General features: G+C 35.9%; 4 protein-coding genes across 8 annotated transcripts in view; 3 read left to right on the top strand and 1 right to left on the bottom strand.

Annotated features, from left to right (window-relative positions):
* Positions 1 to 448: 448 nt before the first annotated feature.
* asb7 (ankyrin repeat and SOCS box containing 7) lies at positions 449 to 14,536 on the bottom strand. 3 transcript variants are annotated; one of them, XR_007184083.1, is made up of 6 exons: positions 14,399 to 14,536; positions 13,525 to 13,601; positions 11,865 to 12,118; positions 6,396 to 7,001; positions 1,966 to 2,402; positions 449 to 814 (listed from the first exon to the last, which is right to left on the bottom strand). XR_007184083.1 is itself a non-coding variant. In XM_048183798.1 (6 exons), exons 2-5 carry the CDS (start codon positions 13,569 to 13,571, stop codon positions 2,263 to 2,265), a joined length of 1,047 nt encoding a protein of 348 aa, XP_048039755.1. In that variant the 5' UTR covers positions 13,572 to 13,601; positions 14,399 to 14,536; the 3' UTR covers positions 449 to 814; positions 2,240 to 2,262. The 3 variants fall into 3 exon arrangements, 2 of the variants coding, with proteins under 2 accessions (XP_048039755.1, XP_048039754.1); XM_048183798.1 differs by having other exon boundaries at positions 2,240 to 2,402; XM_048183797.1 differs by having other exon boundaries at positions 449 to 2,402.
* On the top strand, positions 14,528 to 30,548 carry lins1 (lines homolog 1). Its single transcript, XM_048183796.1, has 8 exons — positions 14,528 to 14,646; positions 14,799 to 14,856; positions 18,649 to 18,948; positions 22,073 to 22,162; positions 22,330 to 22,474; positions 25,239 to 25,817; positions 26,220 to 26,406; positions 29,035 to 30,548. The coding sequence occupies exons 2-8, from the start codon at positions 14,806 to 14,808 to the stop codon at positions 29,669 to 29,671; spliced, it is 1,989 nt and encodes a 662-aa protein (XP_048039753.1). The 5' UTR covers positions 14,528 to 14,646; positions 14,799 to 14,805; the 3' UTR covers positions 29,672 to 30,548.
* A 2,565-nt stretch (positions 30,549 to 33,113) lies between these two features.
* cers3a (ceramide synthase 3a) lies at positions 33,114 to 64,362 on the top strand. 2 transcript variants are annotated; one of them, XM_048183794.1, is made up of 11 exons: positions 33,114 to 33,725; positions 39,639 to 39,820; positions 44,833 to 44,950; positions 46,566 to 46,684; positions 47,826 to 47,883; positions 51,414 to 51,464; positions 52,001 to 52,093; positions 52,370 to 52,498; positions 56,455 to 56,561; positions 56,726 to 56,879; positions 62,561 to 64,362. In XM_048183794.1, exons 2-11 carry the CDS (start codon positions 39,648 to 39,650, stop codon positions 62,690 to 62,692), a joined length of 1,134 nt encoding a protein of 377 aa, XP_048039751.1. In that variant the 5' UTR covers positions 33,114 to 33,725; positions 39,639 to 39,647; the 3' UTR covers positions 62,693 to 64,362. The 2 variants fall into 2 exon arrangements, with proteins under 2 accessions (XP_048039751.1, XP_048039752.1); XM_048183795.1 differs by lacking the exon at positions 33,114 to 33,725 and adding an exon at positions 33,738 to 33,934.
* A 2,732-nt stretch (positions 64,363 to 67,094) lies between these two features.
* The window catches only part of adamts17 (ADAM metallopeptidase with thrombospondin type 1 motif, 17), a 209,238-nt gene continuing 173,139 nt past the window's right edge, over positions 67,095 to 103,193 (top strand). The window contains exons 1-3 of one of the 2 annotated variants that reach the window (XM_048183792.1): positions 67,095 to 67,344; positions 71,801 to 72,147; positions 78,173 to 78,341. In XM_048183792.1, the coding sequence (XP_048039749.1) occupies positions 67,272 to 67,344; positions 71,801 to 72,147; positions 78,173 to 78,341 (589 nt within the window). In that variant the 5' untranslated portion in view covers positions 67,095 to 67,271. The remainder of the gene's footprint in view (positions 67,345 to 71,800; positions 72,148 to 78,172; positions 78,342 to 103,193) is intronic. The other variant, XM_048183793.1, reaches the window with a different exon arrangement.

The raw sequence follows: 103,193 nt of genomic DNA, 5'->3' as shown, positions 1-103,193 counted from the left end.
AAGAACTGAGGAAGACTTGAAATTCTGCAAATGCTGTTGATAAAGTTTTCAAGTCATTTTACTTCTGTAATCCAACATATTTTAATGAAATGAAACTGGGTATACAAAAGGAAAAAAAATGCAGAACAGGACTTTGTTTTTAGATCATGGAAAGTGGCATTACATACCAGAATAAAGGCAGATGGTTGAAAAGGTTGGAGTAGTAAGAAGGATTTGTGGTATAAACTAAAAAAAAGACATTTTATAGGTGGAACAAGTTACTAAATTTTGTCAAAGACTACAAGCATTTAAAATAGGGTCCATTTTGATTTGATGTTGTATCTTACCTGAAATATTCCTTTAGTTTTTAGGGCTGACTGTACTGGAATTAAAAGTAAAGATGGCAAGAATGCAAAACCTAGAATGTAATGTACAGTTACCAAATGGACAATGAATTCAGTAATCAGCATATTTAGCAGATATTTTATTAGAAAGTCATCAAACTCTAGAAAAATGGATGCAAATCGATGAACACGGCACAATTACTGCTTCAAAGTACAGCAATAAGACTTTGAAAAATAACAAATGGGGACATTATGAGATCCATTTATTCACACAAATGTACAAGTGAAACTCGCAAACAGCAGATTATATACATTCAGTAGTTGAAGTTGTGGAAGACTTCCGCTTAGTAAAGACAATTCCCATATAACATTCCCTCGCTCTCAAATCAGTCCTCCAAACTTTGTTCTGAAGTTCAATACATTATGGTAACAAGCAGTCATCCAGAGACGGTTTCGATCCCAACAAACGGCCAAAACACACTAAACTGAACCTAAATGCGACAAAAAAAAAGAGATCATTTAAATGTTGTGGCAGGTAACTTTAATGCTCTTGAATTGAGTTCATGATGAAATGATGTAGCTGTACTGCAAGTAAAGGCAGCTAGTGTTAGAAAAGGTTTGGATAAAATAGTCTTGAGTAACATTAAATGAGAGTCTGTTTAGAGTCCTGACATTTAAAGAGTGATCACGCAAGTACTGTATCTCCTACAAAACTGTCTCACACTGATTGAGATTTTAGGGGGAAAGATCAAAAATCAACTTGCAATCTGACTGAAAACATAAAACAAAAAAAAATGTATGAAAAACTGAATGCTTTCCTCAAAGTATCATTTGAACTGAACTAACTTAATGCTATGCAGACCTTATTAGTGGATTTGACAAATGTTTATATGTACTTTAAGTGCATTTCAAATCATTAAAAAACAATGATGAAAAAAAATTAAGTTACTGATTGCAAAGATTTAAGTGATTTTTCATGTGCATAACAAAATAAATCTTAAAGAAATTATGGCCAATTAAAATTAAGCATTACATATAGCTGTAATCAAATCTAATTTTCAGTTTAATTCAGGACGTTCCCACACGACAGCCCTTGACAAGTCACGTGAAAAGCACAAAACCACTCAACAAAACCCCCAAAACACTTTGATAACACAAGCTTGTGGCTTAAATAGTCTAAAAATATCTGCTGTACATATGACAATTATTTACATAAAGTTTGTTAATGATTTATGCTTGTATATATACGTTCACCTATAGACCTCTCGTGACTAGAACTTTTTCCTTTTAATGAAAACTCAAGCCAAGAACCTCTGATACTGAATCTTAATTAACATGTAAATAAAAAAAAATAAATTAAATTAAATGAGGCATTCTTTAAAAAACTGAAATGTACGGAGAGCTTGTGGGTTTTTTGGTATGATTTTGTTTTTTAATACGAACAAATTGGATTCTCAACAGAGGTTTAATAACTTAATGGACCAAAGAACTGCGGTTTCTCCAGAGCAAAAAGGAAAATAGCACATGCATACAAAATTGTGAGGGCGACCTAAACGTTTGCCAATTTGTCTCGATAGTTTAAAAGGGTTTTATCTTTTTCTGCGGCTGAGAATTTAGAAAGTAGAAAATGTCAAATACTTACAAAGGCCTTGTTGATTTAAGAACAAAAAAGATATTTGGTACAAATCAAACGTCCGCATTTTTTCTTTTCTCATGGGTCAGGAATTTCTCCAGGCATGCATGAAACGACACCTTCTACGAACGAATCAACACGGCCATTACAGTGCTCCCCGATCCACAGTCGTTACTCCGTAAAGAGGCTTTTTCACTCCGCTTGTACAAAACGCTGCACCTGCTCCCAGAGGTTTTGAGTAGAAATGAAAAAAGAGAGTTTGCATAGTCTTAAGGGAACCTACAGAAATGAGTTTGTCGGCTTCCGTCAAACATTGTCAAACTTGTGTTTTAGGTAGTCCTTCATGACCTTGGCAATAGGCAGATCTTCCAGAAACTTTAGGCTCTGCAGGCCGATGCACTGTCGGATCTTTATCCTGCACAGATCCTGCAAAGTCCTGGGTTGCCCTGAAACACAAGGATTGCCAGGTTAAATTCAATCTATGTTTACATTTAATAAAAACTGAATGATTGCATTCCCGTGTGACGACCTGTGCATGAACTATTTCAAACTGATAACAGAGAAAAATACAAAAGATTTGTGGCTACAGCAGGGTTATTATAGTTAACTGAAACGAAAACCATAAAAAAAAAAAAAAAAGTTAACTCAAATAAAATAAAAACAACTTAAAAGTATTTTATTTCAGCTAGTTGCCAAGGCAGCATTTCTCATTTTCATTTAGTTTAACTTGATGTACTACAACTGAAATAGATGTTTAATTAATAAAAACTGTCGACACATTTAAAACAAACATGTATAAAAATGACAAAAACACAAATTACTACAACTTTAAAATGATAATGAAAAATTACTAAAACTTTCAAATGAAAACATAAAACATAATAAATACTAATTCAATATTAATAAAAATTATAAGAGTATCTCGATGATACTAAAATAACAATGGGCTAAAGTCTAAAAGATATAATATGCCAAAAACTGTGTACAAATGCAGTGAACTCATCAGGTAGAGAGAAATAAAATTCATAATACAATATTAAACGTGAGATAAACAAAAAGTGAATGGCATCATCAAACCGATCATAGTAAATTAAAATTATATCAACATTAACACTCTCTTGGCACCAAATACAAGCAAAAACTGACTTTGTCAAGTAAATAAAATGTTAAACAGTTGGTTGATAACTTTTTTTAATAATAGTTCAAAGTATTGAGAGAGAGATTGTGTAAATGTATGTAAATGTAATAATAAATGTATAAATCTGTCACAAAGAGGAGGATGAAGCAGAAAAAAAGTTTGCATAGGAATCTTAAAGGTACAGCAGTAAAAACCAGACGTTCAATTGAAAAAAAAAAAAAGGCCATTAAAAAAGTTGGCACAAAAAAAACTTGACCAATATTATTGGTGGACATCAGGGGAGGGGGGAAAAACATTGAAAAAGTCTCTCTTTTTTGTGCATTTGTCATCTTAAAAGATATCAGTAAAGTTCTGCAATGAGTTCCAGGAACCCGGTGCACAGAGTTTATCAGTTTTAATGGGCCAGTTTTCCAGTCCCAACACAATATGGCACAGGCTGTGCTCACACAAATGAAGCCAGCTGGAAAAACCACTACAAAGGGCTGGAGACGGCCATCTGCAGCCCCTGTCTTCTGTCAGTCTCAATGCCTTACCAAAAGCTCTCAACTATAGGTGACGGCAGAGAAGCCTAAATGAAATCAGTGCGTATTCTCACGGAGCGCACCGGTCACTCCCTTCAAGACATGAAGTCATGCTCTCATAGTCTGAGTCGTCAATGTAAATACAGCCGCCGAAGTGCCTTTTTAATAAATAATCAAGGTGAAATCGGATCACGCTGAATGAGTTGACAGCGAGTAAATGTCTGCGACGGACAGGTGGCTTTGATATGATGATATCAAAGTTGAAGCGGCGCGCAGGAATGTGGCCATTGTTGCGTACTTGATCATTAGTGCTTCAGGTAACACGGCTCGCTTTTCTCAGACGGCCGATTGTTCCGTGTGGGGGACTGAGATCATAATGGTGTTCGTTCGGGAGGTTAGGCCATTGCTCAACTTACAGATCGACAGAACGGCCGCTGCTCTCCATGAGATTTGACATATTTCTGGAGGAAAGAGGGAATATGACCTCCTTTGATGATACTCTTGCTATTACGTCTCGAGTTTTAATGCTTCGCCTTTGACTTGACTGTAGCTCCCTTCTAACTTATATCTGTAATATTAACTGTAATGAGTGTCACTGACTGACAAAACAATTAAAGCTTAGAAGATGCAATGTACGAAGGCAAGCTTATTCGTTAACAAAAACAATAATCAAAACTTGCAGTTAAATATAAGAAGAAAAAAAATACACACACACACACACACACACACACAAAAAGCAAAGTAAACCAACGATAATGTGCACTGCAATTAGGGCTGGGTATTGGCAATTAATTACATTATATATGATGCACATCACCATTCAATATGTTGCTGTGTGCATCACTAAATCATCATTGGATTGCAATTTAAACTGTAGCAAACACACCAGAGAGACTGGTTTCTGGAGGGAACTAAATCTGTTGACGTTTTTGTAATTAATACTGAGGTTTTACAGCTTCACATTCGGCTTCAAAAGTTAGAACCTTGAAGTTTAGTTGAGCTGAACCAAAGTTTTCCTGTAAAAAAACAAAAAAAACAAAAAACAATTCTTGCAAAAAGGTGTCCTCTTCAAAAGGTAATAAAAATTACCAAGAAAACTGCCAAGAAATAAAGGAACAAAAAGAAAACCAACTATAATGTGACATTTAGACAAGGTATATCATGTTATGAAACTTTATTTTCATAATTATCTTTGAAGTTTTAGATCTAATCGGCACGAGCTAAAGAAAACTTCAAAAATTAAAAATGGTACATTCTTGAAATTTTAAATAGTTTAACTATTTATTAACTACTACCGTTTATCTTGTTTAACCATTAACTAAAAACTGGCAATAAAAACTTTTTTCAAATAAAAATGTTAGTGTGCAAAAAAAAAAAAATGAAAAATTAACTGCAACAAAGTAAAACTTTTTTTCAGGATTCTTTGATTAATATAAAGTTCAAAAGAACAGCATTTATTTTAAATAAAAATCATTTGTAACACTACAAATGTGTTTACTGTCACTTTAGACCAATTTAAAAGTATATAAAATAAAGATGAAAGGAAAACTTTTTAAAAAAGTATTTGCTAAATAAGATTTAATTTCAATAAAACTCAAAGATTCAATTGGTTTAAAAGTTACTAGCTAAAACATACTTGAAAATTTGGACTGTTGTCCAAATGTCACCTAGAATACTGAGACCCTCCCTAATCAGTGTGGCAAACTTTTTTACTATTACCACCTACCATAAAAGTAACACAAAACTATTACCATGTACTAGGGGTGTAACAGTACATGTATTCATCCTGAACCGTACAGTACGGACGTCACAGTTCGGTTCATGAAGTTAGATGACGGATACAGTCGGTCACAGTCGATTCACACTCCAATCCAGAAGGGGGCGTGCGTGGTAATGCAACACTGTTTGCTAAATGCCACAACAGGAAAAAGAGCTTAAGAAGAACAGCGCATAAACAAATGACTTGAGCGCTTGAAAACAAAGTCCACTAGGTAGTGCAAACGCATCGAATGTGTTTTTCTGCGCTCATGGACAAAGGAGAATACTTTGAAAGTATACTTTAAAAATGGAGCAGAACACGGAAAATTAAGTATAGGAGGGTTGGGCTTAAGTTTTGAGCAAATTTTTAGTTTTGTAGCCGTTTATGACCAAATACCTTTTATTTTTGATCAGCCCTGCAAAAAAATATGACCTACACAAGAGTGCATTCTGTTTACTGCTTAGTGCTTATTACACTAAAGGAGGCTGTAGTGTACGAACTACCTCGGGGGGACTAAATGCCACTAGGTGGAACAAACTGTGATTTGCACTACTTTCTGTTCAAAGTAAAATAAAAGACACCTAACATTGTGGATTTGTTCCTTTGTCCGGTAAAACTTTAGTTTAGGGTCCAATTCCCACTATGAACTAGTTGTTTATTAGCATGCATATTACTAGAATACTGTCTGTTTATTAGTACTTAAAAAACAGATATTAATGCACGACCATATTCTACATCCCATAATCTTACCCAATACCTAAACGTAACCACTAACATATTATCAATAAGCAGTAATTAGGGGTTTATTGAGGCAAAAGTCATAGTTAATAGTGAGAACTGGACTAAACTAAACTAAAGTGTGACCAATTTTCCTGTTGTAACGAAATCGTACTGAACCTAAAACTGAGGCACATACCGAACTGTGACTTCTGTGTACCGTTACACCCCTACCATCTACCAAAAAATTAAGAACAATTCTGACAGTCCACATATAAAGATTTAAAAAGGAAAAAGAACCTACTTGTGACCTCCTGCAGGAAATCCAGACAGGGTCGACTGATGCCAGACATGCTGACGGAAACGGCCACAGGGGTCTGGCCCTCGTAGTTCCGTGTGTTCGTATCGGCTCCGTACGTGTACAGCATCTGAGCGCACAGCACATCGTCTCTGAGGGCCGACAGGTGCAGTGGCGTCTGTCCGTCCTCCAGCCGGCCCAGGTTAGTGTCCGCTCCCCGCTGCAGGAACATGCGACAGTACGAGTGGTTGCCCTTAATGACGGCGTAACGCAACAAGAAGCCGTTCTGAATGTCTATGTTGGCGTTGTGATCGAGCAAAATGCGAACGCAGCTGGAGCGCTCGCGGATAATTGCCAGTTGAAGCGGCGTTGTGCCTTTGTCGCTGAGCGGGTCCACCTCGGCTTTGAACTCTAAGAGGAGACGCACGAAGGAGTCGCGGCCGTAGTGGGCCGCCACGTGCAAAGGGGTCCAGCCATCGTTGCTCTTGGCGTTGATGATGTCGCTGCGATACTCTGACTCCAGCATGAGGCGGGCGATGCGGGCACGGCCGTGCATGGCAGCATAATGCAGAGCTGTAAAGCCTCCGATGAAATCCTTCACTGTGGGATCCGCTGTAGATCACAGAGAAAAAACAACTTGAAGGATAAACACATGACTAAACTAAACAAGCAAGGAAAAAATGTCTGTAGAGATGATATATGATAGATGCATTAGGCCTACTATAATTATTAGATAAGAAATTGAATTTGCATTTATATAGATATCTATCCTTATTTCTAGTGCAGTAATGTGTAACATGAGCGCTCTAATGCTGGACATTTCAAAATGTACTTTAAATGTTAAAATCTTAAAATGCCATGTGAAAGTGAATAAATTAAATATATTACAACTGCATTATGATTAGGGATGGGTATCGTTAAGGTTTTAACGATATTACTACTCTTACCAATACTGCTTATCGATACGGTACTTTAACGGTATTCTTATCGGTACTTTTTGTTTATATGTATATATATATATAAGAGCTGAATTAACATTGCTTTATATTATATAGTGTCCGGCATTTTTGGTGTTTTATGTAAGATACAGTAAGAACATGAACAAAGAAAGTAAAACAAACTGACAAATACAATAAAACAAAGACACAAATGAAATAAAGTGCTTTCATTTGTTCATGTGTTCAGGTAATACAGACCTAGCCTATAAAAGAAATCTAAGTAAAGTAACCAAATGTAAAATAACACTGGATGGTTTTCACAGTATAAATTAATAGATTAATGCTTATTAAGGATAACTATATCCAGAAGAAGCGCTGAGTGATTTTCTCTTTGCATTTTGTTGTTTGATTAGCATTGATGGCACAATCATCAGAATAAATGTTGTGACTGCTGTCACTTTAAGACAATAGATATTAACACACATCGGATTTTCTCCCAGCTGTTCATTTACACTTACGATATAAACTGCGTTTAAGTAGCTAAACACGCTCCAATCCGGTCATTTTAACATATTTGTGTGTGTATTTGATCGTTTCGACGTGCACCTGAAGCCCAAAGTGTAATTTGTTTGTCTATTAGAGACCCGTTTTCAGCCTCACACAATTCAGCCTGAGGAACAGCGTCTCTTGCGCGGATTATTGTGCTTTCAGCGTTTTAAAACGTTGATAATAATTATCAAACATTTACTGCAATTTAGCAACAGTAAAGACAACAATCACCGATTGTGCTGATTCTGACGTTAAGTTTGGGTTTAGGGAGAAATGAACGCGCGCAGCTGTGAATAGAATAAAGGGGTGGTAGACGAACCGTGGATAGTTTTTAATAGTTTTACCTCAGAAATCTTCTTTCTGATGATACTTGGAAGCCAAAATCGAAATCAAAAATAAAATAAGCATAATATCACAGACCTAAAGTGTAAGCAGACGTTTAGTTGTTTAGTTCTCTCCTCCATCGTCACCATTAAACAGGGATTTCATGTGAGCGGCTGTGCGCGCTGTAACTGCGTGAGCGCGATCTCTCTTCTGGGTTGCGAAAGCAAAAATGCACCATAGACAAATGTCCTAATATTATTGCATACAGACACAGCTGGCGACTCTGGCGAGATAGTATTCGCAAGATAATGTCTATATAGCAATAATAAATGTACGTGTATTTTTTTCATAATTTCTCCAGTACCGATAGCAGAACCGTTAACGTCAGAGCTTATCGATACACCGGTCTTTCAAAATTTAGCCCCGGGGTCAATTTAATATCGGGTTTCGGTACCCATCCCTAATTATGATAGGCTATTAGTGATCCCGAATTGTACGGTACGGACGTCACGGTTCGGTTCATGCAGTTAGATGATGAATACAGGCACGAATCACTGCCGACCCACACTCCAATTCAGAAGGGGGCGTGCGCGGTAATGCAACACTGTTTGCTAACTGCCACAACAGGAAAAAGTGCACAGACGATCAGAAGAACAGACGGTCTAGATATGTAGGGCTGCACAACAATTAATCGCGATTAATCGTTTGCAAAATAAAAGTCTGTGTTTCGTAATATATGTGTGTGTTCTGTGTGTATATATATATATATATATATATATATATATATATATATATATATATACACACACACACACATGCACATACATGTATATATTTAAGAAAAAAATATTTATATATAAAATATTTATATTTATATGTAATATAAAATATATATAAATATGTATATTTATTTATACATGTATATATTTATTAAATTTATACATGTGCATGTATTTATATACACATAATTATTATACACAGAACACACACGTTACGTAAACACAGACTTTTATTTTGAAAACGATTAATCGCAATTAATCATTGTGCAGCCCTATAGATATGCGTGTTATCTCTCAACCAGTGTTTCAACCACAGAAAGACATTAATAAAACAGCTTGAGAATAATATCTCACGTAGCATAACATTTACCTCAGGAAAGTCATTTAGTGTCCACAGCATGTTAGTTCACTAGAGAAATTAACTCTAGATGGGAGCATTTCCATCTAGAGTTTGTTAGCTTATATATTCATTATATTTACTTTACCTGTTAGTAATGTCTTAATCATTTAATATATGTTTAAATAAATTTGTCATGAAAACAAGTTATGACAGTAACTGTATATGAGACTATATTTCAAAAATGAATTGGAGTAATAATTTTATAATTAGATTTAGAAGTTAATGCAAAACCTTCCTTTTGTGCAAAATATATTTTTTTTTTTGGAGTGTTGATTATTATATTATTATTAAATGGCAATGGGCTCTGTTGTTAATTGTAACCTTTAATAGTAGTGCAAGAAAGGGCTCTCTGTATGTAGTCTACAGCATTAGCTGGATACATTTTTTATCCTTAAGAAAATTTGAAATTATTTAAAGGGAGAGACACAGTTTGTTCAATAAACCACTGTTTAATAAAAAAAGAAGAAAAAGAGGCAATTTTATGTTTAGTTTTCTCCCTCCTGCTGTACCGAACTGTGACCTTAATACCGAGGTACGGACCGAACCGTCATGTTTGTGTACCCATAAAGGCTATACTTGTTTTCAACAATTAACTAAAAATAATAATAATATTATTAAAATAATATATATATAAAATCCAACATTTCATTACCATCTTATGCAGGCTGGATGGACATTTAGCTAGCTAAAAATTCATAATTCTGTGTTCTTACAGCTTTTGACCAAAGAATTTCTATAATTTACCCACCATTTTTCAGTAGTTATGAATAAATATGTTAAATAAATATATTCAACTTAAACTTAAATAGAAACATTTATATCAACTACAGTAAATTCAATTTCTTTTCCTGACAATGAAAAAATTCAGATATTTAGATTTTCCATGACTTTGTGAAACCTGATAAATCAAGTAAACCTAAACATTATGAAGTTGGCTATATTGGCAAATGCAACATTTATGACGCAATATATGAAGGGATTTAAAGCGTATAATTAGCATGCAAAAATGCACACTTTGCGCACTACAGCATTTCAATCAAAGCACTGTATCATGCTAGTGATTAATGTGATTCAGGGTTTCTACAGGTTTTATGAAGGTAAATTTAAGACTTTCTAAGACCTTTTTAAGACCAAGTAAAGAAACACAGTGAGTTGTATAAGCAACACTTCACAGAGTTTGAATACAAACTTCATTTGAACACAGCTTCCAACATATATCTGTTACTTTTTTGTGAAATGAAATAAAGTAGGTTGAATGCCTCTGCTCCCAACCACTAGAATATGAAAATAACTTTTACTGTATCTGATCAAACTACATAAAATGCTTCTAAAAAAAAAATTCTTAAATCAAGGTGCATTTACTTGAGATGCAAAATGACAAAATATGAAGTCTTGTTTTCTTTGAAACTGATCAAAATGAAGTGAGTTCAGAAAAATCGACTTAATTCAAAGGTAAGTTTTTATAACTAATTGTCAGATGTTTGTTTTTTTTAACATGCCAGCTTCTGTGGCTATTTTCATGGTGAGAACAATCTATTTTTGCTAAAAACTGTAAAACTATATTTAATTTAACTAAAAACGTATGTGTCACCCTGAAATGGCCTATTCGGCAACAGGTATAAACAATCTGGTCCCATCGAATTCAAAAATGCTAGAAACTTCTCCCAACATTGATGGGACTAATTTCATGGAGTTTGCTCATGGTATATAGATCCCACACTGTTTGCCATTTGTAGTTAATATTGGAATTAATTATAGGTTTTAGATCCATAGGAGGACCCACCGAAACCCTGTTCGAACTAAATTTATTCTGAATTTCAATTAGAACAGAGGGCAGTGCCACTGCACAGTTAACACTTAAATTGTGGTTCATTCTATCTGCAGAGCTTTTGATAAATATAGCCCTGTTCTATAGCGCCCCCTAACGTCTTGCATGCATTACCACACTTACACATGAACATATCAGAACAGAAGTGTCTATTCTAGCAGCATAATACCAGTCTAGTATTTTAAAGCATAAGAGATGACAAGATAGGGAACCTTATTATAGTTCAAAAGTGTAAAATATCACCTTTGTGAACTGGTTATCAGGAGTGTGCCATTGAGAAAAAGTACTTGATCATTGTGAAATCAAATTTACCTGAGGAGAGTGATCACATTTACAACTATATAGTGATTAATCCACACCAAACTAAACACAACCTGTAAATTTTCATGATGCTTTTTGTCCTTTTTGGAGCTTGGTAGTTTAAATCACCATCTGCTTTTAAAAAACAGAAGCCTGTGTTTTAAAAATAGGGCAGTAATATAAGGCCCCAATTTTTTTAGTTGAACGTATTCCTTCAAGAGCCACCTTGAGCAAGCCAAGCACAGTTTTTAATAAGTGTCAACCTAGGCTGGGCATTTTAGATATTTTCTTACAAAGTGACGCATTAAATCAGACTTGCCCATCTCGCCATTGTCCTAAAGCAAGCAAACCCTTTACCTCCGTGTTCGAGGAACACGCGCACACAGCGCTCCTTGCCCTTGGCCGCAGAGAAGTGCAGCAGCGTCCAGCCGTTGGCGTCTCTGATCTTGGGCGAGTAGCCCTGCTCCAGCATCTTGCGGACAGTGTAGACATCGCCAGCCGCCACCGCCGCCTGGATCTGCAGCTCCTCCTGCAACTCTGGGTTCCTTCTGCAGTGATGGTTCAGCATCCTGTCACATCTCGCAGTACGGGCGTCAGACGCTCCTGTGTCCCTACACACAAATACACACGCATGACATTACTGAAGACAAGCTCATCATTTTAAATGAAAGGAAGATCAATTATTTATTATGAAAGTTATGAAAATGCAGAGTCAGTGTGTTTCTTAGTGGAATCAACCTACAAATTATTCAAAGGAGATTTTGGTAACACTTTACAATAAGCTTCATTAGTTAACTACATTAGTTAACTGCAACCTTGAGTATCTGCTGTTACCAATACTATTTTTATTGATCAGCTTAGAATATCTATTTCTCATTCATTTACTATCTATTCACTGCGTCATTATTAATAAAAAGAAAAACAAATGCATAAAATATAAGATTTTAGAATTATTGTTAATTTGAATGTTGTAATTAAATGCTTTGAAGGTTGTCACAGGTAATATATACAGTCAAACCCAAAATTATTCAGACACTAGATAATTATTTATTTTTATTTATATTTATATATTTTATATTACTAGTGGGTTCAGGACACTATAGTTCATTTATGTAAGTGAGGATAGCAAAATAAAGTAAACTGTGACATATTATACCCAAAAATTCTTCACTCAGTGGACTACCAGTAAAATTAATAAAAATTTGGGAACAAAAATTATTCAGACACTTTGACCTGACCGTGTTTTGCTTAAGTGTTATCTGACATAATTAAGATAATTTTTTTCTGACACAGTTTAACTCTGAGATCTTGTCATATTTTATTACCATATTTTTAAACTATAGTGAATAAACTTTAATAATGAATGAAATGTTCAAGGTGTCTGAATAAATTTTGATTTGGCTGTGTGTGTGTGTGTGTGTGTGTGTGATATATATATATATATATATATATATATATATATATATATATATATATATATATATATATATATATATGTGTGTGTGTGTGTGTAAAATATATAAAACAAAATTTGCCTACTGTATACAGCACTAATATTAAAAATAATTCTGAATAATTCCAATAATTTTGTAAAATCTAAAAAAAAAAAATTATTGAATGTATACACCTCTTAATGCTAAAATCGTTATTAAAAATACAAATATTAAAATAAATTACTATGTGTTACAAGAGTGTCAGCATTCTTAATAATAATAACAATAATATTTTTTTTTGTAGTGTGCCTTTCTCAAACTCAAAGTACTAAATCTTAAAATCTTATGAGCAATACATTTGAGATAATTTCTACATAATATATCATATGTGATAATTACTATTTAAATATATAAACACTATAAGCAGATTTTTTTCTTAAACAGGACATCATTATAGATATAAATATATTGAAGCCAAATCCATCAAACCATCCATAACAAGCTTAGACAACACGTTAATATAAAACAAAATAACAATTCAAAACATGCCACAGCCTACAGATAATCAGAAATTACAAAATTACCGTTCATTAATGTCTTGTAGATCTAAAACAGCCTTTGTGTTCTGCATCCATATTCATATCCACTTCAGATCTCCATTCTAGGATGCAGAGTAACATAGAAATATCATCATCATCATCATCATCAACATGATTCTTTCATATATTAATTTCCATGTATTAATATATATTAATGCAGATTCATATAGATATTTACGTGCATAATCATCATTTAGCCACAACGAAATGAGGATGTCTCAGTTACACGCTTATCTGTCACATTTCATTGATCAGCTCTCTGTCTAGAAGCAAATATTTACTGCCTCCCATCAGTTCACATTGTAATTGTCTTTCAGCCTCTGAAAAAACAGCTGCAGCGAGCATTTGCACATCCACATTTACCTTTAACAACATAAATGTTCGCTAACATATGTGATATATACCATCAACGGCAGTTTAACCCTTGTAATCACCTCAAATATAGTAAATGAAAGGTAAATAATGCTGTTTGTAGCTGCTGCACTGAGAACAATGAATCTGTTAGCTGGTGTGCTAAACCAGCTCTGGGCTAAAATGAGCCTAAAACAAACACTAAAGCGCTCTTTTTAGATACAGGGATACTTTGTTTTAATATCACTGCAATAATCGATACGATAATTCTGACACTTATCATTAAACTGAAGAAGAATCTGACAAACTCTGTGATTGACATGCACTGTTACTGCATTAGCATAGTTAGCATTTAGCCAGCGGTTATTGACCATTCTCACAAGAACACTGCTTTTAAAGTTACTCAAACTCTCTTAACCTGTGCCGAGAGGATACAATTAACAATATCTTCTTATTTAAGACAATAATAACTCGGGGGGAAATAAATAAAAATATATAATATACATACAGAGTACAAATACAGTCAGGTAGCCATGAACATCATCTCCAAGGCTTCAAACCGCAACAACCAATCAGATTCGAGCTGTCAAATACGTCATGCAGACATCATGCTGCTGCAAAATAATACGCCGAATGTCAGGGTTTTGCGACAAATTTGGCTGTATAATGGCAAACAGCACTCCATGTGCTTTATGGAGGCGTTTGGTCCTTTTAGCGGAGTTTATTTTTTTAATCACTGTTGAAGAGAAACTCACCGTGAGTCCTAAAAGCGCTTCATTACAAATTCTGCTTTACCGCAGCATCTTTGTACAGATCACGTGTGTCACTGGATCTCTAAACAAACTCTACCGTTCTGTAAATATGAAGTTATTTTTCTGTTTATGATCTTCTTGATGAATTCCTTGCAGGAGACTGATGCAGTGGCTGTTCAGGAACATTATACAGGATATTGAGACAATAAATTATGTAAGTAAAACATTTGTCATATTGTTTTTGGAAAAGCACACATAGAATGTCCTTAAGTAGTTTAACCTAGTATAGATAGATAGATCATGTTTGGGGAATTTTGTACTTTTAAAACTATACTATTAAAACTGAATACTTGTAATCAATTAGACTAGGGAAGAATCATACTTTTTAAATCTCGCAATTTTTTTTTTTTTTTTATATAAAAGTACAGTGTTGAATCATGATTAATTTCATAATTAATTCTCTCTTACTGAGCAAACAAGACAATTAAATCATTTCATTGTAATTTTGCTGGACATAACTTTGGTAATTCGTCATTGTCAGGAGTCTTTTGAAGCAGTTGATTTATTAAAGGTGCAATATGTAAGATTTTTGCAGTAAGATATCCAAAAACCACTAGGTCAGTGTTTATATATTTTGTTCACTTGAGTACTTACAATATCCCACATGTTTCCAACTATTTGTAAATTGTGAGAAAATTGCAATTTTAACCAAGGCTCCGGGACATGTGAGGAGTCATACCCGTGTTACCTTCGGTTTCCGGTTTTATTTTGTAGAAACCAGACGCTTAAATATATAACATGTTTTCATAGACAAGGGAACAACTGTTTGGTTACATTTATAGACAGAAAACTAATTGTTGTTATATTGCTCAACACGTTTAGTCTTATTGTTTAAATCTAATTTTCTTGAATTTTTGCAAGTACCATGCTTTACCACGCCTCAGAGATAAACACTATTTTGTGAAGTCAGATGCAGCTTTATTTGTAGTAACAGTAATACATAATTTTCTCCATTATACAATACGTTTAAAATTAATTGCATGCCATTTATCAACACAAGCCAAACGCACAGAGTAACGTTATAACATCATTTTCAACACACTCAAATGTATCTAATATGATAAACAGAGCTCTGTTACCTCATACTCATGACCGGAAAAGCGGAAGTGGCACCGGCGACTGTGGCATAATAAAAGTCCCGCTGCTCGTGAGATGTGTGTTGCACAATCGCTCCAGCTCCTCGTTCAGCTCCCACAGCACTCGGTCCTGCTCTGCTTCATACTACAGTAACGTTAATAATCGCATCCATGAACATGATTTCTTCCCAAGTCCAATCCCTATTCTTTTCCACCGTCCGTTGAGGTGGAGATCACATGTCCCAAGATTCCACGCTCAAACTTTGAATAGGCCTCTAGTGACCTCTAGCGGACAAAAAATATTACTTATTGCACCTTTAATGAATTTTAAAGGTGCCCAAGAATGCTTTTTCACAAGATGTCATATAAGTCTAAGGTGTCCCCTGAATGTGTCTGTGAAGTTTCAGCTCAAAATACCCCATAGATTTTTTTAAATTAATTTTTTTAACTGCCTATTTTGGGGCATCATTAACAATGCACTGATTTAGGCAGCGCCGCCCCTTTAATTCGCGTGCTCCCTGTCACATGAGCTGTCGACTATATTACAGCCTATATTCAGCCTGATTACAGCCTGATTACAGCCTGATTACAAGTTCACACAGCTAATATAACCCTCAAATGGATCTTTACAAGATGTTCGTCATGCATGCTGTATGCATGCTTCGAATTATGTGAGTAAAGTATTTATTTGGATGTTAACGTTTCATTCTGAGTGAATTTGAGGCTGTCCTCCGTGGCTAACGGCTAATGCTACATTGTTGGAGAGATTTATAAAGAATGAAGTTGTGTTTATGAATTATACAGACTGCAAGTGTTTAAAAATGAAAATAGCGACGGCTCTTGTCTCCGTGAATACAGTAAGAAACGATGGTAACTTTAATCACATTTAACAGTACATTAGCAAAATGCTAGCGAAACATTTAGAAAGACAATTTACAAATATCACTAAAAATATCATGTCAGTTATTATTGCTCCATCTGCCATTTTTTGCTATTGTTCTTGCTTGCTTACCTAGTCTGTTGATTCACCTGTGCACAGATCCAGACGTTAACTGGCTGCCCTTGTCTAATGCCTTTTATAATGTTGGGAACATGGGCTGGCATTATGCAAATATTGGGGCGTTCACCCCGACTGTTACGTAACAGTCGGTGTTATGTTGAGATTCGCCTGTTCTTCGGAGGTCGTTTAAACAAATGTGATTTATATAAGAAGGAGGAAACAATGGAGTTTGAGACTCAATGTATGTCTTGTTATTTAACTATGCTGAGGTAAATTCAATTTTTGAATCTAGGGCACCTTTAATTATACTCACAATAACATACTGTTGCTGACACATTCAGGACAGATTTCAGGATATAACTTACTGTCTAACTAAATTTGGTATGTATTTTAGACTAGAGCTTTACAAAGCCAAAATTGTTGATTAGCAGACATAAAATTTCTTTGTGGGTCTTTGACGAATAAGGTTTTTAAAATGTAAAAAAAACACAATGGAGAAATAATTAATTTTGAAGTTTTATTAAGTGTTAACAATGAGATTATGCGTTTTTTAGAATCAATTAACACTGCTTTTGTAATTTTTTACAAGATGGACAAAATTTGTCACCAAAAAAGTCATTTGGTTTAACCAAAATTTTTAAAACCAAGGGCAACCAAAAGTTTTACCAAATTACACTTTTGGTTATACTGAATAACAATATTTTCAAACCGTGCTAACAGGCTGATATCTAGATAGCAAAGGACAATCAAACATTTTGTATTTAGTACAAGCTAAAATATTGCAGCATTTTCCATGTTTTATAGCGGTTGTACCGAATGACCTGATGTTTCGGGACACTCGTATGAGCAAGTGATAACATGAACTTTTCAAATAGTTAAGAGAAAGTTAGTTACTTTGCTTCACAACTATGTGGACCTTTGCAGGTGTCTGAATGATGTCACATCTTGTCACGTGATATTGACCGCATGACTTGATCCAAAATGGTCCCTTTATTATTGGTTACTCCGAATGACATCAATGAAATTCATTTTTCCGGACATTTTTTCTCATAACAAAGCAACGACTTCTACACATAATTTTCATACCATTTTGCTCTATGTTGATATATAATGTTATAAAATCATGCCAGAATAAAAAAAATAAATAAATAAACATTTATTACATTTTAAGATATTTTAATCACAAATGAAATGGTTGTATTGACCTTTGGATGGTTAAACTGAATGACCAAAATCGTTTAAATACCTTTATATGTAGGAAAATATAATTAAAATCTTTTGGATTCAGTAAAAGAGATCTAGTTTTACTACCTTACATACTTTGAATGTCATATCTTTATTTGTTATTATTATTAAGGCCTTTGGACAAAAAAAAAGACCCGTCACGTCATTGACTCTTGTACAGTCCTAGAAACAAGAGTCAGGAAGTGGTCCAGAAACACTCTCTGCCTGTCAATCATTTTTCACAGTCAGGTTTGCTGACATCAAATTGTCTAACATGTTCATGAAGGGGAGAGTTTTGTTGAAGAGATGGGTTGGTATAATTCAGTGGCTTTGGTTTTATTAATGCATAACATCATTAATTTAACAAACCACAGTTCATATCTGCAGTCTTTTTGTTTAAAAGTTAAGTTAGACATTTTGTTTAAGTTAGACATGACATTTAATATTCAACAGTGCTTTGATCTGCCTGCATTGACACCATTTTCAAGAGCTGCTGTGCAGCCAAAATTATATACCAGTTATCACTGTAAAGCTGCTTTGACACAATCTGCATTGTAAAAAAGTGCTATATAAATAAAGGTGACTTGACTTGACAAGTTTCAAGCATGACTTACTGATTATCATTCTTCTGAACCTTTATTTTCAGTGTCCCATCATGGATGCTGCAGGATTGGATTTCCAAGCCATTTTCAGGCTGTTGCGTACAGGATCTGCTCCCAGCCTGAGCAGCGAAGAGCTCGCCAGCAGAATCTCATCATGTGTTGTTCAAACAGAAAACACTCCTGCGGCGTCTGTCACACACACAGACGTCATGTGCTTGTGTCTCACTCTTGTTGAGACCATCATTAACAGGCTGACAGCACAGAGTCTGCCACAAGATGTCACTATATTCTATGAAGATGTCACGAGGAGACTGTTTGGAGAAATGAATCTGATGGCAAAACTGGTATGTTTAATCAAATAAATAATAAAAATGTGGTTACACTTTACAATAAAAACATTTGTAAAGATTAGTTAATGTATTAACTAAGATGAACTAACAATGAGCAATACATTTGTTACTGTATTTATTAATATTTGTTAAAGGGTTAGTTCACCCAAAAATGAAAATTCTGTCATTTATTACTCACCCTCATGCCGTTCCACACCCGTAAGACCTTCATTCATCTTCAGAACACAAATTAAGATATTTTAGTTGAAATCCGATGGCTCCGTGAGGCCTCCAAAGGGAGCACATTTCCTCTCTCAAGATCCATAAAGGTACTAAAAACATATTTAAATCGGTTCATGTGAGTACAGTGGTTCAATATTAATATTATAAAGCGACGAGAATATTTTTGGTGCACCAAAAAAACAAAATAACGACTTATTTAGTGATGGCCGATTTCAAAACACTGCTTCAGGAAGCATCGGAGCATAAATGAATCAGTGTGTCGAATCATGATTCGGATCGCGTGTCAAACTGTCAACAGCTGAAATCACGTGACTTTGGCGCTCTGAACAGCATATTCGACACACTGATTCATTTATGCTCTGATGCTTCCTGAAGCAGTGTTTTGAAATCGGCCATCACTAAATAAGCCGTTATTTAGTTTTTTTTTGGCGCACCAAAAATATTCTCATCGCTTTATAATATTAATATTGAACCACTGTACTCACATGAACCGATTTAAATATGCTTTTAGTACCTTTATGGATCTTGAGAGAGGAAGTGTCCATTGCTCCCTATGGAGGCCTCACGGAGCCATCGGATTTCAACTAAAATATCTTAATTTGTGTCTTACGGGTGTGGAACGGCATGAGGGTGAGTAATAAATGACAGAATTTTCATTTTTGGGTGAACTAACCCTTTAATGTTAGTTAATAAGAATCCAGTTGTTTATTGTTTGTTAGTTCACAGTGCATTAACTAATGTTAACAAATACAACACTTGATTTCCATAATGTTTAGTAAATGTTGAAGTCAGTATTAACTAAGATTAGTACATGCTGTAGAAATATTGTTCATTCTTAGTTTAACTTAAGTAGTTAACTAATGAAACCATATTGTAAAGTGTTACCAAATTTTTTTTCAGACCTTTTTAAAGATATTTTGGTTACGCTTTTTTTTTTTTTTTTTTTTTTTAACAGTGTCCCTATTACACATCTTAAAATATAGTAATACCAGTATTTTATGCATAATTACAAGAAACTAACCCTAAACCAAACCCTAACCCTAATTGTATAGCAAGTATATGTTGTTAATTAATATTCCTCAGTACTTATTTGTATAAGTACACTGTAACAAGGGCAACTTAAAAAGTATTACTAAAAGTGTTGTTTTTTTATAATTATTTATTATGATGATATTTCTGTGACAATTAAAGCACATTTCTTCCACATTTCTTATCTCAATGTTATTTACATAAAACTTTATACAATATAGATTGTTTCAAAACAGCTTCACATTAATTAATAAACAGGAGAATAACAATTAATGATGTAAACTTCTTCAAATATATAAAAAAGTTCTGCTGTAAAGCAGCTGTAGCAAGATAATAGTGTTAAAGGTGCCCAAGAATGCTTTTTCACAAGATGTAATATAAGTCTAAGGTGTCTCCTGAATGTGTCTGTGAAGTTTCAGCTCAAAATACCCCATAGATTTTTTAAATTAATTTTTTTTAAACTGCCTATTTTGGGGCATCATTAACTATACACTGATTTTGGCAGCGCCGCCCCTTTAAATTGCGCACTCCCTGTCACACAAGCTCTCGACTATATTACAGTGCATTTACAAAGTTCACACAGCTAATATAACCCTCAAATGGATCTTTACAAGATGTTCGTCATGCATGCTGTATGCATGCTTCGAATTATGTGAGTAAAGTATTTATTTTGATGTTTACGTTTGATTCTGTATGAGTTTGAGGCTATATGCTCTGTGGCTAACGGCTAATGCTACACTGTTGGAGAGATTTATAAAGAATGAAGTTGTGTTTATGCATTATATAGAGTGCAAGTGTTTAATAATGAAAATAGCGACGGCTCTTGTCTCCGTGAATACAGTAATAAACGATGGTAACTTTAACCACATTTAACAGTACATTAGCAACATGCTAACGAAACATTTAGAAAGACAATTTACAAATATCACAAAAAATATCATGTAATCATGGATCATGTCAGTTATTATTGCGCCATCTGCCATTTTTCGCTGTTGTTCTTGCTGGCTTACCTTGTCTGTGCACAGATCCAGACGTTAATACTGGCTGCCCTTGTCTAATGCCTTGAACATGAGCTGGCATATGCAAATATTGGGGTCATACATATTAATGATCCCGACTGTTACGTAACAGTCGGTGTTATGTTGAGATCCGCGTGTTTTCCGGAAGTCTTTTAAACAAATGAGATTTATATAAGGAGGAGGAAGCAATGGGGTTTGAAACTCAATGTATGTCTTTTTCATGTACTGAACTCTTGTTATTTAACTATGCCAATATAAATTCAATTTTTAATTCTAGGGCACCTTTAATTCAGTTCAGAGTTAATTCAGTTCAGTTCCACAAGTGTGAATGTTCATTTATGATGAAACCGGTTCAGCTCTAAAGAAGACAATAGTGTCTTCATTCAGCTCGAGTCAGTTCAATGTTGATTTTGTTCAATAGTGGTGTCAGTGTTGCAAACTTCATCAGTTTGGAAAACAACTGATTCAGCTATAAAGCAGAAGATGATAGTGTCGTTATTCAGTGCAAGTTTGTCCTCATCCTATAATGTCAGTGCAGTTAAATCAGTTATATTGCTGGATACTAAGACAGTGGCAAGGAACCAAAACTCCATCAGGTGTTAAAAAATAAACCTTGGGAGAAACCAGACTTAGTCAGGGGACCAGTCCTCCTCTGGCCAATAGATGAACAAAGACAGTGTGAAAAATTGATCATGATACGTCAAACAGGCATTCAGTAAACATGTGACTTGGGCATGTTTGTGTGATTATACATTAATCCTAGAGCTTAAAGTAGAGACTGATCCTAGAGCAGTTCATGTCTGTCAGAGGAACATGTTTTGACCCATTATACTGATGTCTTGATGCAGGTGTCCCTCCTCAGCTGTCAGGACCAACTGGTGTCTCATTTATCTGCAAAGTGTATGTCAGTCTATGTCATCAGTGACATTTGCATTAATGTGAGTATTGCTGCTGTACATTAACTTGGACCGGCAATGTGTAGACATACAGCTCATCTAGTATTATGAGGATTTGATAATGTTTTTCTTGCATGATCTCTCTCTCTCTCTCTCTCTCTCTCTCTCTTTCTCAAGCATTGTGGGTTTACTGTAATTGTTGATTATAGGGAGGCAGCAGCTCGATCTGGAGACACGCGTGTGCTGAAGTGTTTCAGAAATCAACGGCCAGCAGTGAACTGGACTCCTGTCTGTGGTCACTGACCGCTGTGATTAAAGGAGTGCTGAGAGCAGAAAAATGCCAGAATAAAAGAGGTACTGAAGTGTGTTCACATACAGACAGATGATTCAGACTGAGCTGCTTTATTATCCTCATTTTAATGTAGTGCAATTAGGTAGAACCTTAAAGGTTTTATCCGAGGTGGCAAGAAAGCCGGGATCTCTTAAAAATGCGGATGATTGGCTGAATATGTAAAACTGGTAGAAAATATGAATTAAAATGTAAACAACTCACCCACTCAGACATCATCACTTTCGCTTACATCTGAATCTAAATTGAAAGTTGAAATGACTTAAAAACAATAATTGATGTTTAGTATCTAGGTTAAATTTCACCATGTTCACCAATTTGTTGATGAATAGTTGGAGAATAAGGTGAGGTTTTAATAAATAATAATAATAATCTTATTCTCATACTATTATTTTTTCATGTTGGTAGGTATTGTCTTATTATTATGTAAATAGTATAATAATAGTGAAGCAATACCATTCGACATTAAATAATTAACTGTTTGAGAATAAGGTGACTATTATTACTATTTTTATTATTATTATTAAGTAATCTTATTCTCATATTATTTTTTTTTCATGCCACAAAGGTATTACTTTGTTATTATTATTTATATAAATAATAATAATTGACAATACCTTATGAAAATATAAACATTATGAGAATAAGATGGCTTAATTATTATAATAATAATAATAATAATAATAATAATGTCACCTCATTCTTGAACCATTATTTTTTCATGTCGAAAGGTATTGCTTTATTTTTAGTAGTATTATATTAATAATAATAATTGACAATACCTTTCAACATGAAAATATAATACTATGAGAATAAGATGGCTTATTAATAATAATAGTCACGTCATTCTCAAACCATTAATTTTTTCATGTCAAAAGGTATTGCTTTATTAGTAGTATTATATTATTAATAATAATAATAATAATAATAATAATTGACAATACCTTCCAACATGAAAATATAATAATATGAGAATCAGATTAAAACAGTAACTTCCAGTATGGGAAAAAAATGAGAATAGTAAGAGAATAAATGATCAAAAATTCTTATCAAACTGTATTTTTTCATGTTGGAAATTGTTTTATTATTATTAAAGGTCCCGTTTTTCGTGGTTTTTTGAAGCTTTGATTGTGTTTATAGTGTGCAATATAACATGTGTTCATGTTTCGCGTGTAAAAAAACACAGTATTTTTCACATAATTTACTTATCTGTATACCGCTGTTTCCACTGTCATAAAAACGGGCTGATGACTTCCTTGTTCTATGAAGTCCCTCCTTCAGAAATACGTAACGAGTTCTGATTGTGCCAGCGGTTCCTGTGTTGTGATTCGACAGCAGCTTAGCGCTCCTTGCCCGGAAAGGTCACGCCTCTTACCATAACGTGGAGATGCACGCGCTCAGTGTTATTGTTAACATGTCTTTAATTTTACCCTATCAATTTGAGCCGGAATCAGACCCGGTGATTGGACTGCGGGATGAAAATAACAGCGTTTCGACGACATGGCGACAAACACGTTTTAGTGACGTCATTAAAGAAGGAAGTAGAGGGATGTAGTCCAAACTGGCCGTTCGATGTAGGCGACTTCTGTTAAATAAAATATCTCGCTTGGCATTGAACTTTGAGCTTTAAAATTTTACAGATTTTATTTATACTCTAACAACAACATTACACACTAACTAAAGTTTGAAACATGGGATCACGAAGAACGGGACCTTTAATATTAATAATAATATTGTTTTATAATATTTTTTTTTATTATTGTTATTACTATTAGAATGGCAGGCAGTCAAACATCAGCTAGTAGTTACAAACAAAAGATTGTAGTTATTTTTGAAACAATATAAATGATTTAAAAATGCATAAATAGGATGAGACTTCAGGTTTAATGCATAATGTGTTCAGATTAACATAAAAAGAATATTTACATTGGATTAAACAACTAAACTTTACCTTGTCATTCCAGAGGACATGATCTTTTAAAGGGATAGTTCACCCAAAAATGAAAATTTGATGTTTATCTGCTTACCCCCAGCGCATCCAAGATGTAGGTGAATTTGTTTCTTCAGTAGAACACAAATGATGATTTTTAACTCCAACCGTTGCCATCTGTCAGTTGTATAATGCATGTCAGTGGGAACTCCGTCAATAAGAGTAAAAAAAAACATGCACAGACAAATCCAAATTAAACCCTGCGGCTCGTGACGACACACTGATGTCCTAAGACACGAAACGATCGGTTTGTGTGAGAAACTATATCATTTTTTACCTCTAAAACACCACTCTGTCCAACTGCCCTCCACATCCAGTTAGTGAGGTCAGAAAACACGTTCTGATGACGGAAGTGATCTCTCGCCCTTTGCTTCAATGAGTGTGAGACATCACTTCCGTTATCAGAGCACGTTCAGACCTCAATAACCGGATGTGCAGGGCAGTTGGACATAGTGGTGTTTTAGAGGTAAAAAATGATATAGTTTCTCACACAAACCGATCGTTTCGTGTCTTAGGACATCAGTGTGTCGTCACGAGCCGCAGGGTTTAATTTGGATTTGTCTGTGCATATTTTTTTTTACTCTTATAGATGGAGTTCCCATTGACATGCATTATACAACTGACAGACCGCAACGGTTGGAGTTAAAAATCATCATTTGTGTTCTACTGAAGAAACAAAGTCACCTACATCTTGGATGCCCTGGGGGTAAGCAGATCACATTTTAATTTTTGGGTGAACTATCCCTTTAATTCCAGCTGCTTGTTTGTCTTCTCCGTAGATATTTTGACAAAGCTTCTTTCTGGATTGGATGCCTCCATCACTGACTTGCACACCAAACTTCTGACTCAAGATGCACAAGACCCTCACAAAAGAGGACTGATGAATCTCTCTAAAACCATGTGTGAGTTCTTTGACCTCCTTGAGGTCCTCAGCGCTGCCCGGCTCAGATATGGAGTCTGTTCTTCTGTTCAGAGAGTCATATTCGTTGAGTCGCAAGCGCTCCTTCATGTCATGAGAGCTGACGTGGAATATTTTGTGAAGAAACGAGCACTGCTTCTCCTGAAGAGAAGTCTTCTGCGGAGAGCCGGGGACGATTGGGCTTTAGGTGAAGTTCAGTCCTCGTCACATGAAGATCACAGCCTGACTGAGGATGTGTTGGCCATGGCAGATGGAGTGTTACAGGAAGTGAATGCAGGCTGGCTCAAGGAAGTGCCTGTGAAAGCTCAGGCCAGTTTCTTTGGTGGGAACTGTGATGTGGGACTCGCTGGGACACAGAAGGACGATGTGATTCTGATAGCTGTGAGCCTGATTTTGCTGAAGTCACTAGAAATGAACATCCAGTCGCTTCATTGGAAAGGTAACTGTCATAATAGTGTTTATTAGTTTTCATGGCATCATATTAACAACTAGGAAAGTCAAAGTCTTTCCTCAAGAGAAAAAACTGAAAGTCTGTCTGAAAGTTACCAAGTTTATACAGTTTGTGAAATAAAAACAACAAATCATTAATGTTGTTTCATATGATTGTGCCACCCTGTGTTGTTATTGTTATTTACCTTAAACTCTTAAAAATCACTTGAATGTAAGAATGTTTGCTTGTGTGTGTGTGTGTGTGTGTGTGTGTGTGTGTGTGTGTGTGTGTGAAGCATAAATTGAACTTTCTAGTCCTTCACCACAGCTTGGTTAGAATGAAACATGCCATTTAGTCATTTACAACAGCAGGGGGCAATGTATCTCTTCATAATACGTGTGTTATTTCCAGGAGCTCAGAGTGACATTGACGTCCGGCGGTATTTAACAGAGCTCATGTCGTTCCTCCAGCGTCACGGGACTCTGGTGTCTGCAGATGCTCACGGCTGCTCCTGGGTGTCTGTAGTGTTTGCTGAGCAGGATGATGACATGATGGAATCAACCAAGATTTTGATTGGCTTGTATTTATATCAAACAAGGTTTGGAAACTATTTTATACATCCTGTTATATGAAACCGTACACAAAACTGTATCTCTTCCTGCTGAAATGCGTATTTCCAGAGGTAATGATGCACAGCATTGCTGAAATTAAATTTTACTCCAGTACTGCCTGTAAAAATAGGCCAGGCCTATAAATATGCACAAAAAAAGTTTCAAAAGTTTGGGGTCTGGAAGATTTTGAACAATTTTTTTAAATAAGTCTCTTATGCTCACACTATTTGATCAGAAATACTGTAAAAACAGCAATGATGTGAAATATTATTAGAATTTAAAATAACTGTTTTTTGTTTTAATATATTTTATAATGTAATTGATTCCTGTGATCAATGCAGCATCATTACTCCAGTCTTCAGTGTCACATGATCCTTCAGAAATCATTCTAATATGATGATTTGCTCCTAATCAGAAATATTTCTGATTATTATCAGTTGAAAAGTTGTGTATAATTTTTTCAGGATTGTTTGATGAATAGACTAGAGTTCAAAAGAACAGCATTTATTTGAAATAGAAAGCTTTTGTAACATTATAGATATTTTTACTGTCACTTTTGATCAATTTATTGCATCCTTGCTTAAAAAAAAGTATTACCTTTTAAAGGTGCCATCGAATTGAAAATTGAATTTACCTCGGCATAGTTGAATAACAAGAGTTCAGTACATGGAAATGACATACAGTGAGTCTCAAACTCCATTGTTTCCTCCTTCTTATATAAATCTCATTTGTTTAAAAGACCTCTGAAGAACAGGCGAATCTCAGCATAACACCGACTGTTACGTAACAGTCGGGATCATTAATATGTATGACCCCAATATTTGGATATGCCAGCTCATGTTCAAGGCATTACACAAGGGCAGCCAGTATTAACGTCTGGATCTGTGAACAGCTGAATCATTAGACTAGGTAAGCAAACAAGAACAATAGGAAAAATGGCAGATGGAGCGATAATAACTGACATGATCCATGATAACATGATATTTTTAGTGATATTTGTAAATTGTCTTTCTAAATGTTTCGTTAGCATGTTGCTAATGTACTGTTAAATGTGGTTAAAGTTACCATCGTTTCTTACTGTATTCACGGAGACGAGCCATCGCTATTTTCATTATTAAACACTTGCAGTCTGTATAATTCATAAACACAACTTCATTCTTTATAAATCTTTCCAACAGTGTAGCATTAGCCGTTAGCCACGGAGCACTATCAAACTCATTCAGAATCAAATGTAAACATCCAAATAAATACCATACTTATGCGATTAGACATGTTGCATGACGAACACTTTGTAAAGTTCCATTTTGAGGGTTATATTAGCTGTGTGAACTTTGTTTATGCAGTGATAGAGTCGAGAGCTCGGGAGGGGGCGGAGAGCGCGTGATTTAAAGGGGCCGCAGCCTGAATCGGCGCATTTCTAATTATGCCTCAAAATAGGCAGTTAAAAAACTTAATAAAAAAAAATATATGGGGTATTTTGAGCTGCAACTTCACAGACACATTCAGGGGACACCTTAGACTTATATTACATCTTGTAAAAAAAATGTTCGATGGCACCTTTAAAAAAAAAAATCTTACTGATCCCAATTTTTTCTTTCTTTCATAATGAATGAGGGTCACACTAGATTTTTTTTTCTCGCTGCATACTTAAATTCATGTTTGGTGATACTGTATGTGAATTTGTAAATGAAGATGCATTTGTAAAGTATGTTCAGACAAACTTTACATGTTGGTTTGACAAAATTTAAAACACTTTGAATGTTATTATGGATTTTAAAGCACATTGCTTGATTGATAAGCTCTTTCTAGTTTCTGAGGTAGTTTTTGCAAAAAAAGCTTTTTGGAGAAAATTATAGTCAATCTACAGATTTTGGGCAGACAGAGTTGATGTATAGAAAACTGCATAGTGTATGATGAGCACAGACTTTACCGATCCAGTTGGAAAATATCAAACATGTTTGATATTTTGAGTCAATTTTAGAACAGATATTGTTTATTTGTCAAGTGTCTCACAGCAACATTTTTGTGAGTTTGTTGCATTCGGAACGACTTGAAAGTCTGGCAGCAGTTGATCTTGAGTTGTTTAGTGTACAATGCCCAATTTTTCTCTGAAACCATTTACAAAGTCGACAAGTGTATGATGCCTAATGTCTGTTCAGATTCGAAAAATCACAAAGTGTGTTCCAGCCTTATGTTGTTAATTTCAAGGCAGTTGCTAGGGATTTTTTTGCTAAAGAGTTCTGAGTGGTTGCTTGGTATTAAAAGCAACGACAACGATAATGACACAGAGGAACAATATTGTTGGAATCACTTTCAGAAAGAGTTTTTCCAGTTGATATATGATAAAAACAAACAGCCAATCAGAATCCATCCAGATTGAGCATTTAAAGTGGCAGACGACAAAACTAAAGTGCGTGCTTATGATAAACAGAAGGTTATTGTGGACACTAATATAGTCATCATTCTTGGTATGAATGGACCTTTAAAGCTTTAATAGAATACGTTTTAAACAAAATGTTTTATTTATCTATTAATTTGTTAAGGAATAAAAAACACTTGCTATTGTACCAAAATATAATTTAATGGTGAAAGTTTTTTTCCCCTTATCTTCACAGTTTGAGTTCGTCAGACTCGGGGGATTGCGACTGGGGCTGTAACCCTCACTGTCATTTCATACTTCTGCTCCGCTCCCTCTCCTTCGACCACACCGTGCTACTTGACTTCCTCATCTCCTCGGAAACGTGTTTCCTGGAATACTGCGTCCGCTACCTGAAGCTTCTCCGTGAGGACTGGACAGGCTTGTGTAGGTCTTGTCGTCATATCGAAGACTGTGATTTGAACCTTGGCGCCACTAGAAGAGGAACCGATCCTTCCGTTCAAACTCATCCTGCTGTTACAGAGACGCTGCATGTTGTTCCCTGCACTAGATCGCCAACAGGTAATGATGTCTCAGTTCCACGACTGGTTGATTATGGGAGCTCGGACGAATCCGATGATGCAGAAGAGCAAGTTTCTGACAGGAACTCTGGGAATACTGATGTAGATTCTGGTAGGACAGCATCTGTAATGGCGCTGGAACAAGTTGAGACTGAATATGCGTCCGAATCTCTGTTAGGTAAAGTGTTTGTGTGTCTTATGGACTTGAGGATGGCGGTAACCAGACTACATAACAGGGATCTTTTCCCCTACAACCCTACCTCACTTCTAAAACTGTTAAACAGCATTGAACCCCAGAGAAACAGGATTAGGTAGTTAGCTTTAACAAGGATAGATTATGACTGATTGAGAATGTCAATCTGTTCAATTGCTGCAGTGAATAAACACACATCGCTGAACCAAAACTTTATTTTTGCATCAAAATTAATAAGGTATAGAGGGATTTAATAGACTAAATTAAATAAATAAATAATGAAATTATTAAGTACAGCATGGAATGTTGCAATAAATAAAAGTACAATGAAGAATTAAAACAAGGCGTAAAATGTATTCATCTGGTAACACTTTACAATAAGATTCCATTTGTTAACATGAACTAAATAAAAAATACATCTAAAGCATTTATCAATCTTAATGTTAATTTAAACATTTACTAATACATTATTAAAATCTGTTAATATTTAGCAGACCTGAGGTAACAACGAAAAGTTGCGTTTTTAATAATAAGATTAATAAATACTGTGACAAATATATTTATCTTTGTTAGTTAAAACTAATGGGACCTTATTGTAAAGTGTTACCCATTTTTTTCATGTAAAAAATATGTGAATGGCATGTTAAATTTAAAAACCTCATGAAATACAAGTTTCATTTTTCATTTCACTTTACATCTTATTTAATTGTGCTTACATTTCATCATACATTTATTTGTCAGGTAAAATAAAAAAGGAACGCCCTGTGAAATATGCATTAAAATGAAAAACATATTCATATATAAAAACAAACAAATTTCATGCATTTATTTTTTTGTCCTTTTATTCATTTATTGCAGCATTGCAAGACAAATTAAAAATGTCATTATACACTTCCTGGCATTACCCGCTGTTTGGAGTTTAATAGGTAAATACTTAAGAGTCTATGACTGGATCATTATTACAGTGATTATTATGTTTCTAGCATGTTATATGTTTGGCAACGGTTCTTTTAACCCTAAAAGATGGAGTGTGCAGCTTTTCATGGCCATATTCCAGGATGACAATGTCAAGATTCATCAGGCTCAAATTGTGAAAGAATTGTTGGGAGGGAGCATGAAGAATCATTTTCACACATGAATTGACACTGACCTTAACCTCAGTGTAAGTCTTTGGGATGTGCTGGAAGAGACTTTACAGAGTGCTCACCTCTTGCATTGTCAATACAAGATCTTGACCAGAAATTGATGCACCTCTTGATGGAAATAAATGTTGTGATGTTATTTCCATCAAGAGGTGCATCAATTTCTGGTTCAACTTTCAATGAATTTAAGGTCTGTGCCAATTCATGTGTGAAAATGATTCTTCATGCTCTCTGAACCATTCTTTTACAGTTTTAACCCTGGTGAATCTTGACATTATCATCCTGAATTATGACCATGATGTGTCTTCCTATATGGTTGTATAAGAAATGAAAAGCTGCACACTCCATCTTTAAGGGTTAGAAGAACCGTTGCCAAACATAAAACATGCTAGAAACATAATAATCACTGCAAAAATGATCCATTCATAGATTAAGTATTTGCCTATTAAAATCCAGATAGTGACTGTTTTTTTGTCTTGTGATGGTTGTTCATGAGTCTCTTGTTTGTTCTGAGCAGTTAAACTGAGCTCTGTTCTTCAGAAAAGTCCTCCAGCTCCTGCAGGTTCTTCAGTTTTCGAGGATTTTTTGCATTTTGAACCCTTTCCAGCAGTGGCTGTATGATTTTGAGATTCATCTTTTCACACTGAGGACAATTGATGGACTCAAACACAACTATTAAAAAAAGTTCAAACATTCACTGATGCTCCAGAAGGAAACACGATGCATTAAGAGACGGGGGGTGAAAACTTTTTGAATTTAAAGATCAAAGTAAATTAGACTCAATTTGTCTTTCGGGAAACATGCATGTATCTTCTGTTACTTCCGAAGGTAAGTACTAAATGAAAAAAAAAAAAAAAATTCAACAAAATAAGAAAAATTTGGACTTCTTCATCCTGTTCAAAAGTTTTCACCCCCCGGCTCTTAATGCATCGCATTTCCTTCTGAAGCATCAGTGAATGTTTGAACCTTTTTTAATAGTTGTGTTTGAGTCCCTCAGTTTTCCTCAGTATGAAAAGATGGATCTTAAAATCATACAGTCACTGCTGTAAAGGGTTCAAAATGCAAAAAATCCTCGAAAACTGAAGAATCTGCAGGACCTGGAGGATTTTTCTGAAGAACAGAGCTCAGTTTAACTGCTCAGAACAAACAAGAGACTCATGAACAACCATCACAAAACAAACAAACAGGCGTGGATCATCAGGTAACCACACACAGTATTGAGAATCAGTGGTTCACAAACTTTTGAACGGAGATATTTTAATAAATTCAGCTTTTTTTTGTCTTGTGAAATAAATGTAAACATCTTTTATGTAAAATATCTCACTCAGGACAGTACTAAATAAAAAATAACATGCATTTTGTATGATCCCTCTTATTTTGATTAAATTATTCACATTTTCACAGATTCTGCAAGGGGTTCCCAAACGTTCGCATACCACTGTATATGAACTGCATGTTTATTCCACTGGATGGGATGGTGGGATTAGGACCAACACCATCATTTAGCATTTAAATTGCATCACTAAGTCCAACTAATGAGAGCAAGTAAATTTCCATCAGTTCTCACGCAAATCTCCAGAATCAACAGCTTCAGAGGGAAAAGCACCACTACAGTACATCTCATAGCTGGTGCTTACATTAATGATTAGGCTTGTTAGATGATTAGACTCAACTTGAATGTTACTAGAGAATGTTAATTAATTAAATTAATTAAAGATCCCAGAGGATAACACATTTTGGTCTAGCTCTTCAATATAGATCAACCTGATTAAATTGTGCAACACTCAAATAATGTCACTAAACAATATTTAGAACGCACAGAAAAACATGGTTTACACTAACATGAAGCAGCACAACTGTTTTCAACATTGATAATAATAATAAATGTTTCTTTAGCAGCAAATAATGATATTAGAATGATTTCTGAAGGATCATGTGACACTGAAGACTGGAGTAATGATGCTGAAAATTCAGCTTTGATCACAGGAATAAATTACAATTTAAAATATATTCAAATAGAAAATAATTATTTTAAATTGTAATAATATTTCACAATATTACTGTATTTTACTGTATTTTTAATAAAATAAATGCAGCCTTGGTGAGCATAAAAGACTTTTTTCAAAATTAAAAAAAACTTACTGACCTCAAGCAAAGTGAAGGGCAGGAAAAAAATACTAAATATAAATAATATAATGCTACAAACCAAATGATCAGAGCAAAATAATTTTGGTCTAAATATATCTATTGCTTAGTAGAAGTCAGCCAAATTAGATTAAAAAAGGGAAAAAGATTAAATATGGTTTCACTTGTAGCACGAATAAATGTGATTTATGTCAACCACAATGTATGGGTTGAGTTTCACCCATTCAAGAGACATTTAAGGACCAGAATTTAAATTTCTCTGTGTCATCATAGTAATCATATTGTTGGATTTATGTAGTTCATGATTAACATACATTTTTTTTGTTTACTTTTTATGCACCAATTTTGGTCACCACTTGATGTCCAATGTAAAAATTGTGTCCTGAAGTATAAAACGAGTTGAGATCCACTGCTATAAATAACTGAATTAATTCCAGGTAGTGAATGGGTGCAAGTACAGGCAGCGTGTTCTGCCGAAACACACCCCATGGCACTGAGTCATTGACTGTCTGTAAGTCCTTTTGTCTTATCTGGTTGCGTATATGTTCACGCACTATCTCTCCCTCACCTTGCAGCATTATCAGTTGCACAATGCAAATGAGGTGAGTCCTTAGGGCGCAGTTTTTGTGTGTGCGTGTGTGCATGAGCGAACCCGCAGAATGCCTGTTAACCTACAGAAGGTAAGGAGGAGGTAAGTAGGGAGGGGAAGAAACAAGCCAATTGCTACTAAGGCAGGGGTGTGACCGCAAAGTACTTCAAACAAAGAGCATTCCCGTGGCTCTTGAGCAGCGGTGCTGTCATGTTACGCACTTTCCCACCGTCAGCGGCGGAACGCAGAGCGAGCGGCGTGAGATTAGACGTTTACCTGAACCGCTGACAGGAAGCAGAGGTAAGCGTGTGGGTTTTCTTGACCTTGCGTTAATGCAGCGCCACTGGTTGTGACTTGACCAGAACAACTTTTTGATCTTGAGTTTTAAACGAGAAAAATGTAGAAAATAAGAGGACTTTTATGCAAGATGTTTGGAAAGTGTCTCAAATGAAAAGTAGAGCTTGTGGAAACCTGCCTGTTCAAGAGCTTTTTGGGTTTTAAGACTGGAAGTAAGTGTTAAACCCAGGTTTTCTGTTGTTTCTATTTGTATTTTGGCATTTTGAGAAGCTTCAGGTTTGTTCTGCTCGCATTCAATTCTTTCTTCCTCCCGAAATCTCTTGTGGTTGGCTTGGCACTAATCAAAATGTGATTAGAAAATTCTTGACCAGATTTAGTCGAGATGCTGTGAAAAGATCTAAATAACTGGCCAAAGTAGAGGATATAAATCTTTGAACTTTAGCAATTGCAACTCCATCATGGTCTCTTTGTATTTCTGTGTTTTACAAATGACAACTGCATTTTAAGCTGGGTTGTAATGCTAAAGTTTGAAATTTTTTGTAAGCTTAAGTTAGTCGGTTCTTGAATTTGAACTATTCAGTTAATCTATCCTAGTTTCTTGTTATCAGAAATGGTTAACAAAGAAGATAGTGGCTTTGTGATAGTGTATCATTAGAGTTGTGTGTGTCAGTAATGGGGTTGAAGGGACTGATGATAGGGACTGTGTGATCTGTACATGTGGACATGGCTTTGTTTACTCAGCGTCTTGTTCAAACAGACTCTGAGCTCTTTGTTATGTTCAGTTGACATGGTGTTCTGGTCGTTCTCTTTGGTCATAGTACAGTCAGGGAGAAAGACTGCCATTGATTGCCTGATCAAAGCCAAAATAATAGAAAGGAACAATTATATATGGTTAAAGGAATGAGCAGATACATTAAAAGATCATCAGACTCCAAAGGTCAGCCGTTAGTTATGAGTTCAATAGTTTGGGTTGTTTTTGAAACAGCATTTATTCGAATTAGAGTTCTTTTGTAACATTATACATTTCTTTACTGTCAATTTTGAGCAGTTTAATGTGTGCATGCTGAATAAAAGTATTAATTTCTTTAAAAAAAAAAAAATCTTACTGACTTCAAACTTTTGAACAGTAGTGCACATGTATACTATCTTTATAATCGATCATTTTAAATGCTACATCTGTTGTCTGATAACTTCCAAACATCAGCCAATTAATTGCCCTTGCTGATAAATCGACATGTATTTCCAAGTCCAAAACGGATAAACTAAAGTATCACAGTTTTATCTAAAATATGTCTGCCAATAACACATCGGTGTGTCCGCCATCTTTGAACAGTCAACGTGTCGTCACTCTCAGTAAGTATCAATGATGTGCCACAACATTGCGTAGCTTCAGGTTGTGAATCTGCTGAGATTTATATTCCTGAAGAAATGGGATAACCTTTCAGAGGTGAGAGTGTGTTGGTTTCTGTTTTTATATGTACTAACATAATGTTACAGGTTTTGATGCTATTGTAACTTTTTAATGTCTTGTTAGCTGATGCCTTCATATAGATATTAGCAGATATAGATATTCATATGGTCACCGTGATTTTGCCAAGTGAGACATGTTCCTGGATCAACATATTTGTTGATTCTGGAACAACATTCCAATCAATCAATCAGATTTGTGGGACAATTTACCGTTTATGACAAGTTTAGGCTTGCAACCAGGGTTAGGTGCTTCTACATCAATGTTATTCACCTATCTTTCCCCTTTGATATTAGAGATAAGTTATGGGTAGGATTAGGTTTAGGGGTAGGAATAGGGTTGAGACTAAATTTTCAGACTGGAATGATTGTTCCAGGATCAACAAAATATGTTGATCCAGGAACATGTCTTACTTGGCAAAATCATAGTGACCCATATTCATACACAGTCAACTTTCTCTCGAATGTTCACAGACCAGTGTTTTGACCGTTCCAATATGGCGGACGGCTTACATATAGCGCGGCCCATTGGAACAGCCACTAATGAGGCGTGTGTGTGTATAATATATATATATATATATATATATATATTATGGTATAACCTGCTTTACATGTTTCACCACACTTTCAAATCACCTTTGTTATGCTGTATTTAAAAATTTGGCCAAGCCAATCAATGTTAACCCAGGATTTACAGTACAGTTTAATATCTCAAAACCTGATACTCAGGATTAATTACTAACCCAGTCTGGATAGTGTGAAACTTGAACTAAAATAACCCAGGATTACGTAATAATTCAATAATTAGTCTGTGACATACTTTCACATTTATGTGAATGAGGCTATTTTGTGATAGCCTCATTAAAAATGTCCTTCTAGCACAGCTTCAGTGTTTATCACAACTAATACTTAGACGGTATTAACTTGGGTGTGAGGTGTGATTACGCATGGTGTAATTCACTAAATGGATCTGAACTTTAATTCACACCAGCTCTACTTGTATTCCCAGATCAGGTCGCTTCTCAGGTGTGTGTAGGTACATAAGCGTGTAATTTTTGCCTCGAGTCAGCGTCGACCCTAAACACTGTTTTCAGTAGCAGCAGAGCTGTTTTACAGTAAACAAATTGGACAAGTCCTTTGCTAGGGCTCAAAAACTGGATTATCAGAATCTGCACAGTTATAGCCTATAACAAGAGCTACAGAATCTCAACCATTTTAACACATACTTTCATGAAAGTCTCTACATAATTTGATAATTGACCTTTTATTGTGTGGTATTATCAAGATTCTGCTTTCATAGCACGTTTGTTGTAGGTGTAGATGGATGCAGGAATAATAATAATGAAAATAACAAGGATCTGTTTTGGTTTATGGCATAAATCCACAGCGCTGAATAAGTCTGATTTCATCATGACTGCTTATGTGTCTTTAAAGGCTATATATCGAACTCTAAAATTACTCATTTATTTCTTGATTTAAATTATATATTCAGCACACAAATGTTTATAATACTTTTGCAATGAAAATATTTTATTTCATTTTATGAGATGACACCATTATTTTATTATTATGCTAGTATTACCCTCTTTTTTTGTTGTTGTTGTTGTTGGATTTTGAGTTTTTGTCCTTAATAAAAAATTGAACCTCCAATTTCCAAATATCTCCTATTTCATTTCCCAAATCTTCTCTCACATCTCTCTTTAAAAATAATAGAAAAATCTTTTCTTGTAAGGTTCTACAGTCACATATTTATGCGTGCCCAATTAAACTTTTATGCTGTATGCTACAATGAAATGTTTATTAAATTATGTACTGATATGTACAGTACAGTCCAAAAGTTTGGAACCACTAAGATTGTTAATGTTTTTAAAAGAAGTTTCGTCTGCTCACCAAGGCTACATTTATTTAATTAAAAATACAGTAAAAAACAGTAATATTGTGAAATATTATTACAATTTAAAATAACTGTTTTCTATTTGAATATATTTGACAAAGTAATTTATTCCTGTGATGCAAAGCTGAATTTTCAGCATCGTTACTCCAGTCTTCAGTGTCACATGATCCTTCAGAAATCATTCTAATATGATGATTTGCTGCTCAAGAAACATTTATTGTGTACAATATTTTTTTTCAGGATTATTTGATGAATAGAAAGTTCAAAAGAACAGTGTTTATCTGAAATCGAATCTTTTGTAACATTATAAATGTCTTTACTGCCACTTTTGATTGATTTAATGCATCCTTGCTGAATAAAAGTATTCATTTCTTTAATTTCTTTTCAAAAAAATAAAAATAAAAATTCTTACTGACCCCAAACTTTTGAACGGTAGTGTATAATGCTACAGAAGCTTTGTATTTCAGATAAATGCTGTTCTTTTGAACTTTCTATTCATCAAGGAATCCTGAAAAAAAAAAAAAAAGTACACAACTGTTTTCAACATTGAAAATAATCATAAATGTTTATTGAGCAGCAGATCAGCATATTAGAATGATTTCTGAAGGATCATGTGACACTGAAGACTGGAGTAACGATGCTGAAAATTCAGCTTTGCATCACAGGAATAAATTACTTTGTCAAATATATTTAAATAGTACACAGTTATTTTAAATTGTAATAATATTTCACAATATTACTGTTTTTTTACTGTATTTTTAATTAAATAAATGTAGCCTTGGTGAGCAGACGAAACTTCTTTTAAAAACATTAAAAATCTTAGTGGTTCCAAACTTTTGGACTGTACTGTAGGTATCAATAATAATGATGATAATAAATAAAACATTATGAAACTTGATGCACTGATGTATCACGAACATTAATTCCAGGAATACAGTGCCTATAGAAAGTCATCATACCCTGTGAAAATCTTTACCTTTTGTCACATTACACCCTGGAAAATAAAATAAATTAAGTCTAACTGTTTTGAGCTGTATGTACACATTATAACCATCAAAGTGAAAATAAAAGTGAGGATTATTAAAAATTAATTACCTGGTTTGGTAAAGTGTAGTGGTTTTGATTACTTCAGAATAAAACCAGCTGTTTCTTGAATATTCCACTGTTAGTAGTGAATGGTTCTGCAAAGAATTCACCATGGTTGGGAAAGTGCTTTCAAAAGGCCTCCGGGATAAAGCTGTAGAAAGGCACAAGTTAGGAGAAGGCTACAAAAACATTTCGAAGGCTTTAGCTCTCCCTCTGAGTACTGTTCAGAGCATCATTAAGAAGTGGAAAGTGTATGGCACCACCAACACATTGCCTAGTTTAGGCTGTCCGTCCAAACTGGATGTCCGAGCCAGGAGGACATTGATCAGAGAAGCTACCAAGAGGCCTAATGCAACTTTGAAGGACTTACAAGGCTTGGGACTGGTCGGTCTGTGCATGTGACAACTACCTCACAAGCTTTACACAAAGCTGGTTTGTATGGCATGGTGGCAAGAAAGAAGCAAAAACACACCTGGAAGACTCTGATGCCATCTGGCAAAAAGTGCTATGCTCTGATGAGACCAAAATTGACCTTTTTGGACTGAACTCCAAGCGCTATGTTTGGTGAAAAGCAAACACAGCACACCACCCAAAACACACCATACCTACTGTGAAGCATGATGATGGCAGCGTTATGTTGTGGGGGTGTTTCTCTTCAGCAGGGAATGAGCGATTGGTCAGGATTGAAGGGAAAATGGATGCTGCCAAGTACATCCAAATTCTTGAGGAAAACCTGCGTCCCTCTTCTAGACGGCTGAAGATGGGCAGGTCACATGACAATGATCCTAAACATACCGCCAAAAGAACAATACAATAGCCTAAGGATAGGAAGGTGAATGTCCTTGAGTGGCCAAGTCAGAGCCCTGAATTAAATCCAATAGAAATCTGTGGATGGACTTGAATAGAGAAGTCCATTGCTGCTCACCACAGAATTTGACCGAACTTGAGCAATTCTGCCAGGAAGAATGGGCAAATATTCCACAATCTAGGTGTGCAAAGCTAGTACAGACAAATCCAAAAAGATGAATGTCTGTAATTAAAGCAAAAGGTGTCTCTATGAAGCATTAAATCAGGGGAATGATGACTTTTCCAAACCCTGTTATTCTAGTTTTTCAGGGTTTTTTGTTATTATTAATTTTCAGAACTGTTGCTTATTTCTTTCCTTTTTTGTTGTAATCCTTTTCCTTTTCATTTCTTTCCTTTTTTTTTAATTATTTATTTATTTATTTTGGAATGGGTTTTGATTATCAATCTGTACGACAAATAAAGTAACTATTTCAAAGGGGTATGATGATTTTCTATAGGCACTGTATGTATTAAAAGTGTAAATGGTGTCAATTTTGATTTCATGTTCTCACTTTCTCCATGAATGAATTCAGTATTCAAAGTGTGGGCTGAAAACACTTTATTTGTAATATGTGATACATGCAGTCTCTCTAACTGTGCTTGTCATCTGCTGTGTTCAACAGATCGTGGTCATGATTGGTATGATTGGCGAGTGGCTGTGGTGGGACCGGCTATGGCTGCCGGGGAACCTCACGTGGGCCGATCTCAAAGACGAGGAAGGGCTCGTCTATGCCAGAGTTTCCCACCTCTACGTCACTGTGCCGTACGCTTTAGTCTTCCTGCTAGTCAGATACTTGTTTGAAAGGTGAGCTGGTTGTGGAATTTCTATGATTATGTTGCAGGAAATGGAAATTTAAATGGAAATTTGATCGATCACCCCAGGGTGTATATTTCAACGGACAGCATGAGAATTTGTAAATGATCCACTTTTGCAACAGATATGATATGAGTAACTTTTCAAGCTAAAAAGATCATTTTAAAGTAAAGCTACCCATTTGAAGTAGTTAGCTACACTATAAGCTGACAAAAAATAGCCTACTGACATTTCTATATAATATATAATGATGGTTTTTGGCTAACCTAAATACAAGATACAGGGTGCGGCGTCTCAGTCAGCTCTGTAGCTCCCTTTCCAACGATATGGCAATGTTGTTGATGTATATCTGTATTAATGAACAACAGAAGCACAGATATCTTTCTGACATTAATTGTTTGTTATTTAAAAGTATATTATGATAGATACTTTGATTGTTACATATCCTCGCAACACTATAAATGTTAGCTAAATTAAAGGATTAGTTCACTTTCAAATAAAATTTTCCTGATAATTTACTCACCCCCATGTCATCCAAGATGTTCATGTCTTTCTTTCTTCAGTCGAAAAGAAATTAAGGTTTTTGATGAAAACATTCCAGGATTATTCTCCTTATAGTGGACTTCAATAGTCTCCAAACGGTTGATGGTCAATTTACGGAACAAACGTGGCGCCAGTTCAGTTTTTTTTTTTTCCATAAGTAGAATTGGGAAGGTGTAGGACATACAGTGTAAGCTTTTTGAAGAATACGGAAAGCGGAAGCACGTGCAAGGTGATCATTTGTGTTTATAAAGCATATACAGTTGTATTTTTTTCAAAAATGCTAGATAAGACTCTTATTCCTCGTCTGGTTTCGTTTAAAGCCCTTTGAAGCTGCACTGAAACTGTAATTTTGACCTCCAGTCGTTTGGAGGCCACTGAAGTCCACTATAAGGAGAATAATCCTGGAATGTTTTTATGGCGGGCCGGAAGGTCCAAAAATATGGCTACCGACTTGTCGCGGGAATTCACTATACAATTGCCAGTAGCCACTGAGTTTACCACTGATAGGCCGGCGGTGCATCTGCATACACACTCTCCTCACGCAGCGAACGACTCACTTTCCTCACACAGCTGACCACTGACTCTCCTCAGCCGGCGACTCACTTTCCTCACGCAGCGGACGTATCACTTTCCTCACGCAGCCGGCGACTCACTTTCCTCACGCAGCGGACGAATCACTTTCCTCACGCAGCGGACGAATCACTTTCCTCACGCAGCGGACGAATCACTTTCCTCACGCAGCCGGCGACTCACTTTCCGCACGCAGCCGGCGACTCACTTTCCGCAGCCGGCGACTCACTTTCCGCAGCCGGCGAGTCACTTTCCGCAGCCGGCGACTCACTTTCCGCAGCCGGCGACTCACTTTCCGCAGCCGGCGAGTCACTTTCCGCAGCCGGCGACTCACTTTCTGCAGCCGGCGACTCACTTTCTGCAGCCGGCGACTCACTTTCCTCACGCAGCATTAACTCTCCTCACGTTTCTTTTCAAATACTGTGATGGTGCAATAACTAACTACATCAAGTAAAATTGATCATTTTTGTGTTGTAAATGTAATTTATTCTGAAGCAATATTCCCATCAGTGTTCTGTAAACTGTTACTGTTAAGATGTAAACTGTTAATCATCAGATTTGTATATGCCCCTTAAAGGGATAGGTCAATCAAAAATAAAAATTCTGTCATCATTGACTTACCTTCTAGTTGTTCCGAACCTGTATGAGTTTCTTTCTTCTGTTGAACTAAAAATATATTTTGAATGTCAGTAAACAAACAGCTGACTGTAGAGAGTGACTTTCATAGTAGGAAAAAAAAAAAAAAAAATGGAAGTCACTGGCTACCATCAACTGGTTACTGACATTCTTCAAAATATCATCCTTTTTCTTTCTTCTGTTGAACTAAACTCATATAGGTTTGGAACAAACTAGAGTGTAAGTCAATGATGACAGAATTATCATTTAGGTTTAACTGTCCCTTGGAATTGATTGTCATGGCATTTTTTTATTTTTTTTTTACCTTTATAAAAAGGTAATTTTCCCCTAACCTTGGCTATCAATCTCATGTTAATTAGAATAACTCACTCTAGGGCTTTTATTATTTTTTCCACGGCAGAGGAAACAGAATCTGCATCAGAAGTGGCATTTAGATGCATGTATAAAATTGAATATGAATGTGCAAAACAAGCATGAAAAACACTGTTTAACAACTTTACAATAAAGATATATAAAGCTTTTGTGGATTTTACAAATTATCTTTATACAATATATACAATATTCTGAAAAAGTGACATTTCCCTTTTTGCAAAGTTCAGATGTTGATAAAATATATAACTTTAACTAAAGATAAATTTTTGATTTGCAGCTGTCATGCTTAAACACTGGTTCTGCAGATTTTTGACATTTCAAATTTGCATTGTTTTTGTAACCATCACATTAGTTTATGGTATACGCTACTTTCATGTTTTTTTTTTAAAAAAAATTTAATCAGCTTACAACAGATTCCTTATTTGATAACACTATTCAAAAGAGCATTCACTACAAATAACATTTTAAACAAGGCACCAACAGCTTGGGCCCCTAAACAGTGACTGTTTCACTGAGTCTAATGTGATGGTTACAAAAACAATGCAATTTTGAAATGTCAAAAATCTGCAGAACCAGTGTTTAAGCATGACAGCTGCAAATCAAAAATGTATCTTTAGTTAAAGTTATATATTTTATCAACATTTGAACTTTGCAAAAAGGGAAATGTCACTTTTTCAGAATATTGTATATTAAAGATAATTTGTAAAATCCACAAAAGCTTTATAGATCTTTATTGTAAAGTTGTTAAACAGTGTTTTTCATGCTTGTTTTGCACATTCATATTCAATTTTATACATGCATCTAAATGCCACTTCTGATGCAGATTCTGTTTCCTCTGCCGTGGAAAAAATAACGGTAAAAGCCCTACAGTGAGTTATTCTAATTAACATGAGACTGATAGCCAAGGTTAGGGGAAAAGTACCTTTTTAAAAAGGTAAAAAAAAAAAAAAAATGCCATGACAATCAATTTCAAGGGATCGTTAAACCTGTGATAATTGATGATAATAATGATAATGATAATTCTGTCATCATTGACTTACACTCTAGTTTGTTCCAAACCTATATGAGTTTAGTTCAACAGAAGAAAGAAAAAGGATGATATTTTGAAGAATGTCAGTAACCAGTTGATGGTAGCCAGTGACTTCCATATTTTTTTTTTTTTTCCTACTATGAAAGTCACTCGCTACAGTCAGCTGTTTGTTTACTGACATTCAAAATATATTTTTAGTTCAACAGAAGAAAGAAACTCATACAGGTTCGGAACAACTAGAAGGTAAGTCAATGATGACAGAATTTTTATTTTTGATTGACCTATCCCTTTAAGGGGGCATATACAAATCTGATGATTAACAGTTTACATCTTAACAGTAACAGTTTACAGAACACTGATGGGAATATTGCTTCAGAATAAATTACATTTACAACACAAAAATGATCAATTTTACTAGATGTAGTTAGTTATTGCACCATCACAGTATTTGAAAAGAAACGTGAGGAGAGTTAATGCTGCGTGAGGAAAGTGAGTCGCCGGCTGCAGAAAGTGACTCGCCGGCTGCGGAAAGTGAGTCGCCGGCTGCGGAAAGTGACTCGCCGGCTGCGTGAGGAAAGTGAGTCGCCGGCTGCGTGAGGAAAGTGATTCGTCCGCTGCGTGAGGAAAGTGAGTCGCCGGCTGCGTGAGGAAAGTGATTTGTCCGCTGCGTGAGGAAAGTGAGTCGCCGGCTGAGGAGAGTCAGTGGTCAGCTGTGTGAGGAAAGTGAGTCGTTCGTTGCGTGAGGAAAGTGAGTCGCCGGCTGAGGAGAGTCAGTGGTCAGCTGCGTGAGGAAAGTGAGTCGTTCGCTGCGTGAGGAAAGTGAGTCGCCGGCTGAGGAGAGTCAGTGGTGAGTGGTGAGTCGCTGCGTGAGGAGAGTGTGTATGCAGATGCACCGCCGGCCTATCAGTGGTAAACTCAGTGGCTGCTGGCAATTGTATAGTGAATTCCCGCGACAAGTCGGTAGCCATATTTTTGGACCTTCCGGCCCGCCATATGTTTTCATCAAAAACCTTCATTTCTTTTCGATGACAAAAGAAAGACATGAACATCTTGGATGACATGGGGGTGAGTAAATTATCAGGAAAATTTTATTTGAAAGTGAACTAATCCTTTAAGTTCATTACCCATCCTAGCAATGTATGTTTATGCTGAAATATAATTAAATAATGGTTTGTTTTTTTGTTTTTTGTTTTTTAAAAACATCTATCGCATGTCAATATGTGTAGTGAGTTGGCTCACGTGATTTATGTTTTGTACTTCAGAATTTTCGGTAAGGAAATACAGGTGCATTCAAGGTGCATTGTGGGACTTTTTAGGAAGTTTCAGTGCACTGGAAGGATTCTATGATTGAGACAGCCCTTAAAAACTCCCTGATCAGTGCCCTGATTACTGAACTAGGGAGCTGATTGAGACGCACCCACACTATTACCTACACTAAATCATAACTAAATATTTAACAAAACATTTCAGTATGAAAAAGACCTAAAAACAGCTATGCAGCCTTCTCAAAAAAGAAAAATACATACACAACAAAAATGCTTAAACTGGCCTTTGCTATTTTTCTCATCTCTCAGTCTGGTCATGCTGGACTATTGGATGGTTTTAGAGTGATTTTGTTCATTTTTCAACTGGTCAGGCTTTGATATCATGGTAGAGTTTTGTTGTGCAACACTGGTAGTCTGCAACTAAAAAGTACTGTTTTGTGTTGATTCCTCAAGTTTTGAATACGATTCATGTGATGGATGTAAAAAAAACAAACAAATCATCATTGATTATTCATGTTTGGAACATAATGGCAGCATATACTTAAAAAATATCAATGGTTTAATTCTACTAATGTCTGTCTGATTAGGTTAATAGCGACACCGCTTGCAGCTTTGCTTGGCGTTTCAGAGAAGACCAGATACAAAGTGGAGCGCAATGCTGTTCTTGAACATTATTTCATTACAAAGTCAAAAAACCCAGGACAGGTAACGTCTTCTCCTCTCACTTAACAACATATCATTCTGAACTTCAGATCCTCATCAGGTTTAAAGTGGCCTGTGGCTTGATCACGGGGGAGCATCTCTGTTTAAGACATCATTTAAGGCAAGATTCTCTAAAGCTTTTTGAAAACATGAATTGAACTTAGTTCCATCCAGATCACATGATTTATATTCAGGATTTTGTTTTTACCCACCACCAATAAATATTACATTTTACTATATTTAAGATTTAGATCTAATTGTTGAATTATTAAAGGTGCCCTAGAATTGAAAATTGAATTTACCTTGGCATAGTTAAATAACAAGAGTTCAGTACATGGAAATGACATACAGTGAGTCTCAAACTCCATTGTTTCCTCCTTCTTATGTAAATCTCATTTGTTTAAAAGACCTCCGAAGAACAGGCGAATCTCAACATAACACCGACTGTTACGTAACAGTCGGGATCATTAATATGTACGCCCCCAATATTTGCATAAGCCAGCTCATGTTCAAGGCATTACACAAGGGCAGCCAGTATTAACGTCTGGATCTGTGCACAGCTGAATCAACAGACTAGGTAAGCAAACAAGAACAATAGCGAAAAATGGCAGATAGAGCGATAATAACTGACATGATCCATGATAACATGATATTTTTTGTGATATTTGTAAATTGTCTTTCTAAATGCTTCGTTAGCATGTTGCTAATGTACTGTTAAATGTGGTTAAAGTTACTATCGTTTATTACTATATTCACGGAGCCGTCGCTATTTTCATTTTTAAACACTTGCAGTCTGTATAATGCATAAACACATCTTCATTTTTTATAAATCTCTCCAACAGTGTAGCATTAGCCCGTTAGCCACGGGGCACTATCAAACTCATTCAGAATCAAATGTAAACATCCAAATAAATACTATACTCACATGATCCGACGCATGCATGCAGTATGCATGATGAACATTTTGTAAAGATCCATTTGAGGGTTATATTAGCTGTGTGAACTTTGTTTATACACTGTATTATAGTCGAGAGCTCGGGGGCAGGGAGCGCGAGGATTTAAAGGGGCCGCAGCCTGAATCGGCGCATATTTAATGATGTCCCAAAATAGGCAGTTAAAAAAATGTATTTAAAAAGATCTATGGGGTATTTTTGAGCTGAAACTTCACAGACACATTCAGGGGACACCTTAGACTTATATTACATCTTGTGAAAAAACATTCTAGGGCACCTTTAAAAAATATATATCAGATTTATAAATCAAATTAATTATTAGATTAAATTATCAACCCAGATCAAGTATTTGAGGTTCCTCATCTAATGAAGTAGTTTTGGCTCCTTCAGAAATTGATGCAATGCCTTCATGTAATAGTCTGACTGGATGTGTTTGATAAGATTTTTTTTCAAGTGTTTATGTAAATCTAGCAAAACTGGATAGTTAGGGTTTTTTTGTTGTTGTTGTAGCATTTGGTAAAATAAAGCCATAATTAGGCTATTACACCACTTTTGATAATAAAAATGCCACTTTTCTGCAGAAGATGGTTGCTGTATTTAATGAATTAACAACACACCATATGAACAACATGCTTACCCTTTTGATCTCTTCCATCTCTTATCAGGCAGATATTGATGGCCTGTGTAAAAAATGCAGCTGGTCAAGTAGACAAGTGGAGCGCTGGTTCAGGAGGAGACGAAACCAGGACCGTCCTAGTGTTCTGAAAAAGTTCAGAGAGGCCAGGTATGAAATACACACTTACCAAATAGCTGTCTGGGATACTTGCAGATCTGTCACTCCACATTAAAGAGCGCCAAAACAGTATGTTTTTTTATTCCGAAGTAAAATGGGCAAAATATGAAACTTGAGACTTGAGAGATATGGCACTTTGTTTCATGTCAAAAGCAACAAATCGCAAATGATATTGTGATTTATTGGATGGCTACATATCCTCGCGTTTTTTAAGTGGGTATATGGAAATCCTTGACCTTTCCTAGTGGATGGAGACTACACCACCGTTTTATATATATATATATATATATATATATATATATATATATATATATATATATATACTGTATATATATATATATATATATATATATATATATATATATATAAAATGAAGACTTCACTACTATAAAGCATATAGCATTTTTATCAAGCTCGTATGTTTAAAAATGCTCATTTTAGAAGAAAATTTCAGATGTCACTTAGAGGCTTTTGCATCTGAAATATTTATATATATATATATATATATATATATATATATATATATATATATATATATTTTATTTTCATTAATAAATCACCAAATTACTCATCAATGAGTCTGACTAAGCTATAGCCTACAATAATCCAAATAGATGAAAAATGTATTTATTTTTATCAAATTTTTTTTTTACTGTTTTTATTTTATAAAACAATAACACTTTACAATAAGGTCTCATTTGTTAGCGTTAGTTAATCCATTAACTCACATTAACAATGAGCAGTATGTAGGCTACTATTAACCTTTGATAATGTTAGTTAATAAAAATGTTAACAGTCATTTTTTGATCTGAAATATTGAGATTAACATTAAGATAAGAAATGCCGCAGAAGTATTGTTAATTCTTAGATTATGTTAACTATATAGTTAATTAATATTAACAAACAAAACTTTTATTTTAAAGCATTACCTGTTAAACACTGTTCCATACAGGTATGTAATACCCACAATGCACTGCAGTGGTCATTAAGTCTAAACAAGGCCCGAAACCCAAGTGGTTGCTGACTTGTTGCTGTGTGCTTCCACTGTCCAGACTAGTGTTGATTAGTTGTTTTGATCTGAATGTAATCCCTGATCACATGAGCATTCCTCTCTGTTGGGTTGTCTCTATAGTTGGCGGATGGTGTTTTATCTGGGGGCGTTCATTGGTGGAATCATAGCCCTGTATGATGTAAGTTTATCCTCTCCATCTTCTCACAGATTTCCTTTTAAAATGAACCTGTTAACGTGTTTCCTTCTGCATATCTTAAGTAAGAAATATGTGAAAATTTTGCCTGTTTTCCTGTACTGATGATTGACATGATTAGGACCATTGAAACTGTTCTGTGATCAGCTCTATGATGCCCTCAGGGACTGAGAGATCTAATGTGAGTGAAGCTTCTTACAGATGAGCACTGTGGGAAATACAGATCGATTTGAAACATACACAACATAGGCAGCATCATACAAATGCATAGACAGCGCCCAGAAGGACGCCACTAACGATTGATTTTAATAGAATTTGGTGTTATCATGTTGCTAAGTTAATGACACGATACATAGTTCAGACAAACATTGGGTAAACTAGTTTATTCTTAATTAAACTGAACTATTTATATTGATTCTTTCTTTTGTTACTGCATGATTTATACATATACTTGCATTCAGATTTAAATATTGCAATGCATTATGGCAGTGATTCATTCTCAACCATTTTGACTCCAAAGCCCCCCATTATCCACAACAAAATTTGTTTTCAAAATTATTTTAACCCAAGGACGCTTATGGTTTCTGGGTAACACTTTAGAATAATGGTCCATCATTAAAGGTGCCCTAGAATCAAAAATTGAATTTACCTCGGCAATAACAAGAGTTCAGTACATGGAAAAGACATACAGTGAGTTTCAAACTCCAATGCTTCCTCCTTCTTATATAAATCTCATTTGTTTAAAAGACCTCCGAAGAACAGGCGAATCTCAACCTAACACTTACATACTTACATAACAGTCGGGATCATTAATATGTACGCCCCCAATATTTGCATATGCCAGCTCATGTTCAAGGCATTACACAAGGGCAGCCAGTATTAACGTCTGGATCTGTGCACAGCTGAATCATCAGACTAGGAAAGCAAGCAAGGACAATAGTGAAAAATGGCAGATGGAGCAATAATAAGTGACATGATCCATGATTACATGATATTTTTAGTGATATTTGTAAATTGTCTTTCTAAATGTTTCGTTAGCATGTTGCTAATGTACTGTTAAATGTGGTTAAAGTTACCATCGTTTATTACTGTATTCGCGGATCAAGAGCCGTCACTATTTTCATTTTTAAACACTTGCAGTCTGTATAATTCATAAACACAACTTCTTTCTTTATAAATCTCTCCAACAGTGTAGCATTAGCCCGTTAGCCACGGGGCACTATCAAACTCATTCAGAATCAAATGTAAACATCCAAATAAATACTATACTCACATGATCCGACGCATGCATGCAGCATGAATGACAAACATCTTGTAAAGATCCATTTGAGGGTTATATTAGCTGTGTGAACTTTATGCACTGTATAACTGCACTTATAGTCGAGAGCTCGGGAGGGCAGGGAGCGCGAGATTTAAAGGGGCCACGCAGCCTGAATCGGTGCATAGGGTATTTTGAGCTGAAACTTCACAGACACATTCAGGGGACACCTTAGACTTATATTACATCTTTTTGAAAAGACGTTCTACGGCACCTTTAATAAGTAACCATGCAGGAAGTAATACAGGACTAATCTACATTAACACTTCAGCTATTTCTATTAACTAATATAGAAACAAACTTATCTAATCAGTAAGTAATATCAAATTTAGAAGATAGTTTCTTATTAGCTAATCAATAATAACCTAATGAGATTACCATCATTAATAACTATTAACTAAAGGACAAATTATAAAGAACATTATCGTGTGTCTGAGACGTAATCAGTCATAATTTTTACTCTGAACATAGTCATAAAATGCATCATTAAGTGTTACCTAGTCACTATACAGGAACTACTAGTGAACAGGACCATTATTTAAAGTGAAAAACATCTTTTTCACTTTAAAATAATGGTCCAGATCACTAGTAGTTCTTGAAGAATGACTAGGTACTTGAGTAATTAGTGATGCATTTTATGACCATGTTGAGAGTAAAAAAGGACAATCTTCAAGAAACACTTTAATGTTGTGATTAGTAATTAATTAGTAATTCTTTATCATTTGTCATAGTTATCTATTAGTTCTTTATGATGCCAATCTCATTCTCTAATTATTTATTAGCTAATAAGGAACTATCTTAGTCCTAAATTTGATATTACTTACAGATTAGTTAAGCTTGTTTCTATATTAGTTAATAGTAGTAGCTGAAGTGTTAATGTAGTACTACTCATTAGTCCTGCCTTATAGTTTATTAATGACGGACCATTATTCTAAAGTGTTACCGGTTTCTGTAAATTTAAAAAGTAACTAAAACCAAAATGTATGCTTCCGGAGCTGAATGGATGATGAATTCTTAAGGGATCCCACTCTTTTTGTGATTTAGGGATGAGGACAAGGATTAAAAAAAAAAAATGGTTTTACTCACTTTCACTCTAAAAAATGCTGGGTTGAAAATGGACAAACCCAGCAATTGGGTTGTTTTAACCCAGCGGTAGGGTTAAATGTTTGCCCAACCTGCTGGGTAGTTTTATTTAACTCAACTATTGTTTAAAAATTACTGTATTGCTTAATTAAAATTTACCCAAAGTATGTTGGAAATGAACATTTATTAATGTTCAATGAATAATTATTATAATTAATAAACATTTATTAAATTGCTTATTAATACATTTATATTAATAAACTATTAAACTATTACATTTATATTAATAAAATATTAAAGCTTATTAATAAACATTCACCTTTTGTCTATTATTGTTGCCTATAATTGCATCTGGTTTTTAATTTCCCAACTATTTTGGGTTCATTTTAAGCTAGCCATATAGCAATTTTTAAACAATAGTTGGTTTAAATAAAACTACACAGCAGGTTGGGCAAACATTTAACCCAACCGCTGGGTTAAAACAACCCAATCGCTGGGTTTGTCCATTTTCAACCCAACTTGGGTTGTTTTTAACCCAGCATTTTTTAGAGTGTACCTGGCAAAATATTTTGCCATTTCTTGGAAAAACTAGAAAATTGCATATAGATAAAAATGCTTATGGCGTTTTAATTTATTGACTTTTCCAGGTCTAGAATCGCACTTTTAAAATCAGGCATCTTCACACATCCAGGTTTTCCAACACTATAGGAACCTTGGTTCTTCAAATTGAAAGAAAAACAAACAAACAGAAAAAACAAAACAGTTGTTGTTCTTGATATTTAATTGTTTTAGTCCTTTTAAAGTTGGTTTTAAATCATTTTAAGTCATCTTGAGGCCCTCTTAGCCACTGCATTATGGGATTGCCTTTGGGAGCAGTCTTTGTGTTGGGATCATCCCATCAATGCCTTAAAATGCTGCCTAAGTAGGCAGCACACTAGGTTTTAGAACACAGTCACATTGCAGCTCTAGAAACTGTCATAAATACATAAATAAACAGCTAATTTCTCATGTCAGAAAATAAAGTTTAGAGTTTAAACTTTGTTTAGAGGCCATGTTGTCATAGATTTTGCTGTCAGCTGTTCAGTATTTTAACTGATTCATCTATTTATCACAGAAACCCTGGTTTTATAATTTGCGGGAGGTATGGAATGGTTATCCCAAACAGGTAAGTTCCAGACTTCAGATCTTTAATTTGCTTGTATTTATTCCAAGGGATATTTTATTGTTCATATTACTTGCACTAATAAGAGCAGGCGTGAATTTGCTCACTTTGACCCGGCCCCGATAAAGTGTTCACGCAATGCTCAAATTTACGACATGGCTAATAAATAAGGCAGATAGTAATGTTCACGCTTGTTCCAAATCAAACATGGCCATATTTAGAAGAAAGATGGTTTGTGTTGGCTCAGCTGAAGAGTTTTTTTGGAACCGTTCACTCGTTAGTTCCAGGTTGTAATCAAAAGAACAGTGATGTCATCCAGATTGGCACTCAAAACATTGAGTTTCCTAGAATAATCACTCAAAAAAAAGCACCCTCTTCAAACTCCCGCTGCATCAAAGCACAATGAATTACATAAAACTCACATTGAGTTGTATCTCGGATCAATCAGAGTCATTTTCCATCATAAAAATGTAATGGTGGTCATACCTTGTTATTGTGCTTTTCTCTGAAAGCTTATTGTTGTGTTTTTGCATCTGCAGTCCATGCTAGAGTCGCAGTATTGGTATTATATTGTGGAGATGAGCTTCTATTTGTCGCTCGTGCTCAGAATAACATTCGATGTCAAACGAAAGGTCAGTATCATGTGATCTTATTCTGCATGATTATACCCTCAGGATTTTAACCAATTAAAATCTTTAAAATTAAACTTTGAACTATGTTTTGTTTGAGCCTGACCTTTTATCACATATCCTAGAATAAACATCTGGTTATTATTTTAAAAAAAGAAATAAACTGAAAGCTATTGTAATCTATAATTTAAAACTAGATTGATTTGTTGTTTTTATTTCAGATACAGATCTCATCTACTTCTTTCACAGAGAATGATTGTGAACATGATTTTATTTCAGGACTTTAAAGAACAGATCATCCATCATTGGGCCACACTGACACTCTTGGCTTTCTCCTGGTGTGGAAACTACATCCGGGTCGGGACCCTGGTCATGCTTATTCACGATTCTTCAGACATTCTTTTGGAGGTTAATAATATGATAAATATGATTATTTTATTTGATTATTCTTTTTTTTAGGCTTTTACCACTTTACCTTTTTATTAGGGTTTTATCTTTTTAATGCTGTCTTTAAGAATGTTTAAAAAAATAAAAATTTCACCCTCATGTCGTTCCACACCCGCAAGACCTTCGTTCATCTTCTGAGCACGAATTAAGAAATTGTTGATGAAATCTGAGAGGTTTTTTTATCCTCAAGAGAAAGCAACGAAATTACCACATTCAAGGTCCAGAGAAATAGTAAAGACATCATTAAAATAGTCAACGTGACTACAGTGGTTCAACCTTAATGTAATGAAGCGATGAGAAAACTAAAACAAAAATAACGACTTTATTCAACAAATTTCCTCTCTACCCTGTCATTCTCCTATGCTGTTTAAGTTGAAGACACATTGCAGTACTTCCGTGTTTACGTCCGAACGCTGGCTTATTATTGGCCGGCTCCTGCGACAGCATCACGTATGCGTCGTGCAGGGCCGGATTTGGACTCATTTTCAGCCCTGGAGTTTCATGCCTTAGACCGGCCCACTTTAATTCACGACTGACTATATTAAAATAATGTAATTAAAACCTCAGTATATAAGTCTGCAATAGTGCACTGTTCTCTACAACCTTGTAAATAATTGTAATTTTCAAAAATATCTTTAAATACCCATGATAGTACAAATGATAGTACAAAAAATGCAAAAATTTGATATAGTTATTTTTATAGTTATAATAATGATTTTATAATGTGAACCATTTATAATAATGATTTTATAATGTGAACCATTGATTAATTCTCTAGCCATCTAGTGGCTGTAGTTAAAAATTCACGTTATTTTAATTTTAATTTCATTAAGTGTTTGCTTTCCAGTAGATGGCAGTAATCCTCCAATTAACCCAGGCACATTTTTCATGTCTATCACTATGAATAAAATTTAGAAATGTAGGTCTTTATTAAAGTGGATTTAACATAAAATTTTGCTATTTTATATAAATGTATATACTTAAATTATTACAAATTGAGGCAAATAAATAACACAAAATACCATAAATCCTACAAAATTGCACAACTTTACAGTAAAATATTAAAGTAGGCTATTACGTTTATATAAAAAAAAGTTACATGTTATAAAAACCCATTTAAGCTAGTTGGACAGAAAAATCAATATTGTTGGCCAATGTGTAATAGCATAGCAAGCAACATAAGTGATAGGCCATATTTTATTATTTGCCTACTATTATTACGATATGAGTAAGCTGCATACATGCCTTTATCTTTTGCATGTTTTCCTTTTTATTTATTTACGTTACATAAATCGGCCTCCAGTGGCTTAGACCTTTTGCCTTACCATAATTTAGCGTTGATTTAGAACTTGTCCCGCTGTCCCCACAGACGTCACCTCATCCCTTCTTCTCTTATACTTTTGAGTGAGTTGTCTTCTCCGGGCGCACACTCCGAGTCCAGGTTAATTTACCCACCGAGTGACATGATATCATTGCCATTGCGTGCAAATGAGCGGTAAAAACCCGATCGCGCATTCGTTTGTTTGTTTTTTCTTGCGCGGGTGCCCCGTGCCGCCCTGGGCCGTCCAGGCCTAAATCCGTCACTGAATGGTTTTTAGGAAAAAGTTAGGCTACTCAGCTTAGTAGGCTACATTTTGCCGCGTCCACAGTTTCTAGAGCATCCATATTTCAACCCAGTGCCATGACAACACCGGCCTTCGCGGCCAAATAAACTGACCGGCTCACCGGGAATTCTCCCGGTGCTCCCGATTAGCCAATCCGGGCCTGGCGTCGTGCTGCTCACTTGAAAAGCGTCGGCGCTACTGTAAAAGAGAACGTGGGTACAACTTCCGGTGAGGCGGCGGAAGCAGCCTGCAATGGTATTTTGTGTGCTAATTAGCGAAGAGGCTAAGTGTTTTTTGGATCATTGTTTACTTTGTAAAGTTGCAAATCTTTATGAGAGATGTCGTTACGGTGCTCAGGGACAACATCTCAGTTTACTACATTATTAGTTAATAATATCACAATACAATAAACGTGCCCTTAATTGCTCTTTTACTTTACTGACCTTCCACAAAAGTGCTGCTGCATGACTACAAGAGCATCCTGACCCTGCAATACTTGAACAACCCGCTGTCTGTACTTCACCTGTCACTGATGCTAGCACCAAAGCCTTATGATGTGATATTATTGACTCCTAACGTGTCGTGCGTGCCAGAGCCAGTCGCGTTTCCACTGTCATATATGCGATGCTAAAGGCTACTTATGTTAACCACTGCGATAATAAATACACGTTTATGGAAAATATCAGAGACTGCTTGAGGAACGAAGACAATTCTTATGTGATTATAATCGTGTATTTAATTGGTTTAATGTTTTATCTGTCTCTTCCCTGTGCCTGTTGATTCCTGACAAATGCATATCTTTCACAGATTCACACACTCCGGTTAACTCGTATAACTCATAACTCCTGTTGTCTTCTCATGAGCTCCCTCTGTTGCTCTGGCTGAAAGGATCAGGATAGACGAAGAGATCGCGCAAACATCCTCGGATAGCAATCATCGCATAATTTAGAGGAAAATAAATAGAAATGCTCAGAAAAGTGACGTAAACATAGGGTATGTTATCAATATATTTCTAAATGTGTAAGCCTTTGGATTTAAAAGCCTTAGTGGAGTTGTTTTTTGCGTTCTTGTGATCGCAAATAAAAGGAAGCAGGCGCAACTGAATAGGTCTGTGTTTTCTTTTTTAAAATTACTATTACTGTAACATTTTTTATTGTAAAACATTGTTCAAATATTGATGCCGGAATCTTAAATCTTTAGGTAAAAAACAAACGTTCGCAAGTTTGGATCGTTAAATCTTGAATTACTGTCAACTGTTGAATGAATGAGTGTCACGTCTAGCTTGTTTACTTAGAACCGGAAGACACTCCCACGTTTGACGCAAGGCCTCATGGGGCGTAGGAAACTTGTGGATAGAGGGTATGCACGTGACGTCACCGTCGACCGTTAGGACTGCGGTTACGCAGGCTGAGTGGCAAAAGACTGAGCAGCAGCAATGGTTTTCAGCGTGAATGTCGCGAAAAACACACAAAACACATTCAAAACGGGAAAGAGCTTTCCGGCTGACTGTACTATAGATTTGACACAAACCCTGAGGTATATATTTAAAAACTAGAGAAAGCAGCAGAAAAAGAAGCAAATGGATCACTGCAATTCATAGAAACAGCTGGACTCCAGCAGAGAAACGTGGATTTGCAGTTATCATTTTGTGTCGAATTGTTGGATTTTGAGGTAAAATCATACCTTATATATTGTATTGTTATATATTATGTTGACGACTCATCAATTAAATATTTTCCATCTTATATTATGCATAATTGGGTGTTTTTAAATAAACAACACTGTCAAAAACTATACTATAAAACTATATATGTTTTAGGGCTGGACAATATGACGATATAACATTGATATAAGTGATTAAGCAGATTTAAACCTACCGATATTGTAGTTATATAAAATATTCACAGCCAGATTTGCTTTATGTATTTCCCCGGCGTCAAATCAGGCACATATAACGTTAAATGTCAGGAAACACGACTCCTGGCTGCATGTCCATGGATTAGGTTTATTTACGCCCTCACGCCAGTAAACACATCATCAGACAAGAGGTGTCACCGCAAGAGGGAGGGAAAGATATTTTGATTAAAGATGACAAATGCATGTGAATTAAAATAATAATAATAATAATAATAATGTGCACTGACAAATAATTTATAATAAACACTCCAGTATTCCAGGATTTTGAACAAGATTTTGATTTCATGGTGACTTTATACAGTGCAAATTGAATGACTGATGTTCTTATTAGTTTCATATGGTTACTGCTCTACAGCTGAAACTGCACCTGTTTGTTTTTGTGTTATTTCTCTGCAGTCCGCCAAGATCTTTAACTATGCCAAATGGGAAAGAACGTGCAATGGCATCTTTGTGGTATTTGCCATTATCTTCATAGTCACACGACTCATAATCTTTCCATTTTGGTGAGAATTTTATGTATGACTACTTCCATCTTTGAGTTCTGATAATGAGTCTCAGGTGTAGTTTATATAACAAACAGTATGTGCATTATTTGTTTATTCCTACCGATATTATGAAAGGTTGTAAAAACCTCATTTTTATATTGTCTCATGTATCTTTATTCCAGGATCATTCACTGCACATGGGTTTACCCGCCTGACTATTACCCTCCATTCTTTGGATATTACTTTTTTAACTTCATGCTTGTCATCCTGTTGATGCTCCACATATTCTGGGCCTATCTGATTCTACGTATGGTGAAGATGTTCCTTTTCGGAAGTGTAAGTTGATCTACATTTACATTTGGCAATTTGTTTAAATTCACGATAATCATTCATACACATCATTCAGTATATATCATACTTAGTAAGTATACTTATACAATATTTGGGAATTAATTTTGTGTAGATGTATTTTGAGATTTCTTACTGTACATTTGTAAACCCTGGGTTATTTATTTATCTTTATTTATGCAGTAAATAACATTGATTTGGCAAATAGACTACTGTATGTGATTTGTGTTTATATTTGCTTGTGCGTCTGTGTAAATGTTATGATGTAAATCTTTTAAAACATGGTACAAATACAAGGACAAAACGAAAGTGAAATGCAGATGAACGTATGCATCACTTTTCAATATGTTTAACACAAAACATCTGTGATTGTACAAAGCTCACTATATTTAATGAGGCAAGCATTGAGGCAGTTTATGATTGGTTGTCTGTTGCTAAAGAACTCCTATAACATTTTGGCACTTAATACGTTTGGCACTGCAGTTAATTACAGGTCTTTATAACACATGGTTAAAAGCATCGCTAACCCTTTTCAAAATTACTAGTGTGAAACATTGCTTTATCCAGGGTTAAAAAGACATTAGCCTGGGGTTAAGTGTTGCGTGAAAAGCCCTGAATACATTATAAAACCATTTATAAAATCGTTCCAGGTGCAGCAGATCTAAATGACTCAAAATTAAGAGTAAAACAGCCCGTAGGCCATGTGTCACTAACAAATACCATTAACACTATTACTTTACCACCCTCTGGCTAGTTCTCAATCATCTCAATAGACAGAACCGAGGCCGTATGACTTTAAAACCGTGCCTTATATTCAGTCTGGATACATTTCTGGATGCTCTGACCTGCATGTGAAAGGACTGTTTTATTTCATGAGTTCCTGACTAAAGCTGTTTAGAAAAAAAGTTGTCTATATATACGCTGTCTTGTGAGCTGGTACCGTTTCAGTTATGACAGTTTCATTTATTGTCCCACTTCCTATTGTTATTATAATTGCATCAGTGCTGGCTTTACTGGTCTAGTTAACAATCCCATAATGCTGGTTATACCAGTGTGGGTTGGTACAGCCCAGGAACACAATTGTAATAATGCTGCGTGTAATCATTTAAGTGCTGCGTGAGCGGAAATAGAGATTAACACTGCTGTTGAATATGGTCGTTTCCAGTTTGTCAGTTTGGTAATGTATACTTCACGTTTTGCGTCATCAGAAGAGTACGCTTGCACTGTACGCGCACCGCTGATGTCATTAGAAATCGAGTTGCACAAACAGCATGCTTGAAATATAAAATGAATGCCTATGTATTGCATAATAAAATAAACTGAAAAGACAGCCATGCCTAAAAATGTATTTTGTTTTTATAAGGATAAGAATAGTTGCAACATATTATGTTCTTTAAAAGTAATTTAATATTAATTTTACACAATAATAGCAATGTGGTATACTGTATATAATATCACAATTATAATTTAAAAAAAATTAATTGTCATGCTAAGTACGCACAAACATCATTAATTTCATAAGCTAACTAAAAAACAGTAAGAGCGCGAAATGCATGATCTCACAACCTATAGCTTCAGCTATATACTAGTATATGAACCATGTAATTTAAAAGACAATAATGGTCATTATAATGCATTATAATGCATCATAACGTGATTTTGCAGGAATTTTAATCAGGCTCTAAAAATACTACCCATTACCCCTACTCTGTTGAACCAATGGGATTACTCGGAGTCGTAAAGGAGACGTGATTCCATGTGCATTTAATTTTTTTGCAGTAATTAGTTTATCCACAAGGTGGCAACCGTGCCCTGGGGGCGTCGATTCACAAGGAAGTCGAAAAAACCTGCATAAACAGAACAGACCGGAACACGTGCAAGCTACAGCGACAATGGAGGCCTACATAGATGACAGATTGTGCGAAGAGGTTAGAAAGTACCCTCATTTGAACAACTCTAGCATGAAAGAATACAAATAGGTTGTAACTCATGGCAAGAGATTGTTTAAAACTGAACGTCTGTGTTTACATAAGAGTCAAGTGAAGTTTACTTTGCGAGGCTGTGCGTTCGAATGTGCGCGTACACTATTGTACGCATAAAAAAACGAAGTATACCCAGGGCTTAAGTGTTATACCTAACACAACGGATGAGTTTTTAGTCACGTTTTCATCTCAGAGGAAGAAATTCCTGCATTTTGTAGTTTTGTAGTCATGGCCTGTCATTGCTTCAACATTAACATTACTGTAGGCTAGTGTTTTCTGAAAAATGTTTTAATAAAAATATTTATTGTAGCTCAGTTGTGTGTGTGTGTGTGTGTGTATGTATATGCATGTGTATATGTGTGTGTATATATATATATATATATGAAGAGTTTCATTGCAAAACGAGATAACTCAGTTTTTTTAATTTTTCAAAAATCTTGTTTTTTGGTTGTGCATTCCAATTAATATCAATTCAACTGCAGTTGGTTTGTTTTGATTTAAACCTTCATAACTTAAAAAATACAGCTAAGTAGCACCATAAAACAAAATAATAACATGATAACATAATAATAAACATGTTTTGACAAAAATGTTAAAAACGGAGTTATCTCGTTTTGCAACGAAACTCTTCATATATATATATATATATACATACATACATACATACATACATAATATACGCACACAAACACACACACCACACACACACACACACACACACACACACACACACACACACAGAGGTTTGTTTTGCTATCTTAGTGAGGACATTCCATAGGCGTAATGGTTTTTATACTGTACAAACTGTATATTCTATCCCCCTACCCCTAAACCTACCAATCAGAAAACATTCTGCATTGTTACATTTTTAATAAAACATTGTTTAGTATGTTTTCAAGCCTATTTTAAATATGAGGACTCATGAAATGTCCTCATATTTCATGTTTACATCGTAATACCAGTGTAATACCCATGTCATTATACAAATTTGTGTCCTCATAAATCACAAAAACGAGCACACACACACACACACACACACACACACACACACACACGCTAAAGTACTTTTAAGGATGCATATATTTAACAAGTAATTTTGGGTGAGTGCTTCCTTGTTGTAACAGCAAAATCCTGTAGGAAACACTGCCTTAATTAATGTGAAGCAAAGGCCTATGCAATGCATTTACTTGCAGTTACAGGCAAAGTCATCCTGCATGAATTATACTCCAAACACAAATGATGACACGAGCTTGCAGCGGTGACTGAGTTATCCACGTCTTCGCCGTTGTTCTGTTATTTCCCATTACACTCGTGTTCTGATTAAAATAAGCCCTGCCAGCCTGTGTTTAGTGCTCCATTGTTTTCACTCCAGCTCAGTCTATTGAAAAAGGTGAGTCATAATTTAAGAGTGATTGCTCTGGCAACGTACATGATCTCTCGCAAATGCAGAGCGGATGAGGGATGCCAGATTCAATCGCTTCTCTGCTCTGTGTACCTGCAGCCTGTTGCTCAAAGGGACCTAATTAGTCGTGATTTAGTGCACATCAGACTGTTCGGATTCATTTACTATGGATGATGGATTGTGTATTTGCGCATCTGGTTTCTACAAATGGCTCGTTAGGTTAATGTTTCAAGATTGGCTGTATTTTCAGATTTCAGATGTTGTGGTTTTCATTTTGGTTTTGCAAAGTATAGGAAGTTCAAAGATTAGCTTGCTTATTGTTTGATTTTCAAATGTTTGCTAAGATAAACCTACTGCTTATATATGCAACATACTTTTGGTTAGTGATGTAAACAAACCTGTAAACTGTAACACTTTAGAGTAAGGCTCCATTTGTAGTTACATTAAATAACATGATCTAACCATTGAAAAATACTTCTTAAGGCATTCATCAGTCTCAGTTCATTTTAACATTTATTAATACAGTATTAAAATCAAAAGTTGGATCTGTTAAAGGGTTAGTTCACCCAAAAATCCAGCATTAGCGTCAGTTCTGGCAGGTCACGTCAGTCAAGCTCACATCAGCTGTCTTCCAGGTGACTCGCGTCAACCTATAGGAATACAACGCCTATCACAGCAACCATATATGAGCACCTCAGTATTATCAGCTATTATCAGGATTTGGCCTTATGATTCCCCTGAATCTGACTAATTCTTGAAATATGTGTACGTTAAATTATTGACATTAATGATATCTGCATATGTTGGTTCTGTTCTGTTTACCCTCGGGGGGATTATTGCTGCTCTCCCTGCTCTTATCCATGCTAGGCTGCATGGATGCACAGGGAGTTCTTGTCCAGAACAGAACCATATACAAACTCTATGCATTATCAATCATATTTGACGATAGTGGTCCTGACAGAAATGAAAATTCTGTCATTAATTATTTACTCTTGTGTTGTTCCACATCAGTAACGCTTGATGTCGGCATCAACGCTTGACGGAGGGCATCTGAAACTTGTGCTGACGCGACCGTTATAGTGATAACAGCCAATCACATTACTTTCTGGTGTTGCATGAATACAAATGGCTAGTGTCAGCGCTAGGGACTTTGCGTAAGGCAATCTGATTGGCTGACGCCGGCGTTGGCGCATGAAAAGTTGAGAAATCTTCAACTTCTGCTGCGAGCAAAGAGAGTGAAGTGACGTGACGGAACCCACAATTCAGTTCGGCAATGCATGACGTCACCCATTCAAAGTAAATGATCAGCGTTAACGCCAACGTGCATAACGTAAACAAGCATAAAAAACATCTACAAAGTTACAACGCTCAAAGTTCAATGCAAAGGGAGATATTTGCTTTTTAAAAAATGTGCTGTTTAAGGACTACAACAAACAGCTGGTAGGGACTACAACGAGCTTCTTTCCAGTTTAGTGACACAAACCCTAAAATGTACATAAACCCCGCCCTCGAGAACACGCAATAAAGGGGGCGAGGCCATGTTGGGCTGCTTTAGAGAAGAGGAAGAGTTGTTGTAGTAGAGTGTTGTTGTCATGCCGTCATTTTACGCCGGACTGCTTCACAAACGAGGGTCAATTCAACGCTGGATTTGCATAAAAGATGAACATGACGGCACATGCTAGTGGATGAGTTGAATCAACTCCACAGCAACTACATAAATTTATCCACTATCCATTCAGAAACATCCAGTTTCATTCTAAAAGTTGTAACTTCTTCCTGAGTCTCTCAATCAGTGTCGACTCCGGTTTGAACAATGTAAGGCTGAACACTGTTACTGACAATCCTCATTTTGGCTGCGTGAGATTCTCCAGCTTTGTTGTTTGACAAGCTATAATAAATGATCTGTGGGGTATTTTGAGCTGAAACTTCACAGACACATTCTGGGGACACCAGAAACTTATATTACATCTTGTAAAAGTGGCATTATAGGTCCCCTTTAATAAATAATGTAACAAATATATTACTCATTGTTAGTAAATGCATTAACCTTATTGCAAGTTTTACCTATTAAACTGTGGCATGTAAAAAACACTCAGACCACATAGCAACACCCTGACAACCACCCACAACGCCCTAAAATAGTTTTGCATGGGTAAACACCACTCAAAATTTCTTTCTCAAATTTGTTTTGATTTCGAGAAATAAGAGTCTTATATGTTGTTTTCACTATAAATGGTTGTTTATTTTTAACTCCACCCTTTTCTTGTATGCATTTTTCTTGATAGTTAACCAAAGATGAGAGAAGTGACAATGAAGAAGATGAGGAAGAGGAAGGGGAGACCAGTGTGACCGAAGACAATGACGGACATGTGAAAGTGACCAATGGCTGTGGCGGAGGCGGAGCTAATCATCACTGACACTGACACATCTTCCCTTAAACTGTGAAGGACTTTGAACTGCCCTCAGGGATGCAAAGAGCCAAAAACATACTTTTGATTTATTTCCACACAGAATTTGCCAGAGACCTGTCAAAACAAATTGCATCTTCTAATAACACTGAAAACACGTTTTCTCCACACGGCTTCACTGGAGGCGAGGCGCTGTGTGTCTTGGCTGCTTTAAACCTTTTCCCCCCCCTTTCAACTAAAAACTTTTTTATTGTGGCACAGGATCACATGGGTAATTATGAAAGAACACTGCACAAAGAAAAAGAAACTCCTCGTAAGATTTAATAGACTCCTCATTGTTTTTGAAGCTCAAAGATCACGTCACACTGGCTGCCCTCGCTGTCTGGCATCATCCATCGAGGCTTCAACCGCCGTGCTGCTGAGGTTTACATCAACCTCTGCTGTCTATGAAGAACTGAAATGAAATCTCAAGTCTGCATTTCTTGCAAGTGATTTTGAAGAAGAGCATCTACCCTCGTATCACTTTAACCTCTGGACTCTGGAGCTGGGTCTCTAACAATAGACAGCAGACGTTTTCTTTTAGTGTCTACGTCGGACGTGTCCAACATTGTGGCTTGATGGTGTTCACACTGCATACACTTTTGATGGCTGGAGGCCCTGAGTCTCTGCACTGCTGGTTTCTTGTATGCATTTCTATGTGTACTCTGAATCTGCACTCCCATTGGCAGTCGCCGCATGGCACTCTGCTCAACTCAAATCACCAGCTGTCACTGAAAATGAAGGACTTTCAGTCAGTCAGAGGTTCAGTAGTCACCTTCAGATGTGTGTGCCACAAAACCAGAAGTGTTATTTTTAAAATAGCTAGTTTTAGAGGTGTTAAAAGATGTTTTAACCTTTTTACTTGCTCCACAAGATTATCTTCAAACTAGGGTTGAGCAAATCTCACAATTCCCTTATGAAAATGAACCATGGTTTTATTTTTGTTTTTTTGGCAGATTGATTTCCACTTGTATAACCACAGTTTTACCACAAAAAAACATGGTTAATCAATGGTTAGCGTAGCAAAAAGGTTAAAAAGGTTAACTGAAGAATCAATCTATCTATCTATCTATCTATCTATCTATCTATCTATCTATCTATCTATCTATCTATCTATCTATCTATCTATCTATCTATCTATCTATCTATCTATCTATCTATCACAGAAGTTGAAATACAAAAGATCTGATGCTCTGCTCGTGTTTAGTGTAGACACGATTTCATAAGATAATATGTATGTGACTTAAAACTACCTAAGTATATCTGAAGAATGCTGTATGTGATAACTATGAGATTGTTTAATAAGTCTTATTGACATTTTATAAACTGGTTGAATACTCACATGTGTGAGTGACTGATTTGGCAAGTGTTTTAGGCTATTTACTCGATATGTGTATGAGAGAATGACAAAGAATGAATTGTGGTGAATGAGGTCCGGCCTTTGCAAAAAAAAAAGTATGACAAATCATTTTTGTTTTTCTGGGGTGATGCAAAGACCCACAGATCAGCAGAGATGGTTTTGAGAATTTATGTAGTGCATTTACTGTTTTATGCACTGAAAATGTGAAGGCTTCATTGAAGATTATATTTTTTAAATGTTTAATTCTAATTTTATTGGAATAAAGATGTTTTTGATCTAATATTTCTGTATACAATTTTATAATGCTTATTGGATATTTAGTTAATGTTCATTTAAATAGATAGAAAAGTCATGTTTTTTTTGTTTTTTTTTTCAAATTTCAAGCAACATCACTGAGTAAACAGAAATGAATTTTTAATTTTTTTGTGAACTGTCCCTTTAAAATCAGTGTGTGTAAATGGCACTCAAGCAGCTTAATGACATAATGAAACAGAACAAACTGTCTTTTAGAACTCAGACTAAACAAGTTATCTGTTTAGTGTACTGCCTCTATTCACTACTAGGGGGAGCAGTTGACCACACTCTTGACCTTCGCAATAATCACACAACCTGTGTTCTACAGCGCAGCAAATACTTGCTTTCGTTATTGTGCTTGTGTTCCTAAGGAACTGCTGTCTTGTAAAGTATTTTCCAGGGATGACTAAGCATCTGGGCTACTTGGAACCATGTTGTTGTCATACATTTTGTATTGCTTTAATAGAAATGATTATCAGTAGTAGTGTTTGCTAAAGTAAGCATCACCAGTAGTGTTGTTCATACTCAGGTTTAATGATTTGATCAAACCCCTAACCCAGAGTATTAACATTTGGCACATAGCTCATCCTAAACCGTTTATGGACATGAACCTCAAACTGTGAGGCATGCAATTAACTTTCTATGGAATTGTACTCAGGTTTTTTGAATAGTTGCTGAGGTGTTCTGGGTGGTTCAGTGATTATGAATTTTAGGGCATTATAACTGCTTGTACATTGTATTTTCAAACTACAATCAGCAGACTTATTTTGTGATAAATTCTGCACTCTGTGCTCAGATATCCCGATATCACCACTGTATCCAGCCTAGATCATTTTGCCATGGCCATTGCTCATTAAGGGCCACTTGTGCCAGCGGCCCCGCTATCCACAGGAAGCAGCAGTAATTCTTCTGTGGTACTTTGGCGAAGAGGAATGAGAAATCAAAGCACTTGAAATAGGATTAAAGCCTCTGCTGACCTACTCTAATGAACTTTATCCACTCACAAGAGCTCCGTTCTCAGGGTACGGCCTGCTGGTATATGAGTTTTTCTATTGAGAAGAGAATCCACAAAATTAATGTAGAGTAAATTTGTTTTACACCAAAGGTTTGTTGAGCTCTATCTCTAGACCGCACAAGGCCTTTCTCCTGTTTTGGATATGAGATACTAATTAGTGACGTTTTCTAAGGCAAGCATACATCTAGAAAACATCCTGGATAGCAACACACTCAAAAAACAACTTAAATCCACCTTTATTTGGATTTACTAACTTCTCAAACAGTTTAGTGCATAATGCTGCAACACAAACAACCTTATGCACTGTAAATTATTTAAAATAAAGGACATTTAAATAATGTTTTGTTTTATTTTTTCTTGCTGAATATTAAAACAAGGCTTATTGTAAAAAGATCACACATGCAAAACGCCAAACGCATTTTTGTGTTCAATCACATGACTTGCACATACCTCACATAGTTTTGGGCCTTTAATTACTGTATATGGGCTATTTATGGGAAAGATTTGTCCCACTCTACAATGCTTTATCTGTGTGGACAACTAAATAACTAACATTCAAAATGACAATTTTCAGCTCAATATATAATAATCCCATCCAGTACTTAAATCGATACTCTCTCATAATGTTATCCAGGTCTGCATATGCTCCGCATTTGTAATAATACATCACATCTGTTGCTTCTAAAACTGATGAAGCACAATTACAGGCAATGCCAGCATACGCCACAGAGATCCTGTTATATAAGGATTCACAATAACTTATCTGATGACAAAGAATGTCTTTAAAACAAAGAGATGGATTTTTTCCCCCTTTTTTATCAGTCTGTTTGTCAGGGTGTTATTTGCATTTTTTTTATACATTTGATTTTGATTATGCAGTGAAATGCGGTTGAAGTTGTTCTTTTAATATACTGCAATATACTTCAAATGATCCTGTGCAGACACTCTTTTATGTGTCGTTATTATGACTTACAAGGTTTCACAAAACTTGCACTTTTAAGGTTATACTTTTAAGAGTATAAAAAGTTATTTAAAGATAATTAATCAATAATATTTCATATTCATTTTTAATACTTATTCTTACTTTGACAAGTTGTTGCATCTACAGTAGGCTATAACAATTTACAATCAAGTTTACTATGGTCTATGACTATGTAAATGGTGGAGAACGCAATCAATTTAGGCACTGTCCTGCTGAAAAGACCAGCTTAAGGTGGTTTTGCTGCCCTTAGTTGAATTAAAATGATTTTGCTGGTCTCCTGGCCTGGCTGAAATGCTGACAAGAACCCCAAACCCATCTAAAACCTAGACCAGCAAACCACCTTCTGGTTTGCTTGTCTCCCAGCCATTTGGTTGGTTGATTTTAGGAGTTTTGTGAGCTTGCCAGCTGGTCAAGTTTCATTTGAACATCATTTTGGCCACATTGGGAGACCAGCTAAGAGGAAAAAAAACAACTTAGTCTGGATTAAAATGTTTTTGCTCAGCAGAGAATGACAAATGTAATTTTAATACCTTTTATTTACCTCACAGGCTTCCTAATAAATGCCAGAGTGTACCTGACTAACTTGCTAAAGGCTGATTTGCTTTTCTCTCAGATGTGTGGGACCGCGTGCACCGTTCCGGCCCTCTTTTCAGACTGACAGAACCGATAGCCAATGACGCTGCAGGGATCTATTTACATAGTTCTCACCGACCAATCCGAACGCAGTTGGGCGGGGCGTGTGTGTTCGGAGGCGTAGCTTTTGCCTGAAGTTGAGTTCCCCGTCTGCTGTAATTAAACTTTCTGAAACTTCGCGTCAGTCCGCTGTTGCTGTTCCGCCAGCGTACACTGCCTACCCTCTTCACACAGACTGTTTCTCTACGATATATTACTAATAACAATGCACGGCAATGACACTCCACTGCTTTCCTTGTCTTTAATTCTCTTTTGCATTGGACTGAAGGCAATATCAGGTAAGACTGCAGCACCTGCAATACTCCTGACAGAAATTCACCATGGTTACCAGTTTCAGGCATATGTAACGTACAGATGTAGGTGCTAGACAAGAAAAGAAAAGAAATAAATGACAGAAATGTCCTGAAAACTTCTGCACTATTTACTATTTACTCAATATTATTTTGCAGTAACATTAGTCAAGATAACGGCGGAAACTGCGGTTACCATGGTAATTTTTCGTCTGGATCATTTAACGTGTACTAACACCGACTTGTTTATATCATTTTAAACTGCAAACAGCTTACAGAAAGGTTTCAGCCATGTTGTTCCATTTAAGATGAAATTGTTTATTTAAGAGCCAGATATAGGGCTTACGTTTCAAGATGTTGGGTGTGTCTCAAAAACTAGTGAGCTACCTACCTAGACAGCTTTTCTGGGCTTCATGAGCGGAAAGAAATGATGTGACGTCACGTGCGCGCTTTTGGCAGAGTGCATGTTACATCACAGAGTGCTGAGAGTGCATGTGAGCTCATGCAACGGTATGATGCCAAAAAAAAAAAAAATGCTGTCTAGATAGTCTACTTACTAGAGTACAGAAGTCTCATTCTCTGTGGTCAACTAAACAGTTATTTAGGGGTATTTTAGGCACATTTTAGATGTTTAGAGTGCTCATGCAAGTGCATGATGCCCCCAAAAAATGCTGTCTAGATAGTCCGCTTACTAGAGTACAGAAGTCTCATTCTCTGTGTAGACAACTAAACAGTTATTTAGGGGTATTTTAGGCACATTTTAGACGTTTAGAGTGCTCATGCAAGTGCATGATGCCCCCAAAAAATGCTGTCTAGATAGTCTGCTTACTAGAGTACAGAAGTCTCATTCTCTGTGGTCACCTAAACAGTTATTTAGGGTTATTTTAGGCACATTTTAGATGTTTAGAGTGCTCATGCAAGTGCATGATGCCCCCAAAAAATGCTGTCTAGATAGTCCGCTTACTAGAGTACAGAAGTCTCATTCTCTGTGGTCAACTAAACAGTTATTTAGGGGTATTTTAGGCACATTTTAGACGTTTAGAGTGCTCATGCAAGTGCATGATGCCCCCAAAAAATGCTGTCTAGATAGTCTACTTACTAGAGTACAGAAGTCTCATTCTCTGTGGTCAACTAAACAGTTATTTAGGGGTATTTTAGGCACATTTTAGATGTTTAGAGTGCTCATGCAAGTGCATGATGCCCCCAAAAAATGCTGTCTAGATAGTCCGCTTACTAGAGTACAGAAGTCTCATTCTCTGTGTAGACAACTAAACAGTTATTTAGGGGTATTTTAGGCACATTTTAGACGTTTAGAGTGCTCATGCAAGTGCATGATGCCCCCAAAAAATGCTGTCTAGATAGTCTACTTACTAGAGTACAGAAGTCTCATTCTCTGTGGTCACCTAAACAGTTATTTAGGGTTATTTTAGGCACATTTTAGATGTTTAGAGTGCTCATGCAAGTGCATGATGCCCCCAAAAAATGCTGTCTAGATAGTCCGCTTACTAGAGTACAGAAGTCTCATTCTCTGTGGTCAACTAAACAGTTATTTAGGGGTATTTTAGACACATTTTAGATGTTTAGAGTGCTCATGCAAGTGCATGATGCCCCCAAAAAATGCTGTCTAGATAGTCCGCTTACTAGAGTACAGAAGTCTCATTCTCTGTGGTCAACTAAACAGTTATTTAGGGGTATTTTAGACACATTTTAGATGTTTAGAGTGCTCATGCAAGTGCATGATGCCCCCAAAAAATGCTGTCTAGATAGTCCGCTTACTAGAGTACAGAAGTCTCATTCTCTGTGTAGACAACTAAACAGTTATTTAGGGGTATTTTAGGCACATTTTAGACGTTTAGAGTGCTCATGCAAGTGCATGATGCCCCCAAAAAATGCTGTCTAGATAGTCTGCTTACTAGAGTACAGAAGTCTCATTCTCTGTGGTCACCTAAACAGTTATTTAGGGTTATTTTAGGCACATTTTAGATGTTTAGAGTGCTCATGCAAGTGCATGATGCCCCCAAAAAATGCTGTCTAGATAGTCCGCTTACTAGAGTACAGAAGTCTCATTCTCTGTGGTCAACTAAACAGTTATTTAGGGGTATTTTAGGCACATTTTAGATGTTTAGAGTGCTCATGCAAGTGCATGATGCCCCCAAAAAATGCTGTCTAGATAGTCCGCTTACTAGAGTACAGAAGTCTCATTCTCTGTGGTCAACTAAACAGTTATTTAGGGGTATTTTAGGCACATTTTAGACGTTTAGAGTGCTCATGCAAGTGCATGATGCCCCCAAAAAATGCTGTCTAGATAGTCCGCTTACTAGAGTACAGAAGTCTCATTCTCTGTGGTCAACTAAACAGTTATTTAGGGGTATTTTAGGCACATTTTAGACGTTTAGAGTGCTCATGCAAGTGCATGATGCCCCCAAAAAATGCTGTCTAGATAGTCTACTTACTAGAGTACAGAAGTCTCATTCTCTGTGGTCACCTAAACAGTTATTTAGGGTTATTTTAGGCACATTTTAGATGTTTAGAGTGCTCATGCAAGTGCATGATGCCCCCAAAAAATGCTGTCTAGATAGTCCGCTTACTAGAGTACAGAAGTCTCATTCTCTGTGGTCAACTAAACAGTTATTTAGGGGTATTTTAGACACATTTTAGATGTTTAGAGTGCTCATGCAAGTGCATGATGCCCCCAAAAAATGCTGTCTAGATAGTCCGCTTACTAGAGTACAGAAGTCTCATTCTCTGTGGTCAACTAAACAGTTATTTAGGGGTATTTTAGACACATTTTAGATGTTTAGAGTGCTCATGCAAGTGCATGATGCCCCCAAAAAATGCTGTCTAGATAGTCCGCTTACTAGAGTACAGAAGTCTCATTCTCTGTGTAGACAACTAAACAGTTATTTAGGGGTATTTTAGGCACATTTTAGACGTTTAGAGTGCTCATGCAAGTGCATGATGCCCCCAAAAAATGCTGTCTAGATAGTCCGCTTACTAGAGTACAGAAGTCTCATTCTCTGTGGTCAACTAAACAGTTATTTAGGGGTATTTTAGGCACATTTTAGACGTTTAGAGTGCTCATGCAAGTGCATGATGCCCCCAAAAAATGCTGTCTAGATAGTCTACTTACTAGAGTACAGAAGTCTCATTCTCTGTGGTCACCTAAACAGTTATTTAGGGTTATTTTAGGCACATTTTAGATGTTTAGAGTGCTCATGCAAGTGCATGATGCCCCCAAAAAATGCTGTCTAGATAGTCCGCTTACTAGAGTACAGAAGTCTCATTCTCTGTGGTCAACTAAACAGTTATTTAGGGGTATTTTAGACACATTTTAGATGTTTAGAGTGCTCATGCAAGTGCATGATGCCCAAAAAATGCTATCTAGATAGTTCACTTACTAGAGTACTGAAGTCTCAATCTCTGTGGTCAACTAAACAGTTATTTAGGGGTATTTTAGGCACATTTTAGATGTTTAGAGTGCTCATGCAAATGCATGATGCCCCCAAAAATGCTATCTAGATAGTCCGCTTACTAGAGTACAGAAGTCTCATTCTCTGTGGTCAACTAAACAGTTATTTAGGGGTATTTTAGGCACATTTTAGACGTTTAGAGTGCTCATGCAACGTTTAGAGTGCTTGATGCCCAAAAAATGCTATCTAGATAGTTCACTTACTAGAGTACACAAGTCACATTCTCATTTAATTTTGTAGTATTTTAGATGTCGTTTCAAAATAATTTTAGGCATTATCTCTTGCCTGAGGGTGCATGTGAGCTCATGCAATTGTATGATGCTCAAAAATACTGTTTAGGTAGGCAGCCAGATTCTGTAGTCTAGTGAGCTGCTTTCCTAGAAAGCATTTTTAGGCAATATGGGCACAAAAACTCTCTTGGCAAAGAGTGTATGTTACATCACAAAGGCACGTGAGCTCAAGCAGCTGCATGATGTCTAGGTAGGCAGCCTACTAGGTTTTAAGTGTGAGTCTGTGCGCTCCTTTACCTCGTCAGCTTCATTTTATGAACTCTTCTGTACCCTCTATTTCCACGTTTATTGTTTTAACAACTTTATTCCCCCTTACTTGTATCCTTCTTTACTAACTGCAGACAGACTTGTAAACTAAACTGTAACTTATAAAACTAGACGATGTTTTTTCCTTAAAGGGTTCCCACAAAACTTAGAAATGCCAGGGGATTTTAAAATGGTGTTTTTTAGGTCATAGAAATGACGATAGTGAATGCAAATGTTTCTGGTTATGCTCAGCACTAAAATATTTAATTGCATGAAATTGAGTATAATCTTTGGAAAATGGTTTTGCGAATCCTTATCCAGTAATCGGGTGGGAAGGTCATGGAAAAGTCATGGAAATTGTTTTTTTTTTGGGACCCCATTACGTGACTATTCACTTTGCAGTGCTTTTCAAATAACAACGTGTTGCATGTCTCCTAGCGCAATCTGCCATGTACGAGACAGATGTGGTCGTTCCGCAGGAGCTGCGGCCAGACGAGGTGCACCTGCTCCAGGGAGCCTACAGGTGGAGCAGAGGTCGCAGACAACGTTCGGACCATCAGCAGGAGGACCACCTGTTTCTACGGCTGCCTGTTTTTGGAAAGGAACTGTACTTGCAGCTCCAGAGAGACGACTCTTTCCTCGCCGAGGGGTTTGTGATGGAGGAGAGGAGCGAGGAGGGCAGCGTTCAGCATGAGCCTGTTCTAAGGGTTCGGCGGTGTTTCTATACCGGAGCCGTTCTCAATCACACTGATTCTTTCGCCTCATTCGACGCTTGTGGTGGACTGGTGAGTGGAGTTGTTGGGAGATTGTCACTGCTGTAAAGGCATGAATGAAAAGTCATGCATGAAAACTGTCAAGAATACGTTTGTGACGTATTTCACCCTAAAATCACAAATATTAACAAGAAATCAGATTTTTTTTGCATTGAGACATTATTTTCATGAATATTGAGCCCCCCCCAATTCTCATTACCATAATGCAAAAACCTCACTTTCTCATTATTGTTATTATTTTTATCATTTATTAAGTTTAACATTTTCTTGATGTCTAACTTTTTTTAAAAGTTTGAGTTTAGTAAGATTTTTATTTTTTGTTTTGAAAGAAATTAATACTTTTATTCAGCAAGGATGCAAAAAAAATGATCAAAAGTGACCTTAAATATATTTGTAATGTTACAAAAGATTTCTATTTTACTATTCTTTTAAACTCTCGATTCATCAAAAAATCATAAAAAAAAATCAATCATGAAAATAACCTATTTCCACATTGATAATAGCAAGAAATGTTTCTTGAGCATCAAATCAGCATATTAGAATGATTTCTGAAGGATCATGTGACACTGAAGACTGGAGTAATGATACTGAAAATTCAGCTTTGATCACAGGAATAAATTACATTTTAAAATATATTCAAATAGATTATTTATAATTAATAATAATAATAGTTCACAATATTACAGTTTTTACTGTATTTTTGATAGAAATATACACATTCTTGGTATGCAAAAGAGACTTTTTTCCCCAAAAACATTAAAAAGTCTTGCCGACCCCAAACTTTTTTACATGAAACCTGTTTTTGACACAACCAGTGAGTAGAGAAACATGTAGTAATGTGATCGTAATGTAGTTATACATATTAGAAGAAGAGATATGTGCTCAAATGTCATGAAAATAATGTCACTATGCATGTAATTGCTTAATGGTCCTAAAAACATGCTTTTTTTCTTTATGCATAAAGCAATTTCTTATTATTTATCTGAAATGTGACATTGACATGTTTTCATGAGATTCACCCGACCACACTTTGAATATGTGGTGGTTATTTGACTTCTTGTGGTTGTGAGCATTCCAGGCCCACCCATGAGAGAGAAGCTGTTTGTTTGAGAAAGACTTTCCCTGACTTTGGTCCCATTACAATCATTCCATCCTTCAAACTTCCTTTGAAGGGCCATCATAAATGCCATCAATCAAACGCCGGAAAGGGGGACTCTATTATCACAAGCTGTCAGTTAATCTGATTGGTAAGAGTGCAGGTTTTGCTGATTGGCCATGGTTTGTGGTCTTTGATGTGTCCTGACCAACCTTATTGATAAACGTCACTAATTGACTGTTCGGTTAACGGACAACTAGTCCCATCCCTCTTTATTCTATATGGAAAATGAGCTCATTGTTATTGTAAATGTTCTACGCACATGTGATGAGGAGGGTCAGACATTTTTGAGACCTAAAGTGAGACTGACGGCGAGCAGATGTGAAGCTCTTAACGGTTGTGCAGATGAGTCGAAGATCAGCTGTGTGTTTTAACTAGCCCCGTCTGACAGCTGTCAGTGACGTGGACGGTTCTCTCTTGCAGATTTGCTCAGCATGAGGAAATACAATTTTGATGGTGGAAATGATGCCTGATTTTTGAGCCACTTTTTTTTTTTTTTACATACTTTTTTATAAAAAATCTTACCAACCCCAAACTGGTAGTGTATGCTGTCCTAATTAAACACATTTATTTGTTGTTTATTTGCTCTATAACAGGTTAAACTGGTCTTAAACCAAAAATATCTTTAGCCATCTAGAGGCACCGCTGCATTTTAACTACGATCCAAACAAAGATGCTGCTCCCATGTAGCAAGAGCAGTTGTTCTTATTTAAATTAGATTTAATTATAGGATTTAAAGTAAAAACAGAATGATCTGACTTAAGATTTGTGAAATTATGCTACATAAGACACACCTGCACAAAACAAAAACAGCAGACAGACTGAATGAAAATGCAAATTCTCTCTCTGACAGTAGGTGGCGCTTATGGAACAGGTGAAAACTTTTTATAAGTTTTGGCTGTTCATTTAGATGACAACAGCGTTTTGGGGTCTGAAAATGAAAACTTTTGAAAACATGTTTCAAAGTGCAAGTTTCTGAAAACGATACCATTATTGTCTTGGTGTCGACTATAAAAACACAAATTTGTGAAAACGGTGACGTCATGCACTTGTCAATGATGTCATATCTGCGTTATCACTTCATATCGCTCCAGCATCCTTGTTCCGCTCCCACAGCTTTTGGCTCGCACTGCTTCATACAACAGTAACATTAAAGGTTCTCTAAGCAATCCTGAGCGGAGTAACTTCCTGTTGACGTTCGAAGTGTTGTCAAACAAAACAGAGGCTAGCTAGACCCTCCCTCCTCCTCCTCCTCCCCCTCCCCTCCGTGCTTCCTGAAACAGTCATGAACGCGCATTTAAAATCATTCTTGTCGGTTATTGGCTGGAGCGTGTTTATTATGATTCGTGGTCCAGGCTGCACCAGTTTGTTTTTGTTGCTGTTTTTGGAGCCTGTGGAGACTACAGAGACCGCGTTTTTTTACAGTGTGTTCAGGGGACAGGCAGCTAGCGGATAGTGAGGAGATGTTTGCTGTATGTGACAAAAAATGTTTTGGCCTAAAAACGCGTGACATCGCTTAGAGGACCTTTAATAAAACTTTAATACATTAGCTCATCCACGAGCATGATTTCTGCCCGTTGGATTGCTTTCCATCGGCTGTGGAGGTGAAGATGACAACTCCTATGAATCCACACTCATTCACGGCTTCATCAAGCTACGCCTTTGTTCTGAATAAGCGACCTCTAGTGGCGAAAATTACATAGGGTGCCTTTAATTAAATTAAAGGGTTAGTTCACCCAAAAATTTAAATTCTGTCATTTATTACTTACCCTCATGTCGTTCCACACCCATAAGACCTTCGTTAATCTTCGGAACACAAATTAAGATATTTTTGTTGAAATCCGATGGCTCCTTGAGGCCTCCATAGGGAGCAATGACATTTCCTCTCTCAAGATCCATAAAGGTACTAAAAACATATTTAAATCGGTTCATGTGAGTACAGTGGTTCAATATTAATATTATAAAGCGACGAGAATATTTTTGGAGCGCCAAAAAAAACAAAATAACGACTTATTTAGTGATTTCAAAACACTGCTTCAGGAAGCATCAGAGCACAAATGAATCAGTGTATCAAATCTGCTGTTCGGAGCGCCAAAGTCACATGATTTCAGCCGTTGGCAGTTTGACACGCGATCTGAATCATGATTCGATACACTGATTCATTTGTGCTCCGAATCTTCCTGAAGCAGTGTTTTGAAATCGGCCATCACTAAATAAGTTATTATTTTGTTTTTTTTGGCGCTCCAAAAATATTCTCTTCACTTTATAATATTAATATTGAACCACTGTACTCACATGAACTGATTTAAATATGTTTTTAGTACATTATTGGATCTTGAGAGAGGAAATGTCATTGCTCCCTATGCAGGCCTCACGGAGCCATCGGATTTCAACAAAAATATCTTAATTTGTGTTACGAAGATTAACGAAGGTTTTACGGGTGTAGAACGGCATGAGGGTAAGTAATAAATGACAGAATTTTTTTGGGTGAACTAACCCTTTTAAGGTGCCATCGAATGTTTTTTTACAAGATGTAATATAAGTCTAAGGTGTCCCCTGAATGTGTCTGTGAAGTTGCAGTTTAAAATACCCCATAGATTTTTTTAAATTCATTTTTTTAACTGCCTATTTTGAGGCATAATTAGAAATGCGCCAGTTCAGGCTGCGGCCCCTTTAATTGCTTGTGCTCTCCGCCCCCTCCCGAGCTCTCGACTCTATCACTGCATAAACAAAGTTCACACAGCTAATATAACCCTCAAAATGGATCTTTACAAAGTGTTCGTCATGCAGCAAGTCTAATCGCATAAGTATGGTATTTATTTGGATGTTTACATTTGATTCTGAATTAGTTTGATAGTGCTCCGTGGCTAACGGCTAATGCTACACTGTTGGAGAGATTTATAAAGAATGAAGTTGTGTTTATGAATTATACAGAGACTGCAAGTGTTTAAAAATAAAAATAGCGACGGCTCTTGTTTCCATGAATACAGTAAGAAACGCTCCATCTGCCATTTTTCGCTATTGTTCTTGCTTGCTTACCTAGTCTGATGATTCAGCTGTGCACAGATACAGACGTTAATACTGGCTGCCCTTGTCTAATGCCTTGAACATGGGCTGGCATATGCAAATATTGGGGGGCGTACACTCCGACTATTACGTAACAGTCTGTGTTATGTTGAGATTCGCCTGTTCTTCAGAGGTCTTTTAAACAAATGAGATTTATATAAGAAGGAGGAAACAATGGAGTTTGAGACTTACTGTATGTCATTTCCATGTACTGAACTCTTGTTATTCAACTATGCCAAGGTAAATTCAATTTTCAATTCGATGGCACCTTTAAGTATATTCATTGTTATAATTACCATTTTGGATTAACTTTTTCCACTGTTGCAATGCATTATGGTATTCCCTTAATCAGTGAAGAATGCATATGATGCAACTGTTGCTTTTTTGCAAAAGAAGGCATCTTAGAAGGTTGTTGTCTCTGTAGGGAGCTCACTAGGTTTTAAAAAGAGACCTTTAGACCAGCACAGAGTCTACTTTTACTAACTTCTACTTAGTAAGCTTGTTTAAACAATGTTGAAGTTCAAGAGGACCATAACAAGGTCTTCCTGCCTGTTAATGTCATTTCAGACCTTTTTTATGGCTCTATCTCTCCTCAGAGTGTAGCCATATGCAACTGTACTTTGTTTAACCTGGTACATGAGGGGTTTGTCTGTACATGTTGTGATGAAAGCGTGTGTTTTACAGCCTCTGTGGGCAACTTCCTGTCAGCACTCCCATGTTCTCCTCCTCCTCCACCCGCCTGGGGCTTTATGCACATCTCCCTCACCTCCATCAATGTGCATTTTCCACTCTTTTTTCCAGCAAAACCTCCGTTGTGCTGCATGGATGCAGTGTCAGTCTGGACTATCCTGCTTGACTGAACGCTATCAGCAGATTTGATGCTGACTCTGTAGATTTGGGCCTTGGCAAAAGGAGATAAATTATTCTCACATTTCACATCTTTGTGCCCTTGAAGCCACGAGGGGTGTCATGGTCAGATGGAGGGGAAACAAGGCTTCGTATATGTGAGATCCTCAGAGGGGCTTATGATGAATGATCCTGGGTTTGCTGTCACAGAAAACCTCCTGAAGGGGTCACATCATCTGTGATACTCTATGCAATCTTAAAGGAATAGTTCACCTAAAATTAAAGTTATATCATTAAATGAGCAGTTCATAGCGATCAAAAACACCATAAAGTTAGTACATATGACTTAAATTTCAGTCTTTTTCTAATTTTATAGTGATTTAATGAGAGCTTTTTTTGAGATTTAAAAAAAAAAAAAAAAAATTTTTTATCCAAATCACATCCATTTAAAGTCCTTCGATCTGACTGGCTGCACTGTCATTTTGCAAGTAAAGCTGATGAAATATGAGCTGTTTTTTCAGGTAGTGCAGTCAGTTTCTGGTATATCTACATCAATGTATATCTATTTGTTGTTTTCAGTATCTGCAGAATCTGCTTGTTAAAGTAATTAAAAGTAATAAAAATTATTTGTTGCTAAATATATGAATATACTGTAATCTATGTGTATATAAATATACTTGCCACTTTTTTAAATTCAAAAAATAATAATATAAATTAAATGAAAAATTGTGAAATATTTTAATGCAATCAATGTAATAGTCATTATATTCTACATAGAGTAATAAGAATTCTTTAAACATTTTTTGCTTTTGAAAAACATGACTTGCATCTTTTTTAATATCTTACAGGACAATCTTTTCTGAACATTCTGAACATTCACAGATTGCTTCCAAAGTTACAAATTCTATCCAGATAAAGGCTTTCTCATGTGCTGTTATTGATTGTTCCACCTCATGTGTTTTCTTGCAGACTGGCCTAGTTCAAACTAAAGAGGAAAGACTGTTCATCTCGCCAGTGGGCCAGGCCGCGAATTCCTTCTCTGGCTGGGAACACCGAGTGATCCGGGAAATACATTCTTCATCGGATGGACCTGCTACTGCTGCAGACAGCAGCCCGAAATTCTGCCAAACCATCCAAGGTGAGACATCTCTGCGCTGAAATGTGGTGGGCTTAACCGTGTCAAGTGTGGCAAGCCCCATTGATTTAGAGGTCACTTTAGTTCAGTTCGTAGCTCTTCAGGGATTTAATTTTGTCAAATTGTGGGTGCAAGAGGGAAAAGTGGTCAATTTATGCAGTCAGTTACACTGCTGTGGAATAAATGCCCTATCTCTATTTAACCTCTTTTTCATCCAGAGACTTTTACGTTTTTCTGTATGCTACACTAGTCGGTACTGAAATTTTAAAAATGAGATGCAGATTTTCAAACACCTCTGATTGGCCATTGTGTTCACACGCTCAACAGATATGTCTGTGATTGGCTTCAATGATCAGTGCTTCAAAAACATGTTGTAAGTAGACTCTTCACTGAGTGCTTACACAGATACACATGGGAGCATTTGAAAGCAGGCGTCTATCAACGGATTCGTCTATCAGCGTATATATAAGGGATCTGATGATAGATGCCTGCTTTCAAAAGCTCCCGTGTGTATCTGTGTAAGCGCTTGGCGAAGAGCGTCAAAGATGTCTATTTACAGCATGTTTTTGAAGTGTTAATCATTGTAGCCAATCACAGACATATCTGTTGAGCACGTGAGCACAATGGCCAATCAGAGGTGTGACGATACCAGTATTTCCCCCTAGTATTTTGAGCACTGTTGAGTAGATTCTTAAACACCTCTGATTGGCCATTGTGTTCACACGCTCAACAGATATGTCTGCGATTGGCTACAATGATCAATGCTTCAAAAACATGTTGTTCTATCAGTGTATTCCTAATATATCCGCTGACAGACTGATCTGCTGATAGACGCCTGCTTTCAAACGCTCCCGTGTGTATCTGTTTAAGTGCTTTACAACATGTTTTGTGTTGAGTGCGTGAACACAATGGCCAATCAGAGGTGTTTGAGAATCTCAAAATGCTAGGGGGAAATGCTGGTATCGTCACATTTTAAAAGTTTCAGTACCGACTTGATACCGAAGTCGGTACTTTTGACAGCACTACTAGTGGTTCTCAAGTGGATTTATAGCACACAGGTTTTAGGTTGAATGTGAAGTGGCGACTGAACACAGTTCCAAAATTGTTTGTCATACAATCATAATCTATACTGTCAAATGTGGGTGGCTTCTTACAAGTGACAGATGAAATACTGTACCTTTTTTATTCGACATACATCATTTCACATCAACATCAAAAGATGAATGAAGCATTTTCACTTCTTTTTTTAACAGTGGATTTATTTCACTCTCCTAACTATGCATGATTATATGTTCAGTTGCATTTTGCATTCAGCATTGCTCTGAAGAAACAAACCTGTGAACCTCTTTTGGGTCACGACCCACCAGTTGTGAACCACTGTACTCTAGGAGTCTGTTATCATAATTTCACGCTCAGATACTCATGTGTCTCCCATCTTCCTCTTCCCTCCAGGACCGCTTAAGATTCAAGAGTTGTCAAGTCTGTAAATCAAGTGTTTCATAGAAACCTTTATGACTCCATGTAACTCTTTGATGTCTTCATCTTCATAACAGCGTTGAAAGATGGTGGGAGAGAGAAAGCTCAGCTGTTTTGCTCTTTAATGCCTTTATCGCACTGGTAAATGGTGGTAAACTCCTGTTGGAACGTGCTGCTTTGCTGTTGAAATACTACCAGTAAGAAAGCAAGTATTCTGTTGGCCTGCTCGCGTACATTAATAATGCCGTACATATTTTCCAGCCCCTTGGGTGTTTCTTTGCCAGGATTATGGATTTTTCTTGCCGAAAGGAATTCGCATATTTGAAAACGGCCTCTTCTGTTCCCTCAGAGGCTCTGAACGTTTCAAGCGTCTGCAGGTTTTCATATTCCGGGGCAGGAAGTTTTGTCTAAGCATATTGCATTATTGGATTTGTAGTTTACCCTTTGAAATGAAGATGCAATTATCCAAAAATCCGGGTTTGTGTATCCATGTGTGTGGATATATACAATCTTATGGGCCAACCAAAACAATTTATGGAATTTCCAGTTGTACGTTTCCCTAGTTCGCGGCTGATTACATTCGATCCAGACTTAAAGTCCCCTTGAACTTTTTGCTTGGTTCAACATTGTTCAAGTCCACTTTTTTTTTGCTTTGACTTTGTGCACCATGAATATTACATAACACGAAGATGAGAAGACCACCGGCAAGCTTGACAAGTAGATTTTTTCCATATGCCAGTATCTGGGAATTTAAGTAACCAAAACCACTTCTTATAGGGAAAAAACGGGAATTGAAAACGAAAGAATGGGTATGCGAGGGTCTTGATATGTGGGTGCATTTGTATGTTGCGGTTGGACTCCAGCGATCTTGTCTCTGCTGTAAAAAAAGCTCCAGGTGCATTAGCAATTCTGTTTCCCCCAGCACCTGGTGTCTGCGAGTCAGTCAGTCAGTCAGTCAGTCAGTCAGGCGATGGACCAATAGGCGAAAAAGTGCCAGATTTGGGGGGAAAATTCTTTCCTCTGCACTCATGTCTGTCGGAGGCCTTTCAGCTGGCCTGCCAGAGTCCTCTCTCTCATTTCCCACCAGTGTTGGGGAAGCTGCTTCGAAACCTAAGCCTGCCAAGCTACATGCTGTTCATAATTTAAAATAGTTCAAATATAGTCAGGTTAGCCTTTTGATAAAGTAGTCTGTTCCACATCCGGCGAGATTTTCAGTAAATTGTGTTCATAAAGTGGTAAAAATTGAGCTGATGTTATTCTTCCGTGACTGACATTTGACATTGCGAAGCAGTCGTTTTTCATTAAAGAAATGGATAAATTATGCATTAATGTGATTGGAAAAATGTGTGTCACTATTATACACATCCCATTCTTTTTAAAACTATCCAAACACACCAATCCTCATCTATCAGCAGATGCCTTATATATACGCTGATAGACGGATCCGCTGATTGACTCCTGCTTTCAAATGCTCCTGTGTGTATCTGTGTAAGTGCTTGGTGAAGAGCGTCAAAGGTGTCTATTTACAACATGTTTCTGAAGCGTCGATCATTGGCTACTTGCAACCAAATAATCTGTTAGAAATCAGATTGACTGCTCAGTCGGACTGAAAAACCTTCATGTAAACTCCTTAATCGATCCGATAGAGCTTGATTTGAATGAAATTTGATTGTACTGGAAGGGGTGGTTTATTCCTTTTATAATCCAATCGAGAGGGCATGTAAACACTTGATTGGATTGAAAACCGAAACTGGAAAGTACTGTGCATGTGCAATGATGTAGAAATTGCATAATGACGTATGTTAAATAAATGGGTGTCCTGTCATTCTAAAATTCGCTTTTCACTCATCGTCTGTAAAGTGGAGCAGGACAACATCACACCAGTCCTTGTTTCATACTCATCCACAGATGACTGTTTTTTTTACTGCGTAATAAGCAGCACGGCACAGCGGTTCTTATGCTCATTATCTCCAAATTATGACCAGAAATGGATAAATAATTCCACAAATGCACCGATGGGAGTGTCAATTTTTGCGCGTGATCTACTGCTGACGTGCAAATTAAAGAACACAGATGCAGTCAAATCATTTACATAATGACCAACGCAATCTACCAAGAGCAGCGCAAATTAGCGTTGGGTCGCAAATAAGCAGAGCTGATGCTCATCAGGTGCGGTTCGACACAGGCGCAACTTGTAACATCTAATATACGGATAATGTCTTGTCTTCCTCTGACATTCCAAAGATATTAATATGAGTTTTGATAAAGTACCACATACTCTCTATTCTCTGCAGTGTCTCCTCCTAGCAGCAACAATTGCAGCCATGTTGCAAAATGGGTTAAGATGCTTTTTTTGGGGCGTTAAATAATGGCGCAAATACCAGCAAATTGACTAGCGCAAACATTAGAAAATTGTGTTGCTTGATTCATTTAAATACTCTCCTCCCATAAATTGTAAATGTAAAAGTGGCCATGTAAACAGTCATTGTAGCCATATCTGTTGAGCGTGTGAACACAATGGCCAATCACAAGTGTTCAGAAGAGTAACTCAACAGTGCTCAAAATGCTAGGGGGAAATGCTGGTATTGTCACATTTTTAGCATTTCAGTACCGGCTTGGTACTGAGGTTGATACTTTTGATAATACTAGTATAAAAACATAATGTGCAAAACAGCAGTATTCATTACCGTTCAAAAGTTTGGGGTTGTTATTTTCAATGTTGAAAACAGTTGTGCTGCGTACTTTTTTTTTTACAATGTTTTTTGATGAATAGAAAGTTCAAGAGAAAAGCATTTATTTAAAATAGAAATCTTTTGCATCTTTATAAAAGTTTTACTGCCACGTTTGATTAATTTAATGCATCCTTTGAATGAAAGTGTTAATTTATTTCAAAACAAACAAACAAAAATCTTACTGACCCCAAACCTTTGAATGGTAGTGTATAACTAAATATATATTTCACACAAAGGGAGTTTCACAAAAACAACTGCGTGATGATTCAAATGAATCAGTGAATTGTTTCAATATGAATTAATCAAATGCTGTTAAAATTAATCAGCCTTTGTCTTGCAGATGAAATGTACTAGTCATGTCACAACATTTAGTTTAGTTTCTCCCCAAGATTACCATTGTCCACTCTCTCTTCCTGTTGAAAAGCTCAAAACAGTTAAGTGAGAAAAGTTGAGCATTACTTCCTCAAATAACCCCACCCCAAAAACCAAACCGTCCCTGGAGGAGGACAGACCTTAAATCCATTAAACTCCAAATGCCCCTCTCGGGCACACACGCACACACACACACACACACACACATATGTAAGCTGTCTGGATGCGTAAGACGGATCAGGTTGCACGTGGTGACGGCAGGAGTGAGGAAAAGCTGCCGGTTTTCCTCAATGATTCCCTCTCTGTCTCCACTGAAATATGATTCTGACAAAACGCACTTAGCACTTCTAATCGGCCCGTGTAATCTGCGGAGTCGTACGTCCGTTGATCCATTCTGCCCACGCTCGCATGCCAGGAAGCTCAGGTTCGGCACAAACAGACGCCTTGCTTCATTCTTCATGTCCGTGCGTTCCCGTCGTGAGCGGGGTTGAAGAGGATCAAGTATCCACATTGAGAGGAGGGAACGCCGGTTTGGGAGCAGACACAAAGAGTGATCTGATCCAGGAGGAAACAACGTGTGAAATTTGTAGGGCTGGTCCAAGAAGAGCGGTTGATTGATGCATACAGCACATTCACGCTGAACTCTGGGGCAGGGGCTGGTCAGTTTGGTGTCTGGAGAGAACAGAATCTACCCAAAATGATAATGAGAAACTTGTCATTTAGGTGGTGCATTTATCTGAAGTGACTTACAGTGTATTTGTTACAGGGAGAAGCACAGTGGTTAAAAGCTCTTGGATCACCTCTTGCAGGATTTGAATCTAAAACCTTTTAGTTAGCCAGATCAGTGTTGTTATTGTAAACTAATTCTAATACTAAACTATTAAAAATTGAAAGAAATAAGACTGAAATTATATAAAATATAAATATTACATGTAAAACTTGAATGAAAATTAGAAATATTGCCTTGGCAACTGACTGAAATACAATAAGTTAAATCTGAAGCACTAAAATTATTAAAACTAAAAGTAAAATAAAAATAAATTAAGGCTAGATAAATAATATTTTAAAACTAAAAACTATTAAAAAATGATAAAAGCTCAATAAAATTACTAAAAATTAAACTAAAATAAAAATAAGTGAAAATATAAAAATAAAAGCTAATTCAAAATATTAATATACAGTATAATATAATAGTATATAAATATTCATGAAATAACACTGAGCCAGATTTTGTTTTTATTTATCCATATTTTATGCATAAAGAGTTAAAAGGGAGCGACTCTGACCCATGTTTCCCCATATAAGCACAAATCATATAAGCCTTTAACCACAAGGTCACTCGTTCTTTTACTACTAGATTACACCAGCTTTTAAAGTCATAGTGCACATAAAATTAATCATATCATCATTTCCAGACCCTGATTTATTTTGTTTCTTCTGTGAAACATGAAAGATGGTTGACAGAACCTCAGAGCTTCTGTCTTTACAGCATTAGTTTCAGGGTATCTTTATAAAACTTGATCTAGTCATGATCATTTTGCTTTGTTTTATGAACTGTTCACTTCAAGTTCTGCTCACCACAACATTGAACTTGATTTGTTGGGGTCCAGGGCAAATCCGCTAATCACTAATTTGTACTATAATTATATTCTTTTGCAAAATATTAATATTATCCACTTACACACTGCAGCTAAATTCAGTTGTCAATTCACCTTTTAGTGTTTAATCCTATTCTGTACACACACAGTTCAGTAATTTACGAGAGTGACAACCTCATTCTACAACCGAATTAACTACAGAAAAATGCAGGTAGCCTTGACAACCGCATTTACAAAAACTGTATGGAACTAAACTGAACAAGATGAGAGATACATCTGTGATGCATGTTAAAATATGTATTTTCTCGTATCTCTGTATGCGCGGTGCAAGTAATCCCAGGTAAAGCGATACGAGCCTGACGCATTCGTGTTGCCAGATCTTGCAAGCATATCAGCAAACAAGAACAAGCCCATAAAAACTAAATAAATGGAAATGCTTTATGCTGAAAATAAGACCTAAATGTCACAACCTGCACCTGCTCACTTTAATAACTCCATAAACTCGATCAATGAATGAGTCAATCGCAATGAGATTAGATTAGAAATAGAGATTAGAGATTAGAACTCTTCTGCTTCTCAAAGTCTGAATAAAGATCTCAATATGAACTGAAACATTTATCATCAGGACCAAATGATCTGAGCTGCTATCTGCAACTTTGTCAGCTATTGGCTCATTTGTGTGTGTTTATTTCTATTATAAGCCCTTTGAGGAGAAACATCTTCACACTGCGTTCACACTTGTAGTTCGGTTCGTTTGGTTCATTTGGTCCGGACCAAAGAAGAAAAAAAAAACATTTAGTCCTGGTCCGGTTAGCGTTCACATTGGCAATTTTATCACCGAACCAAAAGATACCGAACCTTAAGGCACAGGGATACATTCACAACGTGATTGGTCGGATTTTATGACATATTGCCTATTTTGAGAAGGAACTTACCGAACATCCAAAACAGTGCTGTGTGCTGAGGTAAATGCGCTCGTTGTGTGTGTGTAGCCTGCGTGTGATGGTATTTTGGCCAACTGGGAACTCGTGAAGAGCTTATGAAATGAGTAAAGTAGTCAAAACAGCCGCGGGAAGCCATCCGTCACACACACACAAATGATCTGCTGCATGGACATGCGCGTCTGATGCCTGTGATGGGCAAACTCGGGACTATGACTCGTCTTCCTGTTTTTGGTTCGGTTACATGTCTTTGGTCCGTGTTGCGTTCATATATCATTCGAACCGCACCAGAGTTCGTTTGGAAGCGGACCGAGACCCATTTTTCAGCGGTCTAGGTCCGCTTGTTTGGTGCGCACCAAGGTTCAGATGGCAGCGTTCACATATGTTCAAATGAACCGCACTAACCGAGCAATTGCACCAGGGTTCGTTTTAATCGAACCAAACACGACAAATGTGAACGCACCCTTAGTCAATCTATACTTAAACATATCATGGAGAACAGCGTTTAGTCTTTTGAGCTTTTGAGTCTTTTGTGCAAAAACATTTTTTAAAAGACCATCATCTTTCAGTTGCTCTGCTATATAGAAAAAAACATTTTTCTTTTACCTATCGATTGGATGGCCCTCACAAAGCATGTAAGCATGAACACACACACACACACACACACACACACACACACACACACACACACACACACACACACACACACACACAGGAGATTGAGCAGGTCTGGGTACATGATTTATGTTTCCCCTTCAGCACGAAGGTATTATTTATAGTCAACCACATCGTTTTCACCATTATGGCCCCTCACAAAGCTTCAGGGGCCTGACTGAAAGATTTATCTGAAGTTTTACACAAATATTAATTGAATTTTGGAATGGACACATCAGTGTCGTGACCCAAAATCAGGTTAAATGTTGTTGTGGAAAGTTGAAGTGAGCGATTATTAACCACAGCCAAAAGTATCAATGAGTTTTATTAAGACTTATGAACATCAAGATGATGTAATAACAAATGGATTGTTAAAGGAATAGTTCAGCCAAAAATGAAAGATCTGTGATCATTTACTCACCCTCATGTTGTTCCAAACACATATAAAGCCTTTTTTTTTAAGTGGAGTATAAAAACAGAATGTTTAATTCTACAAATATTGTCCATGGAAATGTGAAATGTGTATGATGATTCACTGTAGTCATTTATCCAAACAAGTCATTATTCTTACAATTTAATCATTGTCTTCACAGTTTATAATTTTCCAGACTAGAATTTTGAAAAGATTAAATAATTTTAATACATTTATTCAGTGAATACATGATTTTATTACACTTACTATGTCAATAAATAATATTTAGCATATGTGCAATTATTGCAGTTTGGGATCCTCTAGCCGAGCCTGGTTCTTTGAAAGAATCACCAGAGGCCCCACGATACGATATTATCACAATACTTATGTCACGATACAATATTGCGATTTATAAATATATCGTGATATTCTGCAATATATAGCAATTACCAAACTATGTCCCCAAAGGGTATGTCAACATCTGTTTTATCTAAAAAGATTTTTCTGTTTGTTCATCTCACTTCAATTTTATTGCTGCAAAATACGATTGTCAAGCAGACAGACTGACCAACACTTTCATGGAAACCTGTCATAAATGTTGTATGCACCTGGCAAACTCAGCTGTTTGTATTACAGTCTAGATTTGACCAATCATAACACCGAATCTGCAGTTTTATCTGAAAAACAAACCAGACAGGAGAGTTAGTAGATTAACGTCAGTGGACTTGAACTTGAAAAATGGTGTATTGATGTCTTTCCGTGGTTGAAACAACATACCTTCTGATTCTGATGTTCATTCATGTTTATTTCGTGCAATAGCCTGTGCTTGTGTGTGCCTCTTCATCTAAACATCTTATGGAGGTTTTTCCTTTGGCTGCTCACTGGGGGCTTAATGCATGACAAAAGCACTATGCAAATAAAAAATGACTCAATATGGCTATTATGTAGTGCTAGTGCACAAATCATTTAGACAAAGTTTATGGTGCTGCTTTGTCATTTTTGGGCACCTGACAGCCCCAGTCTCAATTCACCTTCATTGTATGGAATTAACATCTCTGCTATACTTGTCCTTCTGTTTTCCACAGAAGATCAAACACATCAGGGTGAGTAAATAATGACTGAACTGGTTTTTGTGTGCACTGTCCTTTTAAGACATCAGAACAGCAGGAGCCACCTGAGTCAGCCATATAGGTACTTTGTTATTACAGCTCTAGATGACAGTTTTGAGATAGCTTCCTGACCATTAATAGTGTTTTTTTCTTACTCATCACTTGTTTTATGATTGTCTCCATCTGCAGGAATTATTGATGGTTTCAGCACATTTCTAGTAAATGTGTGATTTTCAGTGTCAATTGTGTGGAAGCCCAAGGCACCGTTAGTTTCCATTCTTTTTAGTCAGATCTGCCTGAAAACAGCTGAGAATGGGAAAAATGCTTGTGCTGCAAAAAGAGTGTGTCACATTAGCACCATATGTTGTGTTAGTCATTTATAAATGTGCACACATTCACACAAGCACAGATTTTCTAAACACCTGTAAACATACAGCAGAGACCCCCATCAGAGGGACCCCCATCAGAGCGCCACTGATTATGGGTGAGGGTGGGGGGTCTTAGACTCAAGTGAACAAACACATTTTTACAAATTTTCAAATTGCCTTTTTTTTAATAGGGTTGCCCTCAACTAAAGATTTTTCTGGTCGACTAGTAGTCGTTCATTGTAAACATTAGTCGATTAATCGCATGTTTATATTAAACCATATAATTCATAATAAAGACCTTTAATGCCTACATAGCCTAATTATCGCTCAAGCACGCATAAAGCTTGCCACAGTGCATCGGCAGAAGTAATGATCATGAATGTGCCGGGGAAAAACAGCTTTAACATTTTAATAATTAATTTATAAACTAGTGTTTTCTGTATTTTCGGCTGCAGTGATGACTCGTCATCTCCGCAGTAGTGCACGCACCTATAGACCAATTTGGTGTTTGCAAACAGCGATGATGTTTTTTATGGGCGGAGCCTACCTGGTTGCAGAAAATGACAGTTGAGCAGTAGCAGTCTATGGAAGCCACGAAATAAAAGAATAAAAAAAAGTTAATTTCGAGTTTATGTCTCACAATTCTGACTTTTATTTCTCGCAAACCTGAGTTTATATCTCACATTTCTTGCAAAGAAAAACAGAATTGTGAGATATAGCCTACTCGTTATCCTGTCTTTTTTGAATTGCAATTTATCCCGCAATTCTGACTTTTTCCCCCTCAGAATTGTGAAATAAACTCACAATTGCGAGTTATAATGGCCGAACTGGGAGTCATAAACACGCAAATGCAAGAAAAAAAGTCAGAATTGTGAAATAAACATTTTATAGACTATGTTTAAAAGTTATCTATGTAAAATGTTATAGGTTTAAATATTATTTCATGCTGTAACTGCTATGTATGTATGTCCTCTGAACTGCATATGTGAATGTTATGTAGACTTACTGTTTACATAAATTCCTGCTTTAATAGTAGACTAATCCTTGCAGGTGTCATCAGTCCAGAGTAGTCTATACCCTGGGGCATGTGTCAAAAAGTGATTTATGGCCCCTTTGATTGATGACTTGACAGGTGTGACCTTTTGTCCTTCCGTTTCCGGACTGTGTCAACACAACCTTTGACCCCGATGTCATTGACCTATGACCTCCGGATATTAGGATGAATGTAATGTTGTTTGTGTTTGTCCATCTGGATGTTGACCCGTGAGCTCCGGGAGTGAATGATCGTTTGACCCGGTTGTTTGAACAGATATTTCGGGGGTGTCGCATTCCGTCACAGGGGCTTTTGTATGTGGACATCCTCTTCGTCTCAATGAGAAAAAATAATATTTTACCAATAGGGTCAATGCAATATACGCGCTCTCTCTCTCTCTCTCTCTCTCTCTCTCTCTCTCTCTCTCTCTCTTTCTCTCTTTCTCGTCACACACGTAATACAGATCTATTTAAAATAAATGAAAATATATTTATATAATATATTAAACTGAATAATGAACAACATTGGAACAATCCAATCCCTCTCCCACTCTCTCTCGGTCTTTCCAAGTGAGCAGCTCACACCCAGCCAGGCAGTGACAACAATGGGCCAAGCTGCATTCTATGGGACACTTAGTCTGTTACCTTTTCCAGAGAAAATGTTCAAAATGTTTAAATATGTTCTTAAAAATCTTTAAAGTTTTAATAAATCTTCCTATAAGGGTGATGCTTAAAATAAATCTCTGTATGTTTAAAAATGAGCTAGGAATATTGAGTGATTTGATTTAAAATGATTCCAGATATAAAGTCTCTATGTGTTGGACATACCCTATTAGGGATGAACATTAGGGATGAGATTTACACACATTACACTGAATAATAATAATCAAACATCTTACTAAATAATATAGTTTTAGCTAGATGAAAATATAAAAAATATCTTACACATCTTACTAAATAATAATATAGTTTTAGCTGGATGAAAATAATAATATCTTACATTTCCAGGGATCAGGAAATGTAATTCCTTTAAACATCATGAAGTTTTAATACTTATAATCCGTCTCTCTCTCTCTCTCTCTCTCTCTCTCTCTCTTTCTCTCGCTCTCTCACACACACACACACACACACACACACACACACACACACACACATCATGGTGTAAAAACCTTTTCACAGAACAGGATAACACATCGTTCCAATAGACCACCTCATATTAATCCCAATACAATTAGTGACTATTTAAGAATGCCCAAAATGTTTATGGCTTTTTAGAACAATAATCCCAATACAATGGTTGTCTGTTTAAGAATGCCCAAAATGTTTATGGTTTGTTACCACAAACATCACAATACAATGGTTGTCTGTTTAAGGATGCCGAAAATGTTTATGGTTTGTTACCACAAACATCCCAATACAACAGGCATTCTCTCTCTCTCTCGCTCTCTCACACACACACTCACACACACACACACACACACACACACACACACACACACACACTCTTTTCAAAAGCGAAAAACTTTCTCTTCTTTGAATGAAGATGGTAATAAATAAAAGTATAACGATGTTAATAATAACAAACAGTTATCACTGTAAAGCTTCTTCGACACAATCTGCATTGTAAAAAGCACTATATACAGTAAATAAAGGCGACTTGACTAAATTTAGTGACACCAATTATTATAGTTTTATAATAAAATAAAATTAAATGAAAATTCAAATAAATGAAAATAAAAATCTTACAGCTTTCAGTGAGCAGGGAAAAGTGTTCCTTCTTGATGTACTTAACACTAAATGGTTTTCTCATTGTCTCTCCAAGTGACTTGCAACAAAGCATGATAGTGTCAGTGACAGAGGGGGAGAGCAATGGTTAGTGGGGGGTGGATGAAACAATATTTTGTTCAAGCTAACTTTTATTTTCAAAGCGTAAATATAGAAGTTTAAATTACATCTTTTAAAATTAAACAACTGTTCAAATTAAATCATTTTAGTTTTTTAAATTACATTTTTAAAAGTCTTAATAAATCAAACATTTGACATTTTATTATCAGGGTATGAGTAAAAATATATGGGTCTCGCAAACCATCTCTCACATTGTGTAACATTTTCAATAATTCAATATGAAAATCACCCAGCATTTTCAGAGAGAAACAATTATTTCATTCAGACCCTGTGATGCCTCAGGTTAGTTCTATAAAAGTAACTTGTCTCTATTTTAATATAAAATTATTCTAAATATAAATAATATCAAATATGTTGCTAAAAATTAATAAATAATAATTAATAATTAACAATTAAACAATTGAAATATAGGCTAAATTAATAAATAAAATAAAAAAATAAATAAAAAAAAACTTACATTTTCAGAGTGCCAAAGTAGGTCCTTTTGCAATGAAAATAAATGAGTAAAAATAAAACAAAAAGCATTAATAAAATAAAATAATTCATAAAACACCCCCAGATCCTCCCAGGAACAAACTCCAGTGTGAATGAGAGATGGGAGGGTGGAGTCAGGCAGATGAGTCTCTGTCACAGTGTGTGTTAAGAGCGCTAACTCCATTCCTGAGTGAATGTTTTGCACTTAATTCAAAGTAGTCTTTTTAAATTAAAATATTGTTTAAATTAAATCTTTAAAGATTTAATAAATAATCAAATATTGTTCTTAAAAGTCTACAGTATCGGGATAACATCCGATGCCAATGGTAGAAATTATTTGCTTAAATTTAACCTAAAGTATACTTTTTATTAAACAACATCTGTACATAGTCATCTTAGATCTTATTTCTCAAAGATTCAATCAGAAGGGTTAGGGTTAAGTTTTTGAGGAAACAGCTTGTTAAAAACAGAGTGTTAACTAGAAATATTTAATTTGAATTGAATTAAAAAATACAAACATGAACGTCCCTGTACAAATGAGGACTCAACTTTGCTCTTATTTAGCTTAAGTTGCATCTTTAAGAAGATCACTATGCATTTTCAGAGAGGGATCCTCAACAATCATTAATGATGGCCTCAGGATATAGGCTGATGAGGTGATTTACAGATCAGTCACTTCTCTGTGCTGAGCCTGTATGTTACCACCTCTTGAGCATCCTTTGAGGGGAGATGACACTAGCAGGACACATGCCCCTTGACCCCCAACAATTTTGCATGGGTGTTAAACACCCTACAAGTAGTCATTTATTTCAACTGTGTTATTTACAAAACAGCATTTTTCAATGGAGTGAATCTACACATCTGAGGTCTTTCAGAGACATGACTTCAGGATCAGTGGGTCTCTTGAGAATATTTAATTGTGCTTAAAAACCAAAGATCAGGCCAAATCCCCTACATGACAATGTCCACATCAGACTCTGTACTTGAAAATATCTTTGCTGTTAAATATGTTTAAAAACCTCACATGTAAACTTATATTTTTTAAGCCTCTTCGATCTATATTATTTACTTTTCTTATTTCTATAAAGTTTCAATTCCTAGTAAATATCCAGTAAAAAGATTATAAAACAAAACAATAATGTTGACAAATATTTTTACTGCGATGTTTTTAACAAATAGGGATTACAAACAGTTCCTCACACAATGAAACCATTAAGGATAGCCAGAGGCTCATAACAAAGACACATTACTATGTAAGATATGTACGATAGTTTTACCAATAGTTTAAAAAAAAAAAGATAATATTGTTTTAAAGTTTAAATAAAAAGTTAAAAGCAAGCGTATCTTCATGTGTTCTGACACAATTTTTACTTTATAAAATTTGCGGTTGTTATTTCTAGGCTCATGATACTTTTTATTGGCCTGATAAATATAAAGTTAATCCATGATGAAACAAGAGAATCACACTACCAAATACGTTTGATACAATATTTTAAGAAAAAGGGGTGATTTTAAAATACAACTAAACCAGATTATTTTTTTCTTTTGACATGCATTTAGGCAAAAATGATTTTCCCCAGTGGTGTTGGAACAGGACTTATTTTTTAAAGTTTCAGACATGATAATCATGCGATACAAGCATTCGGATGAAGCTTCATATTAAACAAAAAAAGAATATGGCATTTTCACTTGTATTCAGCACGTATTTTTCAACATGTATTATTCAATATCTGCACACCATTTTCTGAAAAGGTTTTAGTAATGCTTTAGATCAGAATCTAGATTTTAGCAACCAACATGACATTAAATAGTTGTACCAGTGTACAAGGGTGTCTAAACTGTTTATAACAATTTGAATATTGAATATAGTTTACTGAATATAGCTTACTATTGAATATAGCTTACTGACATTGCCTATGCCCCTACAGATAAAAGCCAAAGACACAATGCAAAGACACAAATCAATGAGAATATTTTATACAGAAATGATATTTTCAGAAATTCAAAGGGCTCGGTTACAAAGAAAATAAATTGATAGATCTTGTAGCGCAATTATCCATCTCTTCTATGGGGGTTTGCGTGAAGCATTGACACGAAAAGTAAATCTGGCTGTTTGCGCTTGAAACGATTACGACTGAGACATATCTAACCATTGCACTGAAAGCTATGATTTCATCCAGTTTGAGATGGGTAAACAAAGTTACACACTGTAGTAAAAGTTATAGATACATCTCAAACAACATCTTTGTACAATTTTGTACAAATTGAGTGAACACAATAAATTAGCACATCTAAATTCAAGAGGCCTAGTAACTAAGAAAGCAGCGACATCATGTAAGAAAAGTGTCATACTGCATGCAGAAGTCCACTCTTGATTTATTGTGATAGGCATTTTTACCCCCTTCACTGGTCTTAGTCACATTATAAAGACTAACAAGATCGCTGATAGCATTTTATTCATCGGTCTGTATATGTTTTTAGCCGAATACTCCTCTCGGGCTGCTGTCAGTGTAAGTTTTTGCAATTCGTCACATGTGTGATGAACACAGGCCATTCATTTAAGCATCTTTTAGATGTATGACTGAACCTTTGACAAAACCAATTCTGTTTAAAGTGTTTAACGAATCATTTCTTTCAACACCCCAGCCTAACATTAAAGAATACGTGCAAATATTATAGTATAGATTTTTGTTAGAGTCTATGCCACGCTGTTGAAATGCAAGCTCATTTGAGAACTATAGCATTGCATACCCTTGTAAAGAAGAAATTCAAACAATCATTATACAGGTATTATATAATTTACCATGTGTGTACGACATATAAGATACAATTAGCTAATGTAAACATAATACAGAAAAGCTCTCTTCTGATCTATTGCAAAAGATTGTAAATGCCATTTTTTCCCACTCTCAGTCTATCACCCTGCTTCCAATTTTGGTTAATTTATCATTTGTTAATTTTGTTCAAATGCAGTCTTCATCTAAAACTGTTCTCTGAGTTTGGTCAAAAATGAACTTTCACTGTTTCACTCAAACCACCCTTGTTCACATTACTTAAAAAACTCATGTAACTACATGAACGTAATTTAACTGCGTTGTTTCTACTAAAATTGAGTATTGTCAGCTTTACTTAGTAAGTGTTTGTTCAGTCAACTTAACATTGCTGTGTGAAACGCACACATTATTGTTGACATAATTAACTGTGCAGTGGATTCGTAGTTCCCAAACAAAGCCTAACAACATACACACATGACTCTAACTCTTTCACAAACCAGACTGACCCCAGGTATGGATATCTCAAATACCCAACTCGCAATAGTTAGATATCTTGACTTTATCCGCATGTTTAGGGGCGCTACCGTTCTTGTCCTCATAAATTTTATGCTTCTTTCCCATTTTATTCACTTTTTTTTTTTAAATACAGTGTTTTAACATGTACATTCTTTTTGTCTGTAATTGTAATTTTAAACGTATTTGTTTTCCATTACCGTTTTACCCATTACTGTTTCACCCATTCCATCTTGTCCGAAAATCAGTGTTTTCTACACATTTAGGTGTAATGCGATGTTGAAATTGCACTCTCGCTGTTCTCTGCATCTCTTTTTTCGTACCATTTAATTGATTTAATAAAAAGGTGGTGTAACCACACTCTTACTCATTTTATGTAGTCTACTGTATTATATTTTACCGTATAGAATGCGGAGCAAAGATCTTTGAAACATTGTAGCCTGTAAAACATTTTAATGACTTTAAACGCCATATATAGACGTTTTACCCTCCAGGGGTTAGAGACTTTGTATTACCATTTTTAATGAGCTCAGACATGGTCGTAAATAACAACAAGTGATTCAAACTTTTATTTCAAAGTTGTTGAACATACATTGAAGAAATGCATACATAAGTAAAACAGTCATCATGAAATTACAGGTGGTCTAATAAAAGAAAATCTCTGCATGCTATCATGTTTCGGTCTAGGACATGATTGACCAGCATTTTGACAATTTCGCCGATGGTGGTATCATCAGCATTGTTTGAACGCAGTGAGACACAAACATCTGTTACAATTGTACACATACATACGATGTCAGTAACTCCTAACTCTTCGGTACATTCAGACATCACATCCAGAACTTTTCTTATTATTACACAGATTGGTTCTTTGGTGTAAACACACATGCTTGTCACATCAGAATTCCATGAACTTGATAGGTCTCTTACGACATCCATCTCTTTTTTGAGATTTGTTACACGTTTGGTTTCCTCCGTACAATCATCATCATCATCATCATCATCATCATCATCATCATCGTTAGCCTGATTGCACACGTCTTCGATGATCCTGTGCATCAGGTCAACCATCGGTCCTCTGAAATAATCTTTAAACATACAGTCCAAGATCCCTTTTAGAGGGCACTCATTGCCCATGGCACACTGGCACGTGGGGTGTTGGTGCACGGCCTCATCAGAACTCAAAGGCGGGTCATTCTCCCTCAGATTTTGTGTAGACATTTCAGAAATCCTCTGCAATGAAGATGGATTTTTAGAACTCAACTTGGTGCACGGTATAAACTTTGTCTTTGATATAAACTTTCTTCAATATCCCGTGGGCGAGTCCTTAAAACACGATTGTCCAACAGTTTACACAGTTTATTAATGGTTTGAAGTTTGGGTTTTTGGGTCTGATCCCCCCAAAATGTGAGTCAAAGAAGTCTCAGGCTCAGACAATCAGGAAAGTTGATTTTTGGCGGTCCATGTAACAACCAGACAATGCTCCTTAATCAAAGAGATGTTGCAGTAGAACAGCAGTCTGCTATGGTACAGTTGTCGATAGGTTGTGGCACCAGCTCCCTCACACAGATCGGTTAGGAAACCCAGGATGCTTGCTATACGTGAAGCTCAGCACGGTTTTTATCTGGACAGCCAATTGGGGCCGCCCTTGCCCCATGTGTGCGGGTTGTACAGGGGTTATCGTCAGGAAGTCATAAATAATGATATATAATTAACGACACAATGTGCAACAGAAATAGCAATATGTAAAAGTCCTGCATATATCACCAGAGAGAAGTTTACTCACTCATTTCACTCAATCCAGATATTTTGATTAAAAAGTCACAAGGTCAAAAACAAACAAAATAAAAAACAAGCACTTATGAATGGTTCACAATAAGATTCATAACATGCAGATTCTTTTTGTGCAGACATTTCATTTTACCATAAAAAATACGTTAAAAAAATCTGTTAAATTTACGGTAAAATAACGTATTTCATTAACTGATATAATGTTAATTTACCAACCTGATGAAGTACTAATATCTGTTTTGTACCTTTATAATACACTGACAATCACCAAACACAGTGGTGATTAGAGTCACATGATGAATCAAAGTTCATCACAAGCAGGTTTTCCACAAGCTGTGAAGGACAACACTAACATATAGAAGGTGCACACAGTGTCATTCACACACACACTAAACACCATCATGGTAACATGCATGAAATTTTAAATGCAATAAACATTAATTTAACAACATTAGATGTAACGTAAAACCCTAATGTACATAACTGATTAGAAAAAAATGAGAAAAACTAAGAAGAAACAGAGTTATTCCAACGAAAATATATCAAATGTGAAGTGTCACGCAGGGAATTGTGGGAATGTCAATTTACGGTTTTTCACTGTAAATTTTACAATGAATTGTTATTTTTCACATCCAAAAACTGTGAATTTAACGGTATTTTACCGTAAAATTACATTAAATGTACTGTTAGATCTATTACAGTTATTCACTGTATATAGTACGGACCAATTGACAGTTTTTCACCGCAGCATTTTTATAGTCTTTTACTGTTAAAATCACGGTCATTTTTTACAGTGTATTAAAGACTTTTATTGACACCATCGTATTAAATGATCTCAAGTAAAAATGTAAGCGTAATGCACATACTGTATATTCAATAAGGGTCTTATTTTAATGTTGTTCAAAAATTTACTTTAAACAAATTCTACAATTAGTATAAACCATAATGTCTGTAACATAGAGATTCTTAGAGGCGAGGGAAATTGGATCCAATCAGTATATTAAACAAAAACAATTACACAAAACAGAAGCAAGGACATGATACATTACAATATCATTGCACAGTTCAGGTTTTGCTATATCACGTTACCATTTTAATACATATCATCACCATGACTGATTAAACATTTAGCAGCGCTTGAAATGAATTCAGCGCAAATTAAACAACTTGTCTATTGTTAAAAAGATGGTATGTAACGCAGGTACGTCGCTCCACTGAAAATATAGACTGTTTGCAGCATTCGAAGGGGTCGTCCTCTGGAGTGCGCAGTCTCTGTCCCACTCATCGTCCGAAACGTTGCTGCTTTTAGACCAAAAGTCCATTTCATATCCCTCACGGGGTTTCATCAACTTAATGAGGTGTTGGTCATGAATCGTCTTGTTCCAACAGATATTCCTGTTTCACAAAATTTTCATCTTCATGACAAAACTTGGTCAAACGAATCCTGTGTTTTTTCTGCCGAGCGTAAGGAAGATTTTTTGCCGTTTTAATATAACTTTCAACAGAAGTTTCAGGAACTTGTGGAGTAACCATTCTAGATTTGCAGACTGTTTCCTAAAGCTTATTCAGTAGGTAGGGCCTGTAGGTTTTAACTAGAGAGAATGTGAACACCCTCTGTGTCTAACCCCTGGAGGGTAAAACGTCTATATATGGCGTTTAAAGTCATTAAAATGTTTTACAGGCTACAATGTTTCAAAGATCTTTGCTCCGCATTCTATACGGTAAAATATAATACAGTAGACTACATAAAATGAGTAAGAGTGTGGTTACACCACCTTTTTATTAAATCAATTAAATGGTACGAAAAAAGAGATGCAGAGAACAGCGAGAGTGCAATTTCAACATCGCATTACACCTAAATGTGTAGAAAACACTGATTTTCGGACAAGATGGAATGGGTGAAACAGTAATGGGTAAAACGGTAATGGAAAACAAATACGTTTAAAATTACAATTACAGACAAAAAGAATGTACATGTTAAAACACTGTATTTAAAAAAAAAAAGTGAATAAAATGGGAAAGAAGCATAAAATTTATGAGGACAAGAACGGTAGCGCCCCTAAACATGCGGATAAAGTCAAGATATCTAACTATTGCGAGTTGGGTATTTGAGATATCCATACCTGGGGTCAGTCTGGTTTGTGAAAGAGTTAGAGTCATGTGTGTATGTTGTTAGGCTTTGTTTGGGAACTACGAATCCACTGCACAGTTAATTATGTCAACAATAATGTGTGCGTTTCACACAGCAATGTTAAGTTGACTGAACAAACACTTACTAAGTAAAGCTGACAATACTCAATTTTAGTAGAAACAACGCAGTTAAATTACGTTCATGTAGTTACATGAGTTTTTTAAGTAATGTGAACAAGGGTGGTTTGAGTGAAACAGTGAAAGTTCATTTTTGACCAAACTCAGAGAACAGTTTTAGATGAAGACTGCATTTGAACAAAATTAACAAATGATAAATTAACCAAAATTGGAAGCAGGGTGATAGACTGAGAGTGGGAAAAAATGGCATTTACAATCTTTTGCAATAGATCAGAAGAGAGCTTTTCTGTATTATGTTTACATTAGCTAATTGTATCTTATATGTCGTACACACATGGTAAATTATATAATACCTGTATAATGATTGTTTGAATTTCTTCTTTACAAGGGTATGCAATGCTATAGTTCTCAAATGAGCTTGCATTTCAACAGCGTGGCATAGACTCTAACAAAAATCTATACTATAATATTTGCACGTATTCTTTAATGTTAGGCTGGGGTGTTGAAAGAAATGATTCGTTAAACACTTTAAACAGAATTGGTTTTGTCAAAGGTTCAGTCATACATCTAAAAGATGCTTAAATGAATGGCCTGTGTTCATCACACATGTGACGAATTGCAAAAACTTACACTGACAGCAGCCCGAGAGGAGTATTCGGCTAAAAACATATACAGACCGATGAATAAAATGCTATCAGCGATCTTGTTAGTCTTTATAATGTGACTAAGACCAGTGAAGGGGGTAAAAATGCCTATCACAATAAATCAAGAGTGGACTTCTGCATGCAGTATGACACTTTTCTTACATGATGTCGCTGCTTTCTTAGTTACTAGGCCTCTTGAATTTAGATGTGCTAATTTATTGTGTTCACTCAATTTGTACAAAATTGTACAAAGATGTTGTTTGAGATGTATCTATAACTTTTACTACAGTGTGTAACTTTGTTTACCCATCTCAAACTGGATGAAATCATAGCTTTCAGTGCAATGGTTAGATATGTCTCAGTCGTAATCGTTTCAAGCGCAAACAGCCAGATTTACTTTTCGTGTCAATGCTTCACGCAAACCCCCATAGAAGAGATGGATAATTGCGCTACAAGATCTATCAATTTATTTTCTTTGTAACCGAGCCCTTTGAATTTCTGAAAATATCATTTCTGTATAAAATATTCTCATTGATTTGTGTCTTTGCATTGTGTCTTTGGCTTTTATCTGTAGGGGCATAGGCAATGTCAGTAAGCTATATTCAATAGTAAGCTATATTCAGTAAACTATATTCAATATTCAAATTGTTATAAACAGTTTAGACACCCTTGTACACTGGTACAACTATTTAATGTCATGTTGGTTGCTAAAATCTAGATTCTGATCTAAAGCATTACTAAAACCTTTTCAGAAAATGGTGTGCAGATATTGAATAATACATGTTGAAAAATACGTGCTGAATACAAGTGAAAATGCCATATTCTTTTTTTGTTTAATATGAAGCTTCATCCGAATGCTTGTATCGCATGATTATCATGTCTGAAACTTTAAAAAATAAGTCCTGTTCCAACACCACTGGGGAAAATCATTTTTGCCTAAATGCATGTCAAAAGAAAAAAATAATCTGGTTTAGTTGTATTTTAAAATCACCCCTTTTTCTTAAAATATTGTATCAAACGTATTTGGTAGTGTGATTCTCTTGTTTCATCATGGATTAACTTTATATTTATCAGGCCAATAAAAAGTATCATGAGCCTAGAAATAACAACCGCAAATTTTATAAAGTAAAAATTGTGTCAGAACACATGAAGATACGCTTGCTTTTAACTTTTTATTTAAACTTTAAAACAATATTATCTTTTTTTTTTTAAACTATTGGTAAAACTATCGTACATATCTTACATAGTAATGTGTCTTTGTTATGAGCCTCTGGCTATCCTTAATGGTTTCATTGTGTGAGGAACTGTTTGTAATCCCTATTTGTTAAAAACATCGCAGTAAAAATATTTGTCAACATTATTGTTTTGTTTTATAATCTTTTTACTGGATATTTACTAGGAATTGAAACTTTATAGAAATAAGAAAAGTAAATAATATAGATCGAAGAGGCTTAAAAAATATAAGTTTACATGTGAGGTTTTTAAACATATTTAACAGCAAAGATATTTTCAAGTACAGAGTCTGATGTGGACATTGTCATGTAGGGGATTTGGCCTGATCTTTGGTTTTTAAGCACAATTAAATATTCTCAAGAGACCCACTGATCCTGAAGTCATGTCTCTGAAAGACCTCAGATGTGTAGATTCACTCCATTGAAAAATGCTGTTTTGTAAATAACACAGTTGAAATAAATGACTACTTGTAGGGTGTTTAACACCCATGCAAAATTGTTGGGGGTCAAGGGGCATGTGTCCTGCTAGTGTCATCTCCCCTCAAAGGATGCTCAAGAGGTGGTAACATACAGGCTCAGCACAGAGAAGTGACTGATCTGTAAATCACCTCATCAGCCTATATCCTGAGGCCATCATTAATGATTGTTGAGGATCCCTCTCTGAAAATGCATAGTGATCTTCTTAAAGATGCAACTTAAGCTAAATAAGAGCAAAGTTGAGTCCTCATTTGTACAGGGACGTTCATGTTTGTATTTTTTAATTCAATTCAAATTAAATATTTCTAGTTAACACTCTGTTTTTAACAAGCTGTTTCCTCAAAAACTTAACCCTAACCCTTCTGATTGAATCTTTGAGAAATAAGATCTAAGATGACTATGTACAGATGTTGTTTAATAAAAAGTATACTTTAGGTTAAATTTAAGCAAATAATTTCTACCATTGGCATCGGATGTTATCCCGATACTGTAGACTTTTAAGAACAATATTTGATTATTTATTAAATCTTTAAAGATTTAATTTAAACAATATTTTAATTTAAAAAGACTACTTTGAATTAAGTGCAAAACATTCACTCAGGAATGGAGTTAGCGCTCTTAACACACACTGTGACAGAGACTCATCTGCCTGACTCCACCCTCCCATCTCTCATTCACACTGGAGTTTGTTCCTGGGAGGATCTGGGGGTGTTTTATGAATTATTTTATTTTATTAATGCTTTTTGTTTTATTTTTACTCATTTATTTTCATTGCAAAAGGACCTACTTTGGCACTCTGAAAATGTAAGTTTTTTTTTATTTATTTTTTTATTTTATTTATTAATTTAGCCTATATTTCAATTGTTTAATTGTTAATTATTAATTATTATTTATTAATTTTTAGCAACATATTTGATATTATTTATATTTAGAATAATTTTATATTAAAATAGAGACAAGTTACTTTTATAGAACTAACCTGAGGCATCACAGGGTCTGAATGAAATAATTGTTTCTCTCTGAAAATGCTGGGTGATTTTCATATTGAATTATTGAAAATGTTACACAATGTGAGAGATGGTTTGCGAGACCCATATATTTTTACTCATACCCTGATAATAAAATGTCAAATGTTTGATTTATTAAGACTTTTAAAAATGTAATTTAAAAAACTAAAATGATTTAATTTGAACAGTTGTTTAATTTTAAAAGATGTAATTTAAACTTCTATATTTACGCTTTGAAAATAAAAGTTAGCTTGAACAAAATATTGTTTCATCCACCCCCCACTAACCATTGCTCTCCCCCTCTGTCACTGACACTATCATGCTTTGTTGCAAGTCACTTGGAGAGACAATGAGAAAACCATTTAGTGTTAAGTACATCAAGAAGGAACACTTTTCCCTGCTCACTGAAAGCTGTAAGATTTTTATTTTCATTTATTTGAATTTTCATTTAATTTTATTTTATTATAAAACTATAATAATTGGTGTCACTAAATTTAGTCAAGTCGCCTTTATTTACTGTATATACTGCTTTTTACAATGCAGATTGTGTCGAAGAAGCTTTACAGTGATAACTGTTTGTTATTATTAACATCGTTATACTTTTATTTATTACCATCTTCATTCAAAGAAGAGAAAGTTTTTCGCTTTTGAAAAGAGTGTGTGTGTGTGTGTGTGTGTGTGTGTGTGTGTGTGTGTGAGTGTGTGTGTGAGAGAGCGAGAGAGAGAGAGAATGCCTGTTGTATTGGGATGTTTGTGGTAACAAACCATAAACATTTTCGGCATCCTTAAACAGACAACCATTGTATTGTGATGTTTGTGGTAACAAACCATAAACATTTTGGGCATTCTTAAACAGACAACCATTGTATTGGGATTATTGTTCTAAAAAGCCATAAACATTTTGGGCATTCTTAAATAGTCACTAATTGTATTGGGATTAATATGAGGTGGTCTATTGGAACGATGTGTTATCCTGTTCTGTGAAAAGGTTTTTACACCATGATGTGTGTGTGTGTGTGTGTGTGTGTGTGTGTGTGTGTGTGTGTGTGTGTGTGTATGTGAGAGAGCGAGAGAGC

This window comes from Megalobrama amblycephala, linkage group LG3 (genome assembly GCF_018812025.1).
Source record: "Megalobrama amblycephala isolate DHTTF-2021 linkage group LG3, ASM1881202v1, whole genome shotgun sequence".
Taxonomy (NCBI): domain Eukaryota; kingdom Metazoa; phylum Chordata; class Actinopteri; order Cypriniformes; family Xenocyprididae; genus Megalobrama; species Megalobrama amblycephala.
The sequence above is the reverse complement of the archived record's forward strand: the minus strand, read 5'-3'. Positions and strand labels throughout refer to the sequence as shown.

Coding starts and splice junctions, on each gene's coding strand:
- asb7 (XM_048183797.1), bottom strand. CDS start 13,571: ATGCAGAACACAAAGGCTGTTTTAGATCTACAAGACATTAATGAACG. Junction 12,119..13,524: donor CTACAAGACATTAATGAACG/GTAATTTTGTAA, acceptor ATTTGTGTGTAG/GGACACAGGAGCGTCTGACG. Junction 7,002..11,864: donor CGTGTTCCTCGAACACGGAG/GTAAAGGGTTTG, acceptor TGTGATCTACAG/CGGATCCCACAGTGAAGGAT.
- lins1 (XM_048183796.1), top strand. CDS start 14,806: ATGCAGTGGCTGTTCAGGAACATTATACAGGATATTGAGACAATAAAT. Junction 14,857..18,648: donor ATATTGAGACAATAAATTAT/GTAAGTAAAACA, acceptor CTTTATTTTCAG/TGTCCCATCATGGATGCTGC. Junction 18,949..22,072: donor TGAATCTGATGGCAAAACTG/GTATGTTTAATC, acceptor GTCTTGATGCAG/GTGTCCCTCCTCAGCTGTCA.
- cers3a (XM_048183794.1), top strand. CDS start 39,648: ATGATTGGTATGATTGGCGAGTGGCTGTGGTGGGACCGGCTATGGCTG. Junction 46,685..47,825: donor AAAAAGTTCAGAGAGGCCAG/GTATGAAATACA, acceptor TTGTCTCTATAG/TTGGCGGATGGTGTTTTATC. Junction 51,465..52,000: donor GGAATGGTTATCCCAAACAG/GTAAGTTCCAGA, acceptor TTGCATCTGCAG/TCCATGCTAGAGTCGCAGTA.